Below are 144,179 nucleotides of genomic sequence, written 5' to 3'. Positions count from 1 at the left end.
ACAAGATGTGCTTGGAATAGACTGCTGAGAGAGTGATGACAAGACGTGCTTGGATTAGAAATCTGGGAGAGTGATGACAAGACATGCTTGGATTAGACTGCTGGGAGAGTGATGACAGGACATGCTTGGATTAGACTGCTGGGAGAGTGATGACAAGACATGTTTGGATTAGACTGCTCGGACAGTGATGACAAGACATGCTTGGATTAGAATGCTGGGAGGGTGATGAGAAGACATGCTGGGATTAGACTGCTTGGAGAGTGATGACAAGACATGCTTGGATTAGACTGCTGGGAGGGTGATGAGAAGACATGCTTGGATTAGACTGCTGGGAGAGTGATGAGAACACATGCTTGGATTAGACTGCTGGGAGAGTGATGAGAACACATGCTTGGATTAGACTGCTGGGAGAGTGATGAGAAGACATGCTTGGATTAGACTGCTGGGAGAGTGATGACAAGACATGCTTGGATTAGACTGCTGGGAGAGTGATGAGAAGACATGCTTGGATTAGACTGCTCGGAGAGTGATGAGTAGACATGCTTGGATTAGACTGCTGGGAGGGTGATGAGAAGACATGCTTGGATTAGACTGCTGGGAGAGTGATGAGAACACATGCTTGGATTAGACTGCTGGGAGAGTGATGAGAACACATGCTTGGATTAGACTGCTGGGAGAGTGATGAAAAGACATGCTTGGATTAGACTGCTGGGAGAGTGATAACAAGACATGCTTGGATTAGACTGCTGGGAGAGTGATGACAAGACATGCTTGGATTAGACTGCTGGGCGAGTGATGAGAAGACATGCTTAGATAACACTACTGGGAGAGTGATGACAAGACATGCTTGGATCAGACTACTGGGCAAGTGATGAGAAGACATGCTTGGATTAGACTGCTGGGAGAGTGATGACAAGACATCCTTGGATAAGACTGCTGGGAGAGTGATGAGAAGACAAGTTTGGATTAAACTGGAGAGTGATGACAAGACTATTTTAGATTACACTGCTGGGAGAGTGATGAGACAGTATGCTTGGATGAGACTGCTGGGAGAGTGATGAGAAGACATGCTTAGATTACACCACTGGGAGAGTGATGAGAAGACATGCTTGGATTAGACTGCTGGGAGAGTGATGACAAGACATGCTTAGATTACACTGTTGGGAGAGTGATGAGATGGCATGCTTGGATTAGACTGCTGGGAGAGTGATGAGAAGACATGCTTGGATTACACTGCTGGGAGAGTGATGACAAGACATGCTTGGATTATACTGCTTGAAGAGTGATGATAAGATATGCTTGGATTAGACTGCTGGGAGAGTGATGAGAAAACATGTTTGGATTAGACAGCTGGGAGAGTGATGACAGGACATGCTTGGATTAGACTGCTGGGAGAGTGATGACTGCTGGGAGAGTGATGACAAGACATGCTTGGATTAGACTGCTGGGAGAGTGATGACAAGACATACTTGGATTAGACTGCTGGGAGAGTGATGACAAGACATGTTTGGATTAGACTGCTGGGAGAGTGATGACAAGACATGCTTGGATTGGACTTCTGGGAGAGTGATGACAAGACATGCTTGGATTAGACTGCTGGGAGAGCGATGACAAGACATGCTTGGATTAGTCTGCTAAGAGAGTGATGAGAAGACATTCTTGGATTAGACTACTGGGAGAGTGATGAGAAGACATGCTTGGATTATACTGCTTGAAGAGTGATGATAAAATATGCTTGGATTAGACTGCTGGGAGAGTGATGAGAAAACATGTTTGGATTAGACTGCTGGGAGAGTGATGACAAGACATGCTTGGATTAGACTGCTGGGAGAGTGATGACTGCTGGGAGAGTGATGACAAGACATGCTTGGATTAGACTGCTGGGAGAGTGATGACAAGACATGCTTGGATTAGACTGCTGGGAGAGTGATGACAAGACATGTTTGGATTAGACTGCTGGTAGAGTGATAAAACATGCTTGGATTAGACTTCATGGGAGAGCGATGACAAGACATGCTTGGAATACACTACTGGGAGAGTGACAACAAGATGTGCTTGGAATAGACTGCTGAGAGAGTGATGACAAGACGTGCTTGGATTAGAAATCTGGGAGAGTGATGACAAGACATGCTTGGATTACACTGCTGCGAGAATAATGACAAGACATGCTTGGATTAGACTGCTGGAAGAATGATGACAGGACATGCTTGGATTAGACTGCTGGGAGAGTGATGAGAAGACATGCTTGGATTAGACTGCTCCGAGAGTGATGACAAGACATGCTTGGATTAGACTGCTGGGAGGGTGATGAGAAGACATGCTTGGATTAGACTGCTGGGAGAGTGATGAGAACACATGCTTGGATTAGACTGCTGGGAGAGTGATGAGAACACATGCTTGGATTAGACTGCTGGGAGAGTGATAAGACATGATTGGATTAGACTTCTTGGAAGAGCTATGACAAGACACGCTTGGATTAGACTTCTGGGAGAGTGATGAGAAGACATGATTGGATTAGACTTCTGCGGAGTGATGAAAAGACATGCTTGGATTAGACTGCTGGGAGAGTGATGACAAGACATGCTTGGATTAGACTGCTGGGCGAGTGATGAGAAGACATGCTTAGATTACACTGCTGGGAGAGTGATGACAAGACATGCTTGGATTAGACTGCTGCGAGAGTGATGACAAGACATGCTTGGATTAGACTGCTGGGAGAGTGATAAGACATGCTTGGATTAGACTTCTTGGGAGAGCGATGACAAGACATGCTTGGATTAGACTTCTGGGAGAGTGATGAGAAGACATGATTGGATTAGACTTCTGGGAGAGCGATGACAAGACTTGCTTGGATTAGACTGCTGGGAGAGTGATGACAAGACATGCTTGGATTAGACTTCTGGGGAGTGATGAGAAGACATGCTTGGATTAGACTGCTGGGAGAGTGATGACAAGACATGCTTGGATTAGACTGCTGGGCGAGTGATGAGAAGACATGCTTAGATTACACTGCTGGGAGAGTGATGAGAAGACATGCTTGGATTAGACTACTGGGCGAGTGATGAGAAGACATGCTTGGATTAGACTGCTGGGAGAGTGATGACAAGACATGCTTGAATTAGACTGCTGGGAGAGTGATGAGAAGACAAGCTTGGATTAAACTGGAGAGTAATGACATTTTTAGATTACACTGCTGGGAGAGTGATGAGAAGACATGCTTAGATTACACCACTGGGAGAGTGATGAGAAGACATGCTTGGATTAGACTGCTGGGAGAGTGATGACAAGTCATGCTTAGATTACACTGCTGGGACAGTGATGAGAAGACAGACTTGGATTAAAATGCTGGGAGAGTGATGACAAGACATGCTTAGATTCCACTGCTGGGAGAGTGATGAGATGGAATGCTGGGATTAGACTACTGGGAGGGTGATGAGAAGCCATGCTTGGATTACACTGCTGGGAGAGTGATGACAAGACATGCTTGGATTAGACTGCTGGGAGAGTGATGACAACACATGCTTGGATTAGACTTCTGGGAGAGTGATGACAAGACATGCTTGTATTAGATTTATAGGAGAGTGATGAGAAGATATGCTTGGATAAGACTTCTGGGAGAGCAATGACAAGACATGTTTGGATTAGACTGCTGGTAGAGCAATGACAAGACATGCTTGGATTAGACTGCTGAGAGAGTTATGAGAAGACATTCTTGGATTAGACTGCTGGGAGAGTGATGAGAAGATATGCTTGGATAAGACTTCTGGGAGAGCAATGACAAGACATGTATGGATTAGACTGCTGGGAGAGCAATGACAAGACATGCTTGGATTAGACTGCTTGGAGAGTGATGAGAAGACATGCTTGGATTAGACTGCTGGGAGAGTGATGAGAAGACATGCTTGGATTAGACTGCTAAGAGAGTGATAAGAAGACATGTTTGGATTAGACTTGGATTACACTGCTGGGAGAGTGATGACAAGACATGCTTGGATTGGACTTCTGGAAGAGTGAGGACAACACATGCTTGGATTAGACTGCTGAGAGAGTGATGACAAGACATGCTTGGATTAGTCTGCTGGGAGAGTGATGACAAGACATGCTTGGCTTAGACTGCTGGGAGAGTGATAAGACATGCTTGGATTAGACTTCTTGGGAGAGCGATGACAAGACATGCTTGGAATAGACTGCTGAGAGAGTGATAAGACGTGCTTGGATTAGACTTCTGGGAGAGTGATGACAAGACATGCTTGGATTAGACTGCTGGGAGAGTGATGAGAAGACATGCTTGGATTAGACTGCTGGGAGAGTGATGAGAAGACATGCTTGGATTAGACTGCTGGGAGAGTGATGAAAAGACATGCTTGGATTAGACTGCTCGGAGAGTGAGAACCAGACATGCTTGGATTAGACTGCTGGGAGAGTGATGAGAAGACATGTTTGGAATAGACTGCAGGGAGAGTGATGCCAAGACATGCTTGAATTAGACTGCTGGGAGAATGATAAAACATGCTTGGATTAGACTTCTTGGGAGAGTGATGACAAGACATGTTTGGATTAGACTGCTGGGAGAGTGACGACAAGATGTGCTTGGATTAGACTTCTGGAAGAGTGATGACAAGAAATGCTTGAATTACACTGCTGCAAGAATAATGACAAGACATGCTTGGATTAGACTTCTGGGAGAGTGATGACAAGACATGCTTGGATTAGACTGCTGGGATAGTGATGACAAGACATGCTTGGATTAGACTGCTGGGAGAGTGATGAGAATATATGCTTGGATTAGACTGCTGGGAGCGTGATGAGAAGACATGTTTGGATTAGACTGCTGGGAGAGTGATGACAAGGCATGCTTGGATTAGACTGCTGGGAGAGTGATGACTGCTGGGAGAGTGATGACAAGACATGCTTGGATTAGACTGCTTGGAGAGTGATGAGAAGACATGCTTGGATTAGACTGCTGAGAGAGTGATGTGAAGACATGCTTGGATTAGACTGCTGGGAGAGTGATGAAAAGACATGCTTGGATTAGACTGCTGGGAGAGTGATAACAAGACATGCTTGGATTAGACTGCTGGGAGAGTAATAAGACATGCTTGTATTAGACTTCTTTTGGAGGGCGGTGACAAGACATGCTTGGAATAGACTGCTGAGAGAGTGATGACAAGATCTGCTTGGAATAGACTGCTACGAGAGTGATGAAAAGACGTGCTTGGATTAGACTTCTGGAAGAGTGATGACAAGACATGCTTGGATTAGACTGCTGGGAGAGTGATGAGAAGACAGGTTTGGATTAAACTGCTGGGAGAGTGATGACAAGACATGCTTAGATTATACCACTGGGAGAGTGATGAGAAGACATGCTTGGATTAGACTGCTGGGAGAGTGATGACAACACATGCTCAAATTACACTGTTGGGAGAGTGATGAGACAGCATGCTTGGATTAGACTGCTGGGAGACTGATGAGAAGACATGCTTGAATTACACTGCTGGGAAAGTGATGAGAAGACAGGTTGGATTAAACTGCTGGGAGAGTGATGACAAGACGTGCTTAGATTACACTTTTGGGAGAGTGATGAGACGACATGCTTGGATTAGACTGCTGGGAGAGTGATGAGAAGACATGCTTGAATTACACTGCTGGGAGAGTGATGACAAGACATGCTTGGATTAGACTGCTGGGAGAGTGATGACAAGACATGCTTGGATTAGACTGCTGGAAGAATGATGACAGGACATGCTTGGATTAGACTGCTGGGAGAGTGATGAGAAGACATGCTTGGATTAGACTGCTGGGAGAGTGATGACAAGACATGCTTGGATTAGACTGCTGGGAGAGTGATGAGAAGACATGCTTGGATTAGACTGCTGGGAGAGTGATGAGAAGACATGCTTGGATTAGACTGCTGGGAGAGTGATGAAAAGACATGCTTGGATTACACTGCTGGGAGAGTGAGGACAAGACATGCTTGGATTAGACTGCTGCGAGAGTGATGACAAGACATGCTTGGATTAGACTGCTGGGAGAGTGATAAGACATGCTTGGATTAGACTTCTTGGGAGAGCGATGACAAGACATGCTTGGATTAGACTTCTGGGAGAGTGATGAGAAGACATGATTGGATTAGACTTCTGCGGAGTGATGAGAAGACATGCTTGGATTAGACTGCTGGGAGAGTGATGACAAGACATCCTTGGATTAGACTGCTGGGCGAGTGATGAGAAGACATGCTTAGATTACACTGCTGGGAGAGTGATGACAAGACATGCTTGGATTAGACTGCTGGGAGAGTGAGGACAAGACATGCTTTGATTAGACTGCTGGAAGAGTGATGACAAGACCTGCTTGGATTAGACTGCTGCGAGAGTGATGACAAGCCATGCTTGGATTAGACTGCTGGGAGAGTGATAAGACATGCTTGGATTAGACTTCTTGGGAGAGCGATGACAAGACATGCTTGGATTAGACTTCTGGGAGAGTGATGAGAAGACATGATTGGATTAGACTTCTGGGAGAGCGATGACAAGACTTGCTTGGATTAGACTGCTGGGAGAGTGATGACAAGACATGCTTGGATTAGACTTCTGGGGAGTGATGAGAAGACATGCTTGGATTAGACTGCTGGGAGAGTGATGACAAGACATGCTTGGATTAGACTGCTGGGCGAGTGATGAGAAGACATGCTTAGATTACACTGCTGGGAGAGTGATGACAAGACATGCTTGGATTAGACTGCTGGGAGAGTGATGAGAAGACATGCTTGGATTAGACTGCTGGGAGAGTGATGACAAGACATGCTTGAATTAGACTGCTGGGAGAGTGATGAGAAGACAAGCTTGGATTAAACTGGAGAGTAATGACATTTTTAGATTACACTGCTGGGAGAGTGATGAGAAGACATGCTTAGATTACACCACTGGGAGAGTGATGAGAAGACATGCTTGGATTAGACTGCTGGGAGAGTGATGACAAGTCATGCTTAGATTACACTGCTGGGACAGTGATGAGAAGACAGACTTGGATTAAAATGCTGGGAGAGTGATGACAAGACATGCTTAGATTCCACTGCTGGGAGAGTGATGAGATGGAATGCTGGGATTAGACTACTGGGAGGGTGATGAGAAGCCATGCTTGGATTACACTGCTGGGAGAGTGATGACAAGACATGCTTGGATTAGACTGCTGGGAGAGTGATGACAACACATGCTTGGATTAGACTTCTGGGAGAGTGATGACAAGACATGCTTGTATTAGATTTATAGGAGAGTGATGAGAAGATATGCTTGGATAAGACTTCTGGGAGAGCAATGACAAGACATGTTTGGATTAGACTGCTGGTAGAGCAATGACAAGACATGCTTGGATTAGACTGCTGAGAGAGTTATGAGAAGACATTCTTGGATTAGACTGCTGGGAGAGTGATGAGAAGATATGCTTGGATAAGACTTCTGGGAGAGCAATGACAAGACATGTATGGATTAGACTGCTGGGAGAGCAATGACAAGACATGCTTGGATTAGACGGCTTGGAGAGTGATGAGAAGACATGCTCGGATTAGACTGCTGGGAGAGTGATGAGAAGACATGCTTGGATTAGACTGCTAAGAGAGTGATAAGAAGACATGTTTGGATTAGACTTGGATTACACTGCTGGGAGAGTGATGACAAGACATGCTTGGATTGGACTTCTGGAAGAGTGAGGACAACACATGCTTGGATTAGACTGCTGAGAGAGTGATGACAAGACATGCTTGGATTAGTCTGCTGGGAGAGTGATGACAAGACATGCTTGGATTAGACTGCTGGGAGAGTGATAAGACATGCTTGGATTAGACTTCTTGGGAGAGCGATGACAAGACATGCTTGGAATAGACTGCTGAGAGAGTGATAAGACATGCTTGGATTAGTCTGCTGGGAGAGTGAGAACCTGACATGCTTGGATTAGACTGCTGGGAGAGTGATGACAAGACATGCTTGGATTAGACTGCTGGGAGAATGATAAAACATGCTTGGATTAGACTTCTTGGGAGAGTGATGACAAGACATGTTTGGATTAGACTGCTGGGAGAGTGACGACAAGATGTGATTGGAATAGACTGCTGAGAGAGTGATGACAAGATGTGCTTGGATTAGACTTCTGGAAGAGTGATGACAAGAAATGCTTGAATTACACTGCTGCAAGAATAATGACAAGACATGCTTGGATTAGACTTCTGGGAGAGTGATGACAAGACATGCTTGGATTAGACTGCTGGGAGAGTGATGACAAGACATGCTTGGATTAGACTGCTGGGAGAGTGATGACAAGACATGCTTGGATTAGACTGCTGGGAGAGTGATGAGAAGACATGCTTGGATTAGACTGCTGGGAGAGTGATGACAAGACATGCTTGGATTAGACTGCTGGGAGAGTGATGACAAGACATGCTTGGATTAGACTGCTGGGAGAGTGATGACTGCTGGGAGAGTGATGACAAGACATGCTTGGATTAGACTGCTGGGAGAGTGATGACAAGACATGCTTGGATTAGACTGCTGGGAGAGTGATGACAAGACATGCTTGGATTAGACTGCTGGGAGAGTGATGACAAGACATGCTTGGATTAGACTGCTGGGAGAGTGATGACAAGACATGCTTGGATTAGACTGCTGGGAGAGTGATGAGAAGACATGCTTGGATTAGACTGCTGGGAGAGTGATGAGAAGACATGCTTGGATTAGACTGCTGGGAGAGTGATGACAAGACATGCTTGGATTAGACTGCTGGGAGAGTGATGACTGCTGGGAGAGTGATGACAAGACATGCTTGGATTAGACTGCTTGGAGAGTGATGAGAAGACATGCTTGGATTAGACTGCTGAGAGAGTGATGTGAAGACATGCTTGGATTAGACTGCTGGGAGAGTGATGAAAAGACATGCTTGGATTAGACTGCTGGGAGAGTGATGACAAGACATGCTTGGATTAGACTGCTGGGAGAGTGATAAGACATGCTTGGATTAGACTTCTTTGGGATGACAAGACATGCTTGGATTAGACTGCTGAGAGTGATGACAAGACATGCTTGGATTAGACTGCTGAGAGTGATGAAAGACATGCTTGGATTAGACTGCTGGGAGAGTGATAACAAGACATGCTTGGATTAGACTGCTGGGAGAGTGATGAGAAGACATGCTTGGATTAGACTGCTGGGAGAGTGATGACAAGACATGCTTGGATTAGACTGCTGGGAGAGTGATGAGAAGACATGCTTGGATTAGACTGCTGGGAGAGTGATGACAAGACATGCTTGGATTAGACTGCTGGGAGAGTGATGACAAGACATACTTGGATTAGACTGCTGGGAGACTGATGAGAACACATGCTTGGATTAGACTGCTGGGAGTGATGAGAAGACATGCTTGGATTAGACTGCTGGGAGAGTGATGACAAGACATGCTTAGATTAGACTTTTGGGAGAGTGATGAGATGACATGCTTGGATTACACTGCTGGGAGAGTGATGAGAAGACATGCTTGAATTACTCTGCTGGGAGAGTGATGACAAGACATGCTTGGATTAGAAATCTGGGAGAGTGATGACAAGACATGCTTGGATTAGAAATCTGGGAGAGTGATGACAAGACATGCTTGGATTACACTGCTGTGAGAATAATGACAAGACATGCTTGGATTAGAAATCTCGGAGAGTGATGACAAGACATGCTTGGATTAGAAATCTGGGAGAGTGATGACAAGACATGCTTGGATTAGACTGCTGGAAGAATGATGACAGGACATGCTTGGATTAGACTGCTGGGAGAGTGATGAGAAGACATGCTTGGATTAGACTGCTCCGAGAGTGATGACAAGACATGCTTGGATTAGACTGCTGGGAGGGTGATGAGAAGACATGCTTGGATTAGACTGCTGGGAGAGTGACAAGACATGCTTGGATTAGACTGCTGGGAGAGTGATGAGAACACATGCTTGGATTAGACTGCTGGGAGAGTGATGAGAACACATGCTTGGATTAGACTGCTGGGAGAGTGATGAAAAGACATGCTTGGATTACACTGCTGGGAGAGTGAGGACAAGACATGCTTGGATTAGACTGCTGCGAGAGTGATGACAAGACATGCTTGGATTAGACTGCTGGGAGAGTGATAAGACATGCTTGGATTAGACTTCTTGGGAGAGCGATGACAAGACATGCTTGGATTAGACTTCTGGGAGAGTGATGAGAAGACATGATTGGATTAGACTTCTGCGGAGTGATGAGAAGACATGCTTGGATTAGACTGCTGGGAGAGTGATGACAAGACATGCTTGGATTAGACTGCTTGGCGAGTGATGAGATGACATGCTTAGATTACACTGCTGGGAGAGTGATGACAAGACATGCTTGGATTAGACTGCTGGGAGAGTGATGACAAGACATGCTTGGATTAGACTGCTGGGAGAGTGATGACAAGACATGCTTGGATTAGACTGCTGGGAGAGTGATGACAAGACATGTTTGGATTAGACTGCTGGTAGAGTGATAAAACATGCTTGGATTAGACTTCATGGGAGAGATGACAAGACATGCTTGGATTAGACTGCTGGGAGTGATGACAAGACATGCTTGGATTAGATTAGTCTGCTGGGAGCGTGATGAGAAGACATGCTTGGATTAGACTGCTGGGAGAGTGATAACAAGACATGCTTGGATTAGACTTCTGGGAGAGTGATGACAAGACATGCTTGGATTAGACTGCTGGGAGAGTGATGAGAAGACATGCTTGGATTAGACTGCTGGGAGAGTGATGACAAGACATGCTTGGATTAGACTTCTGGGAGAGTGATGACAAGACATGCTTGGATTAGACTGCTGGGAGAGTGATGACAAGACATGCTTGGATTAGACTGCTGGGAGAGTGATGACAAGACATGCTTGGATTAGACTGCTGGGAGAGTGATGACAAGACATGCTTGGATTAGACTGCTGGGAGAGTGATGACAAGACATGCTTGGATTAGACTGCTGGGAGAGTGATGAGAAGACATGCTTGGATTAGACTGCTGGGAGAGTGATGACAAGACATGCTTGGATTAGACTGCTGGGAGAGTGATGACAAGACATGCTTGGATTAGACTGCTGGGAGAGTGATGACAAGACATGCTTGGATTAGACTGCTGGGAGAGTGATGAGAAGACATGCTTGGATTAGACTGCTGGGGGAGTGATGACAAGACATGCTTGGATTAGACTGCTGGGAGAGTGATGACAAGACATGCTTGGATTAGACTGCTGGGAGAGTGATGAGAAGACATGCTTGGATTAGACTGCTGGGAGAGTGATGAGAAGACATGCTTGGATTAGACTGCTCTGAGAGTGATGAGAAGACATGCTTGGATTAGACTGCTGGGAGAGTGATGACAAGACATGCTTGGATTAGACTGCTGGGAGAGTGATGACAAGACATGCTTGGATTAGACTGCTGGGAGAGTGATGACAAGACATGCTTGGAGTAGACTGCTGGGAGTATGATAAAACATGCTTGGATTAGACTTCTTGGGAGAGTGATGACAAGACATGTTTGGATTAGACTGCTGGGAGAGTGACGACAAGATGTGCTTGGAATAGACTGCTGGGAGAGTGATTAAAAGACATGCTTGGATTAGACTGCTGGGAGAGTGAGGACAAGACATGCTTTGATTATACTGCTGGAAGAGTGATGACAAGACCTGCTTGGATTAGACTGCTGCGAGAGTGATGACAAGACATGCTTGGATTAGACTGCTGGGAGAGTGATGACAAGACATGCTTGGATTAGACTGCTGGGAGAGTGATGAGAAGACATGCTTGGATTAGACTGCTGGGAGAGTGATGACAAGACATGCTTGGATTAGACTGCTGGGAGAGTGATGACAAGACATGCTTGGATTAGACTGCTGGGAGAGTGATGACAAGACATGCTTGGATTAGACTGCTTGGAGAGTGATGAGAAGACATGCTTGGATTAGACTGCTGAGAGAGTGATGTGAAGACATGCTTGGATTAGACTGCTGGGAGAGTGATGACAAGACATGCTTGGATTAGACTGCTGGGAGAGTGATGAGAAGACATGCTTGGATTAGACTGCTGGGAGAGTGATGACAAGACATGCTTGAATTAGACTGCTGGGAGAGTGATGAGAAGACAAGCTTGGATTAAACTGGAGAGTAATGACATTTTTAGATTACACTGCTGGGAGAGTGATGAGAAGACATGCTTAGATTACACCACTGGGAGAGTGATGAGAAGACATGCTTGGATTAGACTGCTGGGAGAGTGATGACAAGTCATGCTTAGATTACACTGCTGGGACAGTGATGAGAAGACAGACTTGGATTAAAATGCTGGGAGAGTGATGACAAGACATGCTTAGATTCCACTGCTGGGAGAGTGATGAGATGGAATGCTGGGATTAGACTACTGGGAGGGTGATGAGAAGCCATGCTTGGATTACACTGCTGGGAGAGTGATGACAAGACATGCTTGGATTAGACTGCTGGGAGAGTGATGACAACACATGCTTGGATTAGACTTCTGGGAGAGTGATGACAAGACATGCTTGTATTAGATTTATAGGAGAGTGATGAGAAGATATGCTTGGATAAGACTTCTGGGAGAGCAATGACATGACATGTTTGGATTAGACTGCTGGTAGAGCAATGACAAGACATGCTTGGATTAGACTGCTGAGAGAGTTATGAGAAGACATTCTTGGATTAGACTGCTGGGAGAGTGATGAGAAGATATGCTTGGATAAGACTTCTGGGAGAGCAATGACAAGACATGTATGGATTAGACTGCTGGGAGAGCAATGACAAGACATGCTTGGATTAGACTGCTTGGAGAGTGATGAGAAGACATGCTCGGATTAGACTGCTGGGAGAGTGATGAGAAGACATGCTTGGATTAGACTGCTAAGAGAGTGATAAGAAGACATGTTTGGATTAGACTTGGATTACACTGCTGGGAGAGTGATGACAAGACATGCTTGGATTGGACTTCTGGAAGAGTGAGGACAACACATGCTTGGATTAGACTGCTGAGAGAGTGATGACAAGACATGCTTGGATTAGTCTGCTGGGAGAGTGATGACAAGACATGCTTGGCTTAGACTGCTGGGAGAGTGATAAGACATGCTTGGATTAGACTTCTTGGGAGAGCGATGACAAGACATGCTTGGAATAGACTGCTGAGAGAGTGATAAGACGTGCTTGGATTAGACTGCTGAGAGAGTGAGAACCAGACATGCTTGGATTAGACTGCTGGGAGAGTGATGACTAGACATGCTTGGAATAGACTGCAGGGAGAGTGATGCCAAGACATGCTTGAATTAGACTGCTGGGAGAATGATAAAACATGCTTGGATTAGACTTCTTGGGAGAGTGATGACAAGACATGTTTGGATTAGACTGCTGGGAGAGTGACGACAAGATGTGCTTGGAATAGACTGCTGAGAGAGTGATGACAAGATGTGCTTGGATTAGACTTCTGGAAGAGTGATGACAAGAAATGCTTGAATTACACTGCTGCAAGAATAATGACAAGACATGCTTGGATTAGACTTCTGGGAGAGTGATGACAAGACATGCTTGGATTAGACTGCTGGGATAGTGATGACAAGACATGCTTGGATTAGACTGCTGGGAGAGTGATGAGAAGATATGCTTGGATTAGACTGCTGGGAGCGTGATGAGAAGACATGTTTGGATTAGACTGCTGGGAGAGTGATGACAAGGCATGCTTGGATTAGACTGCTGGGAGAGTGATGACTGCTGGGAGAGTGATGACAAGACATGCTTGGATTAGACTGCTTGGAGAGTGATGAGAAGACATGCTTGGATTAGACTGCTGAGAGAGTGATGTGAAGACATGCTTGGATTAGACTGCTGGGAGAGTGATGAAAAGACATGCTTGGATTAGACTGCTGGGAGAGTGATAACAAGACATGCTTGGATTAGACTGCTGGGAGAGTAATAAGACATGCTTGTATTAGACTTCTTTTGGAGGGCGGTGACAAGACATGCTTGGAATAGACTGCTGAGAGAGTGACGACAAGATCTGCTTGGAATAGACTGCTACGAGAGTGATGAAAAGACGTGCTTGGATTAGACTTCTGGAAGAGTGATGACAAGACATGCTTGGATTAGACTGCTGGGAGAGTGATGAGAAGACAGGTTTGGATTAAACTGCTGGGAGAGTGATGACAAGACATGCTTAGATTATACCACTGGGAGAGTGATGAGAAGACATGCTTGGATTAGACTGCTGGGAGAGTGATGACAACACATGCTCAAATTACACTGTTGGGAGAGTGATGAGACAGCATGCTTGGATTAGACTGCTGGGAGACTGATGAGAAGACATGCTTGAATTACACTGCTGGGAAAGTGATGAGAAGACAGGTTGGATTAAACTGCTGGGAGAGTGATGACAAGACGTGCTTAGATTACACTTTTGGGAGAGTGATGAGACGACATGCTTGGATTAGACTGCTGGGAGAGTGATGAGAAGACATGCTTGAATTACACTGCTGGGAGAGTGATGACAAGACATGCTTGGATTACACTGCTGGGAGAGTGATGACAAGACATGCTTGGATTAGACTGCTGGGAGACTGATGAGAACACATGCTTGGATTAGACTGCTGGGAGAGTGATGAAAAGACATGCTTGGGTTAGACTGCTGGGAGAGTGAGGACAAGACATGCTTGGATTAGACTGCTGCGAGAGTGATGACAAGACATGCTTGGATTAGACTGCTGGGAGAGTGATAAGACATGCTTGGATTAGACTTCTTGGAAGAGCGATGACAAGACATGCTTGGATTAGACTTCTGGGAGAGTGATGAGAAGACATGATTGGATTAGACTTCTGGGAGAGCGATGACAAGACTTGCTTGGATTAGACTGCTGGGAGAGTGATGACAAGACATGCTTGGATTAGACTGCTGGGAGAGTGATGACAAGACATGCTTGGATTAGACTGCTGGGAGAGTGATGACAAGACATGCTTGGATTAGACTTCTGGGAGAGTGATGACAAGACATGCTTGGATTAGACTGCTGGGAGAGTGATGACAAGACATGCTTGGATTAGACTGCTGGGAGAGTGATGAGAAGACATGCTTGGATTAGACTGCTGGGAGCGTGATGAGAAGACATGCTTGGATTAGACTGCTGGGAGAGTGATAACAAGACATGCTTGGATTAGACTTCTGGGAGAGTGATGACAAGACATGCTTGGATTAGACTGCTGGGATAGTGATGACAAGACATGTTTGGAATAGACTACTGAAAGAGTGACGACAAGACATGCTTGGGTTAGACTTCTGGGAGAGTGATGACAAGACTTGCTTGGATTAGACTGCTGGGAGAGTGATGGCAAGACGTGCTTGGATTAGACTGCTGGGAGAGTGATGACAAGACATGCTTGGATTAGACTGCTGGGAGAGTGATGAGAAGACATGCTTGGATTAGACTGCTTGGAGAGTGATGACAACATGCTTGGATTAGACTGCTGGGAGCGTGATGAGAAGACATGCTTGGATTAGACTGCTGGGAGAGTGATAACAAGACATGCTTGGATTAGACTTCTGGGAGAGTGATGACAAGACATGCTTGGATTAGACTGCTGGGATAGTGATGACAAGACATGCTTGGATTAGACTGCTGGGAGAGTGATGACAAGACATGCTTGGATTAGACTGCTGGGAGAGTGATGACAAGACATGCTTGGATTAGACTGCTGGGAGAGTGATGAGAAGACATGCTTGGATTAGACTGCTGGGAGAGTGATGACAAGACATGCTTGGATTAGACTGCTGGGATAGTGATGACAAGACATGTTTGGATTAGACTGCTGGGAGAGTGATGAGAAGATATGCTTGGATTAGACTGCTGGGAGCGTGATGAGAAGACATGCTTGGATTAGACTGCTGGGAGAGTGATAACAAGACATGCTTGGATTAGACTTCTGGGAGAGTGATGACAAGACATGCTTGGATTAGACTGCTGGGATAGTGATGACAAGACATGTTTGGATTAGACTGCTGGGAGAGTGATGAGAAGATATGCTTGGATTAGACTGCTGGGAGAGTGATGACAAGGCATGCTTGGATTAGACTGCTGGGAGAGTGATGAAAAGACATGCTTGGATTAGACTGCTGGGAGAGTGATGACAAGACATGCTTGGATTAGACTGCTTGGAGAGTGATGAGAAGACATGCTTGGATTAGACTGCTGGGAGAGTGATGAAAAGACATGCTTGGATTATACTGCTGGGAGAGTGATGAAAAGACATGCTTGGATTAGACTGCTGGGAGAGTGATGAAAAGACATGCTTGGATTACACTACTGGGAGAGTGATGACAAGACATGCTTGGATTAGACTTTTGGGAGAGTGATGACAAGACATGCTTGGATTAGACTGCTGGGAGAGCGATGACAAGACATGCTTGGATTAGTCTGCTGGGAGAGTGATGACAAGACATGCTTGGATTAGACTGCTGGGAGAGTGATGACAAGACATGCTTGGATTAGACTGCTGGGAGAGTGATGACAAGACATGCTTGGATTAGACTGCTGGGAGATTGATGACAAGACATGCTTGGATTAGACTGCTGGGAGAGTGATGACAAGACATGCTTGGATTAGACTGCTGGGAGAGTGATAAAACATGCTTGGATTAGACTGCTGGGAGAGTGATGACAAGACATGCTTGCATTAGACTGCTGGGAGAGTGATGACAAGACATGCTTGGATTAGACTGCTGGGAGAGTGATGACAAGACTTGCTTGGATTAGACTGCTGGGAGAGTGATGGCAAGACATGCTTGGATTAGACTTCTGGGGAGTGATGAGAAGACATGCTTGGATTAGACTGCTGTGAGAGTGATGACAAGACATGCTTCGATTAGACTGCTGGGAGAGTGATGACAAGACATGCTTGGATTAGACTGCTGGGAGAGTGATGACAAGACATGCTTGGATTAGACTGCTGGGAGAGTGATGACAAGACATGTTTGGATCAGACTGCTGGGCGAGTGATGACAAGACATGCTTGGATTAGACTGCTGGGAGAGTGATGACAAGACATGCTTGGATTAGACTGCTGGGAGAGTGATGACAAGACATGCTTGGATTAGACTGCTGGGAGAGTGATGACAAGACATGCTTGGATTAGACTGCTGGGAGAGTGATGACAAGACATGCTTGCATTAGACTGCTGGGAGAGTGATGACAAGACATGCTTGGATTAGACTGCTGGGAGAGGGATGACAAGACAAGTTTGGATTAGACTGCTGGTAGAGTGATGATAAGACATGCTTGGATTACACTGCTGGGAGAGTGATGACAAGACATGCTTGGATTAGACTGCTGGGAGAGTGATGACAAGGCATGCTTGGATTAGACTGCTGGGAGAGTGATGACAAGACATGCTTGGATTAGACTGCTGGGAGAGTGATGAGAAGACATGCTTGGATTAGACTGCTGGGAGAGTGATGACAAGACATGCTTGGATTAGACTGCTGGGAGAGTGATGAGAAGACATGCTTGGATTAGACTGCTGGGAGAGTGATGACAAGACATGCTTGGATTAGACTGCTGGGAGAGTGATGACAAGACATGCTTGGATTAGACTGCTGGGAGAGTGATGACAAGACATGCTTGGATTAGACTGCTGGGAGAGTGATGACAAGACGTGCTTGGATTAGACTGCTGGGAGAGTGATGACAAGACATGCTTGGATTAGACTGCTGGGAGAATGATGAGAAGACATGCTTTGATTAGACTGCTCGGAGAGTGATGACAAGACATGCTTGGATTAGACTGCTGGGAGAGTGATGAAAATACATGCTTGGATTAGACTGCTGGGAGAGTGAGGACAAGACATGCTTGGATTAGTCTACTGGGAGAGTGATGACAAGACATGCTTGGATTAGACTGCTGGGAGAGTGATGACAAGACATGCTTGGATTAGTCTGCTGGGAGAATGATAAAACATGCTTGGATTAGACTTCTTGGGAGAGCGATGACAAGACATGCTTGGACTAGACTGCTGGGAGAGTGATGACAAGATGTGCTTGGAATAGACTGCTGGGAGAGTGATGAGAAGACATGCTTGGATTACACTGCTGAGAGAGTTACAACACATGCTTGGATCAGACTTCTTGGGAGAGCGATGACAAGACATGCTTGGATTAGACTGCTGGGAGAGCGATGACAAGACATGCTTGGATTAGACTGTTGAGAGAGTGATGAGAAGACATTCTTGGATTAGACTGCTGGGAGAGTGATGAGAAGACATGCTTGGATTAGACTGCTGGGAGAGTGAATATAAGACATGCTTGGATTAGACTGCTGGGAGAGTGATGGCAAGACATGCTTGGATTAGACTGCCGGTAGAGTGATGACAAGACATGCTTGGATTAGACTGTTGGGAGAGTGATAAAACATGATTGGATTAGACTTTTTGGAAGAGCAATGACAAGTCATGCTTGGAATAGACTGCTGAGAGAGTGATGACAAGACAGGCTTGGATTAGACTTCTAGGAGAGTGATGACAAGACATGCTTGGATTATACTGCTCGGAGAGTGATGACAAGGCATGCTTGGATTAGACTGCTGGGAGGGTGATGAGAAGACATGCTTGGATTAGACTGCTGGGAGAGTGAGGACAAGACATGCTTGGATTAGACTGCTGGGAGAGTGATGAAAAGACATGCTTGGATTAGACTACTGGGAGAGTGAGGACAAGACATGCTTGGATTTGACTGCTGGGAGAGTGATGACAAGACCTGCTTGGATTAGGCTGCTGGGAGAGGGATGACAAGACATGCTTGAATTAGACTGCTGGGAGATTGACAACAAGATGTGCTTGGAATAGACTACTGAGAGAGTGATGACAAGACATGCTTGGATTAGACTTCTGGGAGAGTGATGAGAAGACATGATTGGTTTAGACTTCTGGGAGAGCGATGACAAGACATGATTGGATTAGACTGCTGGGAGAGTGATGAGAAGACATGCTTGGATTAGACTTCCAGGAGAGTGATGACAAGACATGCTTGGATTAGACTGCTGGGAGAGTGATAAGACATGCTTGGATTAGACTTCTTGGGAGAGCGATTATAAGACATGCTTGTAATAGACTGCTGGGAGAGTGATGACAAGATGTGCTTGGAACAGACTGCTGAGAGAGTGATGACAAGACATGCTTGGATTAGACTGCTGGGAGAGTGATGACAAGACATGCTTGGATTAGACTGCTGGGAGAGTGATGAGAAGACATGCTTGGATTAGACTGCTGGGAGAGTGATGACAAGACATGCTTGGATTAGACTGCTGGGAGAGTGATGAGAAGACATGCTTGGATTAGACTGCTGGGAGAGTGATGAGAAGACATGCTTGGATTAGACTGCTGGGAGAGTAATGAAAAGACAAGTTTGGATTAGACTGCTGGGAGAGTGAGGACAAGACATGCTTGGATTAGACTGCTGGGAGAGTGATGACAAGACATGCTTGGATTAGACTGCTAGGAGAGTGATGACAAGACATGCTTGGATTAGACTGCTGGGAGAATGATAAAACATGCTTGGATTAGACTTTTTGGGAGAGCGATGACAAGACATGCTTGGATTAGACTGCTGGAAGAGTGACAACAACATGTGCTTGGAATAGACTGCTGAGAGAGTGATGACAAGATGTGCTTGGATTAGACTTCTGGGAGAGTGATGGCAAAATATGCTTGGATTACACTGCTGCAAGAATAATGACAAGACATGCTTGGATTAGACTTCTATGAGAGTGAAGAGAAGATATGCTTGGATAAGACTTCTGGGAGAGCAATGACAAGATATGCTTGGATTAGACTGCTGGGAGAGTGATGACAAGACATGCTTGGATTAGACTGCTGGGAGAGTGATGTGAGGACATGCTTAGATTACACTGCTGAGAGAGTTACAAGACGTGCTTGGATCAGACTTCTTGGGAGAGCGATGACAAGACATGCTTGGATTAGACTTCTATGAGAGTGAAGAGAAGATATGCTTGGATAAGACTTCTGGGAGAGCAATGACAAGATATGCTTGGATTAAACTGCTAGGAGAGCGATGACAAGACATGCTTGGATTACACTGCTGAGAGAGTTACAAGACATGCTTGGATCAGACTTCTTGGGAGAGCGATGACAAGACATGCTTGGATTAGACTGCTGGAAGAGCGATGACAAGACATGCTTGGATTAGCCTGCTGAGAGAGTGTTGAGAAGTCATTCTTGGATTAGACTGCTGGGAGAGTGATGAGAAGACATGCTTGGATTATACTGCTGGGAGAGTGATGAGAAGATATGCTTGGATTAGACTGCTGGGAGCGTGATGAGAAGACATGTTTGGATTAGACTGCCGGGAGAGTGATGACAAGTCATGCTTGGATTAGACTGCTGTGAGAGTGATGACTGCTGGGAGAGTGATGACAAGACATGCTTGGATTAGACTGCTTGAAGAGTGATGAGAAGACATGCTTGTATTTGACTGCTGGGGGAGTGATGCGAAGACATGCTTGGATTATACTACTGGGAGAGTGATGAGAAGATATGCTTGGATTAGACTGCTGGAAGCGTGATGAGAAGACATGTTTGGATTAGACTGCTGGGAGATTGATGGCAAGACATGCTTGGATTATACTGCTGTGAGAGTGATGACTGCTGGGAGAGTGATGACAAGACATCTTGGATTAGACTGCTGGGAGAGTGATAAGACAAGCTTGGATTAGACTTCTTTTGGAGAGCGATGACAAGACATGCTTGGAATAGATTGCTGGGAGAGTGATGACAAGATGTGCTTGGAACAGACTGCTGAGAGAGTGATGACAAGACGTGCTTGGATTAGACTTCTGGAAGAGTGATGACAAGACATGCTTGGATTAGACTGCTGGGAGAGTGATGAGAAGACATGCTTTGATTAGACTGCTCGGAGAGTGATGACAAGACATGCTTGGATTAGACTGCTGGGAGAGTGATGAGAAGACATGCTTGGATTAGACTGCTGGGAGAGTGATGAGTAGACATGCTTGGATTAGACTGCTGGGAGAGTGATGAAAAGACATGCTTGGATTAGACTGCTGGGAGAGTGAGGACAAGACATGCTTGGATTAGACTGCTGGGAGAGTGATGACAAGACATGCTTGGATTAGACTGCTGGGAGAGTGATAAAACATGCTTGGATTAGACTTCTTGGGAGAGCGATGACAAGACATGCTTGGATTAGACTGCTGGGAGAGTGATGACAAGACATGCTTGAATAAAATTTTTGAATGTAAGTAGTGATTTTCTTAAATTCACCTATTCTTATAACACTGAAGGTATAGCGTATTTGGACACATTGGTTTATAAACATGAAGGCTCCTTACATTCTAAAATTTATAGGAAAGAAATGTTTTCCAATGAATATTTAGTATATAGTAGTTTCCATCCTGCTAGGTTAAAGGAAAACATATACAATGGACAGTGTATAAGGGCTTTACGTATGACATCGGAGTGTAATATTTTGGTACAAGAGATCAGTAATATTAATAATATGTTCCAAGAGAGGGATATCCACAAAATATGTTGGATGAGGTGGACAAATGCGTATTAAAATTATGGGGTACTACATACAATCCCTATTAGGATTAGGTAGTGATTGCAACTTTAGAAACAATGTTATTGATGGTTTCAATAGAAAAAGTAAAGGAAATGAACATCATTAAAGATCAGTAATAGTTTTATACAGTCTAATTGCCAACAATGTCATAGGAATTATAAAGAACTATTGGTATTTGATTACTACTGACATGAGTCTTAAGGACATTGTAGGAAGTAAACCGGGAATAGTGTTTAAGATGGGAATGAATATCAAAGGTTATTTAGAACAAGTCAACATGACAAAAGAAGATCATAGTAATGGTACTAAGCAGTATACTAGAAAATGTGGTTCATGTAACCAGTGTAGTTATATAACAGATAAAAAGGAAATAGTTATACAAAATCTGTTTAGACCAAAACTCAAGTTTGTAAAAGGGAATTGTAACACTAAAATGGTGATTTACATAGCAATATGTCAATAATATACAAGTTATTACATTGGAAAGATGGAGAGAAGTCTCAAAAAATGTATATATGAGCACATATACAGTGTAAGGAAGAGGGATTTTAAGAGTGCTTTATACAAACATACTGAAGTGAAAGGTCAGACGCATGAATTTAAATTTGCAATATTGGACACCATCAAATATGATCCCAGCAGTAGGGATCATAAGAAATTATTGAGTTACAGGGAGACTTGGTGGCAGTTATTTTTAGATGCCACAACCCCACCGGGGCTTAATGATAACATATCTAGTAAGGCCATCTTGGAAATGAATTAACATCCAACAATTATGATATTATCACACATTATATTTGTATATTTATTTTGTTGTTAGTGATTGTATGCATTTCTTTCATATTATTCGTAATATGGAGATGGAAACAATCATAAATATATTCTCATTCTAAGGTTCAGTACACAGAAAGAATTTTTTTGGGGAGTAATTATACATTTCATTGAAAAATATTGACTATTAGATTATTGGGCAAACATTGGATATTGTACGAATATACAGAAAAAGGTTTAATACCAGTATAGTTTTTTAATAATAGTTTTTAATTATAGTCAATAATTTTTAGATATAGTATTGTTTACATATATTTAAGGTAACAATGCATTTGATAGTATATATTCTATTATGTTTTACTATACAACATATGGTATATATATTGTCATTTGTTGAGCAGTAAAGTATCATAAGCATTTGCACATTATTTGTAAAATTTTGTATAGTAGATTAGCATTGTTTAATTAATGTTATTAATGTTTTTAAGTCATTAGGCAATTTTTCGAATTTTGCGCTGTTGTTGTTTTTGGGTAGATTGAATATTAGGAAGACAATGTTCCTTTAAGCGTTTGGAATGCTGTTTTTGGAATTGGTGTTTTGGCGCCTAAAAAGTCATATAAGGTGTCTGTATTTTAAGAATGGTGTTCTGATGAAGCCCATATCATATGGGTGAAAGCGCTTAACCGAGTTCGTACTGTGGTAGTATTTCAGCTGTTTGTCAGTTATTCTAGCGTTGGCGTTGTCAACGTTTGTATTTGTGGTTATGTAGTAACGCTAAAGTCGTCAGTCAAGTTTTCATGCCTTGGCGTTTTTTAACACTAGTTGACAATAAAGCATTCATTTTATACCAAGAGCTGTGGAACTGCTTTCTTTGGTGCAGTGGAGCGGGTCACATTATAAGACTATTTAGTGGTTGGATGAACCCTGCTGGATTTGGAGGTGTTTGGGCACTTAAAAGTACTCCGTGGTATTGACATTCACAAGAATGAGTCCACCATCTGAAATCAGACTTTGCAAATCAATATATTTTCTTTCTACAGTCCACTATGAAAGAGATTACTGAAATCTGATGTGCTAATGATCCCACCATTATGAACAAGAAGACCCTTTTAACTAACAGTTTTACACACTAACATCTTACACAACAAGATTCCACTTAATCTAAATCACAAATAAGCAAACTAAATCCCTTCTACTCAAACTGAATTACTCAGGTGCTAAATACAGTAAACTGCATCTTCCCTACCTAGGACTAGTAGTCAATAAAGTTGTAAAACCACTCATTCATATTTTCAACCTTTCCCTTATCTCAACCACCATCCTCCATGAAACAGAAATGCAGTCATAACCTCACTCCCCAGTGTTGCTGCATCAAATGGACTGAATGATTATGGGCCCAATGCCAATCTATGTCCACTAGCAAAATACTTGAGAACTACCTTATAAGCACCTACTACACATTAACAGCTATGGACTTCTCTCAGATGCATAATATGGCTTTCTTAATGCATTTAACACATGCACATCTCTTGTAATTGCCACTAAGTCAAAGTCTTGTATCTTAAATGAAAGCCTAATCTCAGCAGACATCTTTGTTGATATGACTAAAGCCTTTGAATCATTAATTATACTCTACTACTAATATATACAAACTTAACTTCAGAGACAATACCATTTACTGGTTTCAAAGTTATCTGCAGGACATAACTTTTCAAGTACTCTGTAATTGCTCAGTCACCAGTACATGCATTCTCAACACAGGAGTACCTCAGAGATCCATGCTAGGCCCATGTCTATCTTCCCTCTTTATTAATTATCTGCAACTTGACCTATTTAACCTTAAGTCAGTTAGTGGTTTGTGCAATTAAACTCTAACCTACAAAATAAACTACAAGACAAATTTACTCAATTATGCAACTGGCCAACTGATAAAATGCCCTAGTTAATCCCATTAACCACTACTTCCTATCTTAACTACATCCTCATACTCTTATCCTTTCAAACCCCTCTATTTCTTAAATTTCAGAAACACGTTTCACCTACAATTACTCATTTTAGTACCTTTTCTCCCTTCTTGCACACAATTCCAATAAAACTCTTATATAGTGTACTCCAAGCAAAATACTTCTGAATCTCATTTGTCATTCACACCCTATTTATATAAGTATATCCTACTTCTGAAGTACAGTTGTCCAAAGCAACAACCATCTACTCACAAGTTCGGTATTAAGCACAAAATCAAGCAAAAATGCCTCTACCTGTACCATCATACCTCTATAACAATAAAACATAATGGTGACATCCACCTAAACCCAGGCCCAACTCAGCATATACAGGCACCTGACAGCATATCCCCATCAGCTCCTTTATCACTAACACCTCACCCACCATACCAACCTAGCTTTTATATACCATACCAACTTATGAAGTACTTATAGCAAAACAACTGAAGTACACACATAAGCTAGAACTACCAACTCTAGACATCTTAGTTGCCACCAGAAACCTGGCCCTGCCTGGAAAAAATGAAGAAATTGCAGCACCAAGCTAGAACATTATGAGATTAACCAGAGCTAACAAAAAGTTGGTGGTGTCGCTATTTTCTGCAAAAATACACTAGGTATCTCTGTCTTCCTTCATACTCTCCCAACTATTAAACCAAAAACTGACCCAAAGTGGGAAAATGAATCTTTTTACTAATAATCAGTTTAGCGCTTTTGTTCCAATAACCTTCACTAGGAACTTCTTCAGAACTGATATACACTCTCCTACTCCAAAAATATACACTTTTAAAACAAACCATTAATAATATAATTACATAATTAACTAATTAACTAAGCAATTGTTCCCTTATTCTGATTATACCATTTCTTTAAAACCTATAAATAAAAACAATTGAAAGTATATAACCTATAATTTGCGTAGTATAAATACTACTTAACATCATAATGTCTAAGGTTTAAAATAGAATTAATGGGCACTGTTTCATTTTAACTTAGATAATTACAAGCATTTAAAAACAGTTGCCATTTATTTAAGTTTGTATTTTGTAAGGTGCTCATCTATAATAAAACCCCTTGCATCAGTTATAATCTGTTCAAGCACCATAAATTTGAACCAATGATCTCACTTCCACCAAATGTCTAAACAGGACATTTGTAGTCTTTCTTTTTTGATATCTAGGTTGTGTTTATATATTATATTTCTTAATTTTATTGAAGTTTTTCAAACATAAAATGCTGAACACATCTCACAAATGGCTCCATACACCACTCACTTTGAATCACATAAATATGCCCTTTAACTTTAAAAGTTTTACCATTGATTAAAAAAACTACCTGCACATTTTATATATGTGCACTGAGTACAATGCCCACAGTTAAACATTCCATCCACTCGATTGCTGTTATAACTCATACCATTACCACTCTCCAATAATACTTTAAATGAGAGGTTTTTCCTATACACCATCTGAGGTTTATTCCCTACTTTTCTCAGGACACTAAAATCCAAGGAAAAAATACCCCTATTTTTATAAATAATTGTATTCATGTCAACTGTATCAATGGTAAAGGAGGAGATGAAAGCCTTTTATTCACCTCAATACAATAACTATCACTACTTACACTATTAATTGCCCTGTCACTTATTCCGTTTAATAGGGGTGCATAAATACCTGCAAATCTTTTATGGCTAACCTCCCTCTCTATTTCCTCAATAAACTGCCTAGGGTAGCAAACATATTAACCAATACCTTACAATCCTGTATAAAAACATCATCATCCATTATCATTCGTGCCAACCTCACCATCTGCACTTTCATAACAGCTTTCTTTTGAAAGATGGGGTGGTAACTATCAAAATGGAGGTATTTATTAGAAGAGGTGCTCTTTACTTAAATATTAGACTTGAAATGTTTATGGTCCCTATCTTTGGTAATTTCAACATCCAAATAAACTATCTTACCAATACTAACTTAAAAATTCAACTATATTATTAATGTAATCCATAAAACTTAACAGATCCTCTTCTATGTCATTCCACAAAAAAAAATATTGTCCAAGAAATGGGTATAAATGAAAAAGGAATGTTTAAATTCACTGTTGAAAATAAAATTCCTTTTCCAATAGGACCACCAAATTTGCAAAACTTGGGGCACACCATACCTCCTTTGCAACCCCCATTTCTTGCTTATAAAATTGACCATTGAAAAAAATAAAATTATTTTTCAAAACAGTGTCCATAAGAAGCACAACAGCATTCACTTTACCATTAGTCAAATCACCTATAAAAAACAACTGCTCTTCTAACCAGCTTAAACCCATCTGATGTGGGATCATCAAATACAGATTTACCGCATCTATAGTAACAAGCAGAGTCCTCATTAAACTTAACTTGGTTAAGCAAAGAAAGAAAATGCCAAGAGTCCTTACAAGCTTGGGGAAGTTTTTCTATACTACCCTTTAGCCATTGGTCTGATATCGTAGCAATAAAACTTGTCTTTGATCTGGTAGCATCCACAACAAGACATAAGGGGGGGTCATACATACATTTATGCAACTTAGGAATACCAAACAAACCAGCTATAACTGGTTTGTCATTGTACATATAGTCAAATTCCGCTTTACTTATCTGACCCTGCATCAACATATCATATAATATAATATCTATCCTATGCATACAAATGTAGATTTAATTCCTAGAAATTTCTAAATAGGTTGCCTCATTTAATAAATCCACATTTTATTAACATAACAATCTTTTTCCATAATTACTACCCCACCCCTTTGTCCAGTTACATTACTCTGATATATTGATCCAAACAAATGCCTTTTAACATACTCTATTCACGTTTAGACAAGTTACACATGCTGTTCTTAACAGGTGTTGATAAAAGATACCTCACATCCAATTCACATAATTTTTCAAATAATAAAACACTATTGTTAAGAGGTGGATTAAATACATTATGACGATTCAACACATTAACCCATATCTTCCTGGTGAGAAAACTCTGAATTCACTCAAGCTGTTGTAGATGTCTGGTGAGGTACTTACAAAAAGGTGCATTGTACTCAATTATTGGTGTGATTATGGCGGACTACAGTGGAATTATAATGTCTGTTGATCTGGATGCCATGCCATTACTTATGAGTTGTGCCACATAGAAGGACTTTCGCACCAATGTGAACACAGGATGGTTGAAGTTCAGATTAGTATCAACTTGAGTAACCACATCATGTACCACTTTATTTCTTTACCACTGGGTCTACTCTTAGGGAGGTGCTGTCTGTATTATAATTAGGTTAAATATTTGCTTTATGAAAGGAAATAATTATGAATTTTTATTGCATTTACTTTCTCTACATGGCTCTAGAAATAATTATTTCTTTGCATTAGTCCTTTCTGCACTGTATCAGCATTGTTCGTGGTTTCTATGATTGACTCCACTTTGCAGTTAGCTGCAGACTTGGTCAGACAAAGACGGTCTACATTTGCCCTGACGTCTGAGAAATAAATACTCAATAGGAAACGGCCTAGTACAGAAAACTGTGGTACACCCTTGGTGATTGGCCTCTTGTTAGACACGAATTCTCCCACTTTGACAGTATGTGTCCTTTTGCTGATCTATCTGGCTACCCACCTGGTAATGTAGTGGTTTATGCCCAGTTAAAGAGTTTCTCTATAATACCTGAGTGGAGAATTAATTTAGGTGGGATGCACAGTTTTTCCCTCATCCATGGCCTTGGTGACCTTCTCAAAGTCAACCAGGTTTAAAATTCATGATCTACCCTTAACAAATATAAACTAGGTTGGTTCCAGAGTTGGGAAATTACCTATATCCTTGTAAATAAGGTCCATGATGATTATTTCCATGGCCTTACTGATGAGGCTATTCAGGACTATGTCTATAATTCCTTGGTTATATATTGATGGTCCCCCTTGTGCAGAGGGATGACTGTTACTGTCTGGAGTCTGCTAGTTCATGTTATTTCAAAGGCAACCTGGGATGTTGTCAGGGCCCAATGAAGCTCTGTTTTTAGCCTTAGACAGGTCAGACATGACCTGCACTCTTGAGATAATAGGCTGAGGAGTGGTGACAGCTATACTTTGGATGATGATCACTGGGAACAGGGGTTGAAGTATGATGTAAATCTGTCAGCTACCAGGTTGTCTATTTCCTCTGGTTGACTATGGGTGGTGCCATCCACAACCAGCTCTGCACATAGCTGGGTATTCCTCTTAAGATTCCAGATGTAGTTACAAAATGCTTTGTGACATCACTTCCAAATATAACCTTGGGTATGAATCACATGGAACACAGTGGAGCTGTTAACATGGTCATACAGCTCTATCTATTTCATGTCATTATATCGGTTGTACATCATATGCCTGTATGTTTATCAGTAGAAATGTGTAGATGATGGCCCTGACACCATATATTGGCACAACTGTTGTGGATGCAGTTCATGCAGAACAGCTAATGACACAAATGCTGACAGTCCAACAATGTTTCTATGGAACACTTAAATAATCCTTGTGAATAGCAACATAATTTTGCATACAATGAATTCCCCAAGTGCAAGTGAATCTGGATATTTCATATGTTTGTGTATATAACAGCATTACAATATGTTGATGAACCAAGGAGTATGCGTTCATGTAATCACTATGACATAATATTGCTGTATGTCAGATAACATTTCCAGATGCTATGTATATACATGCACACCTGTGCCATACTATAGCTGTCACTGTGATGGTTGAATGAGAACTGTGTAGAATGTGGATATACTCTACTACAAGAACACATGCTTTAGTAAGGCAACAATATACATAGCATCTTCCCCAATCCTCAGGAGATATATTACTACAACTATTATGGAAGGAACATGTAACCAAATGACAACAGCAGGCATCAGGACAGTAGTTTAAATCACAGATTGGAATACACTGCTGTAGGGCTACAGTACATCCACAGCTCAATGTAGCACATGTGGATGACAACAACATTGATATCTGCAATCTTCAAAGGGTCATAAGGCATTACTAGGCCAGCTGTCAAGAGCACATAAAATCCTAGCCATTATTATACCATTAAAACAAAATTGCTATATCTATGTGATGGAAGATAGAAGGGGTACATTCATATGTGTATGTGTTTCAGTGTATAACATACTGCCTCTGTACATATGTGACATGCACAACACCATCACATAATTAGCAATTACACATTCAGTGGTCTGCAAATGGCTTGTAGAAGGTCATGGAATGGTTGTGCTTCACTATGTTTCACTTGCTGTAGTTATTAAAGCAGCACGCACCCTCCCAATACCCAGTGCAACAAAACTAAAAGATAACTTTGACACAGTCTGTTCGCCACCTCCTGAAAGTGAATTAAGTTTCCATGCAGCCACACTGCTCCATAATTCAAATTTGTATGTGTTATTCTCTTGCTCTGGGTATTATATTATTGTATATAACCTGATTTGTTAGCTCTTTTTTTTGCTTATCATACATTACCACAGTGTTAGATTTATTCTTTCTTTCCTATCCATACACTCTTTACTAAGTCTTTTTTACTCCGTTCTCCTACACCAAATGTTGAAGCCTGCATTTTCTTTTCTTGGCGTGTTGTTTCTCACTTGGCTGTGATAGTTTTGTTACCAGTGTCCACAGCCTCCCTGTTTAAGTGCTTTACCCCATCCAGCTAATACAGATGTCCTGATTTGAATCCCACTGCAGTGTGTTCCATTTCAGTGCCCTGCCTAGAGTACACTCAAGCCCAACAGCATCATCCCTGCTATTCGCTGCACTCTACATAGTGAGCAAATACTGCAGCTATCCATTTTAGCTTGCCTGTACCTAGTAATTATTTTTCTTTGCAAAGGCTTAGCTCTGAGTCTGCTTTCCATCGGCTCCGCTCGGGCTCACTCCACTCCCCCTACTCTACCCCCATTCCCACACACCACCACTTTAATAACATTTATCCATCTTAACTCCATCCCTCATTAGCTCCCATCCAGTCACTGTCCTTTCTATATACCTGCACCATATCTGTTCTACCCACGTGCCTATCTTTCTTCTACCAATTACACATAACCTTTCTTCTCCACCCTCCCTTCTAAGTAAACATCTTCTATTAACTCCACATCTGCTAACCTTTAAACTCTATCCCAATATAACCCGCCATAGCAAAATGCCACTTATATATAAACTGACACCCCTCAGCCTCCTATTACCCTTAATCCTCCTACTTCAACTTACCCAATTACACATTAACAGTGTCTACCACAAACCCACATCAACAATCTCCACTCAAAGACTACCTCTCAGTACCTTCTCTGACATATCTTCTAACCTATAAACAACAGACATCACTCTCTGCTTTAAACTAAAAATCATGCACCTAAATGATAAAATTAGCATACACCATACCGCCTACCTTCGCCATAACGTAAAAAAGAAACAAGAACCCACTACTGTCCTACTTAAATACTCCAAACTATCCTTATGCAGAGGTATCCATCCCAGTCCAGGTCCAGTTTCCTTATGTCCCAACTTACATAGCCCCTACAAATCTCTAAATCTAACCACAGTTAACCTGCAAAGTATTTGAAACAAAATCCCTGACTTCCATGCCTGGGTAACACACAACAAGCCTGACAGTATTGCCGCTACAGAAACATGGCTAAAACCATACATCAAAAACTCAGAATTCCTTCCCCCTGGCTTTGCATGTCTAAGCTCAGACAGGCCCCATAAAAAAGGTGATGGGGTAGTATTGATCTACCCCAATACCTTTACTATAGTGTCATACAACTCTTCCATACCTAACTTCTCGACAGCAGAAATATTAATAGCCTTCTAAAAATTAATGAAAGCAAAAACCTCTGTATTATTGTCCTGTACATTCCCCCTGGGAATAATATTCCCATACTAGAGGAAATCCTAGCTTGGACATCCAACAACATAACTATGGAAACAATAATTCTTGGCAATTCTAATATTAATTGGGTGGATCTCTCACAGCATCACTTACCCACAAACATCAACCTATATAACTACAGCCAGCTAATCACTGATATTAGCATACCCAGCAAAAACAACAGCTGTGAGACAATCTTACAATGAATCATGGTCTCTGACCCCAATAAAGTCTCCACTGCAGGAATTCTCCCAAACAGTATCAGTGTCCACTTACTTGCTTTTATAATATGTAAAACCATAACAGCATTAAACATATATCACTCCAGAAGCACTAGAGACTTACCACATATTTGCCCTACAAACTTTAGCAATACTTCAAACAGAATTTATTGGGATCCCTTAAAAATTATTTTTCTAGACAACATAGTAGAATTTTTCAACTCTACATTCCTTAACATCTTAAATAGCCTCTTACCTACCCAGCTAAAATGTGTAGAATCTATTCACACCCCATGGTTCACTAGAGCAACCAAACAGAACTTGTCCACCCGAGACATAGCCTGGAAGCTTTGGCAAAGGCATAATAAACCCACTGACCTTATAATCTACAAACAGCTTTGCAACCAAGTAAAGCACCTAGTTATTAACGATAAAAAAGAAAACTATCATATACAAAACCAACACAAACAAAATCCAGAACACTTCTGGAGCTCAATCAACAGCCTACTACACCCAGGGTCAAACAATAACCACTGTCTAAATCCAGAAAAAAAACTTTGAAATAGTCATGCTCTAACACATATTTTATAAATGTCATAGTTAATTTCACCACCAACTTCCCTCCAGATCATCCTAACTCATCAGACCCTCCAACTACAAATACCTCCTCCCCCACTCACATAACTTCTTTCTAGCACCTATCCCTACTGCTACGGTAAAGAAACTACCTCTGAAATTAAAATCATTCACTAATGCCCCGACAACCTGCCCCCAAAATTCCTGCAAAAAGCAGCAAATTCCATTGCCTACACTGTCACGTCGATCTTAATAGGTCCATTCAAGAGTCTTATGTTTCCACCATTTGAAAAAAAAAAGCATTTATCTTCTCATTGCATAAAGGCAGAAACAACACAGGCATCTCCAACTTCCGACCCATCACCATTTTCTCCCCTATCTCAAAGATCCTCGAAAAATGTATTCATAGTCAGTTCCTTAATTATCTACTTAACAATAACCTACTGTCAGCAATCTAGCATGGTTTTAGACCCGGTTATAGCACCACTACAGCTCTTATATCCTTCTGTGACTCTGTCAATCGGGCTTGAGATGCCAGGAAACATGCCTCCTCTCTATTCCTTGAACTTTCCAAAGCCTTTGATACTACCTCCCACCCTCTTCTTCTTAGAAAACTATCCAGCTTAGGAATCTCTTCCCTATACCCTACACTGGTTTTCTATCTACCTCACAGACTGGCAACAAGCTACTAAGTGGCAGCACTCTTTGTCTCCTTTCGTCAACACCACTACTGGTATTCCCCAAGGATCCATCTTAGGGCCCCTGCTTTTCAGCATTTTCATCAATGATTTCCACCCTACTCTCACTCAGGGCACAGTCATCCAATACATAGATGATTCTACTATCATCTGCACTGCCAATTCTCCACCTGAACTCCTGAACCTTACCCAGTCAGCTCTCAGCTCTACTGAAATATGGATGGCTTTCTTAATTCCTAAGAAAACTGAACTTGTGCTATTCACGCCTAAGAAGACCAGTACTATTAACAAAGACTCTTTCTCTATTATCTCCCAAGATAACACTAACATTGAGGTTGTCCCACATACTAAACTTCTAGGTGTCACCATAGATGACCTAACTTTCGATGTGCATATTCACAACAACATCAAAAAAACACACCAGAAACTGGGCATGCTATACTGACAAAACATTCCTCAATTACTCCTCAAAACTAGCCCTTGCCTCCTCCTTCCTGATCCCCTCTCTTCTTTATGGTGCTCCTCTCTTTACCAACACACAGGCCAGTCTTAAATCCAAACTAGACTCATGCTATAACAAAATTGCAAAGTCTGTCACTAATGGATGACACTTATCTCACCACTGTGCCTCTCTTCAACTACTAAACTGGCTAGAACTTCATCTTACACATACACAATTAACAACCGCTCACAAAATAACATTCGATCCATCCAGCTGCCCTGCCCTTTCTTCTCTATTTACACTATACTACCCTACTAGACATCTCCTCTCTGAAAATCAAATGCTTTTGCAAGTAGAAACACCTAACTTCTCCCCTGGTCAAATGCTCCACTCCTTTTCCACTGCTAGACTATGTAACTCTCTCCCACCCTATCTTAGATCAACTAGTAATGCATCCTTCATCAAAAAATGTTTGAGACAACATCTTTCCTCCCACTGGCTATGCTCATGTGCTAGTTCCTCTCAACATATAACCTGACTTTATCGCTCTACTACTACTCCCACCTTTCCTACTTCCATCTCATATTACCCTTTAAAACTTCACCTTTATCTCTGGATGATAATCTAATTCTGAACCTATATATACATGTACTGTCAGTAGATAGATTTATATACAGCTGCATTGCCTTCTTAATTTGTAAAAAAAATGTTACTGTTTAAAACTTGTTGTATCTGCCAATGGAGTTTTAATCAAATGTATGTATTCTATAAATCTTTGTGGAGCTTTTCTCCTCAGGCCTCCACTGAAAATAGGTACATTTTTGTCCCAGTGGGCCTTCCCTGTAAACAAATGCAAATAACGCATCTTTGAGATGATGACAGTGTCATTTGGACAGAGGTAAAAAGGGGATGTTAGATTCATGGGTTATGTTAATGGTTCTCCAGAGTGGGAGTCAAATGAAAAGAGATTCAAAAGATCATATAATGACTGTAATATACCATCAACCACATAGCAGTTGACTGAGGTTAGATTTGAACATTAAGCCTGTGCAGGTATACAAATTGGATTTCGTACAATGCAGCACTAATGCCACCATAGATGTCTGACTTTACATTGTCACAGCTTACTTTATAGAGGATGACAGCATCATTGTATGCTGCAAAGAAGGTGTTGGCAGGAGTGTGTGACATATATATGGAGTCCCATCTCAGTGAAAAATTGCATCCACAAGTTGTCTGCTGTAAGATTAGAACCACAAACTATACAGCTACAGAACACAGAAGTTAATGCTCATGCCAACACAAACATCTGAGTGTAATATTGTCAGAGTGCACTTTATAGGGGATCACATCATTGTATGTTGAGAAGAGGTGGACAGTAGTGACTGACATAATTGTGGTCTCACATGCCATTCTAAAATTGTCTCTGGACTGATAGTTGAATGAAAATACACACACATTCAAGTTGACTGCTGTGAGATTAGAACCCCTATCTAGTTACACAAAGCTAGAGAACACAGTACTTAATACTAGCACCACGGCACAAGCCTGACCTCTATATTTTCAGACAACACTTATAGCATTAAGTACTGTGTTAACTAGGTTATGTAAAAAGGTAGGTAGGGGTTCTAACCTCACTGCAGTCAATGTGTGTGTGTTAAGTTAGTTCTCATTCTGGAGACCATTTTTGAACAGCATGTGAGACAATCCTGCCGACATCATCTTCTCACCTTACACTGATGATGTCATCTGTTATAAAGTGTTCTCTGACAATATAAAAGGCAGATGACATAATCAGTTTATGGTGAGACGATGGTGTTGGCAGAAGTGTCTGACGTGCTACTCAGAAATAGTTTCCTGGATGAGAGTTACCTGAACACACATACACACACAACTTGACTGCTGTGAGATAAGAACGCCTACTTACACAAGCTAGAGAACTCAGTACTTAACTCTAGCACCACAGCACGTCGCACTTTTGCATTGTTAGAGAACACTTTATAGCAGATGACATAATCAGTTTATGGTGAGAGGAAGATGTTGGTAGGAGTGTTTCACATGCTGCTCAAAAATGGTCTATAAAATGATAGTTAACTGAAAACACAAACACACACTCACTTCAGTGAGAGTAGAACTCCTATCTACCTAGATACACAAGCGATAGAACACAGTATTTAATGCTAGTGCAATAGCACAAGTCTGCCTTTTATATTGTCAGAGAACACTTTATAACAGATGACACCATCAGTGTAGGGTGAGAAGATGATGTTGGCAGGATTGTCTCACATGCTGTTCAAAAATGGTCTCAAGAATGAGAACTCACTGAACACACACAAGTTGAATGCAGTGAGGTTAGAACCCCTACCTACCTTTTTACATAAGCTAGTTAACACAGTACTTAATGCTAACACCCCAGCACAAATCACTGTGTAGTAATGTACCACTGTAGTATTTTGTGCTCAGTGAGACTTGAGTGAGGACATTAGGATGTAGACTCATGCTCTTCTGACTACACACAAATACAGAGTTAGACACAGGTGTACACACGCGCATACACACAGGTTGCTTGTTGTGCAATTCAAACCCTTACCTAACTAGTTAGTGCAGTTGCAGAAGACAGTACTTAATATTACACAATCACAGAAGTCTGATATTATCATTGTCATAGTGTTTATAGAGAATGAAATCACCGGGCTGTGTACTACATGAACTACAAAATAAACTGGCACCTCATCTAAACCAAAATGTCATGTTTAATCATAAACTAACTCAGGCTTCATGCCCACTGAGTGGTGCACAGCTATAGTTCTCCCACTCCACAAGGGGGATCCACCTTGGATCCCAGGAGCTACCACCCCATCAGTCTGACGAGCCTGATCTGCAAGGCCATGGAATGTATTATCATGGGACTTATAAACAAAGACATTGGCAACCTTCAAACACTAGAACCCACCCAGTTTGGGTTCATGAAGGGCCAATCTTGTCTCCTGAACCAGATTGGATTTCTTTGAATCAGTCTCAAGAGCTGTGGACGAGGGTAAGGCAGTCCACACAGCCTATCTGGACCTCGCCAAGGCCTTTGACACCATCCCCCACTCTGGAATCATAGATAAACTTACTAAGCTGGGCATTAATCCCTATGTCACTTGGGTTGCCAACTGGCTTACTGACAGAACCCGCACTGTAAAAGTAACCGACTCCACATCCAGCTCCAGACAAGTGACAAATGGAGTACCTTAGGGTTCAGTCCTGGGACTGCTTTTGTTTGGCGTCTACTTCTCTGAAGTACAGGCCAACACTAAGGGACTCTGGCTAACAAAGTTCACAGATGACTGCAAACTGGGAGCAATTATTGAATCCCCAAATGATGTGGATATTCTACAAAAAGGCCTTACAGAAACAGATGCTTGGTGCCAGAGCCATGGGCTCAAGCTCAATTCCAAGAAATGTATAGTTATCCCCTTTGGGAAAAAACAAGCACCCATGAATTACCATATAGGTGGCAGTACACTAAACACTGAAAGCGTGATAAGAGACTTAGGGACATAGGTTGACAGTGGTCTCATCTTCGATAACCACACTGCCACAACAGTCAGGAAGTCCTTCTATGTGGCACACCTCATCACTAAGGGCTTTTCATCCAGAAAAAAGGAAGTCATTGTCCCACTGTACCCATCCCTCATTAGACCCATTAGAGAATACAATGCCCCATTTAGTATCTATCTCTCAAGACATCTGCAACAACTGGAAAGGCTGCAGAAATACTTCACTAAAAGAATCACAGCCCTAAAGCAGATGCCCGATGCTGACCATCTAAAAAACTTGAGCTATACTCTGTCGCATATCGTGCACTCAGAGGCGATCTCTGCTTAACACACAAGGCCATGTCAAACCCAGAGCTGTTGGACATGCTACCCTTAAAGAAATCCCAGTCCCTCAGAGCCACATGCTCCAGGCATCTAAACCTTGTCATTACAATGAACAAAACATGATGGAGGGATAGGTTCCTGACCCAGAGACTCCTCAGACTCTAGAATAGACTGCCCATTCATGTCAAGCAGAGCACCTCTTTGGCCCTCTTCAAAAGGAACCTTGACGATTGGATGGGAGATAGGAAATTTACCCCGGGGATCACATCAGGGGTCCAGGGAAGTAAACATTGTTTGAAGAAATACCCAGGGAATTGTTATGGCTAGGCTTGTATAGGCCCTAGGGCTGATAGCCTAGTAACAACCTATGAACCTATAACGTTACAGGTAACATATGCTGTTATGAGACTTGTGTACAAATGATGGACGTCAGATTTGCTTTTGTGATTGCAATATGCAAAAATATTTTTAAAAACATCTTAGTAACCTAGCTGAAATAAGCTGTCACAAATGCATGTTGCAGAACTGAGACATACATGTACCTGTTTCTTAGTATGCTGTCTAGCTAACACACTCTCACACTCACACACACACACACACACACACACATACACACACACACACACACACACACACACACACACTCTGGAAACACCAGTACTGCAAGTGTTGATACATGTTCATAGGTAGGTACTAGGCTATTGGCCCTAGGACCTATATAAGCCTAGCCAAAGGTACCCTGGCTTTCGCCACCCAAGAAAATTATCTTCTTGTGCCACTGTTGAGCAGAGCCACAGAAGTGATCCCCGGGGTGAATTTCCTATCTCCCATCCAATCATCAAGATTTTTCTTGAACAGTACTAATGAAGAGCTTTGTTTGATATAGATAGGTAGTTTGTTCCAGAGTATGGGAAGTCTCTGGGACAGGAATCTATCCCTCCAGCATGTTCTGTTTATTGTGGTGATGAGGTTTAGGTCCCTAGAGTGTGTAGCTCGTAGGGATTGGGATTTCTTTAAGTGGAGCATGTCTAAAAGCTCTGGGTTTGACATAGCTTTGTGTGTTAGGCAGAGATCGCCTCTGAGTAGGCGATATGCAATGGAGTAAAGCTTCTCTGAGGCTGGTAATCCTCTTTGTGAGGTATTTCTGTGGCCTTTCCAGTTGTTGTAGATGTCTTGTGAGGTACATACCAAAAGGGGCATTGTACTCTATAATGGGTCTAATGAGTGACGAGTAGAGGGGAGCAATGACCTCTTTTTTCCTGGATGAGAAACCTTTTGTGATGAGGTGTGCCACATAGAAGGATTTCCTGACTACTGTGGCGATGTGATTATCAAAGGAGAGACTACTGTCCATCTGTGTCCCAAGGTCTCTTATCACACTTTCAGTGTTAAGTAGACTACCACCTATGTGGTAGTTCATGGGTACTGAGTTTTTACCAAAAGGAATGACAATGCACTTTTTGGCATTGAGCTTGAGGCCATGGCTTTGACACTAGGCATCTGTCTCAGCAAGGCCCTTTTGTAGGATGTCCACATCTTTTGGAATTTTGATTATGGCTCCTAGTTTGCAGTCATCTGCGAACTTCGTTAGCCAAAGACCTTCTGTGTTGGCCTGTACTTCAGAGAAGTAGATACCAAACAGGAGAGGACCCAGGACTGGTCTGAAGCTGGATTTGGAGTCTGCTGCTTTCACAGTGTGGGTTCTGTCAGTGAGCCAGTTGGCAACCCATCTTGTGACATAGGGATGTATACCTAGTTTAGTGAGTTTATCTATAATTCCAGAGTGGGGGATGGTGTCAAATGCCTTGGCGAGATCTAGATAGGCTGTGTGAACCACCTTACCCTCATCTACGGCTTTGGTGACTGCTTCAAAGAAGTCTATCAGGTTTAGGAGACATGATCTGCCTTTTACAAACCCGAACTGGGTGGGGTCCTGAGTTTGGAGATTACCAATGTCATTGTTTATAAGTTCCATGATGATATGCTCCATAGCCTTGCAGACCAGGCTCATTAGGCTAATTGGGCGGTAGTTTCCGGGGTCTGTGGTGGCTCCCCCTTTGTGGAGTGGGATAACTGTCACTGTACGCCATTCAGTGGGCACATAGCCTAAGGTGAGGCTATGATTGAACATGGTACTTAGGTGGGGTGCCAGTTCGTTCTGTAGTTCATGTAGAACACAGCCTGGAATGTCGTCAGGTCCCATGGATGCTGTGTTCTTGGCTTTGGATAGTGTGTTTTTTACCTGTGCAGCCATGATTACAGGAACTTTGCATTCTTCTGGTATAGAGATGGGCCCTTTAGGGGATGACAGAGGGGTAAAGTTAGCACTGAACCTATCTGCCAGGATGTTGGCAATATCCGTTGGTTCTGTATATTTAGTGCCATTGTGCTGTAACTCAGAGCAGATCTGAGTGTTGCCATTGATATTCTTGACATAGCTATAGAATGCTATAGAGTGCTCATATTCTGATGAACTGATGTCCACAGCAGTAGTTTTTCTGACAATGTGTGTTTTGCTCAGTGATGACCAACATCCAGTGATGGTATAAACCCATAACAAATGCAATAATGCAGTTGTGCTTTTTATTTATTTTGTTTACTTGACATCAGACCAATTACTGGGATATCATTTGCAAGTGCATTTCTGTAAGGCAAACATGAGTCTGAGTAAGTATGTCTTCAGTGAAGATCATGTCCCTTCTCCTCTGTTGTGTTTATGAATGCCTTCTGATGAGAGGGAAGATAACTGGATAATAACCATAGTAAGACATGTCAAACACCTGTTACATAATGCATTGCTGAGAAACTGCTTTGCACGAACGAGGGCATAGCATTAGCACATGCGAGATTCCCATTTCATGACTACAAGTTGAACCTGAGAAGTAATTAGAAATATATGTTATGGGAGAAGCAGCTGACAGATGCTATGTTGCTCATACTGTAATTTACATTGGAAACATTGTGTCATAACTTTTATGGCATTAAGAACTGTTGTTATTGCATTCCTCGTTTGCACTCAGTTAAGTGACGAGCAAACACAGTTGTCTGCTTAAATGAAAAAAAATAGTAATATTTCTATTGGTTCGCCTTCCATCATGCAAACAAACAAAGGAGTGATGCATGGCCGTCAGCACTCTGGATGGTATTGAGTGTAAAAAAACACATCTGCTGCCAAGCGTTCCATGTGGCACTAGGGTGTAAGAGCAGTGAGCTCCTGGTCAGAACACAGATGACACAGTGTTCAAATCCAGATCATTCACTGTTTTTACAGATGGTGTCAGGATGGCATTAGTTAAGGAAATGTGATCATTACTGCAAATGTGACATACAATGACTACAGTGAAGTATGTCTTCCACAATTTTTATCATTAATGCCCACCTCTATACAGTTGTACAGCTGTTAGCTGCTTTGCAAGCATCAATGCAAATCACAATTTAATTGTGTGTACAGCTTTCTAAAAAAAATGACAAGGGTTAGTATATATTTTGAAATGATTATTCTGACTCAGCAGATATGGTAACTATTTGTGCATGGACATATATTCTGAAAGGTATGTGCAGTATGTTTTGTTACAGTAAGGACAGTTTCCACATCACATTAGGTAAAGGTTTCATCCATCATCACCTGAACATGTCACAATAGGAATCCTACAGATGATGTTAAAACCATCCATAGTACATGAGCAATGCTAAATTATTGAAATAAAGTAACATTTAGTATTTATTTATTTATGTATTTATTTATTGATTGACATTTGTTGACCAGGAAGTCCGACTGGGTTGGGAACTCATTTTTAGAGGGGGCCCAGGAAGAAAAGCTCCGCAAGACATTATGTAAACAGAGTGATAAGCATTTTACAAGAATTTACAGTACAGGTATATTACAATACAATATCATGAGTGAAAAAATATAAAGAAAACAGAGTCATGTACAAAAAGATTTTTTTTTAAATAGGTTAATAGGTATGAAAAGGGACAATCATTAGAGATGTTAGCTGTTGAAGGATAGCTAACAGAGAAAGTATTTTTGGGGGTTATTACAGTAGTTAAGGTTAGTGACTACAATAGTAAGAGTTTTTTAAACTTTTAAATTAGAAGAGTTTTGTGCTGGTTTTGAGGGGGTAAAAAATGAGGTAAGCTAGTGGGAAAAGCTTGGAGAGGTAGACTAGTGGGAGAAAAGCTTGGAGAGGGAGAAAGTGACTTATCTATTTGGGTAGATGCAGGGACAGACATGGGTATTTAGAAGATAGTTTTTTAAGGTGAGTTTAAATTTGTTGAAGCAGTTAGTGGTGTTTATGCTAGTTGGAAGTGAGTTCCAGAGTTTAGCAACAGTGCATGAGTAAAGGCAGTGCCCAGCTCTTTTGCTTGGCACATAGTTCTGAGTTGTTTATTTTCTGAGTGGAGGGTTCTGGTGAGGGTATAGGGTGTTAGAATGTCCTTAAGAGCAGAGCAATTGTTTGAGTTGTTGACAATTATGTATACCATGGACAGTTGAAGGAGGCTAAGGTAGTGCGGAAATTCTAGCTAGTTTAATTCTCTTAAGGGTTGATAGTGGTGTCAGTAGTAGGTGCTACCTGTTGCAAAATTAGTGATTCTATGGTAGCAGGACTAGAGCTTGTATTTTAGGGATGAGTGCAGGTTGGTAAATATGGGAGCACCGTATAAGAGGGAGGGGAGCAAATAGGAGTTGGCAAGAACTTTTTTGATGGCGCCGTCCATGAAATGTTTATATCTGTATACGGTATAAATCCCTATGTCACAAGATGGGTTGCCAACTGGCTCACTGACCGAACCCACACTGTGAAAGTAGCAGACTCTAAATCCAGCTTCAGACCAGTGACAAGTGGAGTACCACAGGGTTCAGTCCTAGGTCCTCTCCTGTTTGGCATCTACTTCTCTGAAGTACAGGCTAACACAGAAGGTCTTTGGCTAACAAAGTTTGCAGATGACTGCAAACTAGGAGCCATACTCAAATCTCCTAATGATGTGGACATCTTACAAAAGGGCCTCACTGAGACAGATGCCTGATGTCAAAGCCATGGCCTCAAGCTCAATGCCAAAAAGTGCATTCTCATCCCTTTTGGTAAAAACTCTGTACCCATGAACTACCACATAGGCAGTAGTCTACTTAACAGTGAAAGTGTGATAAGAGACCTTGGGACACAGGTGGACAGTAGTCTCTCCTTTAATAATCACATCACCACAGTAGTCATGAAATCCTTCTACACGGCACACCTCATTACAAAAGGTTTCTCATCCAGGAAAAAAGAGGTCTTTGTTCCCCTCTACTCATCACTCATTAGACCAATTATAGAGTACAATGCCCCTTTTGGTATGTACCTCACAAGACATCTACAACAACTGGTAAGGCCACAGAAATACCTCGCAAAGAGGATTACCGGCATCAAACAGATGACCTATGCAGACCGTCTCAAAAACTCCAGCTTTACTCTGTCGCATATCGCCTACTCAGAGGCAATCTCTGCCTAACATACAAAGCTAGGTCAAACCCGGAGCTGTTTGACATGCTCCACGTAAAGAAATCCCAATCCCTCCGAGCTACACGCTCTAGGGACCTAAACCATGTCACCACAATAAACAGAACATGCTGGAGGGATAGATTCCTATCCTAGAGACTTCCCATACTCTGGAACAAACTACCTATCTATATCAAACAAATCTCCTCATTAGCACTCTTCAAGAAAAATCTTGATTATTGGATGTGAGATAGGAAATTCACCCCGGGGATCACTTCTGTGGCTCTGCTTGACAGGGGCACAGGAAAATAATTTTCTTGGGTGGCAAAAGCCAGGGTACCATTTGGCTAGGCTTATATAGGCCCTAGGGTGAATAGCCTAGTACCTACCTATGAACCTATGGTGTACAAAAGTAAGTTTATTGTCAATGGTAATACCTAACAGTTTAGCATGAGATACAGATTCAATTTCTATATTGTTTTGGGAGAAAATAGGAAAGTTGGATGAGAGAGGTTTTGCTGCAAAGAAGAGAAGCTTTGTTTTTTGGCATTAAGGAGTAGTTGACATTTGCCTAGCCAGGCTTCAGTTGCAGAGAAGGTATCTAGTGTTATTTCTTGGAGGTGTTTTAGGTTATTTAAGGAGGAGATTATGATAGCATCATCAGCGTATTGGATAATAGTACTTAGGGGAGTAGTGTGAAGGTTGTTGTTAAAGATGTTGAACAGTAAAGGTCCAAGTATTGACAATTTGGTACCCCAGTTTGGTTTGGTTGATAATCAGATAAAGTATTTTGCCATTTTACTCACTGTTGCCTGTTTGCAAGGTAGCTATTAAAACCCTGGTGGATAGGTGGGGTGCAGCCAATATTAGAAAGGTGTTGAAGACGTTTTTTGTGTGATATTGTATCAAAAGCCTTTAACAGATCTAGTAGTATTACAGAAGTAATATTACTAGTCTCGATGGATTTATGCACAGTATCCATGAAGGAGATTAGTGTGGTGTTTGTACTATGTGATGGGCATAAGCCATGTTGGATGGGGGTGAGTAGGTTGTTGTATGGGAGATGGTGCATTAGTTGTTTATGATTGCCTTTTTCAAGGAGTTTGGATTGTGGGGAGAGGATAGAGATTGGTCAATAGCTAGTGGGTTCATTTGATTTTCCTCCTTTGTGAAGTGGGGTGATAATGGATTTTTCCACAGTTTGGAAACATAAGATTCTGTAATTGAACGGTTGATCAGAATGCTAATGGGATAGGCTATGGCCTCAGCAATGAGTTTTAAGTATTCTGTTGGGAGGTCTTCAGAGAAGAGAGCATGATTTCAATTTTTTGAAGAGTTTCTGGATTTCTGATGTTGGTATGGGTTGCAGTGAGAAGGGGGTAGATGATGTAGTGTCGCTTTGTTAAAGGGGACAAGATTTGTCTAATAGGGGAGGAGGTGATGAATCTAAGGGAGGGATGATTTTTGTGGGATGGAGATGGACTGGAGTTTGAAATTCCTAGGGTGGGGGGTGGAGGAAGTAGAATCTGTTATTAGTTTGTGCATGCTATCTATGAAATGTGAATTGAGCATAGTGGCTATTTGCAAAGGTGTTTTGTCTGGGCATGGAGATGGATTTTGTTTTGTGTGAGGGGTAAGGAAGTTTGTGATACTTTTCCAGAATTGTTTTGGGTTATTTCTATGGTTAGTTGGTTGGAGAAATAGTTATTTTTGTCGGCACGTATTAGCTTTTTAGCTTTGTTTCATAACTGTATCTAAGTAGGTTAGATTAATTTGTGTTGTTATGCCATGCTTTGCAGGCATTGCCCCTGTTTTGTAAGAGTTATTTAGTGGCTTTTGTGAGCCAGGGAGCATGGTTAGATCATGCTCTTTTAGTGCGAAGGGGGGCAGGGCTGTTGAGGGTGTCAAAAATATCTTGTTGAAATAGTTTATGGAATCATCCAATTAGAGAGTTTGTAGTAGGTGACAATCTGAGAGTTTTAGAATGTTGATAAATTCTTGTTGAAAAAAAAGTGTTGTAGATTTCTAGTGTTTTTGTGCTTATGAGATTTGGATATCTGTGGAGTGGCTCTATACGTGCAAATGGGCAAGGGGTCGCTGAGTGTATTGGTCTTGGGATATGTGTATTTAAATGAATCTGAGACTAAGATCCAGTCAAGGGTGTCTCCTGGTGTATTACTATTGGAGCATTTTGGTAGGTTTGGTGATGAGCTGGGTGAAATTGTAGGGGTTTACGCTGTTTGTTAGGGAGTCAGTTATTAAATCTTGCCAACTGATATTTATATCTCCCATAATGATAGTCTCATGACTGATATTTTCTCACAACCAGACAAGGATGTCCTCATGAGTTTGGATGTTTTGTCCTGGTGGGATATATAGACTAGCAATGCATATTTGTTTAGATTTATTAATTTGGAGTATTCCTATCAGAATTTCAGCATTTGAAAAGGCTGGGGTGTTTTCTGAAGGGTAGTATGGTTAGAGAGTCAGCAGAGCTTAGGGATACCCACCTCCTTTTTAGTAATTGTATCAATTCCTTAGCAATATTATAACCTGGATGTGCTATTTCAATGTCTTGGATTTCGGGGTTTAGCCAAGTTTGGTGACCGCTAGGATGTCTGGGGTGGGTTTGTGTTAGCCAAGCAGAAATTCTGTAATTTTGTTACAGATACTACATATATTTATATGTACCTATAAATATAGTACATATATTTATAGGTACCAAGAGGAGGTTCTTGGGATGTGGTGTATGGTTGAGGGTAGTAATGTCTGAGGGTCCTGGGTTGGGGTGGATGTCCCCACGCAGGGATATTCTGTATTGGATGTAAGGGGAAGTATTTTGGCAGAATGTATTTTTTGTTATAAGTTATTACACAGTAGTAGGTAGTTTTATTTATGGTGGTATAGGGCAAGATTTTTAGTTTAAAGAGATGGCTGAAATGGAATTCTAGTAGGCTGGGTGATATATTATGGAAACTGTGTAAAGGTTTGTCAATGCTTGAGGGAAAAGTGGAGGATGTAATAGCTATGGGCTATAATGCATTTTTAGGGGAGGTAATAAGAATTAGTAAACTGAGGGTCAGAGTTAGAACCACATTATGTAGTGGAACATGTAGTGAAAGACATAGTTGTAGGATGGGTTATGAAAGTTTCTGCTGTGAGCAGGGATGCTAAGGGTGGATATTGGGAGAAGAGAGGAGGAGAAGGTTAGTAAAGTGGGTGGGTGCTGTTAGAAGTGGAGTGCGTGTGCCTATGTAGTATGATTGCACGGTGTGGATTGACCTTGTGAAATGTGATTGGTGGAGGTAGAGTGACCAGTATATGTAAATGTGAGGAATGCAGGGATGGGTTGGAAAGGGAGTACGGTAGGGGAGCAGAGTGAGCCCGGAGGGCAAACGGAGCAGGCAGAGCCAGCCCAACAACAGCTGCAAGGGAAAACTATCAGCTTGAGATGGTTTTTAGGTGAGCAAATGGCATCTTACTAATTACCAGGGAATTCTTATTTCCATTTAATTGTTTGGTTGTTTTAATACTTTTGTTTTAGAACAGAGCTATAATGTGTTTCGTAAGCAGCACATAAGCTGGGAGACAATGATTTAGTGAAGGTCTCTTTGAGCAACTGCTTGATTTGGCTTTATCCATATTAGGATAGCCCTGTCAGATTGGGGTTATACTGCCACCTAGTGGCAGAACAGTGGTCAAGGCTAGGAGTGGGGAAAAAGGATAGACACTAACAACCATTGTTCCTATGAGTGTGCATGCCACTTGTAATAGTAAGTTGCCACTCAAAAGGAATATCATAAATAACCAGGAACTGCCACAGGCCATAGCAAACACCTACAGCTGGCGTGAGGGGGCAGACATGCAGTGAGAGTGCGGCTGTTCAAACTGAAAAATAAAAGGTGGGTTTTAAAAGGATATCAGGGGTGTAAAAAAACAGACAAGCAGGTTATTTGAAAGGTGTGTTTACAGTGAGGGATGTAGATACAAAAAATAGGCAGTTTGGAGAAGGAATAGCAGAGAGAGCAACTGTTACATGTGCGGCTGTAAACAGTAGCAATAAATTATATAAATATAAACTAGCAGTTATAGATATATGCAACAGTGTCTTTGTTACTATATAATCCAAAAGTATCTGCCTGTTGTATCATATATCAGGACAGTTGCATTGAAATTTAAAAGCGTAGAAGACCCAGAAACACAATCACAGTTTATGAAAATGAGATACAATACTTTACTTAACCCATCGTGTTTGGATAGCCCTGTGGGATTGGTGTTATACTGCCACCTAGTGGCAGAACAGTAATCAAGGCTAGGAGCGGTAAAAAGGAAGGACACTAAAGTAACCTGGGAGGCAATGATTTAGTGAATGTCTCCGTGAGCAACTGCTTGATTGGGCTTTATCCATGTTAGGATAGCCCCATGGGATCTGTGTTATATTGCCACCTAGTGGTAGAACAGTGGTCAAGGCTAGGAGTGGTAAAAGGCAGGGCACTAATGGCCAGTGTTTCTGTGATTGTGCATGCCACTTGTAATAGTAAGTACAATGCAAAAAGAATTGCACGCCACTTGTAATAGTAAGTACAATGCAAAAAGAATATCAGAAATACCCAGGAATTGTCATAGGAAACACCTACAGTTGCTTTAAAATTAGGCATTCACTCCTGTACTGTAGGATCTGTTGGTCCTTTTGGTGAGCAAAGAGTTAGCAGGTAGAGCTTGAGTGAGACCATTTGGAAGGAAGGAACAGATCTGCAGCGAGAGAGTGGTTGTTCAGAGTGGTGTGCACACAGCACCAAGGGACAAGGGGAGCATCCACTATCTATGGTGTTATTTTAAATTATTATCCATCAATGCAGTCAAGTCAGTCTGGAGAAACCATCCAGGAGAGATGAACATACACCTAGCAGTGCTTTATTAATGGTCATTTTTGGTCTGCTGTCATTATTAACATTACATGCTGTATAGCATGAAGCGAGTGACATAAGGGTAGAGAAGGCTTAAGAGAGGGACAGCAGGCTTATGAAAAGCAGAAAAATGTTAGCTAAATATGTGATAGCAGTGGGGATGGATGTCACTTCAGATGCTCTTTTTGGGGCAGTAATCAATGTATCTCCATGAAAAATCATAACTTTGATAAATTTTAGTATATGGGTGATTAAATATATATCATACACATATATTGTCACACTAAGAAATGAGAGATACATCTGGAATCAAACCCTTGAAGATATTGTTAAAAAAATCAGTTAAGTGGTTTATGTCAACACTTCACAGAGGAATTTGCATTTTGATACATTCAGCAGTCTAAAGAACTGTCAGAGTAAATGCTTCAAAGTACTACTTTTACTATAGTTTAACTCTGTGTTACTCTAGCACAGAGTTTAAGCAGCATTGCACAGAGGTAACTGGACTTGTGTGGCAGATGGCAAAAACTCACCAGATTTTGCCATAGGACATGAACAGCCATTCACCACCACTCAGCATTGGTGTGCAATGCCAAACTCCGTGCAAATGCAGAGGACAAAAAGTGACGGCTTTATTAGGGGCCATTTCTGGTGTGTGTGGTGTGTGATTTTTTTTTCTTAACAAGATTAAAGGTGTGAAAATGGGGTAGATAGGAAAGTGATGAAGTGGGGTGCAAGCATGAAAGAACAAAGAGGAAGCAGATACAGACAAACAGGACAAACAAGACACAGGAATGGTGATGGATACAAAGGTTGGGGGGGCGTCATGACTGGAGATAGGTAAGGGACGTCAAGCACATGCCCATCAAGCATGGGAACAGTGAGAACCTAGTCTTCACCTTTAGAACTGCCGTCACTGTCCCCTTCCTTGGCTCTCTGTGGGGTTGTTTGATGTGGGGGTCTTTTTTGCATTCTAAGGAGCAACTTCTCCACACAGCTGAGGTGGGCAGCAATTCCAGTATCTATTACCTTATGCACCATCCCTGGCAGCTCCTGGAGGGTGATATTTTCAGTTGGTTGTACAAGTGTGTCTAATATATTTAGTGCAATGATTGATCACACAACCATTTCTGAATATGTCTGCAGAAATGCAGCTCTGTCTTCTTATTTATTTATTTGTCATTTGTTAACCTGGTTAGTCCAACTGAGCCAGTGGCCCATTTTCAGTGGAGACCTGAGGAGAAAAGCTCCAAGTTACAATACAAGACAATGCAGTTTGTGAAAACATTTCAAAAGAAAAGATATACATTACAAGAAGTGCAAAGTTTAGACAGACTAGAATAAAAAGAGAAAAAAGTAAATTATAATGCTTAGTAAAAAAAAATAAATGTTTTGTTGTAATTACAGGCAGAACTACAGATGAGTACACACATTTGAGGTTACACTTTGGAAATGTCTGATATTATGTAGGAAGATGTATGTTGGAGAGACAATATAGTTGTTATTGCTGCTGTCTTCAGAGAGCAACAAATTATTGGAAAAGTAGGCAGAGTCATAGGTTACAAAAGGAGTCAATGAAGACAGCTTAGACAGCAATAAGAGAGATAGCAAAGAGGTGTGAGGTCTCTTTGTATTGTGTTCATTCTTCCCTTATCCCTGCTGCAATCTCATATATGCAGTCTATAGTACATTTTGTATCATTTCCTTTAAATGTGTGATAATACATAACAGTGAACAACAGTTTTCAACAACGGCAGGAGAGATTTGCTATTAGTGAACAAAAATGATAAATGTGTTGTGTTTTTTTTTCTTTTAAAAGCTCACTGAAGTTAGTTACACACTTTGGAATTGTATCCTCACTGACATACTGACTGCAGTGAAAGTTGTCTGAATTGCTGTTATGTTTTCCTTCTCTTCCACACTAATCATTCACAGTTGCAAGCCATTAGTAACTAACAAGTGTAGAGCCTTCATCATGTTTACAGCTGCTACACAAAGTCAAAATTTTATTCAGAAATTCTAATGAGTTCACACCTCATTTGCATCTTCACAGTGCTCAGAGGGCTGAATCTATGCTATAAAAAGGTAACCGCATAGCTAGAGAACTTGAAGGTAAGGAGACTTGCATACTTGGCCAAAACAGAAGATTAGTATTCCTCTAAAGGAGATTTATCTGCAGAGAAGACATAATTTTGTTAGGGCATGTTTGTATTTTTCAAGTACATTCTAGATTTTGTAAAATATTGCACATGTATTTATATATCCAGAAGAAAATGGAACTTTTATCTATATGCAGTTCTTATACTTCACTGTTTACATAGGCATTTTTGGCAGGAATTTACATTTTTGAGATATACTTTCAACACAGCTAAATTTTTAAAATTTGATTTTTCAATGTTCTGTTATTGGAGAGCAATGTAATCTACATGTTGCTGACACTGGTGTTATGCTTTCTGACAGGGCACAGGGCAACCTCAAAAGGAGGGGTGGGTACAGTGAAAAGTGACTGGCATTCATTGACTTTTCTGTTTAAAATGTGTACACATCCTGGTAATAGTGTGGAAAGCATATATACATTACTCCTGTGGTATTCACTGGTTTGTACAAACTTTCATTTGTTTGGTGTTTTAGGGGGTGGAGGAGCCACCTAGCATTCTGTCATCCAAAATGAAAAGTGTGTTTCAAGTGTTTTTCTTTTGAAAATGTTTAGGCATCCTGATATTTCCATGGGAAACAGATAAACACTACTAATGTCATACTCCCTGGTTTGTTCAAAACCTTTGTGTATGAAGGGGAGGTGGGACAACCAACTAACCTTCAATTGTACTAAATGAAAAGTGTATTTCAGGTGCTTAATGTTGACAAAAGGGCACACAGACTGATTATTAGTTTTTGTTAGAAATACATTAGTTATGAGATATTTATTTGTTTTATCCTTCTCTGCTTTATGTTACATAGGACTATGGCACCCAAGCCTACAAATCCATGAAAACTGCTTTCAGTGATGCAGAAAATGATTTCATAATACAGGGTCTGAGAAGGCATGGAGCCTTTCTGCTTTACAGAGCCTCTCGAGATATGGCTGTCAGAAATGAGATTTGGAGCCAGTTAGTCAACTATGTCAATGCAGTTGGTGGTCTCAGCCAAAATTATGATCAGGTGTGGCATCTGGCTACTGATATCATTTCATTAGCCCAGAGGTGGGCAGCTACAGTTGTCTTAGAGCAGCTGGCTATGGATTGTGATCCTGCTATTGAGTGACCACTGACACCAAATGAGGAGTTCCTGTCCACTGTCAGAGATCCATACACTTCATAGGATCATAGGTGGTTACTAGGCTAATGACCCTAAGGCCCTTACAGGCCTAGACATGTTTTACTCCTCTTTCCACAATCAGCACCTATCACCCCTGTCCAAGAGGGACATAGTTGGAACCCCTGGGGTGAACTTACAGTTACCCATCCAATCATCCAGATTGTGTTTAAAAAGGGCCAATAAGGTGCTTTGATTGACATAAAACAGGAGTCTGTTCCAAAGGTGTGGTAACTTCTGGGAGATGAATCTGTCTCTCTAGTAACTTCTATTAATGTCACATACCAGGTTAAGGCCATTAGAGTGAATAACCCATGTACCATTTGACTTACGGATATGTAGCATTTCCAATAAAGCAGGGTCAAAGATTGCCTTATATGCAAGGCAGAGATTGCCTCTGAGCAGTCTGTATGAAACAGAATAAAGTGACAGTGATTTCAGATGATCCTCATAGGACAGATGCTGAAGATCTTGAATTTTCCTTATGAAGAACCTTTGTGGCCTTTTCAGTTGCTGCAGGTGCTTGAAAAGGTACATACCAAAATAGACACTGTACTCCGTTATTGGTCTGATGAGGGAAGAGTACAGGGAGGTTAACCTTCTTTTTTTCTGGAGGCAATGCCCTTACTTATGAGCTGAGCAATATAGAATGCTCTTCTTACCACTGTGGAGACATGGTGATCAAAGGTAAGGTTGCTGTCAATCTGTAGGCCTGTCTTTCACCACTGAGTGTGCACTTAGGGTGTTGTTATTGATGTCATGTGTGCATCAGGAACATCACTCTTACTAAAAGGGATGCTATACATTTTTTGCCTTGAGTTTAAGGCCATGACTTTGACACCAGTCATTTGTTTGTGTAAGACCCTCTTGTAGGATGTTGACATCATTTGGAGATTGCATAGTCGCTCCCAGTTTGCACTCATCAGCAAACTTTGCCAGCCACAAACCTTTAGTTTTAGCTTTGACTTTAGAGAAATAGATTCAAAACAGTAGAGGTCCCAGGACTAATACCCATGGAACACCACTGGTTATAGGTCTACTGTTGAAGGTAGATTCCCCTATTTTGACTATATGGGTTCTATCAGTGAGCCACTTAGTGATCCATCTAATGATATACTAGTTGATACCTAGCTGGGTGAGTTTGTCAATTAAGCCTGAGTGGGAGACACTCCACCGGATTCACCAATCTTCCGTGCAGGACTAGTTTAGTGCTGCACGAAAGTGGCAGTTTAGGAGGATGACAGCGCGCCAAGCAAATTAATGAAGGCACGCTGCCTGACCTCCTAATCGTACATGGAGCGTGGACGAGTGCAGGGGGCATGTCTGAGAGCAGAGCCCTCAGAATAAACATGCCCATGCAAAGTAGAACAGCAGAAAATGTAAATAAATGAGCGAGACCGCTCATAGGTGTCCACATATCCCCACCAACAGTCCCCCCATGTGTACAACAGCAACAGGACATAAAAATAAAAAGAAGTAACCCCTGTATTTACTTCTAAAACTCTGAGTACAGTTAACCATAGGTGCGCAGGTGTGCCCATCGCTTAGCTACTGTTAAAGCAGCATAAATGGCTGAAGAGGATAACAAGGAAAATATAGCAAATGAAGCAGCACAGCAATAGTGTAGTAGTCAGAGCATCCGCCTGAACGAGGAGGCATTCCTGGCTTGAGTCCCACTGCAACACATACCATTTTCCATGTGAAATCTGTATACGAACATTTATTTACATTTTATTGCTGTATAACCTACTAAATAACATTTAAATGTGAACTTGAGTACTGCATGAAATGCACATGTGAAGAGTCAGTACCATAATGAATAAGTCAGCAGTAAGCAGGCGTAAGCACAGATAAGCAGTAGTAAGCATATGTAAGCACTAGTAAGCGTGTGCAAGTGCTTTTGGGCAGAGTGAAGCATCGCCGACACAGATCAAGCAAAGGAGATGCTAACTGCATGTAAGACACTGTGACCGGAAGTCAGCATTACTAACTTCTGTGCAAACCCGCTTACAACAGCTTGAAAGTGCCTTAAGCACACCGTATCCAACAGCCGGTGTCATGTGTGACTCTGTGTACACTAACGGAGTCAGTCGTAGGTATCGCAAAGCATACGTGGCACACAAAGTTGGCCGGTATGCACACGAAACACAGTATCCAGAAATACCAGTCAACATTACCGGATATGTAGCTAAAGATTTAGAGGTATATGTGTTTGTATGAATACCCATAACTATATAGATATATACCTCCCCCTCTCTGTAGTACAAATGTATACATACATAGACAGACATATAAATAAATACCCACATATACATATATACATATGCAGACACCCATACATCCACATGTCGTTAGATATATATACAGCAATATATATATATATATATATATAGGTTCATAGGTTCATAGGTTAGTACTAGGCTAACTTCCCTTGCGGGCCATTTTAAGCCTAGCCAATTACCCCATGACAGAATGCTTGTGTTTCAAAGGTAAGCACCTTAACCATTACGCCAACCTCCCTATATATATATATATATATATATACATACACACATATATGCAGACTTATATATATCTGTGTGTGTGTATATATATGTGTATATATATATATATATATATATATATATATATGTATATATATATATATATATATATATATATATGTGTGTGTGTGTGTGTGTGTGCGTAGCTATACACAGATATATAACTATGATAAGATACAGCACCTAAGAATGACATATGTTCACAGGCCATGCCAATGGAGGTGAGGGGTCCAAGCAAGAAACGTGTAACACGTAGTATGAACCCCCCCCCCAAGCCGGACAGGGGAAACATACAAACAAACCCACAAACAATGTAAACAATCCACTGTTCCCCAGACCACAGGCAGGATACAACCGGGGGGGTGTACACAGTGGACCCAAGAAGTCTAATCTTGGAACAGAGAAAGGAACATCCCTTGCGTGACACCCCAAAAATTGTCTTGTTATAGGAGGAAGCCTGTATGATGACCTATCAAGGAGGGGCGTGTACATACCTGGACTACAAGGGTGGGAAAGCCTGATGACTCATGGGTTGAGACAATGTACGAGATGGGTCCCGTGAAGTGGAGAGTGGGCAATGTGTAGTGGTGTGTTTAGACCTGACCTGCACCAAGAGTTAGGATGAGTGCTGTAGAGGAGATGCAGCTGGGGGAACTATGGTTATGTAATTATGGGTCTAGGCATGCAGGTGTTTGCTGGAGTGGGTCTATTTGGACAGCCCCAAGGATGTAGGCAATAGTAATGTAACCACTCAATATTTTACTGATGAATTGCTATAATAACCAACACAAAACGACCAGTGAAAAACAGGTCTACTTTCCAAATGCACTTTTAATCAAAGAACACACTTCTCTTAGTGCCTCAGCCGTAGCCTTTACAGAGTAAAAACTTTCTTTGTTAAAAAACATCTTATTTATACAATTTCTATTAATCAATTAGCAATCATATTACAACAATTATTCAATTCTCTTCTTAAAGTTAAAAAACATTATATAAAACTTTGCCAATTGCATTCTTTGTTCATACCCTTAGGTATAAGTGTGTCATATTTCATTATTAAAATAGACTCCTTCTGTCTTAATACATATTTTAATAGCTCTACATTACCATATTGTAATGTTACTTGCTCCAGCACTGTTACTTTCATAGTTTTTATTTCACCTTTATGTTCTTTATTAAAGTGTTCAGCTACAGGACTGAGAATTTTATTATTTCTAATGTCTCTCACATGCTCTTTTATTCGTTCTGCCAAAGATTTTTTTGTTTCCCCTATACAGCATTTATTACAAGAGCACATTATAGCATAAATCACACCTTTACTATAACAGGAGTACGTTCCCAATGTGTCAAATTTCTTTCCCCCTATTTTTCTCTATTTTTGTTGTTATATGCTGGCATACAGAGCATTTACCACAAGGAAATGTTCCTTTCATTTCCACATTCTCCAACATTTTCTCTATCGGTCTTCTATATTTTGCATGTACCAAAAAATCCTTTAAATTTCTTCCCCTTTGGTAAGATATTCCTAACTCTATTCGTGATAATGACTGAACATCCCTTCTAATTTGTTTCCAATATTCCTTAACCACCTCTGTCAATCTCTGAGAAAATAAACTATATTTGGTAACAAAGAACATATTCTCCTTCTCAGATGTCATTTCTACAACTTTTTTTCTTCCTTCTTTAGGTCCACCTACGTTAGCTCTTATCATTCCTTGTTTTTTATTAAATATTTTCTGTAAGCTACCATACACATTATCCATCTTATAACCTCTAGATATAAACATCACAGCCACCCCCTGAGCCTCTTCATATGCTTCTTTTATATCACTATTCAATCTTTTAATCCTAAGCATTTCTCCATATGGAATAGATTATATTGTGTGGTTGGGGTGACATTTCAAAAGGATGATGTTACTTCCGGTCCACAGAGGAGTAGGAGCATTATCTCAGGGGAGAGCGGAGCGTCTTCGTATGATGAAGAAGAACAAATAAATGATAATTTTCCGAATTTACAGGGAGCAGCAAATCCAGAATCCTTTCGGAAGACCTTCAGAGGATCCAATGAACCAAATTATACCACCAGGAAGCGAGGTTGGCAGGGACCAGATCGGAACAGAGACCCAGGAGAGGGACGCTTCAAGAGAAGCAAATGGACTGTGTAAACAGGTAGAAAATACTATTACAGAGGAATATGTTGTGAATCTATCTGATTATGTGTTGAATGAGACAGAAATATCAGTTTTAAATAGGGGTATTAAGTTTATACTGACAGTTTTACCCAGAATGTATGAAGTGAAGGGTGAAATATATAATTTGGTGCATAAAATGTGTTTAAAGGAGTATTTCTTTCATATGCAAAATGATGAAAGAAATGTATATAATGAAACATCAGATTCCGATAGTAATAATGATTTTTATTTTTCATGTGAATCGGAGACTGAAATAAATGCTTACAGTTTATTGGATACAAGTAAAATCAAGTCCAACAGTACTTTTATGCCACCGAATAGGAATTCATTCATTCAAAGTTTTGATAAAGCAGTTAATTTGATAATTGATGGAGAACTTAATAAGTTTAAAAATCAGGAGAAGGAATATAATTTAACAAGGAATGAGTGGATTAAATTGCAACATCTGAGTAGGAATAATGAAATAATCTTTAAACCATCAGATAAGGGGGGTAAATTAGTAGTAATGAATTCTAAGGATTATTATGCAACACTTAAATGATCAGAAGGTATATAGTAGAATAGATATATCAAGTTTAATACGAGCACAAAATGAGTTTCAGAAGTTATTAAATAAAGGTGTAAGATTACATTATTTTACAACATATGATATAACACATAAACTTAAAGTTAGGAGAAGTACAATAGCAAAATTCTTTTGTGTTCCAAAAATTCATAAAGACCCAGTAAAACCACCTGGCCGTCCTACAGTGTCAGCTACAGGTTATTTCACATATAATTTAAGTTGTCTACTGCATGAAATTTTAGTGAAGGAAGTAATGAAGTTGGCATCCTATATTAAGGATTCTTTTGATTTTTTGAGTAAAATTGAAGATGTGATATGGGATGAGAATATGTATTTTATAACAGTAGATGTAGTGAGTTTGTATACCAATATATCACATACTTTGGGTCTTGAAGCTACACAATACTTTCTAGGGGATAGTCCCAAGACTCAGTATATTAAAGAATTGCTGGATTTTTGTCTTAAGAACAATATGTTTGAATTTGAAGGCAACCTATATAAACAAAATATAGGTACAGCAATGAGAGCGGCGTTTGCCCCAGCATATGCTAATTTATTTATGGGGCTTATGGAGAATATACATATTTATAGAAGTGAATTTTTTAGAAAATATGCAATAAAATATTATCGATTTATAGATTACTTAATTTTTATTTGTAAAGGGGGAGAAGAAATTTCATCTGGGTTTATAGAGTATTTAAATGTTAATGAATTTGGTATTACATTTGATGGTATTCAAAGAGGTACAAGGATACATTTTTTGGATATTATACTCAGAGGTGATAATAATAGAAAAATACATACCAATATATATAGAAAGTTTAACCACATAAATTTGATGTTAAATGCCACAAGTTGTCACCCCAAGCACACAATAGAATCTATTCCATATGGAGAAATGCTTAGGATTACAAGATTGAATAGTGATATAAAAGAAGCATATGAAGAGGCTCAGGGGGTGGCTGTGATGTTTATATCTAGATGTTATAAGATGGATAATGTTTATGGTAGCTTACAGAAAATATTTAATAAAAAACAAGGAATGATAAGAGTTAACATAGGTGGACCTAAAGAAGGAAGAAAAAAAGTTGTAGAAATATAGTTTATTTTCTCAGAGATTGACAGAGGTGGTTAAGGAATATTGGAAACAAATTAGAAGGGATGTTCAGTCATTATCACGAATAGAGTTAGGAATATCTTACCAAAGGGGAAAAAATTTAAAGGATTTTTTGGTACATGCAAAATATAGAAGACCGATAGAGAAAATGTTGGGGAATGTGGAAATGAAAGGAACATTTCCTTGTGGTAAATGCTCTGTATGCCAGCATATAACAACAAAAATAGAGAAAATAGGGGGAAAGAAATTTGACACATTGGGAACGTACTCCTGTTATAGTAAAGGTGTGATTTATGCTATAATGTGCTCTTGTAATAAATGCTGTATAGGGGAAACAAAAAGATCTTTGGCAGAACGAATAAAAGAGCATGTGAGAGACATAAGAAATAATAAAATTCTCAGTCCTGTAGCTGAACACTTTAATAAAGAACATAAAGGTGAAATAAAAACTATGAAAGTAACAGTGCTGGAGCAAGTAACATTACAATATGGTAATGTAGAGCTATTAAAATATGTATTAAGACAGAAGGAGTCTATTTTAATAATGAAATATGACACACTTATACCTAAGGGTATGAACAAAGAATGCAATTGGCAAAGTTTTATATAATGTTTTTTAACTTTAAGAAGAGAATTGAATAATTGTTGTAATTTGATTGCTAATTGATTAATAGAAATTGTATAAATAAGATGTTTTTTAACAAAGAAAGTTTTTACTCTGTAAAGGCTACGGCCGAGGCGCTAAGAGAAGTGTGTTCTTTGATTAAAAGTGCATTTGGAAAGCAGAGCTGTTTTTCACTGGTCATTTTGTGTTGGATGTAAGCAATAGTGTTCATTGGGCAGAGCCACCGCCCAACGAGCAGCCACTCCTGCTACGAGTCCCACTGCAGCACAGTCTATTTTACATGACAAAGAACGGAATAACCAGATGTAGATGTAAATATGTAGAGGTATGTGTGTTTATATATACCCATAACTACATGGAGATATACCTCTCCCTCTCCGTAGTAGAAATGTATACATACATAGACAGAATATATATATAAATACCCACATATAGATATATACATATGCAGACACCCATACACCCATATGTCATTAGATATATATATATATATATATATATATATATATATATATATATATATGTGTGTGTGTGTGTGTGTGTAAATATACATATATATATAGCTAGGATATGATACAGCAGTTAAGAATTACATATGTTCACAGGCCATGCCAATGGGGGTGAGGGGTCCAATCAACAAATGTGTAACACGTAGCATCAACCCTCCTCCCCCAAGCTAGACAGGTGAAACATACAAACACACAATAAAAGTAAACACACCACTGCTTCCCAGACTACAGGCAGGATAGTACCAGTGGGAGAGACCCGCCAAGTCTAATCTTGAAACAAAGACAAGAATGTCCCTTGTGGGACACCCCAAAAATTCTATGATTTTCGGGTTTCCAGCCATTATACAGATGTCCAATGGCAGGCCACACGTGTTCTCGGTCTAGAAGGTTGGGGAAGCCTGATAATCCATGGGGAGAGACAACATAAGTGATGGGTCCCGAGAAGTGGGGTGTGGGTAGTGCGTACTGGTGTGGCCAGAACTGACCAGCACCTGGAGTAAGGAAGAGTGCAGAAGAGGATGTGTGGTTTGGGAACTATGAGTATGAAATTATGGGCCTAGCTGTGCAGGTGTTGGCTGGAGTGATTCTATGTGGACTGCCCCAGGGATGTAAGCAATAGTGTGCATTGGGCAGAGCTGATGCCTAACGAGCAGCCAGGCCCGGAACGAGTCCCACTGCAGCAAAGTCTAGTTTATATGGCAAAAAAACGGTATAACCAGATGTGTTGTTGCAAACCCACTAAATTACACCAAAGAACACTTGGTCGCAACACCCCACTGTAGGCATGTAAGCTGAACTAATTGGCATCACAAGGTATTATTGCTGTGATGCTGTCCTCACCCCCACCCAGGGGTGTGATTGTCCAGACCTACCCCCAAATGCAGGGTATATACACAGCTGTCGCTGTAGAAGAAATGGCCAGCTGTGAACCATCCCATCAGCCATCCTACACATCCCTGGATATGTCCCACTACTATCAGCCCCTCTGTGTGGCGCAACAACACCACTTACCTATTGACCCCTATTGCATTCGTAGTAATGTCCACAGTCACAAGTAGGTGACACCCTCCACACAACTATAGTGGCATAATCTGGGACCCCCAACCCAGGTGTATTACCGCAGCTGTCCCAGACTACAAATGTAAAATCACATGAAAGGAAAACCTAAGCATACTTGGATAACCACCTGGCGAAGTCCGCCACCCCCAACACTCCAGAACCCTACACCAACTACTGACACTGACACCTCCTGTCCTGCCTCGCATACATATCCCAACACCTGCAAACCTGCACTACCGCTCCCCACCAATCAGTCGAATGGCCTGCTATACAGTTAAAATGTCCCCCCCTCCACCTACCCACCTACACCTCCACTATTCACATCTACTCTACAACACAGGTATGGCATAACTAAACCTAACCCGAAAAACCTGAGTGTAACCTAATCAGAAATGCTAAACTGGAATTCCACTTAACTTTACACTGGCCTTCGTGAACAGTCATACCTGACATGTACACCTGACTTAAGCATGTATAAAACCAACATGTACATGAAGTAGTGCGAGGGTATGCGGCAGCAAGTGGGAGTATGCCTGTGTGGGTGGCTATAAGCATTGCCTACACAGATTAAGCAAAGTAGAAGCTAACTGGTTTAAGAAACTGTAACCGGAGGTTAGCAGTGCTTTCCATCGTGCAAACCCACGTGTTCTGCCCAGCAAAAAAATAAACTACCTCTGCAAGGCTCGAACTCAGGACCTTGTACACTATAGTCACAGTAGTCAACCACTTAGCCATCACAGCAATACAGATGAATGAGGTATCAGCAAACTGATCCTCACCACAGGAAAATCAAACCAAACATGTGAACTGAATCTATGCAGTGTGTAGTGGTATAACTTGCTATGTAACATAAATATGTGAATTGGAGTACTGCAGTAAGCATAGATGTGAGGTGTTATTGTAATAAAGTGTAGAAGTCCCCAGGTCCCTATATGTACACATGAATCATGGATACCAGACATATATATAACCTATAATGAAGAATAAATCACTGCCAAAAGGCAACTACAGTGCAAATTAACTATTAAGTAATGTAAACCGCAGCACAGCTCAAGTTAGTAAGAGTAAGCAATGTGTAGGGGAACCAATCCAATCTGCCTATCGATATACCCCTTTAAGGACTGCCAACGTTAGATAAGCAGGTGTGCCCATAGCTTAGCCTCTTCAAACCTGGCCAATCACAGAAAAGTGTGGGTAATTGGCTGTATTTAAACCACACAAGCGGGAATACGTTCCATAACTGATTGTAGCTTCCTACTGCAAGCAGAATGGCTGGTGTGGGTGAAGGCACTCATTTTAGAGAGCAGCGCTTGGGCATCCAGGAATCAAAACTCATGGTATGGCCCCTGGTAAAACACCATGAGGAGAGACTACTGCAGGGCCACTACCAGTTCTCGCAGTATAAAACGGAGGCCTGGGACAGTCTTGCCTGTGACCTCATCAGTGCCACAGGTATCCCTCAGACTGGTAAGCAGGTCAGGCACCACCATGCTGACCTGAAGCGGTGGAGGGGGGATGTACTGGAACAGTCGATCCAGGAGTCTCGGCAGATGGGTAATGTCCCAGTACTGAGTAAGTACTCATTCCACTAAGTAGTTAAGAATTGCCTAAGTTGTGTATACTATGGATAGGTATGGCTAAATATTACTGTATTCCTCTGACAGCTGCAGATGTACGGGTTGCAAACCAGCAAGCCCATGATGCTAGGTTGCAAAGGCTGCGTCGCAAGGCAGGTTAGTGTTTCTCTGCATGTATTGTCATAACAAATAAATATAAGAGCCTTAGAAAGTTTTGTACCAGTAGGAATAAATGTGTAATATTCTGTGAATAAATGTATGACCCCTGGAGTGCTTTTGTTTACTCTTCTTTCATATGTAGTTGAACTGTTGCACACTATAAATAGTACTGTTGTATTAAGCAGTGTTACCCACGCTGTGGTATGCAGATAAAATGTGTATGAAGTTCTGTATAACAATGCTGGAAGTGCCAAGAGGTCAGTCATATTGTACAAGTGAGAGAGACTTAGAAAACAGTAGAAAGCTTCACATCAATTCCCTGATGGCACAGTGTACTGTAATGTTAACTATAATTTTGTTGTCACACACAGCAGGGGTTTGAATCCCGGGAAAATGAGTAAGTTGTATGCATAATCATACCCCAAAACTGTACAGATTTTGTTACAATATTCAGATAGAAAGCTGTATGCATAATTACACCCAACTGTACAGAATATGCTAGAATTTTCAGATAGTTGTATGCATATTCATACCCCACAACTGTTCCAGTCTGTCCAGCTTGTCCAGATAAATGGCCCATATCACCAGCCTGGTACCCTGTTCCCCTGAAAAAGCAGTGTGATGATCCCAGAAATGTAGGCAGCTGTTGATGACATATAACTGATAGTAAAACGTGTACATAGTCATAGAATGTATATGAAAACAAACCTGTCATTCTAGCACCTCACCCAAAGTGTATGAAAGCAATACTCAACATATGCTGCATTAACACCTGCATCTTGACACGCCTGTATGTAAGACACAGGTCACGTATATAATAATCTATAAACATACCAGTGTACAATAAAAGGCCATTGAGTAGTGTATAATACATGTAAGGGAAAGATCACTGCAGTGACTAAGAATGTTGTGAAAACTACAAGGATATATTAGTTAACTGAACTCTCTCTCTCATCCCTACCATATGTGGAAATAACCAAATGACACTCCGCAACTGGTATGTGTACACTCCAAACATTTGTTGGGACATATGTCCTAATGGTTTATAAATATTCACATTTGTTTTTATGCATGTACCATGTTAAAATACACCCATATTAGTGGCCTGTTGCCATCAATGAAACCTGCATGCTCTTGTAATGGCCACTGTTGTTCCATATATGCAGGTGTTCTGCTTGCTCTGCAACTGGGTTAAATCTGGTGTTTTGTATTAATGGGAATACCTATGCATGCTGTTATAACTAATTGTGAATGTTGTTGACTGTTACTAACCCATATCTGTCATAAACCTGCTACAACATAGCTCGTATGGGAAGGCCGGTCCCAGCGAACCCAGCTGTCTCACCTCAGCTGGCCATGACACCGGGCACCAGCACATCTGGGGCCCAGCCTGGGAACTCCTCCTCCATGGGCCCTGCGCCACCTTAGGTTGGAACCGCTGCAGGGGATGGGGCTTGCCCCCCCCCCTGGGAGTGGGTGCAGAGGGGAACCTGTCACCCGTCAACATGTCCAGGCTGTGGTGCGTAGGGAGCTCGATCTGGAGTTTTGAGACCAGCTATGTCAGCATGAGGGCCGAGTGGCGCAATTAGAGGGTGAGCCTGCCCCTCCTACATAGCCCCCAGTACAGTCACCTTTGTGGCCATGAAGGTGCAGTGGTGACTGCCCATGGGTGGGGACCTCAGTCCCACTGTCCCATTTGGGGGCTCATGGGCTTGCGACATCCAAACACCCCTCCCCGTCCAAGGTGTTTACCCCCCACATGTGTCATATACCGCCCCTGTATGCGTCTTGTTTGTCTTGTCTGTTAACCTACCCAACCTACCCCCCCAATTATACCTACTACCCCTCCCCAACATCCTACTCTCACCTGAAAAAAAAGGGCAATCTGTTCCAACAAAAATATCATGCCCCATACATAGCTGTCCATTTCGCACACGTGTCCATTGGACACATGTAATCTGGTCTAACTGGCATCACAATAAATTTATGTTGTTCTCACCCATCTCCCAAGGGTTTCAGGCTCAAAATCTACATCCAAATTCAGTGTATATGCACAGCTGTTCCTGTAGAAGAAATGGGCAGCTATGGACTTTTCCTACACCCGTCCTGCATATGCCTAGCTATTTCCCTTACTGTCTTACCCTCTTTCTGCCCCTTTTTCACCACTTTCCTATCAACCCTTTTTTCTTTTCTTTTAAAGAAATTAGCAGGGGGGGGGTAAGTGGGAGTAGGCACTTGTAAGCAGCATTAAGCGGGTTTAAGCTTGTTTCCGCGGGGGTAAGCTATGCCTACACAGGTTAAGCAATTTAAAAGAAACTGTAACCAGAGGTTAGCAGTGCTTATCTCTGCGCAAATCCACCCAAACCTGCATACAGCTGCTTTAAAGTGCCTTAATTGCTCTGTATCCAGCAGCCCGTGTTCTGCCCAGCAACAAAATAAATTGCCTCTGCAAGGCTCGAACCCAGGACCCTGCACTCCATAGACAAAGTGATTTACCACTAAGCCATGACAGATACAAAGACATTCAATGTTTTCAGAAACATATCATCCAGTCCTGTCATGCAACAGTACAGAGAATGTATGCCAACGCCTAGATGTCTGTGTGTGTAACGATATTAATAACTAAACAGATACAACATATCTATATATGTATGTATGTGTATATATATATATATATATATATATATATATATATATATTCCTTTCACTATATACATATACATCAATATATATGCACATATATACATGCATATGCCTAAATCGACATATATATGTGTCTACACCTATATGTCTACATATACATAGCACGTTACATATGTGTACGCAGATATATATCTATGTAGGTATATATGGACATGGTTACATATATATATGTTAGCAGATATACATATCTATATAGGTATATATGGCCATACATCTGCAGATAGCAATGGCTATGGCAATGGCAGATTAACAAATACACATGTCCACATGCACTGTAAATGGGGTTACACTAATACAGTAGTCTGGAAAGGTTCACAACTGTTGCTGTCCAGGCCAATCCCTTCAAATTATACATTAGTGAAGACAGACCGGGCCACAGGATACCAAACAATCAACAGTATGTACTGCAGGTGTGTAGTTCAGCAGCCTCTATCTACACTCTGTACAAACTCAGTAGGTGGTAAAGACATTTATGTGATCAAATGGGTTGTAACTGGTACATAACAAGGGATAACTGACACCATCACGAGCACACCGACAAACAGAACAATCTGTATGGCAGGAAGCAGTAGGCTTGCAGTACCCCAATTCATGTAAGTAATGTAAATAAAGGTGAAGTATATAGTACTGTACATCCAGATACCTTGCGGCAGCTCACCCCTGATACCCCCACATGTTGTAACAGCCTAGGTCATTTATGGTGCTCCCCACATAGACCCCATAATACAGGCCCATATACCACTGTTACATACACTGGCCTCTGGAGTGCATAAGGGCACACATGTATTGTGTATGTGACGCCCACACATATATGGCCCCAGCCCCACTGTTTGTGTGGGGGATACAACAGCAGTGGACTAATGGCAGCAATGGCAGTGTGATATACTCACAGCCCACTACAGAACAACCCCCAACAGCATGACATACATGCAAAGCTTGGTATGTAGATGGAGGACAGAGGCTGGAACACAGGCACATATGTGGAACAGTGTTGCCGTACACTAAGCAAGGTGCTGGTGTTACAGGATAGTCTGCAATGCACCCTTAGTCAGGGAATTGAGGTTAGAAACAGAAATGGATGTATCCATGTACTGATAGCACGCAACACACACACACTGCCAGTGTAATATCTGACACACTACATCTGTGGTGGATGGACAACACATGATAGGCATGCCTCTGTCCAGCAAGAGAATAGGCCTACAGAAGTGAGCTATGCAGAAAGACTGCATTCCAAGGTGAACACACACACCCTGTAACACCAGTACTATACAAAGTATATCACAACTCTACTCACAGTCTGTGTGTAGTTCCTGATCCTCCTACAAATATGTGGCTGCCCTGAGAGTGCAGGTTCTCCTGTAAGTGGTATTGCAACCTGTTGTCTGTAGCACTGATGGCCACACACAGGAAGAATGTCCATCACACAGGAAATGGAAAGGGACCACGCCCACATGATGTAGGGATTCATAGTGGGTGGTTGCCATGGCGGTGGTAACTGGAAGTACTATATGTGTAATCATATACATATATCTATCTGGATAAGTATATGTTCATATATTTTCACCATACGTTCTGGATATGGAGTGTAGCCCTTCTCCAGCCCCTATAGCCCCAAAGTCATAGTGCAAAGGGATGTCAGGTATGTATAGCAGGTATATTACTAGACTATTGCTACTGTCATTGGGATTGTCTTCACAGACATGGTGTGCATGAAAGGTCACATCTGCTTATGACATGTGTGCCACTGGCTACTGACAGACATCCTAAGGAAATCATTGTAAAGTACCGCCGCTAGCATGTAATGCCCCTGTGAAGTGCAGCAGAGGTATTGGCCAATATATGTGGAACTCTGGACACACAATGTACAGTCCAGAGGTATACACATAATTTCTTAGTGCACAACATGTGTACCAGGCCTGACAATGTGGATGTAGACATCCATGTAGATGGGTATAACACATAACGACTGGTATACATATGCCACCATAGGTTTTGGATTCACACACTCCTGTCTGGCCTGACACATAATGACTGCTGGTACAGGGGTGCCATGGACACATACTATCCACTAGATATTGACATACATCTGTACAGCATCCCACTGCTCTGTGTGACACACATGACATTTAAGGAAGGCCTGGCAGCGGTAAATCTGGCAAGTATCTGCACATGACATCTCACTGGGTAAGTGCACTAAGCTGCTAGGCATGTAACAATGCACTGTGCAGGCTACAGGCAGACTGGCACAATATTGGCCTACATCTCATATGGGGGAATGCATAGGTACCTGCATATATAGCAGGCTCAACAGCCATGTCACAGCACAGGGTAAGATACACCTGTGTGAAAGTGCATAACCACAACCAATGTGAACACAGCCACATATGGTAAACTAGCATAATATTACAGTATATGGACTATCTGTTCTACACCATCCTCATATGTGCCACTCACAGAATGACCCTACATATACTGGTCTGCTACACAGTTTGGTCTAATGGCTGTCTGTGGTATGGGACATGTGTGTGTATGGCTCTACAAACAAGTATGCCAAGATGGTACCATACAGTGGGGCAGCATGTAACATCAGATAGAAGGGGAGCTAGAACAATGACATCCACCACAGTCTGTACACAGGTTAAGGTACATATTAACAATACACACACTGCCGACATTCACCATCACTACACAGACCTCAGTACTGTACAAACATCCACAGAATGTCCAGGTTATGTCATGAAATATAACCCCTACTGTGCATGGCATGTGTAGCAATCTGACATATCACTGGCTTGTTATCAAATATGATGACACTATTTATGGTGTACAGCACATATGCACCACTTCATGCATGACATATGTACAAAGGTTGACAGAGGTGTGGCTGACAGCACATACACAGGGCCAGTATAGACATGTTGCTGTGATAACCTCATAAATTTACCATTGTTACGGGGTTTGTTGCAACATATGTCCTATGAGGTTTATGAAGTCAGTAACTGTCAATGCCTTCACCATCTACAGACTGCAATCCTCACACTATCTTCTGCATTCTGCAGATAGATGCACCATGGCTAGCACATGAGACCAAAGGCACAACACCGCCCAGTCTGCAGATGACCCTGCAGATGGGGATTCCTCATATACATGAACTGACATGGCAGGTATTGCGACATGTACGACAGGCATATCCAGGCAAACACTGTTAAACCAACATTACTCCAAATGCAGTATAGCAGCACTTACAGTTTGTTGCCCTCAATCCACAGTGTATGTTGTTAGAAGTAAATCCCCAATCCATCTGAGATGCTGTTTACCAAACAGATCTAGTCCCTGCTCACAGTGACAGAAAAGGGCCAACACCACCATGATGTTCCCAGGTATTGGAGTGCGTTTCCATGCAATTGGCTATGGGAATGTTACCACAGCTGTTCCACATGCAATCAGCTAGGGGAGGGCTGCAATTAGTGCAGAGGCCATCAGCTGATCATGAGCATCACTTAAAATACACATGCTGCTGCCTAAGCAAAGCAGGTGTGGGTCTCCACATTCACCAGAGAGGGAGTGGGGGAGGCAGACAGAGGCGAATACATGTCAGGGAGGGGTGAGAGAGTAAAACTGAAACATGTTTGTATCACACACCTACCAGCACAGGGAATCAAACTCCCGACCACTATGTAGTGCTATCACAGTTTGATGCAGTTATTGGATGCGCCACATGGGTTACCTGCTGTGGAGCACTCAGAACATATATGTGATGGTGACTGACATCTGCAACAGGGATACGGTAGATATACAGTAGGTGATGTACACGTGCCTGCCTGCCTGCAAGAACAGGTGCCAGCATCAACACAGGCACACACACAGGGATGCACACACATTGACACACTTGGCAGGGCCAGGAGTGCAACTCAACACTAGTGGGATTGCCACAACACATGAATGTGCAAGTATCACATGCACCATACGGGTGATACAGAAGTCATATGGACAATGAGTATGAGGAGATGTCAGACATTAGACAGCATACTTCACTGTGCCCTGGGGGGGTTGTAGTGAGTGTGGATGTGGACATGCGCACCATACAACATACACACATGAACACAAAGGGTGCCAGTTCTGACATGCATGGGTTCATGTCTGCACAGGTGTGTGGTGGTCAACAGTGCCAGCAGGCTATACAAGGGTAGGCAATGGGTATACCTTGGCATCAGGCCACATGACAATGGTCTGCATTGTGGCTTAGGCTTGTAGTTTCTGCATTTGCCCACACAGGTGGGTATTGCATCCCCCATCCAGTCACCTGGGTGACTATTGTGTGTGGCCAATGCTGTGCATCACTTGTCATGTATGTGTTCCTTAGTCCATGACATGGATGGTGTCTAGGATGTGCACACCTCCCACTTGCATGTACAGTGACATGTGGAACTGTACCTGGGGTGTCTGGCCCATGTTGTGAACACAGATTATCATCAGATGTGCCAGTCTTGCCCACCTGTGGCAGGAACTGGTAATGGGCAGCAGGTTTACCCTGCACCTACATTGATAGCATGCTAACAGCATTCCCTGATGTCAGTGTCATCTGGCATCTGTCCATACAGGGCATGTTGTCAGGCATGGTATGTCTGTTGTGAGTCACATGTGAAGGCACAGTGGGGTTGCTAACTGTGATTGGTTGGCCTTGATGTCACATGTATGGGTATGGCTTTGCACCCCAGCCTCTCAGCTAATTTACATCTGTTATTCCTGTATAGTTGACATTGTGATATATAGTAGGGCCACCATAAATGAAATAAGCAAAACCCCTCCACATTGCCCACACACTCACAACCACCTCTAGACAGGATACGAGTTACAAACACACACCTGCCATGTCTGAGAGTAGAACCCCTACCTAACTAGCTTACTACACAACAGTACTACACAGTTATAGTATGCGCCATGGACATTACTGAAGTACATCTTCCCCAAAGATGTATTTCACAATGAATGACATCAGCAGGATTACCAAACTAGGGCATGTCAACCGTACTGCGAGTTACTAGCCTAAAATGCATTTCTCCCTACACAGACAGTGAGACACACACAAAACATCCACAACTGACATGTGTGGGTATAGAACCCCTGACTAAGGTCTATATCACACTACAGCATAGAGCATAGGATGCACTACAGGGATTACTCGAGAAACCCTTCCCCAAAAGTGTATTTCACAATGACTGACATCAGCAGGATTGCTAAAGTAGGGCATTTGTAATGTACTGCGAATGAGTAGCCTATAATGCATTGCTCCATACACAGACATTGAAACACACACAAAACATCCAGAACTGCCATGGATGGAGATGGAACCCTACCACAGTTCTAAATCACACTACAGCAGTACGCAGTTACAGGATGCCCTACAGAGATTACTGAGCTACAACCTTCCCAGAGGTGTATTACTAAGTGGGTGACATCAGCAGCCTTGCCAATGTTGAGTATATGAATTCTAAGGAGTATGAGTACCCTAAAAAGCATGGTTCGCTACTCAGTCAGACACACACAAACACAGTTGGCAAGTCTGGGGTTAGAACACCTACCTATCTACTTTATCACACAATAGCAGTACGCCATTACAGGACACGCTATGGAAATTACTGGGTTATGACTTTCCCGGAGGTGTATTTCTAGGTGAGTGACATTGGCAGCCTTGCCAAAGTTGAGTATATGAAATGTATGGAGTGTGAGTAGCCTAAAAAGCATTGCTCTCTACTCAGTCAGACACACACACAGATTCACACACAAACACACAGTTGTCAGGTCTGGGGTTAAAACACCTACCTAACTACTTTATCACACTACAGCAGTACAGAGTTACAGGACGAGCTACAGAGATTACTGGGCTATCACTTTCCCAGAGGTGTATTTCTAGGAGAGTGACATTAGCAGCCTTGCCAAAGTTGAGTATATGAATTGTACGGAGTGTGAGTAGCCTAAAAAGCATTGATCTCTACTCGGTCAGACACACACACACAGTTTCCAGGTCTGGGGTTAGAACACCTACCTAACTACTTTATCACACTACAGCAGTACACAGTTACAGGACACGCTACAGAGATAACTGGGCTATGACTTTCCCAGAGGTGTATTCCTAGGAGAGTGACATCAGCAGCCTTGCCAAAGTTGAGTATATGAATTGTACACAGTGTGAGTAGCCTAAAAAGCATTTCTCTCTGCACAGTCAGAAACAGACAGACACACACATAAACACACACTCACACAATTGCTAAGTCTGGGATTAGAACTACTACCTAACTAGTTTATCACTACAGCAGTATGCAGTTATGGGATGTGCCATGGAGATTACTGAGCTACAGCTCTCCCAAAGGTGTATTTCACATTGGATGATCTCATCAGGCTTGTCATAATACTGCTATGGGGAGGGCAGTGTGTGCATAGGCCATAACCCATTCATGTAGGGGATGACATGCCACATGCGGGCACACACGGGGTCATATGTCACAGGTACGTGTATACAGCTACTAGATGACTACTTCCTTGTACAGTCATGTTGAACAGCTGGCACGTGCACCACATAGTCTGTCATGCTGACAGATACTGGTGGCTAGTATGTGCAGTGAGTGACATCTGCACCTCATGTGTTTGGGGCCCTTTGGCTGTGTGCTGGGTGGGACAGGCCTGGATGGCTCCTTGTCATGGTCACCCTCTTCCACTCATCTATGCCCGTCTACCTTTGGCTTATTATAGTGTGTTGTCCTTACATATATGTCTGTATTCCTATCCACTGTGTGTGCAAGGCAGGAGTGGTGCATACTGACTACCTTTGGCTTATAGTGTGTTGTACTTACATATAGTATAGTTTCATAGTATAGTACTAGGCTATCTGCCCTGGGGCATTTGTAAGCCTAGCCATAGTGATGTGGCTTGTGCCACCCCATGAAATGGTACAAAAATGTACAGAATAAATCTAGAATACTGTGCCTCTGTCTAGTAGTGACACAATGAAGGTCCCCTTATATAATAGAATTAGTTTACTGTGCCCCTGTCTAGCAGTGACACAGATGTGACCCCTGGGGTAAACTTACGATCTCCCATCCACTCATCAAGATTTCTCTTGAAGAGAGTCAGTGAGGGGCTCTGCCTAATACGAACTGGGATCCTGTTCCAAAGCATGGGAAGCCTCTGGATTATGAATCTATCCCTCCAGCATGCCCTATTCATACTTGTGCCGAGGTTTAAGTCTTTAGCTCGTGGTCCTGATGGATTTGGATTTTTGAGGTGGAGCATGTCCATCAGATCCTGATTGGACATGGCCTTGTACGTCAGGCAGAGATCACCTCTGAGCAGGCGGTATGCTACTGAATAGAGCTGAAGTTTCTTTAGTCTGGCAGAATAAGACATATGTTGGAGACCCTTGATCCTTTTGGTGAGGTACTTTTGTGGTCTCTCCAGCTGTTGCAAATGCCGGGTGAGGTACATACCAAATGGGGCATTGTACTCAATCATGGGTCTGATGAGGGAGGAATATAGGGGTACAATGACATCCTTGGATCTGGATGTGAATCCCTTCATGATGAGGTGTGCAAGGTAGAATGTTTTTCTAACCACTTTGGCAACGTGGGTGTCAAATGAGAGGTCGCTATCTACTCGGGTCCCTAGGTCTCTGATTACTTTTTCTGTACTCAGTGGGTTGCTGTCTATGTGATAATTTGTGGGTACTTTGTTTTTTCCAAAAGGGATTACTATACATTTTTTGGCATTTAGTTTAAGGCCGTGACTACGGCACCAGTTGTCCGTTTCAGTGAGACCTTTTTGTAGGATGTGTGTGTCTGCTGGTGTATCGACTATGGCGCCTAGTTTGCAGTCATCTGCAAACTTTGTCAGCCACAGCCCTCCCATGTTTGCTTTAACATCTGAGAAATAAATGCCGAACAAGAGGGTTCCCAGGACAGATCCCTGTGGGACACCACTTGTGACTGGCTTTGAGTCTGACATTGCTCCAGCGATTTTAACTTTATGGGTTCTGTCCTTTAGCCAGTCTGCAACCCATCTAGTGACATAAGGGTTTACTTTTAAGCTGTTTAGCTTATCTATGATGCCTGAGTGGGGTATTGTGTCGAAGGCCTTAGCCAAGTCCGGGTATGCTGTATGGACTGCTTTGCCCTCATCAATGGCTTTAGTGACTGTTTCGAAAAAGTCAACCAGGTTTAAAAGGCAGGATCTGCCCTTTACAAAGCCAAACTGGGTGGAGTCAAGTGTCTGTAGGTCCCCTATGTCTCTGTTTATGAGTTCCATAATGATTCTTTCCATAGCTTTGCAGACCAGGCTAGTTAAGCTTATGGGGCGGTAGTTTCAGGGTCTGTAGAGGCACCCCTTGTGGAGTGGGACCACTGTTGCTGCACGCCAGTGTTCAGGTACATATCCCAAGTAAGGCTAAGGTTAAATAGCATTTTTATGTGTGGGTTTAGCTCCTCTTGGAGTTCACGTAACACGCACCCCGGGATACCATCAGGTCCCATTGATGCTGTGTTTTTTGCTTTGTTTAGGGCGGTTCTCACTTGGACATCTGAGATGACAGGGAGATTACATTCAGCTGGGATAAGTATTTCTTCTTTTGGGGTGAAGGAGGGAGAAATTTGCACTGAACCTGTCAGCCAGAATGTTAGCAATATCTGTGGGTTCAGTGTATTTTTTGTTGTTGTGAACCAACTCTGAGCATATCTGAGGGTTTCCGCCCAGGTTTCTAACACAGCTGAAGAAGGCTTTGTGGTTATCTTTAGTGTCCTTAGCGATTTTTCTCTCAAAGTTTGCCTTGGATGTTTTTATGAGAGAACGTAGTTTTCTGCTAATGTTGATCAGAGATGTCTTCTCTTCATGGGATTTCGCTCTGACGTGCAGTAGCTTCCTTCTTTTGTTATACAATTTGTTTATGGCTGAGGTCCACCAGACAGGACGCTTACATTTGGTGGAGAGGGACTTGGATTTGTTTGGGATTGCATGATGTCCATAGAAAGCATTTGTGAAGGATTCGGCATTGTGGGATGTGGTATCCACTGGCACAGTGGGCTTAAAGGATACCATCTCAGTCTTAAGAAGAGTGAAGTCTGCTTTTGAGAAGTTTTTCACTGTGGTCTTTTGTTCTGGGGGTGGAGGTGGGATATGTATATCCAGGGTGATTAGTTTGTGGTCAGATCTCACTAGTGAGGGGTATACTTCCGGTGTGGAGCATTTTGTCCCCATGTTTGTGATGATCAGGTCTAGTATATTATCTCCCCTAGTGGGAGAGGTGACTAGTTGTTCCAGTGCATTTGAATTTATGAATTCCAGGAACCTTTGGGCTAGGGTAGTAGGGCTAAAATAATGTACCCAATCTATGTTTGGGTAGTTGAAGTCTCCCAGTATGATGGTATTTTATGATACATTCATATCCTCCAATGTCTTCAGGAAGGCTGAGTGGGGTTCTTGAGATTGGGAGGGTGGTCTGTAACATGCTACCAGTTGTATAGCAGTTTTGCCTATGGTTAGTTGCACCTGTATGGTCTCTGATGCTTCATGTGTTGCTACTAACCTGGAGGTGTGGGTGTCCTTTATGAATATGGACACTCCCCCTCCCTTTGTGGTTCAGCCCGGGTTATGGGGCCGAAAAGCATGATACGAGGTATAGCCTGGTAGCACTGGGGTGCTCTCAGGAGCCTTGAACCAGGTTTCAGTTACTGCACAGACGTCGATGTTCTCCATGCTGAGGAGTGCATCAAGTGCCTGCATCTTGAGAGTTAGACTTCTGGCGTTGAGCAGCATTACCCATAGTTTTTTTCCATTTTTGTTTTCTAAGGAGGTGGGTTTGTCTTTTGAGTCTTGCCTAAAAAAGGCACTATGGGGGTGGCAAGAGCCTTAGCCAATATCCGGAAGCCCAGTGGTGACAGGTGTAAGCCATCCCTTGCGAAGCAGCGTGGCTTGTCCAACATATCATCCCAGGCAGACAGACATTGGATCCCCTTAGAATGACACCAGTACTTGAGCCAATTGTTAAAGCTGATCATCTTGTCTTTGTATTGTGGTATCATTCTTGGTGAGGGCAAGATGCTGCTCAGGGTCAGGGTTATACCAGCCTGGGCTACATAATCGGAGAGCTCCTCTATGTCTCTTTTCATGTAGTCCAGGGAGGTACTTCTCAGGTCATTCACACCAGCATGGACAATGACGGAGTCATATTTGTACTTGCTTTGGAGTGACCTGAGTGCGTGTGTTATGTGGCGGATCCTAGCTCCCGATAGACAGCTCACAGTCACCTTCTCCTTGTTCAGCCTGGTCAGTGGGACTTCAGTGTGTCTGACTATGGAGTCACCTATTACTAGTGTATCAGGCAAGGTGTTTGGCCTTAAGGGCTGTGATTGGTCGACACACTGATTTATTGAAGTATGTGTTGCATGTGTTTTGTTTTGAGGTGGTGGATTTTTGGATGTCTGCTTTGGGAGCCTCGGTTGTTTTGGTAAGTTTTTTATTAGAGCCTCCGTGTATGTCTTATATATGTCTGTATTCCTATGCACTGTGTGTGCAAGGCAGGAGTGGTGCATACTGACATGTGTCTGCACTGAGAACTGCGATTGCCAGATATGTCTGGTCCACTGGTGTTTGCAGACATGGCCTTCATGTGTTTAAGTGTGTGAGCATGCCCACTATTGCCATCTGTATTGCATGTGTGGATCAAGTCCAGGTAGTTTGTACTGCGGTGCTGACCTTTGTGTTGTAAACTGACAGGTAGCATGCTGTGTTTGCAGGGTATCCATCGGTCATTTGGCATTGACTGTTGCTACATTTCTGCATAGCGGGGGGTGGACACCTGACTGTTTCTACTGTTCTACACAGGAGTGGGGGGGCACACCTGACTGTTACTATAAGTGTATGTTGGATGGGGCGGCACACCTGACACTTGTACACATTTGCTAGGACTGTACTGGTATGTCAGGTACTCCATTTCAGTCTGTAGACTTACCTATCCTGCTGGCTAGAGGCATACCAGTGTACTACAGATCTTAGCTTTGTTTACCTACATATTAGTTTCTGACTTTCTAGCCTTCACAACTTACATCCAACTGCCTGGCCTGCTGTGGTCTGTCTGTGTAGTCCTGGGGGAGGGGTTACCCATAGGGCTCATTCAGAGGCCACAGTACAGCATTTGTTTGCATTTGTCTACACCTGTCCTGCTGGCTGAGACTGTTATTGGGTATGTGAACCTTCCTGACTTCCATGTGTGGCTCTTATGGACACACATATCATTCAGCCCATTTCCTGCAGTGGGTTTTGTCACCCTGTGTTGCACTGGTTACTATGGTAACTCCAGTATGTGTTACAGATGTCATGGTGCCACTATGGGTGTCTGCTGCCTTAACATTCGGCCACCCAATTCTCTTGCATGCTCACATCCATACCATAGCTACTGGTAACAACATATTCGATTCCATTTGGTAATTGGTAGGTTGATTGACTTACCTTGAGGGTGTGCTGGACTTGAGGATGGTGCTGGAGGGTTGCCTATGTCAGATGCACATAGTACACTACCTATACATGGTTGGGCATAGGTAGTGTCATGTTTGGCATCCCTTTTACTGTCTGTGCGAGTCAGACAGATGTCATTCCCTGGGTCCCTACTGTGTCAGTGCATATGCTATGCATTGCCTCTGTGCCAAGGCCAGGGCATACTGAGCATGCCTCATTCTGCCTACTGGGGCAGGCTCAGGTTGTTTCTCCTCTGAGTCACTCTGTGCCTGTACAGGTCTTGGCACTGGTGGGGGGGCTGTGTGGCCCTGCCCCATCCTGTTCTTGCTGCAGCTGTTTCCGCAGGATCATATTGTGTAGCATAGCACATACCATAACAATTTGGGTACATGTAGCTGGTGAATACTGCAAGGCTCCACCGTATGTGCCCAGACACTGGAACCGTGACCTGAGCATCCCAAAAACAAGCTCTATTATATGTCTGGCCTGTGCGTGTGCCTCATTATGGCGTTGTTGTTCAGGTGTGTGTGCATTTCTGATGCGTGCCATCAGCCATGGCTCCAGTGGGTACGCAGCATCCACACTAGGTGACCGTAGGGGATGTCCACATTGGCAAATCTGTGGTATAGCTGCGTCAGATGCCATATGTGTGAATTGTCATAGCTTCCAGGGCAGCCAGCACACGCATTCATTATAATTCCCTGGGCATGACATATGACCTGGCAGTTGATGGAGCGGATGCCCCCCTGTGGTTGATGTAGGCCCTACCCTGCTCACCTGGTGGTGCTTTGATGCATAAGTGCGTGCAGTCTATAGCACCCACTACCCCAGGGTATTCTGCTATTTGGTGAAAGAGACGCATGTTGCTGGTCAACACCTCACGTGTGTTGAGGAAATATATGTGCTCACTGGCATTTGCTGACATGGCATCCAGGAACTGATGGAATACTCTGGATGCTGATGACTGTGAGATGCCCATGATATCCCCAGTTGTGCTTTGGGAGGTACCTGTGGCTAGTATACCTAGGCCTACACATACCTTGGTATCCAATGGGATGGGATCCCCTCGGCCAGTTTGGTGTGTCAGGTGTGGCTAGCACAGCTCAACAATTTGATGTAGGAGGTCTCTGTGCACCCTATAGCACTCCACTATCTCCAGCTCATGTAGACTCTGGTTGGTTACCCTGGGTCTGTACACTCTTCTCTGTCTCCTCACTGTGGGTTGTTCGGCAGCATTCACATCCTCACCACCCTCAGCCTCTTGCACATGTTGTTCTATGTTGCCTGTTGCAGCCCTTCTCATTTTGTAGGTTTTTTTGTTAAAATTTCCCCACTTGTATACACCGGTGATGTAGAGTGTGGAAAAACCAGAGCGGAAGGTGTTTTCTTAGTTTATAGTAGTATTCTGGGCTGGGCTGGTCTGCTGCCTGTGTAAGTAGCTGATTCTGATACATTTCATCTGTCAGCTCAGCTAGTTCTCCTTGATTACATTCCTACTGCTGTTTTCCCATCCCATTGTCTCCCTGTTCAAATGTGCACAGAGCTGCTATTTCCTGGTTTAACTTCTTTTTTTCTTCCTGTAAAACCCGGTGCGCGGTGTGCACACCCGCTTACACTTTGTAAAGGGTGCTAGGCAGGTTTAGACACACCCCTAGCTTAGCTGTGCTAAGCTAGGAGCAATCCTGAGCCACAGGGCTCCAATCCACTTACAGTTTGCCTGACACACACCCCCATGATGTCACCTATATCCTAGTCTTGCACCCAGGTATTTATAATCTTACAGTCTTGAGACCTGCCACACACCCTGGGGAAAACTAGGATTCACTATCCTTCACCTCATTTACATAGGATTGCCTGGTAATACATAGTTACATGTCTCACACTGAGCCTCCCCCCTTAGCAACCATTACTCACTGGCCAGGATGTCTTCTGCCTGCCATTGACTTGCATGGCAGACTACTGCTTCTAGTTAGAGTGCTTATTTTAGGTTTATTTTATTATTTCCCCCAATCCCGTTTGCACGCTGCTGCCCTATACTTCAACGGACGTGATCGGCGGACATTTCATAAAAGTTGTATTTTGTACATTTGGCATTGTTTGCAATGCCAAAGGCCTTCTACTTGGCCATTGGCATGCTTCCTCAATGTTATGCAGCCTTTATTTGGAGCTGTAATAGCTCTGTTTTGCAGTTTGCAGTACCGTACTCGGTTAGTAACCGAGTACATTTCTGCATATTACGCTAGTCCTGCACGCCCTGATTCCTGCTTCCTGGATGGCAAATTTACCTCATTTGCATGGTTTTCACCTGCAAATGGGGTGATTTGCATACGGGGGCTGGGGACGTGCAGCACTAGTGCTACAGTGCTCGTGCACATCAGACATGCACGTACGTGGATCGCTCGGCCGCCATATTGGCAATATTTCATCTAACACTAATCATGTACGTCGCGCAAGCTTTTGAGAATCCAGGGGACTGTCACAGTTCAGTGGAGACTGTGCACCATGTGCTTGACTTCAGTGCTGATGGGTTGGAAGGACAAGTGTTTCCCAGGAGCTGCTTCCAGATAAGCTTATGTATAGCAACATTTATATGTGCTTGTAGACTAAAATATATAAATTGACTACTACTTCCTGTGATACATTTTTCACTAGCTGCACCTATTAATGAGTAATAGAGTTATACAACAGAGTTGTTCAGTACACATGGGAGTGGGTGGACGTCTCAGCCAAGTTTCAGTTTCAGCTATTTCTTACAGGACATATCGGCAATTGTATATTCACTGTCCCTGTGTTATTCCCAATCTGATGCTTAATTTCTGTCCTTCCCTTTCTTCATTTCTTCCAGGACCATCCTTCCTGCAAAGTGTGGAGACATCTGTATATGGTAAGCAAATGGTCATTTGCTTATTACTAAGCATTATTTAGATATACAATTATCTGTATGTGTGAGAAGGGCGTAATGAGTCGATGTATTGTTGTATCATTTGCGATAGTGTGACCAATGTTACTTTTTTATTATTTATATTGGTTTAATATTTAGTGTAGTAGCAATTTCATTCCTGTGTTTGCTGCTTATTATCACAAGTGATCCTGACTGTGGAGGTGTAGGACTCCTACCACCTCATGTCAGAGTATCGACAGGCTCTGACGATGATGGTGGCCAAACAGAGGCACAGTCTGAGGTGCAGAGGTTGAATCTGACACTGAGATTGCGACTCACACATCCCCTGGATTTCATTCAGACACAGTCAGTATGCCTTACCATACCCATTCCACTGAACCCTCAGACAGCGGATAGGTTGAGGGTGACACACTTGATCAAGGTGGTATGTTTACTGCAGCTTCTGTGCCAGTTGACTCTGGCCATGGCCAAAATGTGGGCAAGGTGCCATGCAGGAGGGTTGGTAGGGGTGCTCAGCGGTGGCCTATTTTCCACCTTCTACCTGATCTTGGTGTGTCATTCTGTGCCATTCGATGTATGTTTAGGGCTATCATGGAGGTACAAACACATTCCACTAGGGCCTCTGAGGACATGTTTGGGGTTCAAGAGGTGGCATAGGCTGACATGCATGGCTGCCTCTGCTGTCTGCCCAGTTCAATGGACTGGATGAATTACTTGATGGAATGGGCAGTGTCTGTGATGGAATATATGTTGGGAGGAGAACAGCAGTCATGTGGCTGTAGGTCTGTGACATCTTCTACTGTTAGCCAACATGGCTGTGCGCAGTCCTGGTCCCATAGTGGAAATACGTCAACTGCTCCATCAGTGACTGAGGTGTCCACACCCAGACACGGTAAGCCACAGGGTCATGGACCTGGGCATAGTCACGAGGATAGCTTGTCCAGCAGACATTGCTCACGTTCAGTTAGCACCAGCACATCCGACGATGGGCATGTATGTGCCAGTGCAACTCCTTGGTTTGGGAGGGTGGCCTAATGGTTAAGGTGTTTGCCTTACAAACACAAGGTACAGGGTTTGAATCTCACAGGGGGATAACTGGCTAGGCTTAAAATGGCTCACAAGGGCAGTTACCCTAGCATGAACCTATGAACCTACGAACTATGAACTCTGAACTCCTGGCAGAGCCAGTTCTTGAAGTCGTGGGTGAAAACGATGAACTGATACCTCTACCATGCACGGCTCACACATGTCCAACATGCCAGGAAGTAGAGCTAGCATAGAGCTTGGCTATGCTCATGCAGATCATACACATACATTTCACACTGAGTGCTCATACAGACACACACATAATAGGGTACATAAGGCATTACATAAGGCATTCAAGAGACTTGCAGGTCATTCCGTCTCAGTAGCCATTTGATAATTAGCTACATTTGTGCCTGCCTGTCTTTCTTACTGACATATACTCACTGCTTTTGTGTCAGCCTTGGCTTCCTGCCCCCCCCCCCCAAGCCCTACCCTGTGCAAATGATGATAACCGTGCCATATTTTCGTTTTATCTTTTGGATTGAGGGATACATGTTTATTTTTTCTGATGCACAGGGTGCATGGCTAACTGAGTGCTTAGTATATGTACTGGTGATGCTGTTTTGAAACTTTTACTGATTTCTTACAGTTTTTTTACTATTGTGATTACTACCTTTAAATCATTGATACATCAGTGAGGCGTATTGCTCCACTTGACAGAATATAAGGATAATTAGACTTTGGACTGCTTTTTCTATTGTGTGTATTTTAGATGCATGAAGCATGTTAGCTGATAAACTGCAAAAAATACATCAACATAAGTCAGTCCTATCACATACTGATGTCATTGTCGGACAACTCACACACATTCTACTTAGGTACATTTTCAAGTAACAGTATGTAAGTATCTATCATTCATTTGTATTCTTACCCACTTATTTTCCTGTTGCAGGTTCAACACTTACCTTGATATTCCTTCAGTTACAACTGTTGTAATTCAGGGCTGACTCTGTCTGATGCTAGTAGTACACAGTCATTATATGGGTAAATAAATGTTGTGAGTATTGCCTGGCATCACTTTTACTGTATGTGCATAGATTAAAAGGTGCACCCCTTAGATAGTGAGCATGTGTGCTAACCATTGCCTCTTGGCCAGGGAATTGGCATATTGGGCATGCCTATGTCTACCTACACCCACAGCAGCTGGTGGTTCCCCCTCCAGTTCCTCACATGCATGTGACTGTGATAACCTTGCCAGTGGTGGTGGAATGTGTGATCCTTCCCCTTAGTGTTCCTGTTGCAGCTGCTTTCTCAGTATAATATTGTGTAGGATAGCACAGACAGTGATAATTTTGGCACAAGTACTGCAATCGTACTGCATGGCACCCCCTTATGTATCTAAGAACCAAATATGTGACTTCTGCAGCCCAAACACATGTTCTATGATATTTCTTCTTTGAGTGTGTGCCTCATTATACCATTCATCTGTGGGTAGGTATGTGTTTTTGATTGGCGTCATCAGCTATGGTTCAAATACATACCCTGCATTCCCCAGTAAATTGTTTTGTGGGATAACCCCCCTGGAAACTCCCTGGTAGAGTTGTAGTTGTGCCAGATATGGAAATCATGGTAACTGTCGGGGCTGCTGGCATACACATTCAGGATGATTCCTTTAGCATTACGCATGACCTGGCAGTTAATGGAGTGGAAGACCTTTTTTTGTTTATGTAGACCTTTCCCGGTTCCCTGGGTGATGCTTTGATCTCAATGTGTGTGCATCCAAGACTTCAGGGAAGTGAGCTACAGGGTAGAAGTTCTGCATAGGTGTACCTCTGTCATCTGGGGTATAGGGAAAATATATATAGTCACTAGCAAGCTGTAGCATAGTATTCAGAAACTGATGTAGGATCCTGAAAGCTGATGCCTATTATACCCCCAGCACATCCCCTGTTGGTCTTTGGAAGGTTACTGTAGCTAAAATTCTGAGTGTTCTCACAAGAATGCTCCTGCAAGTATAGCAATGCATGGCTAAAATGGGTAAACATCCAAAAACACAGCCAGCACTTGAAGAGTATGTTAGACCCAAATTTTAATTATAAAATAGCAAGATAAACAAGACAAACTGATTTCGGCATAAACACCAAAGCCTTCATCAGTTTAATTCTGAGTGTTATACATACCTTGGACTCCACAGGTGTTGGTTTCCCTCGGTTTGCCCTTGCTCTCAGGTCAGGATGACTGAGCTGCAGAGTTCCTGGAGTCTGCCTCTATCTACCCTATAGCTCGCTATTTCCACCTCATGCAGACCATGTAAAGTTAAACGAGGTCTGAATACCCTTCTCCTTCTTGTCCAAAGTCTATTAGCAGCTGCAGCAGCAGACTTGAGGCTTGTTGCACATACACATGAATAAAAACAACAGCAACCCATAACATTCTTTCCCTCTAGTGTAATTTTCATGGCTGTGTTCCAACAGGTTTTGGAATTCAAGCAAACACCTGCGCTAAGTGTACACAATTGCTTTGCAGCTTGTTGAATAGCTCTTCCATTTTGGACTGGTTGATTAGCATACAGTTCAGAGGGTTCCTATCACATAGTCGAACTTGTACAAGTTCAAACCCCATATCGTCGAGACCATAAGTTCAAACTTGTACAAGTCCGAGCATTTAAACGATAATCTCCATAAGAGGAGGTTTCCATTCATTTCAATGTGGTATGATCTTGGAGTTGGTGTATTTAAGTAGCGAGGGGTGTGGTGGGCACAACCCCCCCCCCACATGGGGGCTGCAGGGGGGCTTACCCCCCTGCTTACAACAGTTTATTTTGTTTTTACTTTTTTTTTTTTTTTTTTTATCACTAGTCGAAGTTTTGTAACTTCGAATGGAATGGTTCAAACATTCCGTGTTTGAAGTTATAAAACTTTGACTATGTGATATTTTATTTATAGACCCCAGTTCAGCTACTTATGCTCTAATTAGCATGCCATGATGTTTACCATGTTTGCACAGCTTTACATATAGTGTAGAGCCACTTACTGAGTGCAAATCAGCATGCATCCATGTGCACGTTGTGCCACAATGCGCACACAGTTTTAGCGAGCTGTTTAGGGATTTATTGAATCCAGCCTAAGGTCTATTTTAAAACTGAATCAACCAATAGAGAATGCCTCAATGTTTTTTGAATTATCTGGAAAAGCTGTGCTGTGAAACCTCTGTATACATGGTGACAAAATACAATTTGTCCAGTTTATCCATTAAAAAAATATATATCAATACTACTCTGATGTTTGCCAGTTTTTAAAGACATGAATGCATTATAGACATCTACATTTTTATACCCCCATATTAAAAAAATTAAATTAAGCAAAACTTAAAAAAAAAACACACACACACACACAAAAATGTCTTACATAACCTTGCAGCTCTAATAAACCCTCCCTTTGGAAGTGCTTTCCAAAATGAGATGGGTGGCAGCTTTCACCCCCCCAAAGTATTGAATTAATAGAAGTATATGTTCAGTATAAGATTGGTTTGGAGACAAAGCCAGAGAGGCAAGATTATGTTGGTTTGGACATGTGCTGAGGAGGGATGCAGAGTATATTGGGGAAAAAGATGCTAAGAATGAAGCTGCCAGGTAACAGGAAAAGAGGAAGACCTAAGATAAGGTTTATGGATGTGGTGAGAGAGGACATGCACGTGGTTGGTGTGACATAGCAAGATGCAGAGGACAGGAAGAAATGGAAACAGTTGATCTGCTGTGGCGACCCCTAACGGGAGCAGCCGAAAGAAAAAGAAGATATGTTCAGTATAAGAATATCAGCAAATTATCAATTAATGTTATCATAACATCTAAAAAAATAAAATTCACATCTATTAACATTCACCACAACATGCATACCTACATCATTAGAATTAACATGAGCCAAAAATTGATGAAAAAGATCCAATTCCCCTGAATCACAAAATCTAAATCATCAATAAAATGGACATAAAACTTAAGATATTTCAAGTAATACTCTGATGCACGTGGCACAGTAGTGTAAGAGCATTGTCACCTCAAAGCAAGAGTTCCCTGTTCGATTCTTGGCTAGGGTGCCTTCTGTGCAGAGTCTGCATGTCTTCCCTGCATTTGCGTGGGTTTCCTCCGAGTGCTCCAGTTTCCTCCCACATTCCAAAAACATGCAGTAGGTGGACTGGACATTATAAATTGACCCTAGGTGTGACTGTATGTGCAAGTGTGTACCTTCTGGGGAGGGTTGGGCATCAGGCTAGCAACCTGATCCCATAAAAAAACATAATTGCTACAGAAACAAGAAGTGTTGGAGGGCGCTTATTGCCCAATGTGCTGTGGCACAGGAATGAATCTGAGACAGAGAGAAAATACTCTGATGCATAAATGCATTTCTGCTCCAAAAACTTAATGGAAATATTAGAATAAGACAGGGCAAAGCTGGCATCCATAGTCATCTCTTGATTTTGAAGGTAAAAATTGCCATCAAAATAAAAAAAAAATATGTCAAGCAAAAGTCTAGTAACTGTGTAACATAATTTTTTTCAAGCTCATCAGCAAAAAAATAAGAAACTGCTTGCAATCCATATTCATTATGAATTTTAGAATATAATGCTTCAGATCCATAGTCAATAAATAATCATGATGAATATTTAACCCATTTAGAGTGTTCAAAAAAGTCATAGGAATCTTTAATATAGGATTCCCTTTAATAATAACTAATGGCTGCAAATACTTGTCCAACAGACATCCTAAATTACTGAACAAAGTACCAGATAAAGAAAAAATAGGTTGCATAGGGAGAATTAATGTATTGTTACAAAATAAAGGTAACCTAGTGAAATCTTGTAAAAAAATTATATAGTTGACCTGACAAAATGTTGGAATTAAGATACCTTTTAATCAATACATTATATTCTTGTACATATTCCTCCAAGGGTTCAGTATGTAATTTTTCATATGCCGATGCCTTTAATACTGATGAGCAAGACTTTTTAGAAAAAGAAGTATGCATGACTACAACATTACATCCCCTTATTGCTTCTTTAATAACAATTTGATTAAGAATGAATTTAATACATCAATTGGTGCAAAACCGCCCATTCATCCTCAGACAGGTTATAAGTCTATATCTAAAGTAGATATAACCTGTTTCATAACCAAAGATTCAGACATGTCCATGCTGGTGTTTTTAGCAGCTGATTAAAAAATAGAATTTGCATTATGCAATTCATAAGTACTTATTCTGGAAATAATGCCACTTGCAAATTCTAAATGTTCACATGCACAACAGAAAGCGATATCAGCTAAAGAATTAGAACAAATAGAAGGTGGAATCACATCAACTTGTACAGAAGAATTTTGTTCTAAATCTTTTTTATTGCCATACAAATAACTTAATCTTTTTGAACAACTTGTAAGGGTCATTTATTATATTCCATCTTTTTTATAAAACCATTGGTGCAAATTTCAAGCTTATGGATAATACATGCAATTGTGTATCAGATAAGTTAATATTAGAAAGACTAATTACCTGTGGTACACATAAAGCACTATTACATTCTTCATTAACAGTATCAGGAAAAAGGTCCATGTGAAAAAGAATTCAAATGTCCGGGATGCAATTTCTCGTAGATTATTTCTGTGGCTTCGTTAAAGTCTGCCAGTGATGTCAAATGTTGGCAGGCTTTTGCTTTTGCTCCACTCACTTGGTTTCCCACCAAGTTCTTCATATGAAGAAGGCCTAGTTTGCAAAGAAAAATGATCTGACTCTTCAGAAACACCCTCAGGCTGAGATGAGTGAGAAGAGTCGATATCTGCTGAAACACAGGAAATGCTTCTAGAAGTGCCTCTGCATGTCCGCTTACCCCACCAAGCTTTTTCTTTGTTAGAATATTTAGTACATTACCATTGAAAAATGTAATTAGCTGCAAAATCATTTTTGTCACTAGTTAATTTGCTGTTTTCTATTAACAATTTCCTCCTCCTCTTCTTTACACAACTCAGAATTTAATTCTGAAATATGTTCAGAAAAATTGTTAGGAGAAGTTAAATTCTGCAACTCCACTTGCAGCTGAGGAATTTCCTCTATTTTAACATGCTTTCTACAGTCACATTAACAAGAATGCATAACCATTCGAAGGAACAAACAAATGCCACTTGTTGTCGCTGCTCCTGTAGGTCCTGTTCGCCTTGCATAAATGGTGCAGAAGACTGTCGCAGCATGCTTAAGTCCCTAGTTACTAAACTCAGTGCCAGATATTGCTCTAAAAATAACAAAAAAAAATTCAGTTCAGACTTGTTTCAATTTACTTTGCAGTGTAATTACAGAAATGCCACCGACAGCAGTTATAGCATTAATCGAAACTGAAGACATACCTTCATGAAATAAGAAATCTGCCACATAAACACATTTCTCTAGTCTTTCATTAAGTAAACCATTAAGCTGAAAAGCATCTCATGGGGCTATGTTTCCATCCATATTTGCTGAAACATTATGAGAAAGAAACGACTCTATATGTAGTTGCAAAGGCATTCCACAGTTCATCCTGTGATATCTACCCCTGCATTCATGTCTACAACCACAGACAAAACCAGAGCCATTTTAACCTATGAAGAGTTTTCATAACTGTAGGTGTCAATTCAAATAAAGATGCTTTTAGTCTACTATTGATTTTGTTTCTTTTTGGTATATTGTGAATTAGTGTTTTTTTTTTTAAACAAATATTGTAGCCCTTTGTATGACATCAAAAAATTCCCAGATGAGTTTGAATATTGGTGCTTTTTTTAAGATTCTTATGGTACGGCGGTAGCATTGTTACCTCACAACAAGAGGTTCTCCAGTTCAATTCTTGGCTTGGCTTGGGAGTGTCATCTGTGTGGAGTCTGCATGTCCTCCCCGCAGTTGGGTAGCATTCGAAAGACATGCCTGCGTAAATGGGTGTGCCTTCGTTGAAGGTTGGGTGTTGAGCTGGCACCTCAGCGTTTCATAAAAATCTACCGCCAATCATTAGCGGACCGGAGTTCCGCTGTGGTGACCTCTTACCGGGAAAAAGCTGAAAGACAAACAACAACAACAATACTGCTAACCTTACTTTCTGAGTGGTGCTTTCTCATGAAACCAGTTCCCCCAGGGTTGGGGACAATATCATCATGGTCAGTTTCCTTTTTCTTCACCATCCTGTTGTGCTTTTTCTGATAAAAATTGACTTTCCTCTGGCTTCAGTTTCTCTTCCATGATAAAGTTGGCTACAAGCTTTGAGGTTAAACATTAGATCATTACTGCAGTAACAAGCTATTAGGGTTGTATCCTGTTCAGACCAAACAGCCAATTTTTCAAAGCTTAAAGGCACTATCCATGTACTCTATTAGGAACCCGAGCAGAGATCCATGTTAAAGGCAGTTAGAACACCAAAATCCTCACAGCTTTGATACCACTGAAGTGTATTCCTTCTCTCACCTTCATAGTTCCCTGCTGGGGAAACCTTCCCCTACTTTGTTTTTTCTCCCCTGTGGAAAAATAATGTGCTTTCTGTGAAATATTTATATTTTAGCTAAGATAATTGATTTTCTAGGTCTGTCAATACTTATTTGATGAGTTGCTTGTGAAGAAATTATAAAAAAAATGTTTTCTTCACATTGTTATCCTGTGATGGTAGAGTTTTTTGTCTTGGGAACAAGAATTTGTGCTTTTGGGGGAAGACATTTTGTTGTCTTACCTCAAAAACACTTTCTTCTTTGTATTGGTGTAACTAAGGAAACAATGTTTCTGACATGCAGAAAAGGAATGTAGTTTAAAAGAAGCCAGGATTTGAATGAGCTGTGTAATGTTTGAATAACAGTAAGTGATGTAATAATGTTTGCAACTAAAATTATTTCAATATGTTTTCATTTATATAAATATACACTTGCCTATATCATACGTGATAATTTAATAAAGATATAAAGATGTTTCTTGTTAAAAAAAAAAAAACTTTTTTCTTATGGTAAAGTTTACCAACTTTTCCTAGTTTCTCTACCCATTTTCAAGGCTTCTTTCCTGGCTGAACCCATGCAGCAGTTACCGGTCTCCTCAGTCCTTCCTTCCTCAGCAAGAAGAAGAAAATTAGTATGAAGTCTTCAGGTGTCAGACTGGCTCTTTCTCTGCCTCAGTCACTAATGGGTGACTTTGTTGTGGATGGACTTGGTTCCTTAGACTGCTCTTCATTTTCTTCCAGTCCCTCTAGTGTAGTTCAAATAAACAATAAGAGCTGGGAGCTAAACACACCCTCTGTGGCTGTGGGGATGTCCTTTGTGGGCAGGGGAGAACCATTCTTGCCAGTCTTGGAAGAAGGGGCAGGAGAAGGTCTACCACAGAGCCCGGATATGATGCGTAAATCCCACAACAGGTTGCCTGCCTTTGGTCAGTCTTTTTCTAGGGAGATCAGCAAGAAAAGAAAACAAAGGGTTACAAATGTGGCTTCTCCTATCTCAATCTCTACAGACAGAATATTTACTGGGATTTGCAAGCAAATGAATTTTCATCTTTAATGTGATAAATCCCTCTTCTGGAAGAAAAAAGGAAAAATAGTTTCCTCTCTGACACTGAATTTCAGTCAGAAGACCCAGAATTGGAGGGAGAATGTTCTGCTACAGGGATTTCTTCTCAAGCTGAGGGTTGTGATTCTGAGGAAATTGTTGCTTCAGAATTCCCTCCAGTAGAGCTATCTTTTTCTTACACTTTAAAATGAAAGGGATATTTCAATGGGAACAAAATTAAATTCTTATATCCCACCAAAAGTATTGCTATTTCAGTAGGATTTTCCATAGTGTTCAGATGTTCCTCCCATTTTATATCCACCTTACAGAATGTTTATTTGACAGCTTACAGTTCACCCAGCATTCAACCTCCTGCTCCTGTAAAGTCTGAAAGGTTATGGAAGGTACACCAAACCAACCAGTATTTGCTCTCCAACTGTAAAATAGACCCTGCAGTGATTTCCTAATATAAAACTCTCTCTGATAAACAGATTTCTAATTCTAATCCCATTCGCTTTGACAAGGATAGGAAGGCTTTGACAGATTTAGGAAGAAAGTTTATTCGGTACTTTTCCGTTATCGGGGCAACAGGCATAATGAGCAGTTGCAATGTTAGCACGCGGTCGCAATGATCCTTAAAGTAATGTAATAAATGTATTTATTATTTAAATTAAAAGCATATCTGTCAGTGTTGAATTGGCAACTGTATAGTGTGTGTCTGCCACTCTAACATTCAGAATTTTAAACTGCCAGGCTCATGTTAAAGTGTTTACTCCTGTCCTTTAGTACACGAGAAAGTTAATGGTTAACCTTCCCTCTTCTGAGTTGAAGAATTGTTTGAATGTCTTAATTTTATATGTTTCTCATGTAATTAAGCAAGCTCTAAACTGTTCTTATAATTTTGCTAATACTGTCTCCAGAGCTGCTGCTACTGGATTAGCCATTAGAAGGTTTGCTTGGTTGCATTCTTAGAAACTACCAGAAGATGCTAAAAAATGAGATTTTAAATTCTCCCCTAAAAAGAAAGTTCTACTTGGCCTATCTTAAGATATTTGATGAAAGGGGAAAGTCGATTCAAGGGTATGGTCTAATACATCCAACCTTCCTTTTTTAAAGCAAACTAAAATTTTCCTTCCACCTCAGTTCCCTTTGTAGAAAAGCAATTTAAGCAATGAGGAGCAATCAAACAGGATTTTAAAAAGCAATAACAAGAAGGTTCCAAAAAGAAAAGAAAACCCTCACAAAATAAAGGACAGTCCAAAAAGTCAGCTTGACTATTTGCCTTTTCAGGCTTCATAACTGGGGGTTGTTACAATGGTTAACATGTTTACCTCACAGACAAGAGGTACAGGGTTTGACTCAATTAAAGGAAATTGGCTAGGCTTAAAATGGCCCATAAGGGCAGCTGGCCTAGTACTTACCTCTAAACCCTCTCCCACTTTAGCAATATCTTCCTCATTCTGAGTCTACACCTTCTTCGGTAGAAACAGATTATTTAAAATAAATAGGTTTTGAAAGTCATTCAACAGGGGGTACAGATGGCAATATAGGATCCTCCTTACCCACTAAACCAAATATCTCTGTGCCCTCCTGTTTTGGAGCAAATGTTATATCAGAGTGTCAGAATAAGTGCATGCCTGCCAAATGAGTAAAGAGTTTCTTTCAAGGATTTTTCCATTGCCAAAGGAAGGAAGAAACTTGAAAGTCTGTACTATACTTCTCTGTTACCAGACATTTTGTCAAGGTCCCAAAGTTCAAAATGTCATCCCTTCAGACACTGTTAACCCTTATCACTTTAATAACTTTCATTGTAAAGCTAAACTTAAAGGATTCAAACAAAGCAAAAGCAATAGCACAGAAACACGGCTAAACCAAAGGCTTTTATTAAAGAAAAAATGTAAGCGCTTTCACACTCTAAACAGTGCTTCATTAGACCATATTGGAAAGACTAAAACTTTTAGTTATGTACTTACCATAACTTCGGATGTATGGGATCCATCTCGCCTACATTCATAACTGATGGGTTCGGAGCCGATCCATCGGCTCCGACTCGGCCAACTAGTACACTAGAACAAAGTCTCTTATTGGCTGGGCTACCCTCTATCCCAGGATGCACCACACCTGCTTCCCCAGATCTTGTTTGTTCGCTTTCATACTAACATGCAAACACAGAAAAATAGCAGTTATTCCAACCAACTAAAGTTCTTCAAGAGAAGATCTGCAAATGCACCTACATTTCCTCTAAATCCGAATGGAAGGGGGAAAGGAGGGTGGTCGTATGAATGGCGAGATGGATCCCATACATCCGGGTTATGGTAAGTACATAACTAAAAGATGTAATGGGATCCTATCTCGCCTACATTCATAACTGATGGGACAGCGTCCCTAGCACCTAAATCCCGGGTGGCTCATTGGAAAACACTCCTGAGAACTGTGGAACCAAAGGAAGCCCTGCCTCGAGAAACCACATCTAGTTTGTAATGAGAAATTAAAGTGTGCGGAGAAGTCCAGGTAGCCGCAGCACAAATATCATCTATTGATAATTTGGAGTGAAAAGCTACAGAAGTAGCCATTGCCCTGGTAGAATGAGCCCTGACTGGAAAAGGAGGCTCTTTGTCAGCCTGCGAATAAATGAAACAGATGCAATCTTTAATCCATTTGGCTATGGAGGTTTTAGCTACTGGTTGACCCAACCTGTTTATTGCAAAGGACACAAATAGTTGATTTGATTTCCGCGTCTGAGTAGTTCTGTTCAAATAAAAATGCAGTTGTCTATGGACATCCAACTGATGAAGGATATATTCTGCGTTATTGGAGAATTCGGGGAAAAAATACAGGGAGCTCTAGAGACTGTTGAATGCAGAAAGAAGATGCTACCTTCGGTAAAAAAGAGGGATTTAATTTAAGGGACACTCTTTGTTTGTGAAAAATCAAATAAGGAGGATTAGAACAAAGAGCCTGAAGCTCTGAAACCCGCCTGGCCGAAGTTATGGCCACTAAAAAAGCGGTTTTCCAAGACAGGAATTTCATATCGCAGGTAGCTGCCGGTTCAAAGGGGCGGGCAGTTAAGGCAGCCAGGACCAAATTTAGGTCCCAAGGGGGGACAGGATGAGATATTGGGGGCCTAAGGAGCCACGCTCCTTTAAGGAAAGACTTGCAAAGCTTGTTTGCCATTAATGAAGGTTCAAAAGAAACATGAAAATTAGAGATGGCCGCTAGCTGAACCTTAATCGTGGAAACTGAGGAGCCCGACTGAAAAAGAGAGGCCAGGAAATTCAAGACCTCCGGTACTGGGGCGGTAAGAGGGTCTATACCTCGTCACTGTGCCCAAAGGGCAAACCTTTTCCATTTGCTGGAATACAGTTTGATAGTGAAAGGTTTGTGAGAAGAAGACAAAATGTGGATAACCTCCGGAGAGAGGGAATTGTCCCTGACTAAGGATGGAAGTGGAGTAACCACGCCGCCAACCTCAAGGACCTGAGAGATGGGTGAGACTGTCCTGACTGATGAGTCAACAGGTCTGGCTCCGGGTCCAGAAACCATGGACCTTGCACCGCATACCTCCGAAGGAAGGGGTACCAAACCTGACGAGGCCAGTGCGGGGCAATCAAAATCATGTCGCTCTCCAGGTAAATTGCCTTCTGTATCACCCTCGGCAGGAGGGGAACCGGAGGGAAGGCATAAAGGAGACCGGGGGGCCAAATGTGGGTTAGAGCGTCCCTGGGAATCTGTCCCTGAGAGGGGGTCAGAGTGAAGAACTCTCTGCACTTCGCATTGTGGGGGCTGGCAAACAAGTCACAGCAAGGGAGACCCCAGTTGGCGAAGATTTTCACAGCCACTCTTTGGTTGAGGGACCACTCGTGGGGTAACAGGATAGTCCTGCTTAGTCTTTCTGCAATCACATTGGATTTCCCCGGTATGTGCATTGCCATTAGGAAGCGGTTGGTAGCTACCGCCCAGTGCCAAAGTCTCATGGCTTCTCTGCACAGTGGGTACGACCTGGTCCCACCTTGCTTGTTTATATACCAAACTACCGACATGTTGTCGGATAGGATAGCAATCAGACCTTGCGGGAGAGCGTGATGGAGAGCTTGTAGTACCAGTAGCACCGCTCTCATTTCCAGGATATTGATGTGCAAATGCACTTTCTGGGGTTGCCATGTGCCTTGGACAGACCTGTCCAGGTAATGACCCCCCCTCCCTACCTGGGAGGCGTCCGTGGTCACAGTGGCAATGGGGGACTGAAGGATAAAGGGTCGCCCCTGGTTGAGATTGGATTGGAGAAGCCACCAACGCAGATCTCGACGGCAACTTTCCGTAATTATAACCAAGTGGTTCAAGGGGAGTTCCTGATAGGACCATTGAACCGACAGTAGCCATTGCAGCACCCGCATGTGCAGTCTGGCTAAGGGGACTAGGAGAATAGTTGATGCCATCGAGCCCAATACCTGTAGAATCAGAATGGCCGGAGCTCTTGATAGAGGGAGGCAGGATCGAACTTGGTTCTGCAAAACTTGAATCCTTGCTGCCGGTAAGAAGGCGCGCATCCTTTTTGTGTCTAACTCTGCGCCTATAAAGGTAATACGCTGAGATGGCTGTAGCACAGATTTTTGCCAGTTGAAAGTAATTCCTAGAAAATGGCCCAAGGTGACTGTGGCCATGAGCGCCTGAATTAGTAGATGCTTGGAGGTGGCAGTAAGGAGCCAGTCGTCTAGGTATGGAAACACATGGAATCCTAGACTTCTCAGGTGAGCAGTCACCACTGCCAGACACTTGGTGGACACCCTGGGGGCTGTGGTGAGACCAAAGGGCAGTGCTCGAAACTGGAAATGACTGTCTCCCAGGCGGAAGCATAAATGACTCCTGGACTCTTGACTTATCAGAATGTGATAGTAAGCGTCCTTGAGATCTATGGAGCACATCCAGACATCCTTCTCCAATAGTGGGGGAATGGACTGAAGAGTGATCATTCGGAATTTGGACTTTTTCACAAAGCGATTCAATGAACTGAGGTCCAAAATGGGCCTGAAGTCCCCTGTCTTTTTTGGCACCAAAAATAGTCTTGAGTAAGTTCCTGATCCAATCTGATCGGCGGGGACAGGCTGGATGACTCCTTTTTCTAGCAGCTTTGAAACCTCTATTGCTGCTTGATCCCGCTGACTGGGTGGCACGTCCGGGATTTCCCTGAAGGGAAGGGGGGGCTTGATGAAGGAAATGAGATAGCTTCCGGTAATAATCCGGAGCACCCACTGGTCGCTGGTAATAGCTTCCCAAGCTTGTGGGTGTTCTGCAAAACGACCCCCGACTGGCTCCGGAGCTGCACAGTCGGGCAGCAACTCAGGGACGTTGAGCGTAGGAGGAACCACGAAAGGTATCGTGGTCTCCAGAGTTACGGGGGCCTCTGCCACCTCTGGGGCGGCATCTTCCTGAATCCCCCCCCCCCGCCTCTAGAGGGGGGATCACTGGGTGGAGTAGGGAAAGACCTCTGAGTTTTCCTGAACCACATTTTCCCTCCTCTCTGGGCCTTGGGGTAAGGCCTAGAGGGAGCGGAAAAATGGGCACCAACGGCAGTCAAGGTCTTGCCCTCCTGCTCGCACCGAGTCAGTGTGTCCTTCACCTTGGGTCCAAACAAAGAGGACCCATCAAAGGGGGTGTCGGCGAAGGAAGACTTGAAGGCCTCCGCAAAGGAACACAAGCATAACCAGGCATGTCTCCTGAGGGCCACGCCTGTTCCCGCTGCTCTACTCGCCCCCTCGGTCGCATACGAGATGAGCCTCATGGACGAGTTCACAATGGAAGATAAGGTAGTCATCTGGGCGCCAACAGTGTGGGCTAATGCCTCAGGTAGATTACCTGTGAGGGACTCACTTAGCTCTTTAAGGAGGTCCCTTTGGAGCCTAGTAAAATGACATAAGTAATTCAGCGACCGTAAGGTAAAGGCTGCTGAAGAAAGGGTATGCTTCCCATACCTATCCATGCTCCTGGAATCCTTATTAGGAGGGTGGATAGACGTTGAAGCCTCTGCCACGTCCTGCTGTGTGGCAGATGCCACCACCATTGCATCTACAGGAACTCCTTTTGTTAAAAATTCCTTTTGAGGGGGGGCTGAAAGAAATTTATTGGGTCTTGCAGGCACCATTTCCACAGAGTCAGGGTGTTCCCAAGCCCTTCGAGAAACTAAATCAAGTAATTCATCGAAGGGCGGAGACACCCAGGAGGTGGAGGGCTGGGCTCCGAAGGCCTTGAGGAAGACTGACTCCTCAGCGGAAGGGGTTTTGGCCTGCCAATCTCCTCTCTGTCTCAGAATCTCAAGGATATCTGAGAAAGAGACATCATCCGAAGATGATTTTGGGGACCCCTCCACATCATCGAGGTCAGTGTCAGATGTGACAGACTCATCTTGGGAGTCTACGTGCTTCCTCTTGCACAATTTCTTCCATGGAGGCTCATCCGAAGCGGTTTCGGACGGACCCCCCAGAAGAAGGGAACCCCCCACGGGGGTATCCTCAGGCCCTGGGGCCCCACTGTCATGGGACTGCAGTACGCCAGAAGCACCAGTCTCCAGGTCTAGGGATGGTGAGATGGAAATCTGCTGAGCCAGCAAGGACATGGCCAGCACGCTCCTCATGGCCTCAAAGGCAGGACCTCCAGACTCCATGGAGGTCACTGGCCGAGAGACCACGACGGCACTAGGAATCCCCGCAGCCAATGCTCCGAGGGGAAGACTAGGCACCGAGGCACCTAGTTCCAAGATGTTCCCCTCGGCCCCGGCCGAGGAAGTCCCAGTACTGAACCCCGAACCCAAGGACAGGGTAGGAACAATGGTCGGAACCGATAAACCTCGAAGGGGTCTCGGTTCCGACTGTACGGCTCTGCCTTGCTCCACCATCACCGACCCCAACGGCTCCGAGGAGGTTGGAGGAGGAATCGAAAGTTTCGAGGGGGGGATTGGCTCCGGGGCCGAATGGGCTGGAGCCGAGACCATTTTTGCAAAAACCAGAGACTGGAAAAGCCTCTGAATACCCCTATACAAATCTGAATCAGACAATTTGGAGGATTTAGAGGAAGTAGAAAGGGGTCGAGACGACTTCTCTCTCGGCTCAGACAATGTAGGGGACCGGCTCCGAAAGGGCTCCAACACTATCGGCGCCGGGTCCAACACAATATGAATAAGGATCGGCGCCGAAGGAGCTTTCGGAGCCGAGGGGGAAGAGTCTGAGCTGCACACCTCCACCGGCTCCGAGACCAATGGAACCGAGGGAGGTGATTCGCCTCTCGATGCTCCAACCTGCGGCTCCGAAACTAATGGAGCCGAGGAAAGAGGCATCGAGGCAGACCCTTCAATCCTCAGCTCCGAAGTCAGTGGAGCCGAGGAAGAAGAGGTCGACTTATGCTTCTTAGTAGTCGGCTCCGACGGACTGGTCGGAGCCGACGACCTTTTCTTTTTAGAAGCAGTAGCAGGAGATGAAGCCAAAGCTTCCTCAAAAGAGGGCTTAATAAGGCCCTTCAGGATCAATTTATTTTTTCGTTCTTGAAGAACCCTAGCAGAAAAAGCATGACACACACTACATGTCTCTTGCAAATGCTTTGGCCCTAAACAATACACGCAAATAGCATGACTGTCGGTGATAGACATTTTATAATTGCACCTAGTGCACTTTTTGAACCCAGATTTTTGCTCTTTAGACATTTTAGTGCGAATAACCCTATGCAATAATCTAATTTCACACAAGGAACAGTACTGACCAAAACTGTTAGAGCACGAGAAAAAAAGGGCGCGAGCCCTCTGAAGACAAGGTTTACCTCACAGGGGAGACAACAACAACAAGGGAACACAACAATGGGCAAAAGCCCTCTAACTTAAACGGGCTTTGCCCGGAAAGGAAAAGGAGTAAATAAACAACACACTCACTCCACTAAGAAGGGCAAAGGCCCTCTAACTTAAACGGGCCTCACCTGACCAACCGATATAAAAAAACGACCAATAACACTCAACAATGCACGGAATAGCTGTTAAAACAGCTGTTGATTTAATTTATGAAGAAAACCCCAGGTCAAAAGACCAGAAAAGTAATAAAAAATACACTTAGCTCCAGCCAAGTCGAGACCATGTCTAGCTTGTAAAGCGGCAAACGAGATCTGGGGAAGCAGGTGTGGTGCATCCTGGGATAGAGGGTAGCCCAGCCAATAAGAGACTTCGTTCTAGTGTACTAGTTGGCCGAGTCGGAGCCGATGGATCAGCTCCGAACCCATCAGTTATGAATGTAGGCGAGATAGGATCCCATTACATCATGTACTTAAATAATAAAACCATCATGGTATATCCAATCAACATCATTGAAGCATTCAAATGAACTAATTACAGTAGCCTATCAATAAAATATTAAAATCACTTAAAAAGTCTTCTCCTTTTTAGAGCAGGTTTTAAAGAAACCCTGCCATTTAATTCTGGACATTTGTCAGCCTGTAACCTAATTATCCAATGCAATTTATGTTCTTCAGTATAATTCCTGAAGTCACCCTTAAGTTCACTCATCCAAACTCTTTCAGTCACCCTAATTGTAAAAGAGTGGTCTTCTCCCCTCTCAATAATGTGTTTAGCTAGGGAATTCCTAATGTCCTTCTTCGGTATACAGTACAAATGTTCTCTAATGTGATCAGCAAGACAACGATTGGTTTTTGCGATATAAAAACGTACAATTTCAACCAGATAGCAATATAGATAACATTAACTGTAGCACAACCAGCTTGAACTCTGAACTTAAATTCAGTACCTGTTAAGGGATGCACAAAAAAGTCCAATGTATTAATATATGTACAGTAATTACATTTATTGCAGGACCACATCATATCTTCATTTATTGTAATCAATCTCTGCAACTTAACGTTCTTATAGCATAGCTGTCTTTTTTAGGGATTTCCTATTCTTAAAATGAAAAGAGGGTTTATCACCTACAAGGTCCTTTATGCGTTCATCCGTTTGTAAAATAGACCAATTCATTCTAATGGTGTCACAAATCATCTTTACATCATTGGTGTAGTAGAGAGAAAATGGGACGGCAGGGGATCTAGCTCGTAATTCTCTAAAGGCTGAGGGGTCTTCTACCTCTCCCTCACTCAAAGCAGAAAAATAGGGACGTGCCCTGTTATTCCTAAAATTCATGACCTCACAGCACATACTCTTCAATTCTCTATTGCTATATCCCCTGTCTAAACATTTATGACCAATATTTTGCAGGTTCTGTTGGAATCCTACCTCAGAGCTATTTAATCTACATATGCACATACCTTGACCCCTCAGAACATTCTTATAAAAAAAACTAGGATGCATGCTGTCCTCTTGCAGCACAGCATTCTTCCTGCAGGACTTCCTATACATACCTGTCTCAAATCCAGAGTTAGGATATTTAAAAATCTGTATATCAAAAAAATCTATAAAGTCTCTCAAAGGGTGATGGGTAAATCTTAAATACATGGTGGTCAAATGTAGATATTCCACAAACTCAATCAACCACTCCATGGTCCCTTCCCAAATCAAAAAACAATCACCAACACACCTATAAAACTTTAAGCATGAAACAAATTCATGAGTTCCCAGCACATACTCAGATTCTCATTGGGCAAGGACTGCACTGGCATAGCTATTGGCACATGGTGTGCCTATAGCCATGTCTGTTTTTTGTAGAAACAGGGAGTCTTCAAACAGGAATATGTTGTTCTCAAGTACCATTTCTAAAAACAAACATATTAAGTCTATCATTATGTCCTTATAAATGTTATACCTTTTAAGGAATTCTCTAGTCAATTCTAAACCTTTGAGGTTAGGTATAACAGTAAATAAAGATACCACATCAACAGTGACTAAAAGACACTCTTCAGATATATAATTTCTATTGCCAAATTCATGAAAATCATTCAAAAAATGCTTAGTATCTGTCAGGACGGTCCTGACTTGGTCTAAAATCGGTTTGATCTTTTTCTCTCTAAAAATAGTGAAAGGTTCTGTCAGCCACCCTTCTCCAGAAAGAATCGGCCTGAAGGGTGGAGAGATTGCATTTTTATGTATCTTCGGTAGTCCCTGAAGCTGCGGTATCAAGGGATGATCAATTATTAAATACTGTAATAAATCAGTGCTTATAGCACCATTAAGAAAAGAATCCTCTATAGTCCATGTAATGCTCCTTTTTAAAGATGTAAAATAACCCGCATTACTGTTTTGATATGTTTTGTCATCAGCTAAAATCTCAAGTATAGAAGTACTATAATAACTATAATCCATCACAACTACCGCCCCTCCTTTGTCAGCAGATTTAATGACCAATTCCCTGTCATTCCACAGCTCAACAAGGACTTTTCTTTTTTGTGGACTCAAATTATAAAATTGTTAAACATTTTAAATAAACCAGCTTCACATTTCTTACAAAAAGATTCAACAGCTGAAGATAATATAGGTTGAAACAAACTCGTTCTTTTGAAAACACCACTCTCACACTAGTTTTTTTTTTTTTTAAACATAAGTTTAAGCATAATATTCCTAGCAAATAGTCTAATGCCTATAACTGTATCACTAAAAACTGACTGTTGTGCTGGAGTAAATGACAAGCCATGTTGCAGTAACAAGATTTGTGCAGAAGTAAGTTGCTTGTTAGAAATATTTCAGACTAAGCATCTTTTGTTAATGCCCTTTTTGGAATTCTGAGCTGAAAGTCTTCCTTCGTAGACCTCATTCTCTTCCTTCCTCTGCTCAGGCATCTAAATTTCTCCTTGGATGATTTCCATCTGATAGGCAGGGGAAAAGGAATAGCAGCCTGTTCGGACATCTGGTTGTTTCAGCTGCTGGCCATCCCCTGAAGAGGAACCAGTCACCATCAATGGTTGCGAAGGCATGGAATTAGAGGCAGTCTCATTGGAGGATAAATTCTGTGTTGCTTCTTTGATAGTGCCAGCCTTTTTTCAGAAACTGCACCTTCCAATGAAGTTGTTGAAAGTTCAGACTGCCTTGGCCAATAAAACACATGTCCCTGTTTAAAATCATTGATATTTATGTCCAATTTCTTATTCTTCTGTACACACAAATGCTGTTCATACATATAGACACTATCTAATATAGTATCCAGAAGTGGCAGGCAAACCTCACTGGAACAGCTGTTAAGCAGCAACTGTCATTTTTTATTTACCTCCTCTAATAGAGCATTTTCCACTGGTTTGAAAAATTCAATTAACAGCCAAATATGGTTAAAACTCAACTCTGTATTCAGTTTTTGCCATCAGTAGCTCCATATAAGTGTTGCCGTACATCAGCATATTAAGCACTCTCAGTCCCCATGGAATCACCTGATGAAATAGGCAGGCTTCTAGGAGCATTTGCTGCCATTGCAGATGTTTAAGTTTGAATAAATCATTCTCAAGATCCCTCAAGCCTGCCTTAAATGCATTTTCATCATACTCAGGTGGGTTTTGTTTATGCTCTGCAATGGTCTTGCATTTAGCCAATAAAGGATTCATCTCAACCCACAAGAGTCTAGTGAAATTATCAGTAGAGCCAACATTTAAGAATTGTTGGGCACATAATCCAACTCTATCTCACGATTAAAACCTTCAGCCATGTTTAACATCACATGTCCATTAGCAAACATTTCAGGTGTTTTCTATGATCTTCTGTATCTGTATCACACTATTAGTTCTCTGTGTTACCCTTTAGTCAATATGCTATGCCAATGGTATTTATAAAGTGTCTGGTTGTAGCAATTGCTTATTACAGACTTAGGCATACAGGTTTTTCCATATTTAAATGATTGTCTTATATTTGCAGACTTTCTTTCCAGTTGTTGAGTCCTTGATAAGTGTTCATACATGCCTACTCAGATTGGGGGGTTCAAGTGAACCTACAAAAATCTTGTCTCATCTACTCATGCAAAATAGTTTTTCCTGGGATGAGTCTCTTTTTCACCAGACAAACTAGAGATGTACCAAGAGATCTTCCTGAGCTTTTCCTAACAATCTCTGGTACCTGCCAATGCATTTCTTGGGATTCTGGGTTACATGGTTTCTAAAATTCACGATTCCCTTGCCCAGACTTCATGTGAGGAATATTTAATGGTATCTTGGCTCAGTCTGGAATCAGCATAAACACCCCTTCTTTTTTTTCAAATTACAGTTTTTTTTTTGTTTTTGTTTTGTTTTAAGGGAGGTACTGTGGTAGTTTCTCAGTCCAGGTCTCACCATCTCTGTTCCATCTGCATCTCCTCATCAGTCTGTCAAAACAGATGCTTCAGACCTTGCAAGGGAAGCTGCATCAAAAGGAGAGAAAAATGCAAGGACTGTGGGGCAAACAGGACATATAAAATCCCAAAATATCCAAGAGGTGATGGCAATAATAAATGCAATGAAAGCCTTAAATTATCTTGAGATTTGCTATGATAGACTGGGAGGTAGCAACTGAGCTCTTTGATGCTTAAGTACACTCCATCAGAGCAAAACATTGTAGCCGACAAGTTAAGGACCAGGAAGGGTCCTCATGAATGGAAACCATACCCAGCGTTCTTCAAGGAAATGATCCAGTCAAGAGGAACACCTTGGATACCTCTGTTTGCCTCCTTTAAAAACTGTTTGCCTCCTTTAAAAACAGACATTTAAAGAAATTCTGTCTCAAAATTCCTTGCAAACAGAACTGGAAGACAGATGCTTTGTTGTTTCCATGGACAGAAATGTTTATCTGTGCTTTTCCTCTCTTTATATTGCTGTCTAGGGTTCTTATAAAGATTCAGAAGTACTATCCAAAGATTGTGGTGATGACTTCCTTTTGGCCCAGACAACAGTAGTTCTCCTTTAGAAACTGCTCAAAGGCAGTTACCACAGGCTTCCCTGCCAACTGGATTTACTCACACAAGGCAGGGGTTGTTTAAAAAGCTACAGCCAGAATACTCTTCAATTCACTGCCTGGGTGATATAATTTTATTCCTTTTAAGCACCTCTTTTTTAAGACATGCAGCATGTAGTAAAGGAGGCTAAAAAGTCTGGTACTAGAAAATCATATGAGTGGAAAAGATTTTCTAGTTGGTACTATTCTAAGAATCAAGACCCTTTTAAAGCTTGGTTACCCCTGGTTCTTGTGTAAGTTACTATCCTCTGGCTTTTTTTACTCTACTAGTAAGAGTCATCTTTCAGCTATTTCAGTTTGTTGACCCTTGGATACTCCCTGCTCCCCTTTCTTAATGTCCTCAAGTCAAGCAGTTTTTGAAAGAGGTTTTACATGTCTGTCTACCTAGAAAGCAGGAGGCGCCTTCTTGGTATCTTAACTTTGTGCTTGAAAAGCTTACTCTTCTTCCATTTGAACTAGCTTGTCAGGGTGATTTGAGTTTATTATGGAAGTCTGCATTACTCATTGTTCTGACTTCTACAAGAAGGGTTATCAAGTTACGAGTTTTTATGGTTAGTCAATCCTCCATTTTTTCACAAATCCTTCTTTTATGCCCAAAGTGGTTTCAGGCTTTACCTTGAGTCAAGCAATTAATCTCCCTGTATTCTTTACAGAACCTAAAAGCAGTACTCAGGATGTTCACAGGCTGCTCATATACTACTTGGGCAGAACTAAATCCTTCAGAAAAGCTGATCAGCTGTTTGTCTCCTATGAAAGTAAAACACAACCAATGTCAAAAGTATACAGTTTTGATATAGTAGTCTCATGCTATTTCTTCTGTTATTCTCATAACAAGCCACTTCCAGGCAGTGGTAGGGCTCTCTCTACCAGGGCTTTGGTTTCTTATGTGGCTTTTATATGGTGCTCTCCCCAAAGGTGCCCCTAAGCTTTCAAAAGCTAGCCAGTTGATTATATCCTTTGCAGGATAAAGTGCAAACAGCATAAGCTACTGCAACAGTGATCTATCAGAACATGCACTATTATGGTAGGTTTTCTTACACAATTGTACTTTCTCTAAAGCTTGATGGAAAACGGAATACCCCTTGGAAAAGCATTTCCACCTTCTAATAAATAAACAAACAAAAAAAGACATTTATAACTATTTCTTATGGACAGCCTTAAGAATACTTTGGAGACAATAGTACAGCTGGACTGGTAAAGATGTTAATGCAGAAATGGAGGAAGGAAAAAAAAAACAAATCTCCAGTTTATGAACAACCTGATGTAACATAATAAATGAGTTCTGTTGGAGTGGTTTAGACTGCCCACCATGGGTTCCCTTATGTCCATGTGCAGAACTGAGTATCCCTTTTTTATGCATTGGTGCTCTGCTTGGTAAGTAGGGATCCCCTTTTCTCCCCAACTTCTCTGCAGAGTTGCACTCTCTGTCTGCTAACCAGATTCTCATGTCATCAGGCAAAGTACTGAGGGCTTGTTCCCTCACCAAAAGGTCTGCCAGTCCCTCAGAAGTGGTGAACAGACACCCACTCACCCATCTGTGAAAGTAAGTACTTAAATCATCAATATAATCCCGTACACTTTCATCTGTCTTACGTCTGTGTTCATGCAACTTTTTCCTGTAATAAGCTTCAGGTGTTAGTTTAAAACAATCTAGAAGACAGTTCTTGACTTTAACATAATTCAAACGATCTGCATCAGATAATTTTGACATGGCCTGAACAGCTTTACCATGGAGTAAGGGAGTTAGGAGCCAAACTTAGAGCTCAAGGCCAACATTATACTGTATACATACCCTCTCAAATATATGAATAAAACTATCAAAGTCATCCCCATCCCTGTACTGAGGAAAAGGTATACTGATGTTTACAGCTTCTGGGGTCTGGTTATTCCCTTCCTCATTACCTTCATGACCCTCTTGAAGGGTAAGAAGGTCCACTTCATGTCAGCACTGTCTCTCATTTTCCTCAGCTTCTAAACACCTGAGTCTTTCTGCTGATTCCAGTTCAAGACATCTGGTCCCCAGTCATTAGGTGCCCAGTTCATACTGATGCTGTTTCTCATCATCCTCCAGATCATAGAGGCTCTGGTTCTCCCTTTCCTCCACCTACAGTTGTTTGGTCTCCAGGCACATTCTCTCTTCAGTCTCCAGTTGTCTCATTCTGTCCTTGGCCTCCAGGTGCAGGCTCTAACTCCAGATGGATTCTTACGTCCTCCAAAGAAAAGGTGGACTGTCCTGTCTCTGCAGGCTGCACTTCCCCAATACCAAACTGGATATCTTCCAAATGGCAGGTCTGAGCAGAAGTTGCAAGTAAGGCTGCAATCATTGCTTCCTTAGTCAGGTTAGCATGCATCAGTCCTCTAGCTTCACACTCATTGGCCAACTGGTTGTCAGCTTACTATAGTCCTCTGCTGACATCTTTGCGTGCTATCCCTGACTGACTAACTAAAAATAAACAAAACTGTGGTGAAATGAGATTATCTATGTTTATTTTGTAGCTGTCGAGAGTGCACACCCTAATGACAACTACCCACAGGTTACTGAAGTCCAATTAAAGATCTCACACCACTGGCATCAATTAAATGTGACACCTGTTTAATATCCCACCAGACTGCCACCAATTAATGTGATGCCCAGATAATATCCCACCAGACTACCAACAATTAATGTGACATCCCTTACTATCCTAGGTCAGTAACTAAGGAGCATCAGTCCTCACTACTGACTCCAATGTGAGACTGTCACTTAAACAGGAGTAATGTTTCACAATTTTCCCCTAAGAGTACAACAGGAACACACTGTATAGCCTGGGACTGAACTGTGTATACATCTGTCCACCTCTAATATAACTCCTTATTACACACTTCAGAGCACTCTTTCCCAGTTTAAGACCTCTGATACACTCACACTCAAATAAATTAAATCTCATATAGCCAAACACTTCTGGGACAGCCTGACACAGACTTCAAGCTGTGTCCCTTCCCCAAAATAATACAGTAATGCTAACACCAATCAGAGTGTCTTCATGCCCTTCTAAAGAGGTGTCCAATTATGAAAATTAAATATTAAAACAAACAGTAGCAAATTACCTAAGCAGTCAGGCTTTCAGAGTGGCTCAGGAAGTTATAAAGCACGTACAAGCACTCTCAAATCACCAAAGAAAAACACTGATTGTCCAGCCACAATGAAAGTTAATAAAAATATTTATTTAGCAAAATGACTGAAAATATAAAACAGTAATTCCCAATAAACAAACAAATGAAATCAATACTGTAGAACAGAGATCCAACATTCAGAAAAACTCTAACTGATCTAGCTGATTAATTAGGAGCACTGTCCCTGATCTAAACTAAATTACTACAATGGAGCAAAGGCAGGCTTACAGTTCTTGGTGAGTCCTTTTTGGGAATCCACTGCACGGTACATCTGTGATCAACTAACAATTATAACTAACAACTGTCTACTGTAAATGACTTCTGCAGGCTCGTTTATAAACTAGCCTGTAAACTGTTCCAGTTCTAATTTTCATTTCATATTTTTAAATTCATCCAACAGCTGTTTTCTAAAAGTTCATTCCTGTCTTTCAGCTTCTGACAGTAACACATAGCAACTGTCAACATTCCAATTGCATCATCTGCTGATCAGCTGAATCTGAGACAGTTTGCCTTTAGAATCTCTCTTCATAAACATGCATAGTTGGAAATGTACAAGGACACTGTTCAAGTCTTTAAAACATTCTGTTCAAACAGATCATAAATCAACATGTAAGAACTTATTTACAATAGAATAGCTGCTCATGCTGGCATACAATACACAGATCAATCTGAAATTATGTACAAAAACTCAGCTAGATATGGTAGCACAGATGACAGTGTCTAATTTATTCACACATGCAAGCAGTGGAGGCAATCATATGAGGAAGGTAATAGAGGGAGATCCAACCAGTGTCTGCACCTGAGTACAGATGTGCCTGCTTCAGAGGAAAGAGCTAGACAGTACCAGGAAGCCTAAACCTGTGTCACAGCTGCTACAGTCTACTGAACTTCCTATAGAAGGGGCTACTACAGGGGAGAAGATGATTGATAGTAGTAAGCCTAAATCTTAAACACAAAAAGTGTTAACATAGACACAGTTCTCAGATCTGACCTTAAAGAACTTAATGGAGATAGTCAAAAATGCTCATTATTCTCAAGGTTAGGGGTGCCATATTCTAGGATAAAGGATTACTGTACAGACTGCTGACTGCTGAAGGAGGGCTACTGGCAGAGGTGATGGCAGCAGTTGGTAGTTCCAAGGGACTATGCTCATGCACTGCTGTCACAGCCCATGATATTTCTTTTTGCAGGTTATCTGGGTAAAAATCATACAAAAAGGAGATTTATTAATTGTTTTTATTGGTCTGGCATCACAAAAACCATGAGAGGGTACTGCAAGACATGTGAGCCATGTCAAAACACTGGCAGACGCAGATGTAAAAACTAAGGCTGCTTTGGTACCATTGCCTGACACAGAGGAACCATTTCTTTGGGCAGTTGTGAACACTGTGGGGCTATTGGTACCTTAAGAACCAAAAAGGTATATCTAAAGTGGTGGTAGATGATGTTACTATGTAAAACAGGGGATGAGTCCTCTATCGAGTCAAATACTACATTAGAGATGTTTAGCAAGGTGGATTTTCTCTGAGAAATACTGATGGATAGAGAGCCTAACTTCATGTTAGACCTGTTGACTTGTTCTTGGAGGTGCTCTGGGGCAAAGCAATTATAAATTATCCCCTACCATCACAGACAGACGGTTTCATGGAGAGTTTTGACTACTCTTCAGATCATTCTGAGATAATTCACAGAACAAGTCAAACAGTGGAAAAAGCAACTACCCCACTCATAAGAGTTTTTTGTACTTTTGAGTTCTTTTACGGTCAAAGGGTGGGGGAGCCCCTAATCCTAATTCATATCACGTAGTAGAATGAATGTGGTTCCTACAAAAAGTTTACTGTACAGTATGTGCTGAATTTAAGGACTAAACATAGGGGGCTTGTCGGGTTGGAAGAGAACTTAGAACAATCACAACAGCAGCAAAAAGTCTTGTATGATTGGACAGCAAGAACCTGAAAGTACACGGACAAAATGTAACAGTACTTTTCCTGCTTGAAAAATAAATTGCAGGCAGCATGGGAGGATCCTTTCATTGTTCTCAGCAAGGTTAAATGATAGTTATGGTGTGGAGCTACAAGATGAATTGCTGGGGATATGCTGAATCAAACTGATACCTCAGTGGATGTGGTACTACTGTCACATGTGCTATCCCTTATGCAGGTTTAAGAGATCCATTAGTGCCATGAGAGTTTTGGGAAAGGCTCTCTGCTAAACCAGGGTGTACTCAAAGTAAGCATCATGTAGACATTGGGACCCATCGAGCAGTCAATACAGGAGAGTTAACTATCAAAGCATAAATAAATGTCAGGTAAAAAAAAAATGGAAAAACGTACCCTTTTACCACAAAATGTAAACTGCATCTCCCGGCAAGGGATTGGGCAGTGTAATTTAAAACACTCATCTCTAAGGTTCATGTATTGAGAGTTTCTCAACTCATAATTCAATAAAGGTGTTTGGAAAAAAGAAGGGTTGCTTGAGGCCAACAACGTAGTAAGGAATGTAGAGAAGGGATACAATGCAAACCTCCATTCCGCATTTCTGGAAACACTGGGAAACATAAAGGTCCTAACAAACACCCTAATATTAGGTGATTTCAATTACCCAAAGATTAACTGGGAGAACTACTCAAGTACTAACTCCCTTGCCCAACTTTTCCTAGAATTTATAAACTCAAACCCCCTGATTCAACTGGTCAACACTCCCACCAGAGTTAACAACATATTGGACCTGGTCATCACCAACATGGGTGACCGGTGTTCCACACCAGAGGTCAACCCCTCGCTGGTTAGATCTGACCATAAACAAATCACTTTGGATATCCATATTCTGCCCCCTCCCCCAGACAACAAAGCCACCATGAAAAACATTTCAAAAGCAAACTTCCCATTACTTAAGACCGAGGTGGAAAGTTTCAAAGCCCCATGCTGAAGGATAACACTGTCCAAGCTGCAAAATCCTTTACTAATGCATTCTACAGGCAGCTACAAGAATGCATGGATTGTGCCATCCCAAGCAAAACCAAGACTCACTCCTCCAAGAAAAGGAAACCAGTCTGGTGGACTCCTGCCATAAACAAGCTATACAATAGAAGGAGGAAACTAGTACAGAAAAGAGTAAAATCCCAAGAAGGGAAGACATCCCTGATCAGTATCAGCAAGAAACTACAATCCCTCATAAAATCATCCAAGGTGAGCTTTGAAAGAAAAATTGCCAAGGACTCCAAAGATAACCACAAGGCATTCTTTAGCTATGTCAAGAATCTAAGTGGCAATGCTCAGATCTGCTCAGAGTTAGTGCAGAATGGCACAAAATACACTGAACCGACCGATATCACCAACATCCTGGCAGACAGATTCAGCACAAACTTCACCCCCATCTCACCCCCAAAAGGACCCATAACCATACCAGAAGAATGTAGAGTCCCTGAAATCACAGACACTCAGGTTAAAACAGCCCTCTCCAAAGCCAAAAACTCAGCATCAATGGGACCGGACAGTGTCCCAGGCTGCATCCTACATGAGCTCAAAGATGAACTAACCCCTCACCTTAACACACTGTTCAACCTCAGCCTCTCCACAGGCTACATAACCATAAAGTGGCGCACAGCAATGGCTATCCTGCTCCACAAAGGTGGAGCCACAACAGACCCTGGGAACTATCCCCCTATAAGCCTGACTAGCTTGGTCTGCAAGTCTATGGAGCACATCATCATGGAACTCATTAACAGAGACATTGGGAACCTCCAAACACTGCACCCTACCCAGTTTGGCTTTAAGTGTAGATCATGCTTCCTAAACCTGGTGGACTTCTTTGAGACAGTTACCAAGGCTATAGACGAGGGAAAGGTGGTACACACAGCCTACCTAGACCTTGCTAAGACCTTCGACACCATTCCCCATTCTGGTATTATAGACACGCTCACCAGCCTTAACATAAACCCCTACATCACAAGATGGGTTGCCAACTGGCTCACGGACCGAACCCACATAGTGACAGTTGTGGGAGCTAGGTCCGTCTCTAAACCAGTTACAAGTGGTGTTCCCCAGGGCTCGGTCCTGGGACCCCTCCTGTTCGGCATATACTTCTCAGAGGTACAGGCAAGCACAGGAGGACTATGGCTGACCAAGTTCGCAGACGACTGTAAACTAGGAGCTATAATTGGCTCTCCGGCTGACACAGACATCCTCCAAAAGGGTCTCACCGAGATGGATATCTGGTGTCAAAATCATGGCCTCAAGCTAAATGCCAAAAAGTGCATAGTCATCCCCTTTGGAAAAAACAAAGTTCCCACAAACTACCACATAGATGGCAGTCCCCTAAATAAGTAAGATGTAATAAGGTATCTGGAGACCCAAGTAGATAGTAATCTCACCTTTGATAATCACACTGCCAAAGTGGTTAGAAAATCCTTCTACGTGGCCCACCTAATCACAAAAGAGTTTGCATCCAGATCAAAAGAGGTCATTGTGTCCCTCTACTCATCGCTCATCAGACCCATCTTAGAGTACAATGCCCCATTTGGGATGCACCTTACAAGACACCTGCAACAGGATCAATGGCCTCAAACAGATGCCCTATGCAGCTCGACTGAAGAAACTCCAGTTGTACTCGGTTGCATACCACCTACTCAGAGGTGATCTCTGCCTGACATACAAGGCCATGTCCAACCCAGAATTGATGGACATGCTCCACCTAAAGAAAACTTTATCCCCTCAAGCCACATGCTCTAGTGATCTAAACCTTACCACAACAATAAATAGGACATGCTGGTGGGACAGATTCCTGTCCCAGAAACTTCTCATGCTTTGGAACAAGATCCCAATCTACATTAGGCAGAGCTTCTCACTAACACTCTTCAAAAGAAACCTTGACAAGTGGATGGGAAACAGAAATTTTACGTCGGGGATCACTTCAGTGGCTCTGCTGGACAGAGGCACAGGGAACTAATCTAAGGGGACGGCGAAAGCCAACACATTCTGGCTAGGCTTATAAATGTCTTCGGGCAGATAGCCTAGTACCCATCTATGAACCTATAGGAAAACATAATTGCTTTCAGAGTAGAAATTTAACTGGCAGAGTGAAGTTGTCAAGTCATTTTCAGTACAATGTACAGAAGACTGTATTAAACTTTGGGTAATTTAGTTTTCATTAAAAAATTAAGAAATCTTCCAGTATGTAAAATATGGACTGAACATAATAAGTGATTGTTTTCAGTGGAAATGCAAAAGCCATTACAAAAATGAAGCTGATTTCTCTAAATTTGCACACATTAGAAGTAAATAACAGTCAGCAATTCCCCAGCTAAGCCTCAAAGTATTATTGCTTTTTAATCCAATATGCAATTTCGATCCACGGTGGTGGTGCTGCAGTAGCATTGTCGCCTCATAGTAAGATGCTGTCTGGTTTGATTCTCAGTTAGAGTGTCTTCTGCGTGGAGATGTGTGAATGGGTGTACCTTCGTTGAAGGTTGTGTGTCAGGGCTGGTAACTCGGCACGTAAAAATCAACTACCAATCATTGGCGGACCGGAGTTCCACTGTGGCGACCCCTAACCGGGAAAAGCCGAAAGACACAAACAAATCCAATATGCAATTTCGTTCAACTCTCTGGTCAGACATCTTCAGACTAAAAGAGCTTCCTGACACCATTTCATTTAAGAACACACAAATAGAGATCACATGTTCCTAAAACACCTATCAAAATATCACAGTAATTAAAAACATAATCAACACTTATCCGCCCATAGCTAGCAGCAATAAATGGGCAGATAAATAAGTCCTTATTTCTGGCTGCTTAAAAATCTAATTAAAATATTCATATATAAAGAACCTTAGTTGAATGTATCAAACACACATCAACCACGGATGAAACGGACAACCCAATTACATACATTAAAGACATCATGAAGTGTCCATCTAGCACATAAAAAAAATAATAATACATAAATGCTTTAGTTAAGTGCATCAAGAGCATGTCAAGTACAGGTTAGATTAGTACACAATGGGCCGGATTCACGAAGGCTTACACGGAGTCTAAGAGTAGTGTAAGACTCCATGTAGCCTTCGCGATCCAGGAACAGCCCAAAGTCCGTGTAAGAGTTAGTCTAACACGGCTCTTACACGGAGTGGGCGTGGCTAAGCTAATCAGCCCACTTGCAGCCAAATAGCATGCAAATGAGGCTGATTAGCGATCCAGGAAGCCCAGAACAGCCCGTGTAAGAGCCGTGTTAGGTGCAGAAATGTACTCAGTTGACAACTGAGTACGTTTCTGCAACACGGCAATGGAGCCATGTCAGCTCCAAATAAAGGGTGCATATGTTATAGGCAGCATGCCAATGGCCAAATATGTGGCCATTGGCAATGCAACCCCATGCAAAAAAATGAAAAATAATTTTTTTTTTTTCGGCAATTGCCGATGTGTAAACCCAGCGCAGCCCCACGCAAATGGGCTGCGCTGCATAAAACATGAAAACGAAGGTTTTAAACCTACAAATGTAGGTTTTATGCATTATATGGAATGTCAATGGAGGGACCAGCATAGGAAAACCAACATGGCCACCGTGTAGTGGTTGCCAAGGGGGGAAGCCAAGTGTAAGAGATGTAACTAAGCATTAGTAGGCAATCTGATGCAAATTAGGGTAAGGATACTGAATACCACTGTCACATAGTAAATGAGCACAGTCTGAGTAGTGTAAGAGTTACAGAAGGGGGAGGAACAGAGTAGGAGATAGGTGACATCACAGGGGGGAATGGTAGAAAGGGATAGAAGTCATTGGAAGGTAGAGTTACATGACAGATGTCAGAGAGACATCAAGGGAGGAGGTGTGCCCCCAAGTAAACATGAGAAAGCCAAGAAATGGAAGGTGTACACTGTTGCCTACACCAAAGTTTCTTGTTGGACGTGTATGCGCACGTGTGCGTGCCGTGAAGCGCGAGTAAGACAGTGTGCGCGCGTGTAAGGCAGTGTGCGCGCGTGTAAGGCAGACTAAGCATGTGGGAGCGTGTTGGGAGCTGTTTAACACCGTTTGCGTGGGCGTGCACGCGTTTAAAACTGAATAAGCAGATCTTGAACTGTGTAAGTGTGTGTGCGCGCGTGTAAGCCACTGTGAGCGTGTTTCTGCCGGTTTGCATACGGCCCCACCCTGAGGAAACAGAAAGGAAAAAGGAAACAACAGATGTACTAGGAAGTTAGCAGGGAATACTGCTGGAGCTAGCAGGTGAAAACAATTAGATGCAGGCAATTACACAGGCAGAATACTAGGCCAGCCCAGCACTTAAAACTCTGCAAACAGCAGTGCAGAATGTTTCTCTCAAGAGACACTGCAAGACAGGAGTTAAGTTATCAGAAGTGAAAACTGAAAAGCTGAACTCAGAGCAGAAATGTTAGGGGCTGCCATAGCTGTCATAATGAGACATAGGCGACTTGCTGAGGGTGGTGACAATGCAGATGGTGCCAGGCAACCCGCAGTGAGGAGACGGAGAAGAGTGTACAGGCCCAGGATCACCTACCACGGGTTACATGAGCTGGAGATAGTAGAGCGCTATAGAGTGGACAGAGACCTCCTGCAGCAAATAGTGGAGCTGTGCAGGCCACGCCTCACACACAGAACCAACAGAGGGGAACCCATCCCAGTGGAAACCAAGGTATGTGTTGGCCTAAGAATCCTAGCAACAGGTACCTTCCAGAGACCAACTGGCGATATGATGGGGATATCACAGGCATCAGCTTCCAGGGTACTGCACCAGTTCCTGGATGCCATGTCAGCACATGTCGGTGATCATGTATACTTCCCCAATGCCCGTGAGGTATTGGCCAGCAACATGCGTCTCTTCCAGCAAATAGTGGAATACCCTGAGGTACTGGGTGCCATAGACTGCACGCACATACGCATCAAAGCACCAGCAGGAGAGCGGGGTAGGGCCTACATAAACCGCAAGGGCTTCCCTCCATCAACTGCCAGGTCGTGTGTGATGCCCAGGGCATAATAATGAATGTGTGTGCCGGCTGTCCTGGGAGCTACCATGATTCCCACATCTGGCATCTGACGCAGCTGTACCAGACATTTGCCAATGGGGACATCCCACACGGACACCTAGTGGGGGATGCAGGATATGCACTGGAGCCGTGGCTGATGACACCCATCAGAAATGCACACACACCTGAACAGGAACGCCATAATGAGGCACACGCACAAACACGTAATGTAATAGAGCGTGTGTTCGGGCTGCTCAAGTCACGGTTCCGTGTCTGGACACATCTGGTGGAGCCTTGCAGTACACACCAACTACATGTACCCAAATTGTCATGGTATGTGCTATGCTACATAATATGATCATGCGAAAACAGCTGCAGCAGGATCACCATAGGGCTGGGCCAAACAGCCCCCACCATCGCCAAGGCCACCACAGGCACAGCGTGACTCGGAGGAGGAACAACCTGAGCCTGCCCCAGTAGGCAGAAGGAGGCGTGCCCAGTATGCCCTGGCTTTGGCAAAGAGGCAACGCATAGCACATACATTGGCTCAGTAGGAACCTTGGGAATGATACCCCTCCGACTCACCATATAGTAACAGGGATGCCTAATGTGACACAACCTGTTCACAAACATGTACAGGGAAGTGTAATATGTGCATCCGACAGAGGCAGCCCTGCAGCACCACCTGAGGCATGAATGCTGTGTGTCAAGTAATGTAACACCAAGTACCATATGCACACCTGTGGACCCCGTCTAACATCCTACCCTCAACAAGCAGCATGCCACAACAGGACAACGAGATGATGAAGTGCAACAATTACCCAAGTAATGCAGGTAGGCAAAGGGGATGAACTGTGTGCCAGTCTGGGATGACATGCTGAGCATGACATGATGCACCACCTGCCAGGACTGGCATGCACCTATCAGTGCAGGCCGTATGGATACTGGCAAAGGCTGTTTTCATGCACAGTGTGCCCTGAATAGGAAGGCGCAAAACACAAACCTATCTCCATAGGTACCAGAAGGGATAAGAATCAGATAAGGGATAAGGTCAAACAGCAAGATGCATGCAGACTAAGCCCACCCAGTATGGAGAATGTTGATAACTGTGCTGTAACAGAATACTGAGGCAAGGCTCACAACAGCACCCTAACACCACCAGGTTACACCTCATACTGTGCTGTACATCCTCAACACTTGGAACAAGCTACAAAAGGAGGGCGACCATCAAGAATGACAAGGATAACCACACCCCCATGTTGGTACCACCAGAAAAAGCAGCATGGACTAGCCATGCTCAAGTAACAGTGGCTAAAACCGCCCACCAGTGTATAGCCTGCCACAGAGTACTGGCCCAACACCAGGAACTGCATTGCGCCCATGCTGGAATACATGAATATATCAAGTCCTCCAAAACACATTATATTTGGTGACTGCAAATACCCAGACACATAGACTGGGAGCATTATACCAGCTGCAACAGTGTAGGACAAAAGGTCATTAAATCCACAAAACAAAAGGCCCAGGAACAACGTAGCACACCCACAAGAGGGGCAAGCATACTGGATGTGATAATCAGCAACATGGGTACGGGATGTCAAGATGAGAAGTGTATTGCACACTGGTAACACCAGACCATATAGTAATCACACTAGATATACAAATCCTGACAACAGTCCCTGTCCGGGAAACACAGTGGAAAACATGTGCTAAGCATTATGTGCACACCTCCAAAATGATGTGGAAGCCATGAAAGGTCCCGTGCAGGTGCAAAATATGGGCCACGCCTCAGAACCTGCAAGACAGCCACTCCATGAACACCGCCAGGAATGCTTGGATTATGCAGTCCCAAATTAAAACAAGACACAGTGCCTAAATCTGGCATGGTGGACACCAGCCATAACCAAAACATGCAAGAGAAAGAGGAAGCTACTACATGATAGAGCAAGCATGAACAATGACGTAATTACTGATCAGTAGTATGGCAATATAATCTGTACACACATGCAATCCAGTAAGGCCAGGCACAACAAGTGGAATCTGTGAACCCTGAGCCAATGTTACACCTGCCCCAAGTACACAGACAACCACCAACTCCACCCAAGAAATACAAATATATGTGAGAGATGCAACCATCCATCCAAACCGGAGGCAGAGCTCCCCCAACTCAGTACACCCAAAACAAGTCAGTAGGAGAAGGTAACCACACACACCACAAACACATACCCACATAGACCTACCACAACTGCAAACCAAACACATAAACACAGAAATACATTCCCGGAGGCAGAAATCACACACACAGCACACCAACAGAGGCCAATAAAGCAGACACCCAATGAAACAGCCTCCAAACATAGCACATGCAACACATAGCACACAAAGCTGGTGTGCCAAACAGTCACAGGCCAGAAGGAGAAACAACATGCCTGATACAGTTGTAATATGTGACTCCATAGTCAGACACACTGCTGTCCCGCACAGCAGACTGAACAAAGGAAAGGGTACAGTAAGCTGCCTGTAGGCCGCCACAATATGCCACATAACAGAAATATGAAGGTCACTCCAAAGCAAACAGAAATATGATGCAGTCATAGTCCATGCTGGTGTGAATGACCCGAGGTGTACTGCCCTAGACTACATGTAAAGAGACACAGATGAGCTATCCGATTATGTAGTCCAGGCTGGTATGACACTCACCGTTTGCAGCAACCTACCCTTACCAAGAATAATGCCACAGTAGAAACATGGAATGATCAGTCATAGCAAGTAGCACATTTACTGGTGTCAGTCCAAGGGGATCCAATGTCTGTCAGGTTGGGATGTCATGCTTGACAAGCCATGCAGCTGCCCTTGGGATGGCCTGCACCCATCACCCCTGGGCGTCTGAATAGTGGATAAGGCCTTGGCTACCTCCACACAGCCTTATGTAGGCAAGGCTGAAAAGACTGACCCGCCACCCGAGAAAACATAAGTGGGAAGAAACATAAGGGAAATGCTGACCGATGCCAGATGTGTACACCCCAATATGCATGCTCCCTAGGCCATCCCCAGAATAGAGAACATTGATGTCTGTGCAGTGACAGAAACCTGCTGCAAGGCTCCTGACAGCACACCAGCACTACCAGGTTATACCATGTACCATGTGTCATGGCCCCAAAACCTGGAACACTACATAAAAGGAGGTGAGTAACCATAGGCAGCACAGACACCCAGACGTCCAGGTAACTGACAATGCACAAGGCAGTGGAGTTCACCCACGTGCAACTAACTGTAGGCAAGACTGCTGTGCAGTCTGTAGTATGCTACAGACTGCACTCTCACACACAATAACCCCCCCCCAACCGTCCGGAAGACACTGGACAGTATGAATGTCCCACCAAATACCAGACAAGGTACCACGAAATACCACAAAGGTGGTAAACCATTATGTATGGAAGGAGTAACCAGGGACCAAGGGACACAAGTGAACAGTAACCTGTTATGTGACACCCACATTGCCAATGTGGCTAGGAAGACTGTCTACATGTGACACTGTATTAGGAAAGGAGTCACATCTATGGCAACAGAGGCCACTGTGCCCCTATACTTTATCCCAATCACACCCATAATCCAGTACAATGCCTCATGTGGGATCTACCTTACCTGACACCTGCAGCAGTTAGGAAGACTGCAAAGGTACCTTACCAAGAGGATAAAGTGTCATACATATATGTCATATGCTGCTAGGCTGTAGACACCCCAGCTGACTCCAGTTGCAGACTGCCCACACAGAGGCATTGCATGCCTGTTGTAGGAGGCCATGCCCAACACAGGAGTAATGGACCTGCTCCACCCCAGACAACACATATCCATTGGAGCTGCGAGAGTGAGAGATGTCAACCCCAACACATAATGAAATAGGATGTGCTGGTGGGACAGATACATAATCCAGAGGCTCCACACACCCTGGACCAGACTCCCACCCCATGTTAGGCAGAGCCCCTCACTGACACTGTTCAACAGGAATCTTGCCAAGTGGATGGATGATTGTAGAGTTACAGTGGGGTCTTCACTGTGTGATGTCCAGACAGAGGCACAGCTAAGCAAACAATACATGGCCATAATATCCAGATAGCAAGGGGTCTCAAAAGCCACACACACTCTGGCTAGCCTAACAAATGCCCAGGGTGGATAGCCTAGTATGAACCTATGAACCTATGTAGATACAAATTGTACAGGACATGAAGGATAATCCCAAGGCTTACACAACTGATGGTAGGAGCCATCTTGTGAATTCACAGATATGGACTGAATCACACAAACACCACAAACACACACACATATTGCCAACATACATCCCGACAGGTGCAGTGCAACCCCCACACCCCCATGTATGCAGAATATGTATCCCAGCAGACAGCTGGCCCCCTGACATAGCAGATGCTGAGGTAACAGACAACATCTCCAAAGCAAAACACACAGCAGCAATGGTATGAGATGGTGACCTGGGCGATGTGCAACATGGAGTCTAAGATGAATGGAATGCCACACCACACTACTGCTCAATGCCAGCCGTACCACAGAATATGTACCCAAAGAGCAGTGTACAACAACAGTGGTCCTTCTCAACAAAGGTGTTGCCTGAATGGATACTGAACAGTACTACCCCAGAATCCTGAGAAGCCCAGATTGCACAGCTATGGAAAGGAGCAGCATGTACCACAGAAATATGGATGTCGGGGACCTACTGACACCGGACCCAACACAGTGTGGCCTCCTCAAGTGCAGATCCTGCCCCTAACCATGTTGGACTCAATTGAAACAGTCATTAAGGTCATTGATGAGGGCAATGTGCTCCACACAGTGGATCTGCACCTTGCAAAGGCGTCTATACAATACCCTACATGTTCAGTATAGATAGGCTCACCAGTGTAAATATAAACCCACATGTCAGTAGAGGGGTTGCAAACCAGACCAAGGACAGAACAGACATGGTCAGACATGCTTCAGCCATGTCAGACTACAAACCAGATATAACTGGCATCCCACAAGGCTTGGACCTGGTATCCCTCTCATCTGGTATATATGTCCCATAGGTACAGGCAAACATGGAAGGACTGTGTCCTAACATGTTTGCAGAGGACTACAAACCGCTCACCACATATGATCCACCAGCTGACACATGCATCCCACAAAAGGGCCACATACAAACAGACAACTGGTGCCATAGCTATGTCAGCAAGCTAAGTGCAGAAATGTGTATAGTCAACCCCGTGGATATACAGTAAGTGCCCACCAATTACCACATAGGTGTTAACCCATTATGTAGTTAACATGTAATGAGAGACCTGGGGACACAGGGTGATAGATATCCTGCACTGGACAAACATGTGCTGTAGTGTGTACAGAAACATACCATATACCCACCTAATCATGAAGGATGTCAGATCTACATAAGGGAGGTAATTGTGGCTCTGCAGTCCTCCTGCATCAGTGGTACAATCGACTACAATAGCCCCTGTGGGATGTACCTCAGCAGACACCTCCATCAACTGTAAAGTCCCCAACAGTACCTCATCAGGAGTATCAATCAGCCTACACACATGCCATGTTCTGCATGTGTTGCTGGCATCAATAAAAATGCTGCACATAGTACAATCTGAATGGCAGTGAGCTATGCACATGACAGACCTGAACCCCAGCACTGACTTACATAGGACAGGCTGTACTGTGTGATCCACAACACAGAAGCCACCCCCACCCATGAGTGAACCCTCAGCACAGGCTACCCATAGAGTCACTTATCAATCTTCCTCAATAGGAATCCTGATGGGTGGACGGGAGATGGTAGGTTTATCTTGGGTATCACTGTCATGTCACAGGTAGACAGAGGCACAGTATACCAACCATTACATTGGTCATGGCAAACTCCACTTACAATGTGTGTTGAAGGACAAACACACTCTCCAACTTGCATTAGCCATGGACTAGGGCACAACGCTAGTGTTTGCAATTGTACAACTATGTTGTGGGATACACTAACAATGTTGGGCAAGCCTGGTGTAAGTAGTGCATATCTGAACAGAATGCAACATGGTCAGATGTACACAACTGGCCCCAACCAGGCTGTTGTGCCCACGATCAGAATGTAAAGCAGTGATAGCAGTAAAGCCCAGGTTACTGTCCACCACAGTCAAAGTACTGCCAGTACACTATACAGTACTACAGTGTTAGGTCAGTGTGAAAGGATGTTGACGACTGCATGCAAAGTATCCCATGCAAACACTGCAGGCACAGTATAATCCTGTTGTGTTCACACACAAAGCAGTTGTACAGTAACTACACAACATGACACACAACCCACAACCATGAACGGGTGATAGTTTGTGAAGTTCACACACATCCACAAATGTGGTGGGCTGCAGAGTCCAACATATGGAATGCTCACACTGGGCATGCTCACACACTTTGACAACATGCCATGGGAAGGCTGAACTGGGCATGCTCACACAATTAGATTGTGAAGATCACACACATCCACAAATGTGGTGGTCTGCAGAGTCCAACATATGGAATAATCACACTGGGCATGCTCACACACTTTGACAACATGCCATGGGAAGGCTGAACTGGGCATGCTCACACACTTAGTCCAAATCTTGGTTTAGCAGTGGGACACACATATCTGGTATTGTTATGTGTTATGCCAGGGACCAACCACATTACAGCAGTCTGCCCAGTGCACACAGTTAAATGACTACAGAGACATACGTGATATAGTGGATCCCTCCCATATGCAAACAGTTACCACAGATGCAGAGGTTGTTCATACCAACAGGGAATGCTATGGCAATAAAGATATGCAAACAGTCTATCAGCAACAAATAATGTGCATTTGACAATTAAACATAATGGTGTAGAGGTCAACACTAGGCTGTTTGCCCTAGGGAATGACAGCTTAGCCATAGTGTGCTTGGTGTCTGCTTCCCCACAGGATGCACATTCCCCTTTCCAAACACAGATGATGTCAGCACTCTAGAAGTACAGCAGGAGAAATGAAACTCCCCAGTAATCCGAATAGCGCGCTCTGCTAATGCGTCCGTCTCAAGTGTCATGACATAGTTAGATAGGGGTTCAAATCCTGCAAGTGCTCAGTGTGTGTGTGTGTGTGTGTGTGTGTGTGTCTGTCTGTGTGTGAGGTTGGTGTGTGTGTAAGTTTGTGTGAGGGAAATGTCCCTTTTGGCAAATAGGAAAAGACACTCAGGATGCACATTCCCTTTCTAAACACTGCTGATGTCAGCACCCTATAAGTAGAGCAGGAGAAAGGAAAACTCCCAGTAATGCGAATAGCGCACTCTGCTAATGCGTCCGTCTCAAGTGTCATAACATAGCTAGGTAGGGGTTTGATTCCTGTGAATGGCAAGTGTGTGTGTTTGTGTGAGGGGGGTTAGTGTGAAATGTCCCTTTTGGAAACTGGGTGAACAGACTACAGGATGCCCCTCCCCTTTGCTAAACACTGCTGATGTCAGCACCCTATAAGTAGAGCAGGAGAAAGGAAAACTCCCAGTAATGCGAATAGCACGCTCTGCTAATGCGTCCGTCTCAAGTGTCATAACATAACTAGGTAGGGGTTTGATTCCTGTGAATGGCAAGTGTGTGTGTTTGTGTGAGGGGGGTTAGTGTGTGAGGAAAATGTCCCTTTTGGAAACTGGGTGAACAGACTACAGGATGCCCCTCCCCTTTGCTAAACACTGCTGATGTCAGCACCCTATAAGTAGAGCAGGAGAAAGGAAAACTCCCAGTAATGCGAATAGCGCTCTGCTAATGCGTCCGTCTCAAGTGTCATAACATAACTAGGTAGGGGTTTGATTCCTGTGAATGGCAAGTGTGTGTGTTTGTGTGAGGGGGTTAGTATGTGAGGAAAATGTCCCTTTTGGAAGCTGGGTGAACAGGCTACAGGATGCCCCTCCCCTTTGCTAAACACTGCTGATGTCAGCACCCTATAAGTAGAGCAGGAGAAAGGAAAACTCCCAGTAATGCGAATAGCGCGCTCTGCTAATGCGTCCGTCTCAAGTGTCATAACATAACTAGGTAGGGGTTTGATTCCTGTGAATGGCAAGTGTGTGTGTCTGTCTGAGGGGGGTTAATGTGTGAGGGAAGTGTCCCTTTTGGCAAATAGGATAGGACACTACAGGATGCCCATTCCCTTTTCTAAATACTGATGATGTCAGCACTCTATAAGTATAGCAGGGGAAGAGAAAACCCCCAGTAATGCAAATAGCGTGCTCAGCTAATGCGCCTGTCTCACATGTCATAACAGTCAGATAGGGGTTGGAATCCTGCAATTGGCAAGTGTGTGTTTTTGGCTGAGGGGGGTTAGTGTGTGTGGGGACAATGTCCCTTTTGGTAACTAGGTGAACAGACTACAGGATGCACATTCCCCTTCTACACACTGTTCAGCAGACGGCCATGGCCCTGGCACAAGTTGTCTGTTGCTATGATGCCCCTTTGGAAGATGCTTGTGTCAGCTGGGTAGTCGATTATGGTGTCCAGTTTGCAGTCATCTGCATATTTGGACAGCCACAGTTCATCCGTGTTGGCCTGTACCTCCAATAAATATGTACCTAACAAGAGGGTCCCAGGACTGAGCCTTCTGGGACACATCCTGGAACTGTTATGGGGTCTGGCATGGCTCCAGCAATGCTAACCATGTGGGTTCTGTTCTTGAGCCACTGTGCAATCCATCTAGTGACATAGGGGCTCATATTCAAGCTGGTGAGCTTGCCTAGAATGCCCAAGTGGGGTATTGTTGCGAAGGCGTTTGCAAGGTCCAGGTAGGCTGTGTGAACCACCTTCCCCTCGGCAATGGCCTTGGTGACTGTAGCAAGGAAATCAACCGGTTACACCCGGTAGTGCTGGTGTGCTCCCAGTAGCCCTGAACCAGGCATCTGTTACTGCACACATATCGATGTTTCCCCTGCAAAGGAGTGTTTTGGGTGCATGCATCTGGAGGTTTAGACATCTGGCGTTGGGTAGCATTGCTCTTAGTGTCTTATCCCTTGTGATACCTATGAAGGTGGGTTTGTCATGTGAGCCCTGCCTAACATAGGCACTATGGGGTTAGCAAGAGGCTTTGCCAATATCCGATAGGCCAGGGGTGACAGGTGCAGGCTGTCCCTAGCAAAGCAGGTAGTTCAACAGGAGATGGATGTGTGAAGGTGTAGTGCCTGTGACTACTTAGCAGTAGCATATATGACTGCTCACGTGGACACATGTCAGGCAGGTCATATGCACTGTGTCACAGTCAATGTACATGTGAACAGGTCAAACAGTGGCAACCTCTCAAGTGGGACATGGCCATACATACAGTAGGCTACACAGATGGCACTAGGAGTCCACAGAAGCCCTATAACTATGCATTGCAGGTGTGATCGGTATTCCAGGGTAATTGCAAGCAAACATGCATGCAAACAAAGGTACAGTGAACAGTGCTCCATGTAGTCCATTGTACAACAAACAAGCTGTACCAGTTCCATAAGATAACACTGCACATATGCAGGCGCTATGCACATGTACATGGAAAAACACTGGTCAGATGGCCAGGGTCCAGTCTCAGTGCACACAAGTGTACGGAACATGCATGTACTGTCAGGATGTACAATAACTGGATATAAACCCATGTGCCCATACCTGCAGTAATACACATGTCAAATAACAGACACCGATCCTTCTCTCAGTGGTGCCATACTTAGTAGGATGTATGCTCCCTGGCCTGCCACCACAGTATCCCTGACATGTATGGGGACTCTCCCTCCCGTGACAGTTCGATATGTGTGTTGGGGCTGTCCAGCATGGTATGAGGTGTGTGCATGCAGTGCTAGTGTGCACCTGTGTGTCCTGTACCAGTTGTGTAGTTCTGCACACATATCAACTTCCTCACACATCTGCATTGCAGAGTCTAGTGTGGCCAACATGCCACTTGCAATTTACATGTCCATCATTGTGTATTACTACATTCATTACCCATCCCCTCTGCTACCTATGTATGTAGGCTGCTGTTGACATCATTACCACTAGTATGCCAACATGTGCAGATGATACACTATGGTACTTACCATGGGTGTAGACAACAGGACATGACAATCACACAAATACTGCATCAGGCATGCTGTGATATACCCACAATTAAATCAGCACACAGTACTGTTCAAAACATGATACTATTACTACACATCTATGTGGTCACCCTGTGCATCAGTAACATGTTAACCTGTACCTGCACAGTTGTTACAGACTGCAGGAGGTGGCACAGTTTCATCATATGCACAGGGTGTGAACTTGGTATGCCTGGGTCAGCCACCCATACCACCAATTGACATGTATGTGTATGCGTGTTGGTGAGGGACAGCAGTAGAAGGTGGGGCAGTGTTGATGCAGTGTGTGCGTGTATCACGGTAGCCCTAGGTGTTGTTATTTTGCATGTGTGTATGGATGCACACAGTTCCACCTCATGGCTGCCATATACTGGTGTTTGTGGACAGCCACAAACTGTACCTGCCAGGTCATACAGATCAGTGTCTCTGGCCACGGACACGGTACCTGTGCCTTGCAGGGGTGCTACGGACCGTATCCGGTACCAACCCAGACTGGGTACTGTCATCAGAAGCAGGTGTTCGCTGACTGGACACAGAGCCCTGTCGGCCCTGGCCAGAGCCACGTGCGTGGTCTCCTGGGGCGGTCTGATGACAGCACAGACCCAGCATTGCTGGGGCTGCTGCTGGCACTACGGGGCTGCACGGCCCTGTTGTCGCCCACGACTGCCAGCTGCTGCTGTTGCTGGCATACGGCCACGTCGACGACGCAACCGCCCACCATCACCCTGGCTCATGGACATGTAGTTGTGTAGATGGTGTAATATGTCCCCACAACGTCTGTCTACGACGTCGGTGAAATCACGGATGGCGGCCGCAATGTCACGCATACCGTCGGTCATGGCTGTGCGACAAGCTGTCAGCTCCCTCAGACCCTGTCTGGTGTACCGTTCCATACGTGACTGTGCCTGCATGACAGTCCGGAACATAGCTGAGGTTGTAAGTCCTCTGTGGGCACGTCTGCCAGGGGCAGTACGCCCATGGATGCTCCCACGAGAACCCTGGACATCTGTCTGTGTGGTACCATGTCTGGGCCATGCCCATGGCTGCTGTGTGGGGAAGCATGTGCCGCAGGTACCACATTACCCTGGTCAATGCCCACTGTATGCTGTCCATCACCTAGGGACAGTGGTGACAAGGGGTGTATTGGCAGGATAACTGTGCACATGGATGGTGTCGACAGCTGTGTACTGTCAATTGGCTGACCAATGGCGGACCCTGGCATACCATCCTGTGCCACTACACCAATGTCATCAGTAGCAGTACCCACGGCACCTGACTCAGGTTCCCTGCTAGATAACACCAGAGCAGCAACAGAACCTGTGGGAAGGAAACAGGAAACACAGTTTACAATGTCTGCACACTGCCAGCGATGCACACATGCACACATGCACACATGCACACATGCACACATGCACACATGCACAGGTGCACACATGCACACATGCACACGTGCACACATGCACACATGCACACATGCACAGGTGCACACATGCACACATGCACACATGCACACATGCACACGTGCACAGGTGCACACATGCACAGGTGCACACATGCACAGGTGCACACTTGCTCAGGTGCACACATGCACACTTGCACACTTGCACACGTGCACACAGTTTCACACAATTGAACAGTACTCAGTATGCGTGATATTGACACACAGACACAGACACACCTACATGCATACAAGGGGCACCACTAAGTGTGCCAAAAGGTACTATTACTACCAACTTCTTAAGAGGTAAAGTAAATAGACACTCACCAGCATGGATAGGCTGCAATGCAGTGATACCGGAGGGTCCTGCAGACAGGAGGAAACTAATGTTAGTGGGCACAACTGTGCCAATATTACTGAGTATGATACAGGTCAGGAGTACCACAGTCGCCTTTCAAAGGTCTGCAGCTAATATTGCGGATATCACACTTGCACATTATATACTATGGTTGCAGCTACAAACAAAGGACACACCACACATGCATTAACTACCAGTGTACACAACAGTCAACTACACATGTGACATATTACCTGCACGTTCAGTGTCCTGCTGCTGTGCGGCTCCAGCCTCCATCATGACGCATGTCTGCTGCTGTTGTTGTTGTTGCAGGTGGACTGGAGCCACTACACTCAGGAGCAGTCCCTCCAGTCTGGTGAGTGGGGGATGTGTAGCCACCCCACCACCTGTGGCGACCTGTTGCCTGTGGATATCTGACGCACGCTGACGGACATGTCTAATCAAATCACTGCAGTGATGTCGTACCTGCTCATATGTCCTATTATGCATGCCTATATCATTTACCCGCCGGACAAGGTCCTGCCACAGTGCAGCCCTCACCTGCTGATTCTGGCTGGTGCGGGAAAAGAGTGTTGCATAGTCCCGCACCAGGCTCTGGTGTATCTCCTCATCCTCAGCCACGGAGTAGGTTGCATGTCTCAGGTGGGCCATGTACCTGGGAATAAAGATAACATGGTATCAGCAATCTATGTTGGCAGACCTTGGCACACATAATACACATGCTACTTGACTGTCATGATACCACATATCACACATATGTGGCAGCTGTCTGTCTATTGGTGGATACACATGTAGATAGCCAGGTATCAGTGCTCGGCCAGCAACTGTTGTACAGTACCTGCCAGGCTACGTACGACATACTACTGGACACCAGCAGTCAGAACACCAATTCAGGTGAGGTGCACCTCCTCACTCTGTGTGTTTGTGTCTAGGTACTGTATGGCGTACATTGGCGACTACTATGGGCTGACAACACCCTGCTTGCCCTGGATATACATATCCCACCTCCACCACCAGCACAGATGGCTACAGTGCACAACATTACAGATACAGACGTTACACTTTGTAACACTGATATGGTATCCTTACAGCCCACTGGGCCAGTGTCAGAGACATCACACAATGCTGACCCCTACACAATTGCTTTCTACAGACATCTCCAAGACCGCATGGCTCATGCATTCCCATATATGTCCAGGACACTGTCCACAAAGGGACAGCATCCTGTCCAGCGAACCCCAGCCATATACTGATTGTATTACACTTGATGTAAGCTACTACGAGACAGAGCATCAGTCTCTGAAGGGAGGGTATGTCTGAGCAGCACTGGTAAGGATCTATTTCCCATCACACTGACCACATGGGCAATGTTGAGTGGGACGTCAAGCGTGATACTGCAGATGACCAGGAGGCCTACCTGACCTAATTAGCGACCTGGTCAGGAACCATCCTCTATGCCCATGGGTAGTACACTACACATATTTCACCTACACCACAGCTAGACGACATTGTGGCGGACAGGGTCAGTGCAGGTGTCACCCCGCCCTCCCCCTGTATTAAGGCATGGTTATCCCTGCTGACCCTAACCTCAAGGTCATCACAGTTATCCAGGTGAGAGACACCCACAGGTGAGCAGAATACACGACATGGACAGGACCTGCTGGTATCCCCAGTTGCATGCTACATACCCTCTGACAGGCGCTAAACACACATATAGAGGTGCTATGTTACACTACCTGGACTGCAGGGTATGTACCTGTACACTGGAGCACAGCACCAGTGGTTCCACTCCATGCAGGAGGCACCTCACCATACCAGTACAATACAACACAATACATGACATTGTAATACAATACTATACAATATGCTAATGCCCCCGTGTCTACAGCAGCGTACTGTTCTGCTAACCTGACAATTGTGACACATGTGGTGTGAAGGTACCTGCTGCCGTCACACAGTTACACAGGGTGACACATATGGCATATTACCTATCTGAGTGACATGCAGCAGGGGTATGTGTGACATGTACACATGGGGAGTCTCACATCGTAACACTGTGTGGTTTGTTGCAGGGTGTGTCCTGTCTGTGAGTCTGAACCCGTACCTACACATGTGCACTAAATTGCAGTGGCACAGACGACACACAGCAGACAGGTAGGTTGTGGATGGTGGGTGGTGGTACAATGCCTGTTGGACATCTGTCATGGGTGTGACCTCCATATGTGCATCTGGGGGTGGTAACCTGTACGTGGCCGGCATATGTGTACTCTATGGTGTTGACAGTCACTGTGCAATGGTACTGTGTTTGGGTGCATTGTCACCATGTTGTACATGTCACTGTGTCCTTCTACATATCTGTTGCTGTCGTGTGAGGTCCATACCATGGCATACATTACGTGTTGTGGGGGGTACACCGACCTACATGTCCATGCCTGACTGACCATGTGTGCGGACACATACCGTGTGCAGCTGTTCCAGGGATAGTGTGCCACTGTGACTATCATTGGGGCCACTATTGTACACATGTCTGACCCTGACCACCCCTGACACATGCAGTGGTGGGCGGACACTCATTTATATGGTAGTTACCTGTGTAGGTGATCTGGACTGTGGTATGATACTCCGGATGTGACACTGGTGTTCACTCCGTGCCTTTGTCACCAGGCACCAGTTGCAATACATCTGTACACATGTGCCTCACTCCAGCTCTGTATACATCTCTCTCACTCTCTCTATACATATATCTATGTATTAAGATATGTCTATATGTCTATTTCTATATACATGTACATATGTGTGTATACATTTGCACATATATATATATTGATGTACATTTTCTGCTGTAGATGTGGGGGCACAGAGGGGGTGTGGGTGACAGGGGGGGCAGGCTGTGTTGCAGGTCAGCATATACAATCATACCTGTAGGTGGTCAGATCAGTCTGTCTATGTATATGTATCTACATATTTCTATCTCTGCATGTGTGCATTACATAGATATGTCGCTACAATATTCTATCAGCATCTGTCTATGTAGTCCTACATCTCTCTCTCTCTATGTATGTATACATATATGGATATCATATGTATATATATACATATAAGATATCTACACATACATATGTTGACATAACTACATAGCCATATGTTGGACAGGTAAGTCAGCATATATGTCTACCTTACTGTATACACACACTAACATACTGCTAAACATACATAGCTGTGTAATCTAATTAGTACATGGCAGTACAACCTACAATCAAACAACATATATATGTGCACATAGATGCTCACACATACAACTGTATGTACATCCTTCACTGATAGGTGCTGTATATCCCCTGCCCATTACACATCTTCATATACATATGGATACAGCCCAATAACACATATGGAGGGTTCACAGTATGTACACCTTGATAGTATTACTTTACAGTACCTGTGTTTGTCACAGCTGTGTCTGCGAATGTCTGTCTCACTGTCCTGCTGCTCCGATTCACTGTTGCAGCTTCCAGGTAGCTGTTGCTGGGGATTGCTGTCTGTCTGCTTAGCTGCAGTCTAGTTCTGGGTGTGGTTCTCCCTCTCTCTCTCTCTCTCTCTCTCTGTCTCTCTGTCTCTCTCCAGGTGCAATGTAATTATTGCATGCGTGGACATGGAATACAGCATACTTTTGTAGGTATCTGCATATGCCCATGTGATGGCCTCTGCACCAATTGTTAGCCAGCATTTGCTAATTGCATGCAGCCTGTTGTGTACTGATTGCAGTTCTCACTGTGATTTCAGAACTGTGCTATAAAAGGGTGTGTGAAATAGGCGTAGCCCTTTCAGATGTTAATGGCAGGGACCATGCTGTTATGCTGTGGACAACATTCTGTGAGTGTAAAGGTTGGTATCTCTAATTTTACTCGGTGGGTTGTGGGTTAACATTCCTCCATTCATTTCTCCAGTTTCCTGTACTGACTGTGTATGTACACTAACAACTACTACTATTGTTGATGTGTGCATGTGTGTGTGTGTGCTTTCCTTTCACCTTTGCTTGCACTCTGTTGCTACGTCTTCAATAGTTGCCCTTTACTGTCAGTACTGGTGTGCCTGCTAGGTGTCTTGACTGTTGTGTGCTGCTGTAGCTTTCCTATTTCCCATGTACATTCACACCCTGGAATGCTTGCTATATCTGCTAGGGTGTTACAGCATGCAGTGTTGGCTGGCCATGGTGTGGGCCTTGACATCTATTAGCATATGTGGGTATGCTGCTGAGCAGGCCCCAGAGGCTTTCAGGTTCACCAGTTATGTGCCTCATGGAATGGTACATATCAGTGGGTGCACCCATTAATATGTCTGGTATGCTGCAGTTGTCACTGTGGGTTAGCATGAGCATAGGTATTACTACACTTTTTCTGCCATGCAAGTGGTGAATACTTTCTGGACTCCATAGTTACCATTGCATGTGTTACACCTTTCTGCCTACTGTTTGTACATTTCACATGGGGTCTGTGGGGCATCCCTGTAAGACATTCACTGTTGCTATGTCTAGGTTCTTAACTATTCAAATATGGTGGTGTTGGACCCGTCATGTGTACAGATATTTGCAGGCTGTCCACATGTCTGCCTCATAATTTGGTCATTATCTCATGCACACCTTTATCTGGCAGGTCAGTCTGGGCTCAAGTCAGAATATGGTGACAAACATTCAAGTTCCAGACTACATACCCTTCCAAACATCCCACAAGGTGTAGACCCTGTTACTTTCTGAACTGTCTGCATTTGTTGTAACTTCATTTGTAATGTGTCCCTGGTTTTGGGCCTTTGCTCCACATATTGTATTACTTGGTCCGGATGTGTTCCTGTAAGAGGTTGTGGGGTATGGGCAGTGCATATCCTGCTGTGAGTATGTGTGTGTCTTGCAAGGTGCTATGGTGACATTATTACCTACTAGCTTCCAACTAGCATGGCTGTTTCTGTTCACACACTACTATTATGGAAATCCACCAGTTTTGTTTGTGATTCTACATGTCATGCTTTGTGTACTACACATCTATATTCCCTTTACATTCATTCCTACTGTTAAATGATATATTTACTTTAGCACAGTGTTTCTATGTAAGAGTCATGGCTTAGTGGTAAGACATGCAGACTATAGTTGCCAAGGTCCTGGGTTCGGGACTCACAGTGGGATTTTACTTTTCTTTTGAACTGAGTACGGGACCTGTCAATCAAAGTGACTAAGGCACTTTTAAGCAGTTGTAACCGGTTAGCGCTGGTTTGCTTGGAGCTCACGATGCGCACTGGCGGTTAGCTCTGCGCTAAGCCTGACACCCGCTTACAACCGCTTAAACGTGCTTACTCTTCGCACACCCGCGCTATTTTCTTTGAAAGAAAAGAAAACGGGGAGACAGGAAAGTGGTGAAAAAGGGGTCACAAAGAGGGTAAGACAGTAGGGAAACAAGCTTGGAATGTGCAGGAGGGATGTAGGTAAGGCCCATAGCTGCCCATTTCTTCAGCAGCAACAGCTGTGCATATGTATGTAATTTAGTGTGACATTTGAAACCTTCCACCCCTGAGAGAGGTGTCAGGACAACAATAATACCTGTTGTACAGCCAATTGGAATTGATGGGTTCCATGTCCAGTAGACATGTGTGCGGAATGGGCAGCTATGTATGGGGCGTAATTTTTTTGTGGGTACAGAGTGCCCTTTGTTTTTTTTTTTTTTTTTTTTTCAGGTGAGAGTGGTATGTCAGGTGAAGGTAGTCGGTACAGCTGGGGAGGTAGGTTGGGTAGGTTAACAGACAAGACAAACAAGACGCATACAGGGGCGGTGTATGACATGTGTGGGGGGTTACACAAATGACGGGGACGGAGGTTGGGATGTCCAGAGCCCATGAGCCCACAGATGGCAACAGTGGAACTGATATCCCCACCCATAGGCAGTTGCCACTGTTCCTTCACTGCCCAGGATGGGGCTGTGCTGGGGGCTGTGTAGGTGGGGCAACGGGCAAGCCCGTTAGTTGCGCCACCCGTGCCTCGAGCTGGCGTAGGGGCTCGAGGACAGAGTCCCGAATCTCCCACGCACCACAGTCCGGACGCCACGGAGGGTGAGTGGTGGATCTCCTCCGCCACACTTGCAGAGGGGCGAGCCCGTCCCCTGCAGCTTCCACCCGCAGGTGGCACAGGGCCACCGGAGGAGGGTCCGGACTCGGCACTAGTGCCAGGTGCACTCGCCAGCTGAGGTGGGAGAGGTGGGTCCGGAACCCGCCTTCCCTGTCGGTCTATGTTTTGCATTATGTCATAACAGTTTGGGTTAGTGACATATAAATACCATTCACAGTTAGTTTTAACAGCATGCATTAGTATTCCCATTAACCACACAACCAGTTATTCACACCATTAAACAGCGTGCATAGCACATGCATAATTTCAACAGTAATACACAGTCCAACAACATGCAGGGTTGGTTGATGGCAACAGGCCATCGGGTGTGGATGTATGAACAGGGTGGATGCATCAACAGACATGCAAATATATATGACCCAACAGGACAGATGTCCAGGGGTGGTAATTGTGATTGCACATACCATTTTCCCGTGGAATGGGTTATAGATGGTTAGAGGGTGGGGTAAATCAGACATATTATTAACACCTTCAAATACAACCACATATGCTGTACATTTATAATAGCTACAATTATATACACACTACTGTTCTGACTACAGTGTCCTATATGTTAACTACTTAACCTTGCAAATGGGACTGTTCCTGCAACATAAGTCTACATTTTATTGCTGTTCATACACAAGTCATATCGAAATTTATGCAGATACATCTCCTGTTAACTGTTCTTTGTATAACTGTAGACAAGTGTGGATGTTTGGGATATCAGACAGTCATCCTATCTGCATATTTCAGACTGGGAGCAGCATATCCAGATTTTGGTGTACGCATTCCACATGCAGCAACACTTTGAACAGATGTTTCTGTTTGGTTTTGGGTCTCACATGCATTTAATTATGTCCTGACTGCAGTATACTTTATTCAGGGGTTATTACTACTGTAGTGCTGTATTCCTGACACTTTCTCACACTCTCTCACTTGCTTTCATGTTACTATTCCGACTGCTACTTCTAGGCTTTATTGACATGTTTTAACAGATATTATTGCAGTTCTTTCCAGCACTCTCACTTCTGTCATGTTTCAGTATTTCCACAGGTATACATCTCACACAGGTGGATTCATCCTCTTCTGCAGCTATACTTTACCTGCTGCTGCTGTTTGTGTACTATTTTCTTACAGGCAGGGCAGTTTTATTTACAAATATGTGTTGGACAGTCTCATGATTAGTTTCATCTTACAGGCTGGGAACTGTTGTAATCAGGCAATACTTGCATAAACTTTCACACTCTGTGAGTTGCAGATTGAATTCCTTCCTGACTACACTGCACTCTTATGCTAACTGTCATACATTTATATATCTTTACAGTTACTAGTAGTGGATTACTGACCTGCCTGGTGGCACAACCACCAGCCTATCAGCATAGGCTCTGTGGTTCATAGAACGGACACCTGCAGCTGTAATATAAATGAAATAATATTGGAATACACATCTCCATGATTTCAGGTAGTTTAACTTTCTACAAACATAATTAATTTATACTTACTCAGTGGTGGGGCGTTGGGTGATTGCCGGGCCTCCTGGATCCAACGGTTCAGTTGGTCCTGCTTACGTCTCTTCAGGTCCGCATGGTGGTGACGGACCTGCTCACCTGTCCTAGGAATTCCTGTGGCACTGGTGAGTTCATGAGCCAACTGGTCCCACGCCTCAGCCTTGTAATGCTTCCCAAAGGACCTGGCCCTGCATGAGTTGGGCCTCATGGTTATGGACTAGGAGCCAGGCCATGTACCTGGACTCCTCAACACCCCACCTCTGCGCCGGAAGCGACTACCCTCACCTACACCTGACATTCTAACTGCAGGTCTGTTCTACAATCGTTTATGCTGTGTATTCCCGCCTATGGGGCTTATATAGTCCGTTTTTCCGCACATATCTGTGATTGGCCAGTTTGGAATTGTATCAACTTCAGTAAACCTGCATTGTCATGCTGTAGTTTGTATTCATTCCTATATATGAGCTGATATTGCATTTCTATGAACTGCTGTCATGGCTTAGTGGTTCTGTACCTTGACTATGGTGTATAGTATCCTGGGTTCAAACCTGGCCACTGCTTTTATTTTTCAGGACTGTCTAGACATGTTGAGGGGTGTGTCTGTGTAAAGGCATTTTGGATACAGCTTGCTCACCGTTGCCCGTCGGTTAGCTCGTTTGCGCGCGCAGCTCGCGCAAACGGGTACCGGTTTAACACTTATTTGGCTATTGGCACGCATATGCCGCTTAGCAATTAGGGGCACATATAATTAGCGTGGTAAACCACTGCTCGGCTACAGGCACTCATTTTGCACCAGTTAAACCTATGCTTATCTACGGGCACATATTCTCACTCTGTTGAACTGTAGCTCAGCTATGGGCATATAAGGCAGTTTATATTCATCTCTTGGCTCACATTTATTCAATATAAATAGGCTATTACATTGCATTTTACATATATTCTGGTTTTATGTGTACATATATGTGTCAGGGACTTGTTTCATGCTTATTTTGAGAAAAAAAAAATTTGGGTTGTGGGGGATCGAACCATGGATGCCTGCTCTGCAGCCGGCATCTCTACCCCTTCGCTATTGCTTTCTGGCTTATTTTGCATATGTAGTTCTTATCTGCTTTCACGCTGACTGCTAACTGTAGCTGCGCTTCTGGCACGCCACAAGACACGAAGCACTCACAGTTAAACATCTTTACAATTTAAAAAATATTAAATGTACATTGATATTTCTTTTATGTTTAATAGTCTGTAGGGGCATGTGTTGTGTTGTGTTTATTCAGATTTCCGTGCACTCTGTTGTGGGTGTGTACTTTGGACACTTTTAGACTTCTGGGGCGTGTCCGCTTGCAGGGATCAGCCTACGAACACGCCCCCTACTGTCTTACACGTCAGTGTTCGACTTGGATGTGATTCAGCATGCTCTCATGAATATGCAGAGCATGCTGACATCACTCAGTTTAACTGCAGCCTCCGGGTAAGAGTTATAACTCTTACACGGAGGCTTCGTGGATCCTGGGAATGTCTAAAAACATACCACTGTAAAGATGTTCCGCAATAGCGGGACATATAAATAAACCATGACAGTAGCGTGCTGACAAAGATGTTAGAATTCCTTTTTATTATTCATTCTTCATTTCTGACTTCGCATGCTCACCCTTATTCTAGCTTAGATAAGCTAAGTAAAATGCTTTTACCTTAATAAGCCTTATATACAAAGCAGACAATCCAAGAGCCATTAAGAACCAAGGGACTTAGCCTCTAGTAGTTTACATACTCAGATCCATCAATGCAAGACTCCGCCCATAACCTCATCGTCACCAAGTAGGCAGGCTGTATTGGTGACTGACTACCCTGTTGCTAGCAACAAACACAGCCTACTTAGTAAACTAAGGCGTGTTCATCTTGCTTCCAAAGGTCCGCTACCAGTTTATAACAGAGGGGCTAATAATGGTAGATAGTAACAACAGATCTACTAAGTTCTCTGTTAAATAAGATATCAGTAAATATCTATAATATACACTATTAAACAAAACAGCTATATGAATTCTATATGGGTCATGTTTTGATGTGATTTATACCTTCAATGCTTCCTGATTGGCCTGCCTTACCGTATATAGGGTATGATTAGTAGTGGTATAGCCCTCTTTTGTTTCCTGATTGACTTGGGTTCCCTTAAAAGGGGGGGGGGGGTTACTCCCCTGTCAAACAAATCTATGTTAGTTTATTATAAATGTTTGGGGGTATGGGCATAATATGTGACATATTATAATGCAACATAATATTTTGATATGTTCATCATTAATAAGTTAATGAGATTAGAATCGTATTTTGTTGCCCTAATGGTAGTCTCCGTTTTAATAGTGTATATTATAGATATTTATGGATATCTTATCTAACAGGGAACTTGGTAGATCTGTTGTTACTATCTACCATTATTAGCCCCTCAGTTATAAATTGGTAGCGGACCTTTGGAAGCAAGACAAACAAGCCTTAAACCAAACAGCGATGGTAGCAAGCACAATTAGAACCAAAACCACAGTAATTGCTTGCTTGGAAATCCAAATAAAAGGTGCAAAACTGAAAATATCTCCTTTATTCAAAGCGAGTAAGAATAAAAACAAATCACAAGGACTAAAAGCAAAACATTTTCAGTTCCGCCTTTTATTTGGATTTCCAAGCAAACAAGCCTTAGTTTACTAAGTAGGCTGTGTTTGTTGCTAGTGACAGGATAGTATACATATGTGTGTGTGTGTAAATATATATATATATATATATATATATATATATATATATATATATATATATATATATGTGTGTGTGTGTGTGTGTGTGTGTGTATAGAGAGAGAAAGTTTAGTTTCTATCTTCCTTCTAGATTCTATACAGTAGACTGCATTGCTGGATATAGCAGATGCTGGAAGTTCCATTACCTGTAAAACTATGCAGCTGGTGTCTGCACTTACAAGGCAGGCGTTAGACAGAAATTTAAGTGCTGGGCTGCAACACAGCCAATCTGCCTTGAACTCTGCTACTGGATTGGATTGGAAAAATGATTCCACAGTATCTGGGAAGTAACATTTTCTGCATTTATTTTGTACATTAGTGTGTGCTAATTGTGACTTAAAGGCTCTGTTTTGTGCTGTAGTAATTTTGCATTTGAAACTGATCTAGCTGGATCCCCCCATGAGAGGAAGGGCTACTACTGGTGTTCTTTCTAGCATTTATTATCATTGGCCTGTGAGCTCTTGCGATCTACTTTACAACTATGCTTATGAATACCACTGCTCTATTGTATTGGGCTTGCCTTGACATACGTTATGGGATTTGACTGGTGAAAGAGTCTCACAACACCCAAGGAAGCTGAAAACAGGACTGGTCTTATGCATAGATGAACTAGGTGGCTGCCATCATGTGTGCAGAGGTGTTCTTTCCATACGGATATATTTTAAAGCAAAAAACAATTTCTTTGCTCTAGGAAATAAAGCATCCTGTTAAAACAAAATATGCCTGTAGTGTGACTGGTGCCCTGGCAGAGGTTCTCAAACTGACCTAACCATTCAAGTCACTCATATTAAATTTGAACACTGTGAGGTCATGTAAAACAGACCTTGCAGAATTCAAATGTAGGCACGAACCCACTCTGCAGTCAATATCATACTGGCTAAAGTATGAAAAATATTTAGCACCAGGCTTTAGTGACTTGACTGACTATAGCAGGCAGCAATATACCAGAATATCAAAAAATTTATGGGGGACAGGTAAAAAAATATAAACAAAACAAGAACTATTCTGCAGAACGCTGGACTTTTTAGATGAGATGAATGGTGATACTGAGCACAGAAGCAGCAATGGTGAGATAGATGTTAAATTATTACTGTTTTACAATGATACTAGCAGTGATCAACCAGATATTTTTGGAAATATTTCTGGTTAGTGATTTGTGTGAAGCGACTTGGAATGCTTTAATGTGTGGCAACTTGTTTCTGTGCAGATGAAATATAAGTTCACAGGTGATTATACAGTTCTTTCTCACACTCTCTCACTTGCTTTCATGTTACTATTCCGACTGCTACTTCTAGGCTTTATTGACATGTTTTAACAGATATTATTGCAGTTCTTTCCAGCACTCTCACTTCTGTCATGTTTCAGTATTTCCACAGGTATACATCTCACACAGGTGGATTCATCCTCTTCTGCAGCTATACTTTACCTGCTGCTGTTTGTGTACTATTTTCTTACAGGCAGGGCAGTTTTATTTACAAATATGTGTTGGACAGTCTCATGATTAGTTTCATCTTACAGGCTGGGAACTGTTGTAATCAGGCAATACTTGCATAAACTTTCACACTCTGTGAGTTGCAGATTGAATTCCTTCCTGACTACACTGCACTCTTATGCTAACTGTCATACATTTATATATCTTTACAGTTACTAGTAGTGGATTACTGACCTGCCTGGTGGCACAACCGCACCAGCCTATCAGCATAGGCTCTGTGGTTCGCAGAACGGACACCTGCAGCTGTAATATAAATGAAATAATATTGGAATACACATCTCCATGATTTCAGGTAGTTTAACTTTCTACAAACATAATTAATTTATACTTACTCAGTGGTGGGGCGTTGGGTGATTGCCGGGCCTCCTGGATCCAACGGTTCAGTTGGTCCTGCTTACGTCTCTTCAGGTCCGCATGGTGGTGACGGACCTGCTCACCTGTCCTAGGAATTCCTGTGGCACTGGTGAGTTCATGAGCCAACTGGTCCCACGCCTCAGCCTTGTACGCTCCCCAAAGGACCTGGCCCTGCATGAGTTGGGCCTCATGGTTATGGACTAGGAGCCAGGCCATGTACCTGGACTCCTCAACACCCCACCTCTGGGCTCGAAGCGACTACCCTCACCTACACCTGACATTCTAACTGCAGGTCTGTTCTACAATCGTTTATGCTGTGTATTCCCGCCTATGGGGCTTATATAGTCCGCTTTTCCCGCACATATCTGTGATTGGCCAGTTTGGAATTGTATCAACTTCAGTAAACCTGCATTGTCATGCTGTAGTTTGTATTCATTCCTATATATGAGCTGATATTGCATTTCTATGAACTGCTGTCATGGCTTAGTGGTTCTGTACCTTGACTATGGTGTATAGTATCCTGGGTTCGAACCTGGCCACTGCTTTTTATTTTTCAGGACTGTCTAGACATGTTGAGGGGTGTGTCTGTGTAAAGGCATTTTGGATACAGCTTGCTCACCGTTGCCCGTCGGTTAGCTCGTTTGCGCGGTGCGCAGCTCCGCGCAAACGGGGTACGCCGGTTTAACACTTATTTGGCTATTGGCACGCATATGCCGCTTAGCGCAATTAGGGGCACATATAATTAGCGTGGTAAACCACTGCTCGGCTACAGGCACTCATTTTGCACCAGTTAAACCTATGCTTATCTACGGGCACATATTCTCACTCTGTTGAACTGTAGCTCAGCTATGGGCATATAAGGCAGTTTATATTCATCTCTTGGCTCACATTTATTCAATATAAATAGGCTATTACATTGCATTTTACATATATTCTGGTTTTATGTGTACATATATGTGTCAGGACTTGTTTCATGCTTATTTTGAGAAAAAAAAAATTTGGGTTGTGGGGGATCGAACCATGGATGCCTGCTCTGCAGCCGGCATCTCTACCCCTTCGCTATTGCTTTCTGGCTTATTTTGCATATGTAGTTCTTATCTGCTTTCACGCTGACTGCTAACTGTAGCTGCGCTTACTGGCACGCCAGCGCACACGGCGCACTCACAGTTAAACATCTTTACAATTTAAAAATATTGAATGTACATTGATATTTCTTTTATGTTTAATAGTCTGTAGGGGCATGTGTTGTGTTGTGTTTATTCACATTTCCGTGGACTCTGTTGTGGGTGTGTACTTTGGACACTTTTAGACTTCTGGGGGCGTGTCCGCTTGCAGGGCTCAGCCTACGGACACGCCCCCTACTGTCTTACACGGCCGTGTTCGACTTGGGTGTGATTCAGCATGCTCTCATTAATATGCAGAGCATGCTGACATCACTCAGTTTAACTGCAGCCTCCGTGTAAGAGTTATAACTCTTACACGGAGGCTTCGTGAATCCTGGGGAATGTCTAAAAACATACCACTGTAAAGATGTTCCGCAATAGCGGGACATATAAATAAACCATGACAGTAGCGTGCTGACAAAGATGTTAGAATTCCTTTTTATTATTCATTCTTCATTTCTGACTTCGCATGCTCACCCTTATTCTAGCTTAGATAAGCTAAGTAAAATGCTTTTACCTTAATAAGCCTTATATACAAAGCAGACAATCCAAGAGCCATTAAGAACCAAGGGACTTAGCCTCTAGTAGTTTACATACTCAGATCCATCAATGCAAGACTCCGCCCCATAACCTCATACGTCACCAAGTAGGCAGGCTGTATTGGTGACTGACTACCCTGTTGCTAGCAACAAACACAGCCTACTTAGTAAACTAAGGCGTGTTCATCTTGCTTCCAAAGGTCCGCTACCAGTTTATAACAGAGGGGCTAATAATGGTAGATAGTAACAACAGATCTACTAAGTTCTCTGTTAAATAAGATATCAGTAAATATCTATAATATACACTATTAAACAAAACAGCTATATGAATTCTATATGGGTCATGTTTTGATGTGATTTATACCTTCAATGCTTCCTGATTGGCCTGCCTTACCGTATATAGGGTATGATTAGTAGTGGTATAGCCCTCTTTTGTTTCCTGATTGACTTGGGTTACCCTAAAAGGGGGGGGGGGGTTACTCCCCTGTCAAACAAATCTATGTTAGTTTATTATAAATGTTTGGGGGTATGGGCATAATATGTGACATATTATAATGCAACATAATATTTTGATATGTTCATCATTAATAAGTTAATGAGATTAGAATCGTATTTTGTTGCCCTAATGGTAGTCTCCGTTTTAATAGTGTATATTATAGATATTTATGGATATCTTATCTAACAGGGAACTTGGTAGATCTGTTGTTACTATCTACCATTATTAGCCCCTCAGTTATAAATTGGTAGCGGACCTTTGGAAGCAAGACAAACAAGCCTTAAACCAAACAGCGATGGTAGCAAGCACAATTAGAACCAAAACCACAGTAATTGCTTGCTTGGAAATCCAAATAAAAGGTGCAAAACTGAAAATATCTCCTTTATTCAAAGCGAGTAAGAATAAAAACAAATCACAAGGACTAAAAGCAAAACATTTTCAGTTCCGCGCCTTTTATTTGGATTTCCAAGCAAACAAGCCTTAGTTTACTAAGTAGGCTGTGTTTGTTGCTAGTGACAGGATAGTATACATATGTGTGTGTGTGTAAATATATATATATATATATATATATATATATATATATATATATATATATATATATATATGTGTGTGTGTGTGTGTGTGTGTATAGAGAGAGAAAGTTTAGTTTCTATCTTCCTTCTAGATTCTATACAGTAGACTGCATTGCTGGATATAGCAGATGCTGGAAGTTCCATTACCTGTAAAAACTATGCAGCTGGTGTCTGCACTTACAAGGCAGACGTTAGACAGAAATTTAAGTGCTGGGCTGCAACACAGCCAATCTGCCTTGAACTCTGCTACTGGATTGGATTGGAAAAATGATTCCACAGTATCTGGGAAGTAACATTTTCTGCATTTATTTTGTACATTAGTGTGTGCTAATTGTGACTTAAAGGCTCTGTTTTGTGCTGTAGTAATTTTGCATTTGAAACTGATCTAGCTGGATCCCCCCATGAGAGGAAGGGCTACTACTGGTGTTCTTTCTAGCATTTATTATCATTGGCCTGTGAGCTCTTGCGATCTACTTTACAACTATGCTTATGAATACCACTGCTCTATTGTATTGGGCTTGCCTTGACATACGTTATGGGATTTGACTGGTGAAAGAGTCTCACAACACCCAAGGAAGCTGAAAACAGGACTGGTCTTATGCATAGATGAACTAGGTGGCTGCCATCATGTGTGCAGAGGTGTTCTTTCCATACGGATATATTTTTAAAGCAAAAAAAAAACAATTTCTTTGCTCTAGGAAATAAAGCATCCTGTTAAAACAAAATATGCCTGTAGTGTGACTGGTGCCCTGGCAGAGGTTCTCAAACTGACCTAACCATTCAAGTCACTCATATTAAATTTGAACACTGTGAGGTCATGTAAAACAGACCTTGCAGAATTCAAATGTAGGCACGAACCCACTCTGCAGTCAATATCATACTGGCTAAAGTATGAAAAATATTTAGCACCAGGCTTTAGTGACTTGACTGACTATAGCAGGCAGCAATATACCAGAATATCAAAAAATTTATGGGGGACAGGTAAAAAAAAATATAAACAAAACAAGAACTATTCTGCAGAACGCTGGACTTTTTAGATGAGATGAATGGTGATACTGAGCACAGAAGCAGCAATGGTGAGATAGATGTTAAATTATTACTGTTTTACAATGATACTAGCAGTGATCAACCAGATATTTTTGGAAATATTTCTGGTTAGTGATTTGTGTGAAGCGACTTGGAATGCTTTAATGTGTGGCAACTTGTTTCTGTGCAGATGAAATATAAGTTCACAGGTGATTATTTACTTAATGTTCCTCACAAACTTCAGACAGGTACACAGAGGGTGACTATAGCTTGTATAGCAGCAATGCATTGTTTCCAGCTTGTTCCTTCCAGACAATGCATTGCTGCTATAGCTTGTATAGCAGCAATGCATTGTCTAGAAGTAACAAGCTGGAAACATTCTTGCAATTTTTCCCCATCTTTGTGGGAGAGTAAAGACACATGCTGTTTAGGTACATGTCTGATAGCAAATAGGTTATGTTATCTTTTCTTTTTCAGTTTTGTTCCAGTCTGACATCAGAAGGGTAAACAGAAGGTGCCTGTCTTTAGAAGGGTAGGGGGTGAGGAGGCATTCTTTGACAACAGCAACTTGATATATATGATTGTAGGCGATTGTTCCTTAATTTTTTCCCAATTTAACACCAAAGAGGGATACACAGAACGTGACTACCTATCTTGAAGGTGTGGGGAAAAGATACTATTAACCAGAAAAGGAAAAAAAAGTTCACCACCAATAATTCACAGGGCGCAATTCCAGAAAAATAAAGGCTGTCTTCAACAAAAATATCGTATTGTAGAGTCCGTTACACTGATATGCCAAAAATTGATTCCAAGATATATAATTAAACACATTTATTAAAATAAAAACAATAAAATTAAGCACAGATTAAGTGCTTCTGATGAAGTCTCCATAGAGAGATGAAAGCGCTTAATCTGTGCTTAATTGTATTGTTTTTATTTTAATAAATGTGTTTAATTATATATCTTGGAATATCAGTGTAACAGACTCTACAATACAATATTTTTGTGGAAGACAGCCTTTATTGTTCTGGAATTGCACCCTGTGAATTATTGGGAAAGATATTATTCCCAGATATGACATATGTATCCTCACAAGCATTTTTCGTCTCAGTTTATTGCGAACTGGTGTTTGGTCAGCTTTGAGCAATAAAACTTGGAAACAATGTATTTCTTTTGTGAAATAAAAAAGTAAGATTGAATTTATTTTCCATACACATGATTTTTGTTTAGGAAATAATTGGATCTAAAAGCTGTAAAATAAATCTCAGCACATCTATAACCCAATGGGTTCTGGGTACCTAGCAGTCCCCATTTTCATTTACTTATTACACAGTAGTTTTTGGTCAGTTAGGATGGACTGAAAGGATGCAGGAAAAAAAAAACAAAGTTGAAGAATTGGGTGTGTATGGAGCTTTTCTGCCTAGTGCACCAGTTTACCTAAGGCTGGCCCCTGGCTGGGAAGCAAACTTTTCTGCACTTATTTATATATTAATTATGCTAGTACTGATTTAAAGGCTCTGGTTTGTGCTGTGGTAATTGTACATCTGAAACTGGTCTAACTGCCCCCCGCCCTGGTAAGAGCAAAGTAGGGTAGGGGGCACTGGCAGTGTTGCTTCTGGCTTGTATTACTAGCAGTTACATAGCAATGCTAACTTTTCATTGGTCTGTGTGCTCCTCTGGTCTGCTTTAAACTTGTCATGGTTGTGAATTCCACCACCCTATCATGCTGGGCTTCAACATGACCAACCTACCTTTAACTCTATAAGCTCTAACTGGACAAGCACTACCACAACATCATAAAAATGCACAATATACAGCATAGTATTAGAGTGCAAGTGATAGACCTTCTGCCATTTGCTGCGCTGTGATATTGGAAAAAGATAATTGCTTATTTTCAGCTGTTTTCTGCACTTCTGTTTTACTGTAATTATTTAATTTATTTATTTATTTATTTAACATTTGTTAACTGGGAAAATTTGACTTGGAACTAAGCCAATTTTCAGCAGAGACCCAGGGAGAAACACTCCAGATGTATGTCTTTGTAATGTGGGAGGAAACCGGAGCACCTGGAGGAAACCCACACGAATGCAGGGAGGACATGTAGACTCCGCACAGAAGGCACCCCAGCTGAGAATCGAACCAGAGAACCTCTTGCTGTGAGGCAACAACTCTACCGCTGCACCACTGCACCGTATAATCTGTGCAACTGTTTTTAGTCTCATTTTTTGTCTGTTAGAGCTGAATATCTTTTACTGCTTGTGACCTTTTGAGCTTGTAGTGAAATCTTTTGTCTAGAGAAGCCTAGCTGTTTTCTTTGTGGCAGAAAGAATTGATCTAGTTTAATCTAGCTAAAAGCATTCCTGCAACACTGTTATTTTTTGATTGGTAATTGAACTGATTTCTGTTTATCTGCCTTTAATAGCCAGTGTTTTAAACCAGTTGTACTTATCTGCCTTTAATAGCCAGTGTTTTAAACCAGTTGTACTTATTTGCTCATGCTGTTCAAAGTTGCAGTGAGAGGCCTACTGCCATTTGCTCTGCTGTGATATTGTAAAAAGATAAGTGCTTATTTTCAATTGTTTTCTGCACTTCTGTTTTATTGTATATGTGTAATCTGTGCAATTGTTTTTTAGTCTCCTTTTTGGTCTGTTAGAGCTGAATATCTGTTACTGTTTGTGACCTTTTGAGCTTGTAGTAAAATCTTTTATCTAGAGAGGCCTAGCCATTTTCTTTTTTTTTTCTTTTTTTTATTATTATTTTTTTTTATTATTATTATTTTTGTGTAGCTCCCACTGTATTTCAATGTAGAAGTAATATACTGTAGTTTTCCATTACAACACAAGGTGGAGCTCCTTTTCAGGGATATGAAAGAGAAAGAGGAGACTGATACTAGCTGAAGGAGTGAAGACTGACTTTGGTAGCTGATGCGAAAAAGGGCCTTGCAGCATGACTGGATTTTCTTTTCTAGTGCTTTGGGACAGGGAAATGAAGTAGCAGTTTGTGTCTGTCTGTTGCTGAAATCCCGGACGATGGTATTTTGTGGAATCAGGACAGGAGTCTGAAACCAGTAGTTCCATGCCTGCATATGATTCAGCATGAAAGGGAGTTCCGTTGGGCCTAGTACAGAGAAGCCATAGATGATTACCAGAGTTCTGGCAGATGATTTTTCTACTTTTCTCATCAGAGGAACCATGGTCCCTGGTCACTAGGATATTCTCAACAGAGTGGTGAGAAGCTCTGGCCATCATTTTATATTTTTCTAAGATTGTGGACCCCCCCCCCCCCAAACAAAAAAGCTTTGTGGATTATAAATAACTGGGATCCATATGAGCTCTAACTTGGACCCCATCATGCAGGCAGCAAGACTGTAAGTAGTCACTGGCCAGTGAACAGGGTATAATAGAGTGTTACATAGTTGGTCTGTTTAGAATTGATCCAGGTGGTTGAGGGTGTTAGTACTGCTCAATGACATTGCATTTTCTCATATTTGTATTGTTGCATTATAAATCTTCATTGTTCAATGACATTGCATTTTGCTCGTGTTAGTACTGCTGCCTTCAAGAATTTTGCTGCTCAATAACATTGCATTTTCTCATATCTGTATTGTCATACTATGACTCTTTTATTGCTTAATGACATTGCATTTTTCCTGTGTTTATATTGCCTTTCTTTTCTGGCAAACAACCTACACCTCAGGGAGAGGAAGATTTTGAATCCTGGATGGATCAGGCTCCACAAGCCCTAGAGGAGTGGGATATCCCAGAATCATAGAAGAAGCAGTGGATAGCTGAAAGTCTAAAGGGATTAGCTGCAGATACCATACACAACTTAAGGATGGGTAAGCAAGATTGCACAGCCAAGGACTATTTAGGAGTACTGCAGGATGTGTTTGGAAGGACCGAGAGGGCTGCTGACCTACTGTATCAGTTGAATATACATACCAAGAAGTTGGTGAGAAACTATCTGATTACATTAAGTGATTAGATAAAATGATCCACCAGATCATCCTAAAGATGGGGGTGGATCCGAAAGTAGCTGACTGAGTACAGATCGGACAAATTTTACAGGGAGCTCAAGCTATGGACCCCATTGAGTGGAAAATGAGGATGAGAAATAGGGAAGAGACTCTAACTTATTCTCAGTTGGTTAAAGGGGTGAGGGAAGAGGAAGCCCTGTTGGAAGTCAAATCTCAGTGTTCAACAGCAACTAAAACAGTGAGTGAACACCAGCAGGAGCCTATAGCTTTGCTCACTACTCAAACAGGAGTCATGGCCCAGAGTGTCCGCAATGTAGATGTGTCACAGTT

The sequence above is a fragment of the Protopterus annectens genome, chromosome 2.part1 (assembly GCF_019279795.1).
Source record: "Protopterus annectens isolate FY-2018-M chromosome 2.part1, PAN1.0, whole genome shotgun sequence".
Classification (NCBI taxonomy): domain Eukaryota; kingdom Metazoa; phylum Chordata; order Ceratodontiformes; family Protopteridae; genus Protopterus; species Protopterus annectens.
Note: the sequence above shows the minus strand (reverse complement) of the source record.